The following is a 138,552-nucleotide window of genomic DNA, read 5'->3' on the forward strand; positions in this document are numbered from 1 at the left end:
GCTGAGAGATCCTTAGTCCAACTCTGGGGCTCCCGGAATTGCCTCCTTGGCTTAGCATGAGTTGTCTGTCTCCTGTGGGTGCAAAGCCATGATGTCAGTCCAAGGTGAGGCGGGAAATACATGGCAGAGCAGGAGTTAAACCAACCCCTCACCCCCCTGGGCTGCTGCTGAACACTTTTTCTTGTCCTCTGCCTGGGTAGCACCCACAATGCTGCCATTGTGCTGTGCTGGTGTGCAGGTAACAGGATAGAGCTGGCCCGATGATGTTACAGCCTGGGCAGAGGGTGTGGATGCCCTGCAGCCGTTCAGCCATGACTGATGCAGCTCTCCTCGAACTCCCCTACCTCTGGCAGGGAGGAGAGGCCCTGCTTCAGGCAGTGTCTCATTCCCACTGTGTAATCCTGGTGAGGATGGAGGTGGGGAACCAGGCATGGTTCCTTAATCCCTGCATGATTTGTCATCCAGGCCAGGTTGGACGGGGCTTGGAGCAACCTGGTCTGGTAGAAGGTGTCCCTGCCCATGGCAGGGGGTGGAACTGGATCTTTAAGGTCCCTTCCAACCCAAGCCAGTCTGGGATTCAATGATTCTATCCTTCCTTCTGAGGTCATGACCAGCCACTGCAGAAAAGACAGTGAGTGAACAGGAGAGAAATGGGTGAACTGGCTGAGAATGGCACTGCCAGCAAAGGAGTGTAGCTGCTGGACAAGCTGCCAACATTGTACACCAGCCTTTCCTGGTCAGAAGGATGCTCCAGCTCCTCAACTATTTTTTAAAATTTTATTATTCTATTTTTAATTATTTTATTTACTTATATTTATTTTATTTTTATTTATTTTTATTTCATTTATTTATTTTGAAAGAATTTTATATAATTTTAAATAATTTTCCTTGTTTCCCTCTGCTGGACCTGCCTAAAATGAGAGAAAAATTCTCTGGAGAGTTTGTTAAGAGCAGGTCTTTAATTAAAGCCCTAAGGTGCATAAAACATATTTAAGCACAAGCACACAGAATACCTGTTATAATTTTATAATACTGGCTAATTATCACACCTAACATCACGGCCCCAAAACTGTCCATCCTCCAGACCACCCTCAGGCCTTTCCCTGGGCACACCTCCCTAAACTGAGCTGGTGGTCCCATTTGACATTTGGGGTACGAATCTGTCTCTCTTTTCTTCTCTGATAGTTTAGTCTAAAGTTGTATCTAACAGTGTGTGTTATGTTCTCTGTACAAATTAGATGTTTTTGCTGAAATCTTTCCTCGGAAAGGACACTAAGTAGAACCTCTAGACTTTGGCACAAGGAGCGGTGAGTTGTGAAGCGTTAAAAGCTGCGTTAAAATTCTGTATAATAGGATTTAAGGATCTTAAGGACCTTAAGGCATCCCCGGGAGCTTTTTGTTGTCCTGAGGAGCCCAGAAACGGGCGCAGCAGCCCGGCTGTGCCTCACACGGGATCACCCCCTTTGACCCGCCCGGCCGCGTTTATCCCAGGGAAAACCCCACTTTGGGGACGCCGGTGACGTCACGAGCGTCGCCGTTTCCGTGGCAACCGGGGAGGGTGGCGCGGTCACGTGACCGCCGCGGCGTCACGTGATGTTTTGGAGCTGCTTCCGGGTCGATGCGGGACGAGGCGGCCGGGCCTGGGTGAGGGGGACGGGGGGACAGGGGGGGACAAGGAGGGGACAGGGGGGCGACAGGGACACCGTGGCACACCCTGGCACACCCCGGCAGCGCGGCGGGGCCGGCGGGGCGCGGGGGCGGCGGGGCCGCGGCCGCCCGGGGCGGCGAGGGGCCTGTGTGAGGGGAGCGGGGGCGGGCGGGGGGCTCCGGGGGAGGCCCACGGGCTGTCCGGGGGCACTGGGCGCTCATCCCGCCCAGCAGCACGGGCAGGGGCCGCCCCGGCTCGCCCCGGGTGGGATTTACGGCAGCCCGGCCATGGGAATTGCTGGGTCGGTGGCACGGTGTCACCTCGGGGCAGGAGCGTGGCACGGGGTCAGCCGGGTGTCCCTGCGGCGGTTTCAGTCGTGCTGCCGGTGCCGGCTGCTCCCAGCAGCGTGAGCACACAGCCGTGCTGGGATTCATGGAGTGGCTTGCCCTCGTGGTCACTTTGCCTGCCCTAATATTGTCCCTGCTAAATCCTGATAGGCTTTCCCTGCCCACGGCAGGGGGGTTGGAATTAGACCATCTCCAAGGTCCCCTTGCAACCCAACCCCTCCTGGGACTCTGTGGTTCTGTGATTCGCTTTTCTGTCTCTTGAGATCACATCAAAAATAATTCTCCTGAATCATGTCTCGGGAGAAGGACCTTCCAGCTCCTTCCAGGCTGATGTTTATGCTGTTCTTCCATCCCTTATTGCTTTGTTTTTCCTGTGTACAAACACGTCAGGATGTGTTTGGTGTGTGACTACTCAGGATCTGGCCTGCAGGCCTTCGAGTGGCTCTGGAATTTCATTAGCATGTCATTAGTGATGCCATTCTCCTCCAGGGTCTCTTGTTCTCCTCACACAGCATGGGGATGGAAGTGTTTTTCGTGTTTTTCTAGTGTTCTCTTTCCACCAGCTGCAGCAGCACCCTGGTTTTCCCTGGAATCTTGAGGCAGGGTCGTGCTCCTGTTTGCAGACAATTCCCAGTGCTGCCTCCAGCTGTGTGGTCCCAGCACAGGAAGGACTTGGAGAGAGTCCAGAGGAGACACCAAGATGATCAGAGGGATGGAGCAGCTCTGCTGGGAGGAAAGACTGGGAGAGTTGGGATTATTCAGCCTGGAAAAGAGAAGGCTTTGGGGTGACCTTTTTGTGGCCTTCCAGGACCTGAAGGAGCTACAAGAAAGATGGAGAGAGACTATTGATAAGGGCAGGACAAGGGGGAATGGCTTCAAACTGACAGAGTGTAGGTTTAGGTGGGATATTAGGAAGCTCTACCCTGTGAGGGTGGGGAGGCCTTGGCACAGGTTACCCAGAGAAGCTGTGGCTGCCCCTGGATCCCTGGAAGTGTCCAAGGCCAGGTTGGACGTGTCTTCCACCTGGTGGAAGGTGTCCCTGCCCATGGCAAGGGATTGGAATGAGATGATCTTTCGGGTCCCTTCCAACCCAAACCATCTCAGCATTCTCTGCTGTTTGCCACTCCAGCAGAGCATTTAAACAGACCAACAGAGGCTGTTTGCTGACATCTTCCAGAGGATCAGTGCATCGTTTGCAGTCTGTGCTGTCCTTTAGAAACCCCAGAGTTATTTTAGGCTGTGGATTGTTCCTCGTGCTGTCAGCAGGGGAACACTCAGGGACGTGCACCTTGCAGGTCACCCCGTGCCCTTGTGTTGACAACATTCCCTTGGATCCTGTCATCCTTGCTTAGCACATTGTGCTGCTCCTTGCTCTGGAATAATTGTAGGGATTCAGGGAAGCCACGTGCATGACATGATTACAGTGACTGTGACACCCCGCGGGAGGGAAGTGGAAGAGGTGACTGACACTCCTTGACATTTCTGTCATCTAACAAAGGCACTGGTGTGCAAAACCAGAGCTTGGGAAGGAAAATGTTGATGATTCAAAGCTGCTGGATGTGAATGTCGTTAGTTTTTTTCCTCAGCTCTGGATTGCTTTCCCACTGTAGCTGAAAACACCAGTTTTTGCCTCTAGTGGGGTGTTAAGGGGAGTTTCTCATGTGGAATTTCCAGCTGATGTTTGCTCAGCAGACAGAGAGGAATGGAGTTGACAGAAAAGCCAGGACAGGAAGCTTTCTGCACAGGGGACTTCCAGCATTTCCAGACCAGGAGGTCTGAATGTGTGTTTGGAAAGCACTGCCTGCCCATGGGATGGGACTGAGCTCCCAAACCACTCTGGAATGAGGCCTTTCAGCCTAAAGCCTTGGCTGTCAATGCATGTTGTTCTTGTACCAAGCAGAATATTTTAGCCTAAAATTAAATGCCTTGTTCCTAACAGGGATTTCTTTTTTCATTCTAGATAGACTAGTGACATGAGTTGAGTTGGAGATATGAATCAACCCAGTTGTTGAGGGCTAAAAATAGTGTGGGTTGTTTTTTTTTTTTTTTAAAGGAAGACCAATCCTTTCAGCTCCTATTTGTGACATATAAACTTTATATATAAATTAAAACTTATAACAGGCTTCAGTTATCTTGCTGCTTGTTCTCCTGAAGTCCTTTGTAATAGGTGTGTTCCTTTGTGTTTTGGATAGTCTGGTCATGGAGAAGTAAAGTAGAGCTTGTTAAACAGGTGATTCTCAGCAAAGGGGACCTGAAATCACTTTTGTTCAGGATTTTATGTCTAGATTTTGTGCTACAAGACCTCTGGAAACCCGGGAACAACGAGGTTCTCTTTCTTGGTGCATGTATCAAACTCTACTCCTCTATTACAAAACCACAAAATGCCAAGTTCAGAGAGGAAAGTAGGACAGAGAATTTTAGTCTCACCTGGGTGTAAAACCAGCCATCGAGGGATCCTTGTGCCAAATACTCTCCCAGCTGCCACTTGGTATCTTTCTAGGCAGGTCAGCAGCCTGTGATGTGCCAAGTCCTTCTTCCTGTGCTGTTCTGTGTCATGCCTAGATAGGGAGGGCACAGTTATCTTCCAGAGGCATTAGGCAGCTGCAGAATGGAATTGGCAAAACTCGCCTTTTGGTCTGGCCAAACGATGTGCTGGGGAGTGTTTGGTGACACAGCAGAAAAGGGGACTTTGTAAACACTTGTTTGAGCAATCTCTTACTCACAAACAGCTGTTTGCTCCTTCCCCTCCTCGCTGCCCTGGCAGTGTGTTTGAGGGGAGCTCTGGATTCCTCACAGTCCTCCCGGGAGATGCAGAACTGGCCTTTGGCAGCCTGGGGCATGTTGGAGCTGTCCTGTAAGAGCATGTGGGGTAAGGAGGGCTTGTGGTGGTGTGTTTGTGCAGCTTAGACCCTCTGGTTTTGATTTCTTTTCAGGTAATGCTTTACTTTAATCTGGAGTTTGAATTTGACTTGTTAGACTAATCTGTGCTTCAGAAATAAACCCCATCACCCATCTGGCTTCTTTCTCTCCTGTGTTTTCAGGCACCACTGCTAGAGGTGATTATTAGTTGCTGACTGTTTATATGCTCTGTTTTTCTCTGCACTAACCAGAAGTCCAAGAAGGGAGCATGGACCAGCCCAGTGGAAGGAGTTTCATGCAAGTTCTCTGTGAGAAATACAGCCCTGAAAACTTCCCGTATCGCCGTGGCCCCGGCATGGGGGTGCACGTCCCAGCAACTCCACAGGGCTCACCCATGAAAGGTAGGCTCCTGGTCCTTCTGAGCATCTGGGGGGAATCCAAGGAAAGGGGAATCACCCTGAATTGCCAAAAGAAGCACCATCACAATGTGTTATAATGTTTATTATAACGTGTTTCTTAGCGATGAGCTGAGAGACTGGGATGGGGCAGACTGAACTGGTTGCTGTGAAAAACAAGTGAGTTTCTCTACAGCATGAAAGAATCAGAATTGTAGAATAGAACAGAATCATGGAGTGATTTGGGTTGGAAGGGACCTTAAAGATCCTCAGGTTCCAACCCTGTCATTGGAAGATGGACCTAAGGCCCTGTGCAGTCTGAGTTTTGAGGGTTCAGCAGTCCCCAGAGCTTATTTTCTTCAAGCTAATGATCCTGGTTTATTACTGGCTGCAGCAACAGGTATTTTGGCAGAGGTGGCTTAACAAATACATAACACATGATCTAAATTCGAGGTTGGTGCACATGGCAGTGGTGCCATGCAGTGCCACCAGCTTAGCTTTCATGCCTGCAGGGGCAGGAGCCCAGTGTACACAGGAGGGGACATATTTCAAGCACAGTGAAGAGTCACTGAATCTCCAGCCAGGCTGCTTTTGTGACAAGTGTACTTGGGCTTCTCAAGGCACCAAATGCTTTGTGACCTAGTGCAGAAATCCCCTCTCCTGTGCTTCTGACCTTGTTGCCTCAAGGGAGTTTAAGCACATGTGTCTGAAGCTCTGTGCTGCTTGTGGATGTCCTTGGGCCTCCCTGACTGCAGAATCTGTGTCACTGTGTCCTTTAAACTAGATCCATTTGACACCCTTTAGTCTTCCCTCATGCTCTGATGTTGGAATTTGATTCTTGGATTATACAGAGGGGTCTGAGATTCACGTTCATCCCACCAGAGCTGCCCTGTCTTTGTGTCACCTCTTGCCCATCGTGACCTGTACGAGTTGACCAAACATCCATCGGGTCAATTTGTGTCACAACCAGCCCCAAAGGGGAAAATAACCACAGAAATCAGCTGGGTGAGGTTTCCAATAACTGAGTTTGACAGAGGAGAGGAAAGAGCCTGAGTTCAGTTGAGGATAAAACACTCTGTGTGTCACTCAAAAAGAACACAAACAGAGAATTGGCCTGATGGAATATTCAGTCAGTGCCCTCTCTCCAGGTAAAGGAGCACCTGCTCACCTGAGCTGTTTGGGTGCTGAAAAGAGGGCACATCTTAAAATGTGACTGAGACATGACTTACAAGTACGTCATGACTAATTCCCAAGGTGCAACACAGTCCTTTAAAAAGCCAAACACTAATGAGCCAGAAAACTTGGAAACTCAGATCACTCCAGATAATTGTCTGCTCCTAGAATCCTTTCTAGTTTTGTAGCTGTCAGGTGTTAAGGAGAGAGATAAAAAGGGCCACCTATTTAGGAAGAAGCTGGCTGTTAAATTTTAATAGCTCTTGATACTCCTGAGAGGTGGGAAAGCCATGTTGTATGTGAAGGAGTGTAAGAACTGATGGCTTGCCTTGCCTTGAGATGGATTCCTTGAGTTGAAATGGTGTCCTGTTACAAATCCACAGCTTTCTGTCATGTCTTGGCCTTAGCACATCGAGCTGTGATTGAGGTCCTTGGTTGTAGAATAGCTTTGAGAACATTTACCTGCCTGAGAAGGCATTAGAGCAAAACTGAAGCAGAAATGTAAAAGCAGAGTAGAGACCTGAGCTTTTCCAGGTTGTAGGAGTGCTGAACCCTCTACACTGAACTTGGAAGGGAAAGCTTACAGAAGAAATGCTTAAATACATCCTTGCTGTTACTAAGGGCAAGAGGATAAGGGATAAGGGAGTCTGGCAGTGCAGCAAATGCTCCACCTAGTCCTGTGTCCTATCTGCTGCAGCAGATGCCTGGGGAAGAGCACAAGTTCTGGCAAGAACTGATATGAGACACCCCATAAATGACAGAGGACTGGCCTGTGGACAGAAATACATGCAGTAACTGCAGGGCACTGATACTGGGTGGTACTGCCTGTGTAGAATCAAAAAGACTTTGTGATGACACCAGTCAGTTGTCACAAAACCCACGTTTACCCCGAGCTCCTTAAATCCGTGTCAATTTGGAACGACCGGTGGGTTTTTTTGCTTTTGGAGGTTCTGTAGCTAAAATTCAGTGCTGACCAGGGGGCAGCTTCTCTTCTCCCCTTGTCCCAGACCGCCTGAACCTGCCGAGTGTGCTGGTGCTGAACAGCTGTGGCATCACCTGTGCTGGGGATGAGAACGAGATCGCCGCCTTCTGCGCCCACGTCTTCGAGCTCGACCTCTCTGACAACAAACTGGAAGACTGGCACGAGGTAAAACGGTGGCATCTGCACCTTCCTGAGGGCTCTTGCTGTGGCTGCAAATGCTTCACATTTATGGAAGCACTTTGTTCGTTTAAAGGGGAGGGAGCTGCATTTTTAGGGGCTGCTTTCTCATCTTCGAAGCTGATTTTTATTTACCTCGACAGCAACCCAGCGATGAATGGGGTGAAATTAATCCAGTTTGGCACTTCACTGCATTTACCCTGAGACTTACAGTCCTGGCTGTGGGTGAAAAATATACATTTTTATGTTATTTTATTGTGCAAAGCACTAGAACTGGTTAATGGGCAGTGCAGTTTTTAACAGAGTAAGAACTGAGGGGGTCCAAGGAATTGCAACAGATTCCTGGCTTTGCCACTGATTTTGTGATGGTGGGCAAGGTATTTATTTATTCTCTCTCCACCTTAATTTCCTTATCTGCGAGACAGATTTAGTAACATTTACCACAGAGGGTATTTCTGAAGCCTCATTAATTAATTCTAAATGCTACTGTAAAATCCTTCAAAGCACTTGGGTGAAATAAACTCGATAAATGCAATGTAATGTGAGTAAAACAATCTCAGTCTGCTCAAGTGTCATTAAGTTCCTCTCTGGATTATGCTCTCCTTTTATGTTAGTGTTTATTGTTGGAAATAGGTGGAAAACAGTGGGGTGGTTTGTAGTTTTTTGTGTCAAATTCCTGTTGGTGTTTGCAGAAATGTCCCAGCTCAGTGGGGCTCACGTCTCCAGCTGGGAGAGCTGCACACACACTGGTCACTCACGAGCTCCATGTCTTGGACCCTGCTCTGTGTTCAGCCTCTTTAGGCTGCCCTAGAACTGAAAGCCTTCTGTGAACACTGACCCTTTCCTCTGAGACAGGTTTATGTTTTCATAGCCCATCCACAACTGGTAAATAGCTCCCTTAAAAACTGCCCGTGGTGGCGATTCCAGATCCCTGGGTGGTCTGTTCCCGTGCTTAGCTAATAACCTCCTGGTTTAAACTGAGTCATTTCAGCCTCTTGTGCTGCAGTTTAAGCCAATTACTCCCTGCCCTGCTCTCAGCAGGCACAGAGGAGCATCCATTGCTGTTCCCTTATACCCTGAAGAAGAGCTTTCATGTCTCCTTTTATTATTTTAGCATAATTCTGAAAAAAACCCAGTTTTTTCTGTCCTTCATCGTAGACCAGTTTTGCTAAATCCTGTGCTTTTGTTGGGCTGATGTCACCCAGTTTGTCTGCTTAATTCCTGAGGTGTAGCACCCAAAACATGACATCACCCAGGATGAGGTGTGAAGTGAGGCAGGGTCATTACCTCATGTTTGCCACACTTGAATTCAGTCTCTACATGAGTCAATCACCCTTTGCCAACAACTGTGCCCAGTTAGTGACCTGTGTGTGTCCTGGTCTGCCCCATCTCCTCCCATCCCAATTGTTTTGTGGAGCAGAGCTCTCCAGGCAGGTGTTCTCTGACTCATAATTATTTTCTGGATTAATGTCTTTTTCCCTGAATGTCAGTTCTTTGACTGTCCCTGAACTGAACTTCCATCTCAGGGGGTTTAGCTGGCTTTTCTTTGGCCTCTGGTCTTGTAGCAGCCTTTCCCACCTGTGGGATCACCCACAGATTAAAAAAGCCCAGCATTCAATTATTGTGGTCATGGAAAACATAAGTTTCATTCTTCTGTCTGCTGGCTTTGCATTGAACTGTTCACTCACAGTGCTGTCCCAGGCACTGCAAATCCCCAGTTTGCCAGAGCAGCTGGTGTGTGGATGGTGTTGGAAGCTGCTTCCCACCGAGGCAAAGAGGGAAATGAGGTTGATGTGAGGTGTTCTTTATGGATTGATTGAGCTCTGGGGAGCAGTGGAAGGCTGAGCAAGTGGCCAGTGTTGGCCACAAACTCAAGAGAGGTGCCAAGATGATGCCTCCCTGCTGAGAGAGGCCTGGCCTGCTGGCTCCTGGAATGTGCTGCTGCTCCAGCTTGGGGTTGAGGTGGATTTTATGACCTCTCCTAAGGGACTGACCATCTCTTATCAAGCTGCTCAGGGAGTGTAATGAAACGAACTGTTGAGGCAAATGAGCAATTAACCAATCCATCTAGATCAGGAATAGCTGGAGTATGAATTACAGGTAGATATCCAGAAGCCCTGTGCTTTCCCCCATATCACTCCTTTGGCTTGTGGTGATCCCCTTTTAGGAGGTGGGATATTATTGCCTGAGCTCTGATTACTGCCTGACACACTTTGCTTTCTTTCTCTCTCTCTCTTTTTTTTTTTTTTTTTTTGTTTTCCCTCCCCATTAGGTCAGTAAAATTGTGTCCAACGTTCCCCACTTGGAGTTTCTAAACTTGAGTTCCAACCCTCTCAGTTTGTCCGTTCTAGAGAGAAGTTGCGCTGGGTCCTTCGCTGGCGTTCGCAAACTTGTGCTCAACAACAGCAAAGCTTCCTGGGAAACAGTGCACACCATCCTGCAGGAATTACCTGAGTAAGCCTGGGAAGCTGGGTGTAGAAAAAGGGCTGCTTGCTGCAAGCAGGTCAAGGCTGGGTTGTTGAACTTCGTGGTAAGGGACGAGAACATCGTTGATTTAAAAAACAAAGAGATGTTTTGTTTTTCTTTGGGAGTTTGGGAGCTGGCCAGGGGAATGCTTTACATTGTGTTAAAAAGCTGAACTTGTGTGGCACTGCAAAGCCTGGAGCTTCTCCTCTGAATCTAAATACCAGAGATGGATGGATAATCACCCCAAAAATGTGGGAGGTGACCCCCTGTCCTGTGAGTCACTGCACAGTGAGTGGTGCAGTGCATACCTGCACCAGGGATTGAGTGGGATATACCCGCTTGTCAAGTAATAGTTCATCCTGCTTTTCTGTGCAAAAGTGTTGATTTCTGTGGTTTGGCCACGGGTCACCTTGGCATTCTGCTCCCATGGATGTCCTCGTTGGCTTCACCTTGATGACAGATTTGTGTGGCTTTGTGAGCAGAGCTGATGACACCAGAATATCCTGCGTGGCCAACCTCCACTTCCCTGGGACTGGGAGTGCCAGTTTAGGTGTCTGAAAACTTCAGTTGTCTGAAAATCTGTTCTTTCTTTAATGGGAATCTTTGGCTGAACCAGTGATGTGGGGGGAAAAAATCATAATCAGTGTTGTATCAAAACACCATTTTAAATTAAGTGGGGTGAGCACTGGGAGCAGGTACCAATCGCTTTTGGAGTTGGGTTGGTGGCTTGTTGGGCACAAATGTGGAAGATAACTCCAGGCAATGTGTTAAAAATTTAATCCTGGGAGGCCAGGGAAACACTTGGAGGGTTTTTTTAATCTCTGGAGAAGGTTTATAGATGGGAACAGAGGTATAGTGGAAACATTCTACATGGAGCTCTCAAAGATTGCAAATCACTTTGGGAAGTTGTGTTAAAATCACATAAAATTGAAATACCATTTCTCAAGGTGTGTTGAGGTGCTGACATGATCCTTCTGCCCCTGTGCAGCTTGGAGGAGCTCTTCCTGTGCCTTAACGACTATGAAACAGTGTCTTGTTCTCCTGTTTGCTGCCAGTCTCTCAAACTGCTCCACATAACTGACAATAATCTTCAAGACTGGACTGAAATTCGAAAATTGGGAATTATGTTTCCATCCCTGGACACACTTATTCTGGCTAACAACAACCTCACCACCATCGAAGAGTCAGAAGATTCCCTGGCAAGGCTGTTCCCCAACCTGAGATCCATCAACTTGCACAAATCAGGTGAGAGCCCAGGAGCAGGATGGGATTTGTTCTCAGGAGGAATGACTGGTTGATCAGAGCTCCCCTCCCATGTGGGTGAACACAAGCCCATCTCTGTGGGCTTTGCCTGCTGCTTTGGGTAGTCATCGTTATCAAAGATGAGGCAGAGTAGTGTGGACCAACAGTTACTCAAAATGAGCTGGCAAAGCTTTTTGATGTGAGTAGTTTCCCCTCTGTTTCACATCCCTGCCTCAGGTGCTCTCCTGGCTGGAGAAGGATAAATAAATGTCTGGCAGTGGAGAGGATGAAAGAATCCCGCTTTTCTTTTATTCCCTGTTTTATCTCGGGTAAAATGAGGGTCTGTGCAGGTGTGCAGCACATATCAAGCTGCCTGTCACCAGAAGCTGTCTGTCACCTGTGCTCAGTCATTAGGAGCTCACCACAAGCTATGCTTGAAGCTGCTTTTACACTTCAGCCCCAGAGAATTTTCAGCTCCAGACAGAGAATGAGCATTTGGAATATTGGGAAGAGCGCCCTGTGCTCGGAGAGAAAGAGCTGCAGGGCTGTGATGTGTTTATGAGATGACACATGCAGCACAAGTCCATCTGCAGGAGTACCTGATGCATCATCAGCTTTTGTTCTTTACAGCTTTATATGCTGTGCAAGTGCTGGTTGAGTGTCAGGCAGGTAGAAGGTGCTTTATTAACATGCTTTACAATGTAAGCATCAAGGATTCCCTGTAATAAAGGCTTAAAGCTAACTAGAGGAGGAAAAGCCTGTTAGGCTGGATTTGAAAGCACTGTCTCACTGAGGAACAAGTGCCTCTGTGGTAAGGAGTTTTGCAGTTTTGATGCCAGGTATTTAAGAACTCTGGGTTCTGTAATGCATTTTGATGTTTTGGGAGCTGGAAGTCAAGTGGAAATCCCAAGGAGCGTGTTAAACTTCTTGGGGTTTTTAGACAAAGCTGCTGCACTCCAAAATTGTGTCATGTGAAAACTCTGCAACAAGTTGTTTTGATCTCTCAGGGCTTTACTGGTACTCAATCCTCAGGTTTTTTTATTTACTCTCCCTGCTTGCTTTGTTATCCTAAATACCAGGTCTGGAAGGGGCTGAAATCGAGTTAAAGCCTTTTTCATTTAATGCCTGGATGGCTTCTGGGACTGTTTTACTGTTGGGTTGTGAGCAGAAACAGGACTCAAGGTAGTCATGTGTGCAAGGTAAAGCCACTTGATGGCTGTTTAGTGTTGCCTGGAATGACAAACCCTGATGAATTTAATACTGAAAAGACAGCATCCCATTATAGACACAGCCATCATAACTCCTCAGCAGCAAGGCCAAACACTGAGTGATCCATATCCATGAAAAACCAAACCATGGAGATCATCCTTCTAGATTTGGAAAACAGCACAAGAGAATTTCAGTTACTCTGTCTTGTAAGCAAAAAAAAGGAGGGGTTTTTCTTCCAGCACTTCATGAGCGAAAGGAAGAGCAGTGACACTCACCTGTCACATGTGTTCTGATTGTCTTGGATACACAACGTTTTGTCTGTGTTTGTTTACACAAGTCTTTCCTTCTGAGCAGGTCTGCACTGCTGGGAAGACATTGACAAGTTAAATTCTTTTCCCAAGCTCGAGGAAGTGAAGCTGCTGGGAATTCCTTTGCTGCAGTCCTACACCACCGAGGAGCGCAGGAAGCTGCTAATAGCCAGGTCTGTTCCTTCTCTGTTCTGCTCAGCAGGGAGCTTGAGGTGACAATCAACGGGTGGGAGCAGGTAATTGTGGGAAAAGGAGTAGGATATGGGGTTCTGTGTGAATTCAGAAAGATTTGGAGCTTGGTTTTGTTGTGTGGGGAAAGTCGGAGGAGTGGAAATGTCGTCTGAGTTCTCTGCTTCTCAGAGGAGTGTTTGGGTCTCAAACATGCCTGTGCACGTGATGTGATGAAATGAAAATGCTTAATCTTGAATGTGCCTGGAGAAAGAGCATGAAACTTGGTGTCTTGCTTGCAGGTTGCCATCCATCATCAAGCTCAACGGGAGCATCGTCGCCGATGGGGAGCGAGAGGACTCGGAGCGATTCTTCATCCGATATTACATGGAGTTCCCGGAGGAGGAGGTGCCATTCAGGTGTGAATTCTTTGCTGTGCAGTGGAGAGCAGGGGCAGGAGGGTGGGGAGGCTAAAGGAGAGGTCACTGAACAGGTGATGTTACGTGGAAATCCTGCTAACTGTTCCATCCTTCCTCCTGCCTTGGAATCCTGTCTGTTTTAGCTGAAGTCGTTATTTTAGGGTGTTGTCTGAGGACCTGTAGGATCACTCCTGAGTCAAATTCGGTCTTAAATTCTCTGTGTCAAGTGCCATTAAACAACCTGACTGTTCAGTTCATGATCTTCATTGTTTTCTGGCCCCTCTGATGGCTCCCTTCCTAATCCACCTGTGTTTGGGAGCCCTAAAGCCTGGGCAGAGCTCTGGTGCCAGGCCAGGGCATCTAATCCTCTTGACCATCTGGTGTGTGGAATGTGACTGGCAACAGGAAGCTGTCCCTTCATTTTCAGGCCTGCAAATCACAAGCCTGATGGGTTTTCTTTGCCAGAAAAGTATATGCAATGACCCGTTCATCTTGGTTAAACTAATGAACTTGAACTCTGTGCCAGCATCTACTTACTGCTCCTAATGGGCTGAGGAAGGATCAGGGACCATCAGGCCACTGCCTTTCCGTGCCTTTTGCCCTAGAACCCTCATTTGCTTTTTGACAGCAGAGCTTTATAGCCCTTTTTTTACAGGAAAGGGGTAGGACAAGACTCTGTGTGTGACTCTGAGGGGACAGACAGAGGTGGGGACACACTGAAGGTCAAAGGTATGGCCTGGAATGGATGACAAAGGTGCAAATGGAATCTGGTCAGTGTTTACACTGAGTGGTCAGTGTTTCCCCCAGCTTAATTCTTAGGTAAAATACCTCTTGTTTTCCTAAAGCACTGGATCTGTGACCTGGTACAGTAAGGGCATGGGAAGGCTGGGATAGGGCATGAGGGCAGGGTGGTTTTTATGAATCCTGATAGGTTCAGTGATTATAACATTTATTAAAGGCATGCTGGGGTCAGTTCAGAGGCAGAGGACACTCATGTAGTCAGGGAGACAAGACAGCTGGTGATCCCTCTTGTGCCTTTTCCTGAGGACAAGTCCTGGCTTGTAATTTTAGAAGCCCTTGAAGCGTAAAAATTGGAAGAAATATTGGAAGTGATAGAAGCAGAGTCAGAGAATGCAGGGGAGAGGGAGGGGAGGCAGGGGCTGTGAGCTCATGGTGATGCTCCCAAAATGGATTATTTCCCATAGCATTTTATTTCTAAGAAAGCTGTTTCATGTCTCTGGACATGGACTTTGGGAACAGGCTGTGGGCACCCACATGGTTACACATCCCCACACCACCGGGGTCGCTTTCCAGGTGGGATCTCATTTAAGAGATCACTAATATCTCACCCATCCAAGAAAACCAGGCTGATTTTGACCAACCTGCTAGGAAAATTACCTCTCCCTCTGGTTTCTTAACTTTAAACACTCTTACTGCCTTTTTCATGGTCAATGGCCTCTTTGTCTGAATCCCTTCATCTGTGCAGCGTTTCCAAGAGACTCCTGCAGCTACTAAAGAGGGTTGTTCTGTCCTGGAGGGGTTGTGTGCCACTACAGGCTATTTTCTAGTGAGGCTACAGATGGCTGAGAGTGTCCCTAGTGCTGAGGGCTGGGTTTCAGTTCCTGGGCCCTTGGCAGCAGCCCTTGTAGGAAGGGAAACCTGGCATTCTTTGCAGAGGGATTTTGTGTCTGTTTGTTGCTAAAGCTTCCCCTTCTTTGCTCCCAGATCTGGCGTGGTCTCTCCAAAGGTGGTTTGTAATTAGAATCTAATCAGGGCACACATGTTGTTGCTGGGGGTACAGCATCTGCATTGCAGTGCTGCCTGGAGCAGAGGGAGGACACGCTGGAGCACGGAAAACTTCCCAGTGGGAGCAGCCCCCCTGGAGACTGCCAAGGTGCAGCGTGAGATAAGCTCTGCCAGGAGAACCCCCCCTGCTTGCATTCGTGTCTTCCCAGGCTGCAGCTGAAAGGGATCAGGGAGGGAGGGGAATGGAAAGAACAATTTCTGTCTCTGGATGCCGTGGGTTAGAGGGAGCACTGAGTGTACAATCCAATATTGGCTGTCTCCTGGAGTGACGTCGCCGTGTCTCTGGGTTTTTAATGACTCCTCTGCTTGTCTGGGCCACTGTTTATCTGCAGAGTATCAGAGGCACTTTTAGCCAGGCTCAATCCTTCAGCATCCTCTGCTCTGGCAGCCAGTGTCTGCAAGGGTGATTAGAAAAGTCTCCAGGGTGCCTATTATCGGGGTACAAAAGAACCTTATAAGCAGTGTGCCTTCATCCTTATTGATCTGAGGGAAGCCAGTCACTCAGACTCCCGACCTTCTTTGCAGCTCACATACAAGGGGCAGACTGCAAAGCTGCTTCTGCCTTCCCTCAACACAAGAAAATTTAGGACAGTGTTGCCTGACCCTCCATGTGTTAACAGCACATATTTGGGTCATGTTAGCCCACTCATGGTGCTTCTCTCTGTCAGCTTGCTCGAAATTTGCCCCCCTCTTTATCCTCTCCCCACTGTCAGCCCAGTTGCCCTCAGTGCACCAGTCAGGACAGTAATTCCAGCTGGCACATAAGAAATTATTGCTGGTCTGCAGCAACAGAGATGGTGAGAGTTAAAGGGATGTCCCAGAGTGGGCTGAGGGCTTGGAGCAGCAAGGGGTTGGTTCCTCTCTCCCTCTTTCCCTGCTGACAAATCCTTCTAGACCTGGAGGAAACCGTGCTGCAGAGAAACCCTCCCCGTCGATGACACGTTGGCTGGCACTTGTTGTAGCTGCAGGTGGGTCAAATATGGGGAGTGTGTTGTCTCCTCTCAGCACTAATGGCTTTTCCAAACAAATAGTCCTGATCCTATCAGCAGGTGGCTGTGAGAGCAGGGCACCAGGCTGCCTTTGGACGCTGTGCCCTGGGGAAGGCTCCGTTTGTCCGTGAGACTGGGGAAATCCTAGTGCCTTGTGGCCCTTACCTCACTTCCCAGCAGACAGAGGGGCTGCTGTTCTCCAGGAACATTCCTGCCTCCAGCAGGACTCCCTGGGGTCTCCCAGCCTGCCAGGTCCCATCATTGCTCGACAGGGGCCGTGACACGGCACCGATCACATTCAGCTCGGGCTGGGAGCGGGAACAAAAAGCGCTTTCTGTGCTGGGCAGAGCGGAGGGGCTCTGAAATGTTACCTTTCCTCAGCAGCTCTGCCTTTGTCATTTCAGTCCCATTGTGTTTTGTGCTGCCCATTCTGCCTCTTTCCCAGCCAGGCAGGGAGATGCAGCCTTGCCTGATGGGAGCGATACCCGCTGAGGGTGAGACAGACTTTCCATTGCCAGGAATGGCTCCCTGGGATGGACCTTGGGAAGAGACCTTGGCTCCAAGGAGAAAGTGACAGTGGGGTGTGTGGCTCTGCCACAAAATTCCCATCTTACCAGTTGGTAAGAAGTCCCCTGTTTTGTTGTCACCTTCCAAGCTGTTCAGTGGCTCACCTTGATTCGGTGATCTTGATGATTGCAACATTTGGGATGTAGCTGGCTGTTTGGAAACAGGAGGAATGTCTGACAATCAGCTAAACCATGAAACCACAGACACTGGGAATCCTAACTGAGGGCTGTGTCCTCTGTGTGAGCACTGGCTTGGTTCTGGCACTCTTTAGTCAAGTGTTTGCACTGGAGTAGGAGTTGTAGAGTTGTGAGTGTGGCGTCCTCTCTTTCTTCCAAATATCTTTTCAGCGTCTTGCCTGAGAAACAGTGTGTGCTCTGTGAAGTGTCCTGCTGGCAGGGGACAAAACAGGGCTCATACCACCCAAATTTATTCCTGGGGAATGTCTCTCCAGGTCATCAAACTTGAATGAGGGTCAGTGTGATCTCATGTGAGGAACATTCAGACTTGTGAAACGTGCATTGTGGAACTGCACCCTAATTGTGGCACTGCTGAATTTTCCAGGTATCACGAGCTGGTCACCAAGTATGGGAAGCTGGAGCCCTTGGCAGTGGTGGATCTTCGGCCTCAGAGCAGCGTGAAGGTGGAGGTTCACTTCCAGGATAAGGTGGAGGAGATGTCCATCCGCCTCGATCAGACTGTGGCAGAGCTGAAGAAGCACTTAAAAACTGTGGTGCAGCTGTCCACGAGCAACATGCTGCTCTTCTACTTGGACCAGGAGGCTCCCTTTGGTCCCGAGGAGATGAAGTACAGCTCCCGAGCGCTGCACTCCTACGGCATCCGGGATGGGGATAAAATCTACGTGGAGCCCAGAATGAAATAACCTCTCTTGACCACACACATGCCCCCCCACACCCACACACATGCATTAAGGAGTTTTTGCAAGGTTTTTGTTTCGGTTGGTTGGTCGAGGTTTGGTTGTGTTTCTGTAGCAGGTGATTTCTTAGCCCGGAGGAGGTGCCCTGACGTGAGAACCAACGCCCACCATCCACTGCAGGTGACCTTGAGGTGACAGTTGACTTCAGGACGTGTGTTTCAGTGTGGGCAATACCTTGATGTTTCCTTTGATGCTCCGGTATACTCGTGATTTGGCGTGAATGGTCAGTTGTTCAAGCTAAGGAATGCCAGGGTCCATAAGGGAGACAACAGCTCGGTGCAGAATTTGACCTGTTGTTTTCTTTTCCTAAGTTTTTGGTGTTTTGCTCCACCAGAGCTCCCTTTGGCCTCGCTACCCGACTGTGGCTCGAGCTTGCTGAAGTATTTCCTTGCAGCTTGGTGCTGTCCCAACCTTTTGTTGTGCTCGAGTTCACAGACAAGATCTCCAACAGTATTTATTCCGCTTGATTCAGAGCTCAGGTACTTAGTGCATCCACTTCACTCCGCTGGTTTGGTTTCTAGGAGTGCACAAAATGGGGGAAAGAAAGAGAATTTAGCAGAAAGAAACTTCCTTTTCAGAACACACGCCCTGTATCCACATTGATTTGGGGGAAAAACAGAAAGTTTTGGTGGCTGTTCCCGTCTCACACTGTGTCTGCAGCCTGTAGCATTGGCAGGCTGGGGGCAATGGGACCCTTGGGTGTGTTGCAAAGTGAATTTTGGAGTGTGGTGGGATGGGTGTTGCGTTGGAAGGGCTTTTAGAGTAACAGGTCAGCGAGGGGTTGAAGAGCTTCCCCCACTGACCATCGTCCATCCTGATGCTGAAGAGATCCTCCATGCACTTAACCTTGGCCAGCTGGTACTGAACGTGGAATGGCTAAAACTCCTCTCCAGAGAGGAGAGGAAGAGTGAAGTTGAAGTTTGTGTTTGTTGCTGTTGCACCAGAATTCAAACCTTAGCACTTTCCCCGGGGCCCCTGGCTGGGGGTCCCTGCTTGGGGTCCGAGCCAGGGCAGTGTGTCGGCTCAGACCAGTTCCTACAAGTTGAGTAACAAAGCAACCAGACTCGTGTTTGTTGTTCAGCAGGTTTTCACTCCCTATTGGCTTCCCTCACCTTGTGCTGCTGCTTGAGTTAGCCCCTGTTTTCTGCTGCTGAGCAGATTCCCTTTCCTGTTCAGTGAAATCCTCCTTCCTTCCTATCTCTTGTTTCCCTTCCCTGTGTCTTCCTTTGTTCCTCTGCTCCCTGACAAGTTGAAGACTTTTCAGATTTCCTGGTTACAAGCAGCTGCATAAAAGTTTTTGAAGCTGTGCAGTGAGGGCTCTAGTTACACATGAACTCCTGACCTTAATTTTGAAATGCTCCCTTGTCCCCAGGTGCACTTTCTTTCCCATGATGCTTCTGTCCACATCACCAAGCTCCTTTGATATTCCTGGAGTTGTGTATTTCTCTTCATATTTCACCTAGAAAGTGGGGTGGGATAGGATGGGGAGGGGGTGAAGTGTTATCTCATAGTCTTCAGGTTCAGAATGTGGGGATAGTTCACAGGGGGGAGTAGTTCCTCATCCAAAGTAAGCGTTAAAAATGGGAGGATTTAAGACAAATGAATAATTTGTGCCTCACCCCCCTGCCAAAAATACCAGTTTCTTGGCCCCGTTGAGATGAGCAATAGGAAAGGGAGCAAGACTTTCCACAGGTAGCATAGAGACCACAGCATGTACCTGCAGAGCTGTGGTACCTGTAAAACTAAACAGCAGGGAGGTAGTGGCAGTGTAACATAAAATGATGCTTTTATAAGCTAGAGCTTTACTGAAGATGTATTTTCCGTTTTGGGCAGTGAAAGTAATTTGCTGCCTTATAGCAGAACTCTTAAGCCAACACTTTCTGTATGATATATATATATATATATACATACGTGGGAATAGGAGAAGTTGTGGTTAATAAGATATTTTGTTATAAAGCAAAGTTTTATGAAGATATGGTTGTTTAATATTAGAAGCCTATTTCAGCCCTTGACCTCCAGTGTAAGTAGGTTTGTCCCTGAGTCGCTGCAGTGTCCGAGGTAAGCGACCAAGAGGGATGCAAAAGTGTCTCTGACCTAATTCTGTAGAGCAGTAATTGCCTCTGTGGGTGTATTTATGGCATTGTACCTGCTATTAATGAGATGCTGTAAGTCTTGACCAACTTCCTGAGCACAGTTAAGTGTCTGGGTTTCAGAGAAGGGAATAAACAAAGACCATTAAAGAGCTGAATGGGATGATAAAGAAGACCCAAGGATGTGCTTTTAAGTTTTGTTTGCCCACTAAAAATTGGCCTGTCCCTGGAGGGATTGGTGCTGTCACTGCACCAGCTCAGAAGTGTCAGTAAATCCTGGTTTTATTTGTGGCAGATCTGATGGGAACTGGGAGATGGGAAAGAACAGCTACTGACATACAAGGTCAGCAAGTGCTGGGGATTTGGTGCTGACACCCAACCCAGCTGCCCTGGTCGGGCAGGTCAGAAGTCACAATATCAACATCACCACTTTGCCACTTCTCCAGGGAAGGGTTTTTAATGGATGATGTTCTCAAGGCATTCACCTTGTGTGCAGCTTGTGGGACACTTGTGGGGTGGAAACCAAAAATCTTGATTGTCTTCCCGAGGAGAAGGAGTCACATCCAAAACCCAGAGACAGTTTATGTGTCCGGATGATCGACTTTGGAAAGTAGGACCAAAAGGCACACAACTGATGGGGGAAAACACCCCAGATCCCTTTCCTTTTGTAATACCTGTTGGGAAAGGGTCTTGTACGTGTGCCATGTCAGTACTTAACAGGGACCATGTCCTGGGGAGAGAGGAGAGGGCTCTGAGTGGGACAGGAGGTTTGGGATGCTGAGAATCCTGTAGGGTCCTGATGTGACAGGAGATTTGATTGAGGAGGTTTGAGTCAGGAGGGGCTGTGCCCAGGTGAAAACATCCCTGGCTCTGCCACATTCCTTGGAGAAAACAAAATAGATTTGCGAGCTTCCCTAGCTTTTGTTCCTTCTATCAGAGGGCTACTTTTGTCAAGAGCTGTTTTGCTGTTCCTGCTAGTTCAGGCATTAAAGTCTGCCCCGGGCAGTCTGCGTGGCAGGCAAGCCCCTGGCTCACCGGGAATTAGGTGACAGCTACATACCAAAGTGTCACACGGCTCCGTGTGCTGAGATTGGATGCTGTGCTCTTGTGTTTTTGGCTAACGTTGCTGTTGACTATCCGTGTTTTGACCAGATGTTTCGGGCGGATCGCTTAAGGGGCGATGTTATGAATATTCATGGCGTGCTGACTGCCCTCTGCTCCCCCGCTGGGCTTTGTAACACCGTTTTTTTGGGAGCTGCACACATCCTAGTGGCAGGTGAGAGTGTGGCCCAGGGTGGCCCGGGAGGAGCTGCCTCTGGGAAGGGCCTCCTTGGGTCTGGAATCTCTGGCACTGGCTCTGCCTCCTCGGTTGCCGGTTTTCGCTTGTAAATGAGATTCTGTAGGTTCTGTTCGTGTGCAGATTTGAAAATGCAAACGAGGGGCTGGAAGCAGCCCAGAGGCTAAAATATGTATTCCTGGCAGCTGTGCCTCCCTCGTTTGGATGTGGCACTTCTGTAGGAGGCAGAGAGACGCCTTTCCCAGAGCAACGTTCGAGGGGCTTCAACCATCTCGGGCCTTTGCCTCTGTGATTGCTTTCCTGCAGTTACTGGAAATTTCAAATATAGTTTAAACATGAAGATCTGTTCTTGCTCCCTGTTAATGTTGCATCCATGTGTAATTTCAAAGAAAAAGAACTGTAAGTCCATCTCGTTTTTTATCCTGGTTTCTCTCACGGGGGATATTCTTCCCGCTCCCACGACTTGCCTTTGGTTTGCTCGCAGACTTAGCGGTGGAATTCAGGCCAAATAGGTAATTGGTTTGGATCAGTTCAATAAACTTATGTAAGTTTTTACACAAAAAAAAAAAAAAAAAAAAAAAAAAAAAAAGTGTCCTGAGCTTTGCCCTTTTGTGTTCCCCTCGAAGCAAAACGTTCCTGTGGGTCTGACCCAGGTGTTTAACTCGCAGCTTTGGCGCAGTGAGAGCTGCCGGGGTGTATTTGTGCTGCTGGTGTGTGTGCTGAGAGCTCAGGCACAGCCACCTCACCTGTGATGGTGCTTTTTGAAAGGAGAAGGAAGATTCTAGTCCTCTCCTGGACTGTATTTCTCCGTGGCTGTGATTCATCTCCACTTCCAGGTGAGGAACGAGGCTTGAGATCACTGTTTTCTGCTCCATGTCCTCACTGGGACTGGCCTTGGGGGTAAAACAAGTTCCATCCTCGTGGCCTGCACCAAATAACCCTGGGGAGAGGCAGGAGGAAGAAGAATGTCCCTCCAGATGGGACAGAGCTCCTGGCAAACCCCTCCCAGGTGTCTCCCAGCTGTGCTGGGTCCCTTGAAATGGGAATGCCTGTGGTTGCTCTGCTGAGATGAAGCAGCCAGAGAACCTTTTGCCTCATCTTTTCATGCTTGTTTTTTCTTGAGGTCAGGCATGGGAGGAAGTTTTCTGCTGGAAGAATTAAAAAAAAAAAAAAAAAAAAGAGAAGTGTTTGGTTGTTCAGCTCTGATGTGTCCAGCACTGCATGATGGGAACATCCCCTGCCAAAAGAAAACAGCCTGGAAGACAAAGTCCTCCCAAAAGAGACAGTGAAACCTAATCAAACTTCATCAGTGTGGTCTTGCCCAGGACAAACAGGACCAGAATATTAAACTGGAAAAGGAGCAGAGGGAAACCTATTTTCACCAATTTTCTCTGTGTTACAAAACAGAAGGAGAGGAGTCAATTGATTTTCCTGTGGCTGGTAATGTTTAAAATGAAGAGCCAGGGTGCATGGAGTGGCAGGCTGGAAGTAATGGGTCCCTGGAATATCAATGCTGATATCCCCCTGCCCTCCTAAAATAGTTGTTGGTTTAGAAAAGGGCACAAATAAATTTAAAAAATGAAAGACTCTTGTTAGCAAGGCCACGTTTGGAGGATGAAGAAAAAGCAAACTCCAGGATTTGCTGTGGGGGTGTTGTGTTGCCTGGTGCCCCTGATGTGCTGAAGGAAACTGCTGATGTAAGATGCAGCACTTTGGGGGTGAACTTGCTAAACACACTTCTAGGAGCCCCCAGGCTCTTGGAAAACAAAAAGTCTGGGCTTCTCTGGTTCTTGTTGGGCTGCTGGCATTCCTGTGCCCTCTCCATTCCTGACAAAGGGCAGGGAGAGGGTGTACAGGGAACACAGGAGGAATAACTAACTCCTAGCAGGGAAAATAAAAGGCACCCACCCAGAAAGTCAGAAAGGAAAAGCCAAGGTCAGTCTGTTTTCCCATGATGGGTTGGAGCTCTGCCTGTCCTACCTGAGTCTTGCTGCAGGCTGGAAAATCAGCTCTAATGTGGCTCTGCTGGTGGCATCCTTCACCCCTCAGCTGCTATTCCACCTCTCCCTCTCTCATCTGACGTGGATCTGAACGCAATGAAAGTGGTTGAATTCTTTTCCCAGGGTACAGAAAATGAGGAACTTTGGTCAGCTCACCCCAGCTACTCCCACAGCCCAGAGCTAGCTGTGTATCATCTATCAGCCCAGATGCCAGGGGCAGGGAAAATCCCTGTGGAAATTGCAGGTTATAGGAGTGAAAACAGTAATAACACTCACACCAGTCCCCCAGTGAGACTCCCCACCAGCAGCAGCCAGCCCTTCCAGAGCAGGTGGAAACAGGAACAGCAAGGAAAGCTTCCCTGGGAGATCTGGAGAGAGAACACTGGACTGGGTGAGTTTTTCCTTTTCCACCTGTAAAAGCAGAAGTCAGTTACAGAAAGTAAAGCAAGACCTGGATGGCAAAGTAGCTCCATTGAAAGTTCAGGGCACTTTGAGCCTAGCACTGCTTAATGCTAATCCTGTAACATTATATAGATGGGCTTTTTTTTTTTTTCCCTTTTACACAAAGGAGGAAGGGGCTCAGTTCTTCTGAGGGTTGGGTTTTCTTTCCCCTGAGCAGCACAGCAGCGAGCCCAGCTCCGGCTCGCTGGCATTTCCATCTGAATCCACCTGAAGGGGGTGAGCTTTTGGGGAAGAAAGAGGCTCCTCTCCCTCTCCAGGCCAGAATCTGATCTCCAGATTAGCTTGTTGGTTATCAATAGAGGCAACAGTTGTGATTGCAACTCAACACTGCTCCAGCCCTGGAAGAGCATTGACAGAAAGGGAGTTTTCAATTGGGAGAGCAGGGGACTGAGCCATCCTTTCAGTCCCCAGCAAGGATTGGCACGGGAGGACCGGCATGCATTCTCCATTGACATAGGACTTCACCCTGCTCCACCAAGATTGGTCTAAAATTTCAGACCTGATCGCACCTCTAGTCCACGAAACAGGTTGGTAATCTTTTTTTTCGTACCTAAATAATTGTAGTTTTGAATGGGATATGTTAAATAATGTGTTCTTTGTTAGGTCTGTCGTGTTTGCCGAGTGGGGCTGGTCTTGCTCTTGTCCTCAGACTGCCACAGTCTCCACTAGTCACTCTCTACCTGCTCTCTGCTAATGAATCCACAGAATTTACAATCCTGTCATCCTCCTTTCATCTCCCCAAGACAGGGAATGTGGCAAAACTTTTCCTTGGTGGAGTGATTTCTAGTCAATGGAGAATGTGGTAGCTGGGAGCAGGCTGGGACCAGCACTGATGTGACTGCAGCAGTGAGCAGGGAGGAACTTTCTGTCCGCTGTGTTCCATACTTTTCAAGCTCCCAGAAGTGGGAATCAAGTGGAAGTGATGTGGGACAGATGATGGGATGTTCCCCCTGTGTGCTCTGTGTGCTGTGTATGTATATGTGTGTCTTTAGAAGGTGTTGGATCTGCTGATCCACAAACCCCATAAAAACAGATCTGCAGAGGACACAAAGCAACGCTGGCTTTTACAGACAGAGATTTAAAGCTGGGAAGGTGGAGGGGCTGATCTGAAAACTTAGGCTGTGCATAATGGGTATGTGAAGCTGATCATGTACTTTTCCCACTGGCACACACACACTGGGAACACACGAGACCTTCCCAGGAGCTCTGTGTGAGCCCTGCCCGTGTGTAATCACGGACTCGACGGGCGAAGAAATCAAAGCAGGTGTTTTAGCAATATTTTCTATTGGATTAATAATGAGTAACAAATTGCATTAGGCACAGAAGGAATTAAAGCTGGCACAGGGTTTTCTCTTTCATTTTCCCAGCCCTGTGTCTGCTCTCTCTCTCTCTCTCTCCCATTGATTCCTGTGCAGCAAGGAGGTGCCCAGCTGTGTAAATGTTTGGGCTCATCCAAATCAGTAAGTGGTGGTTATGGTAGGAGCCAGCACAGAGGATTAGTCAAAGTGGTGTCTGAAGCCCCTTAACCGTGAGAGCACACCACAGCTCTTGTGTTTGGAGCAGTGCAGAGCTGCTCCCCTTGGAACTGGGCAGGAGTGTCCATCCCTGCACCGAGCGGATCAGGGAGGAATTGCTTTTGAACCCTCAGGAGAATCAAGAGCCCACGGAGAGCTGGGGCTATTTACAGCTTCCAAAATCCATGTGAAACCAGCAGCAGCTCTTCCATGTGGTTCTGGGCTTCCTTTGGCAGTGCCTGCAGGTGATTTGCTGTTATCACCAGGGAATTCTCTCTGCATCACTCCATGGAACAGGCATTTCGGGTCTGCCTGGCAGGTGAGGGGCCTCCACCTCTGAAACATCCACCTGGCTTCAGGAAGCAGCAGGGCTTGGGCTATCCTTAAGGATGTGTTTTCCTACTGATGTGATGCATGTCTGGGTTTCTTCCCTTCCTGTAGGATGAACAAACGATCGTTTCTGGGAACCTGGGTGGCCCTTTTGGTGATAACAGCCCGGCAGCGAGGTGAGTGTCTCCTGCTGGAGTGCTGGGAGCCCAAAATTCCCCAGCTCTGCTGTGCCCAGAGACCCCAGAGGGCTGGGAAAACACCCCCAGGGTGAACTGAGCGTTTCCCATGGGGAGGGAGAGGCTGGGAATTTTAAGGGATGCTTGTGTATGTCATTTATATGGCTGTGTGTGCACGTGGGAGCTTTCCAGAGGTTGAGTTGGTCTGACCAGTCACTATAAAATGAGTCTGAAAAAATTTCAGTGTTAGGACTGCTGAGTAGGAACAGCAGTGTGGCCCCAGCAGTGCTAAAGGAGCTGGAATTAAGGAGTGTCTGCTGAGTTCCCTGTTTTAAAAATCAGTAAAATCTGTGTCTCATAGCTATACCTTGGCTGTAACAACTTTTCAGGGGTGTAACAGCTGTGAAATGACTTATTTTACTACCTGTCAGCCCGAAGTTTTGCCGTGGCCCTTTGGATATATCTGTGAAACCAAACCTTGTGGCTTGGAAACCATCACATGCCACCTCCCTTTATGTCCAGTGGGGCACTCAGGCCACTCAGAGGTCTCAGGAAATCAGGATTCCAGTGGGTTAGGCCAGGCTTGCCCTTGTCTCCTTTTCTCCTGGGAAAATTGGACCAATTGAGCCTGTGAAGGACTCAACTTATTCTCCTTATTCCAAGGCAATTTCCAGCATGAAGCATCCTCAGGATGGCAGGGAAGGAGCAAACCCTGGACTGGGCATCAGGAGAGCCCCCCCTGTGTCTGTAAGAGTGGGGAACAGAGCAAACTGGCCCCATCTGAGGCCCCTGAAAGCACAAGGTCGTGCCCAGGAAGTAAAAGCACATCCTGAATCCAGAACTGGGATTGTTCAGATCCTGTGGCCTCGTGTCAGCCAAGATTAAGTGTTGCGAGGACAGGGCATGGCTTTTCTACACTAAAGAGGGGAGAGGGGAGGGGAAAACCCAGAAAAATCCCCATTTGCTCTGTGAGGAGCACACTGGAAACAGGACATGAGATGACAGCAGAGGTCTGGCAGGGGTTGGGATGGGAGGGGACGTGTCCCCAGAGGCCAGAAGTGCCTGACTGTGCCTCAAACCAATGGATTTTAGGCTGGTAGAAAGCAACAGGCTTGTAATGAGATGTGTCAAACCCATCTTCTGAAGTATTTTTAGGAGAGACAGTTATGTCCACTGGCAGTGCCTTTTAGCAGGACAGCTGACTTAGCTGGGAAATGTCAGAGCAGCCGTGACACCTCAGGCTGTGACCCAGCCCCAGGAGCCCTGGGGTCCACCAGGGAGGGCTGTGCAGGCAGGAGGGAGGTGGACACTGCCAGGAATGTGTCCCTGGGGGTTGGGGTTGGTGCTGTTTGCTCCCCTGAACACCCCACCACCTAAAAAACAGCAAGTCCTGCCCATCCTGGAGCGGGGAGGATGGACCTGTTGTCCTTGTTGTCCCAATGAGAAGCAGAGAGATGAGGGGTATGACTTGATGGCACTCACATGGAAGGCAAAAAGCAAAGCTACAACTGTCCTGCATCTTGGGGTCACTTTGCTGTTGCCCCAACCAACCTTTGAATGATACTTTTTCTCCTGACCCTGTCCCAGGGCCAGTCCCAGAGCTGGAACCTCTGCTGTGGCTTTGCTGTGGCCTCTCTGAAGTCAGAACAGGTCCTGACATTGCCTGAAGGACTCTCTTCTCTCTCTCCTTCCAGCTCACACCATGGGGAGTCTGTATCCATTCTGGCAGAACGACACAAGAACACCCAAAGTTGATGATGGAAGCTCTCCCGAGATCAGGATCTCCGTCCCTTTCATCTATTTTGGAGTCCCCTACAGAAGCATTTATGTAAGTGGACAAACAGACCTTCCCTTGGCTCTTTTCCTTGTCATTAGGTTGTATTTTAAATGCTCTCTCCCTGTCATCAGGAAGGGGAAGATTTATTAGCAACTACCTGACAAGTTCTTAGATTTCGTGAACTGATAGGCTTTATGATTAAGAAAGTCAAAGGTATATTTAATGGGATAATGTTCATGGGAAAGGAATAAAAAAGGCAGTAAATTTTCTTTGTAGGTGATTAAATGGTACAGCAAAGCTAAGGGCTTGACACGAGGGACATTTTTTCTGTTGCATGACAAGAAACAAGAAAATGGGGAGGAAAATGGGCAACAGTTTTGTGGGTGCCCAAGACAAGGACAAATTGCTGTTCTCCTTTTTTGTCCTGTAGAACCCTGTTTTGTAGACCTTTCAGGGATTTTTGGGGCTTTTTCAGGGATGCTTTTGGGGCTTCCTACATCAGCCTTTGGCCACCCCTGGTGGGATGAAGCAGAATCTCTGCCAGGGTGGTCAGGCTGCCTCACCCACTGTCACCATCTCAGTCGCCTCCGGGCAAAACCCTCTCACCCCACGTTTTCCGAGAAACCAGCGGGTTTCTGCTGCCTGCAAAGGCTTGCTCAGGCAGGGTGGCTCTCTTGGTGCAGGTGAACAACAACGGGGTGATCTCCTTCAACACGCTGGTCAGCCAGTTCACCCCCGAGACCTTCCCGCTGGCCGACGGCCGCGCCTTCGTGGCGCCGTTCTGGGCCGACGTGCACAACGGCATCCGGGGGGACGTCTACTACAGGGAGAGCACGGACCCCAGGCTGCTCAGGAGAGCCTCCAAGGACGTCCACAAGCACTTCAAGGACATGGCCTCCTTCTCTGCCACCTGGGTCTTCATTGTCACCTGGGAGGAGGTCACGTTCTACGGGGGCAGCAGCACGACCCCGGTAAGAGCGTGGTTCTGGATGTATGTCTGTATTTGTATATCTGTATATCTGTGTATCAATCACATAATTGTCTTTTGTGTGTAAAATTGACTGTGTTTCATTGTGCTCCTCAGTTCCCCTTGGGCAGAGAAGCACCATGGTCCTTTCACCTTTCTGTCTCGTGGGAGCCCATACGAGCCTCGCTCCCTGCTCTCAGATCTCCAGGGAGAGCATCCCCTCTTTGGTATTTGCAGGCAGTGTATCTAAACAGGGCCCTGACACCACTTAGGAGTGTTTGGCTTGATCATAGTGTGCTTATTTTTTGTTAGATACAAATGCAGATATTTGTGATGACAACTGAAGGGAGACCGATCAGACTGACCAGAGTCACACTCATGACTCAACCATATTATGTTTCCAAAAATGTGAGTTGTATCTCAGAGGATGGAGATGACAGTGTGGTGGTTTTTTAGGGCATGAACAGCTTCTAAATATCTGGTTAATATGTGAGCTGTGGCTGCAGCTGATGTTGGGAGGTCCGTGCTGGACTCCTGGTAGCTGAAGGCTTAGGGTGCAGATACAATCCTAGGATGGTTTGAGTGGGAAAGGACCTCAAAGCTCACCCTGTCCCACCCCCTGCCATGGGCAGGGACACCTTCCACTAGACCAGGTTGCTCCAAACCCTGTCCAACCTGGCCTTGAACACCTGGGGAGTGAGGGATCCCAGCTATTGTTTGGGGCAAGGCTTGTTTAGGATAAGCAAGTGCCAAAAGCTGGTTTCTTCTGTCTCGAGGAGTTGGCTCTGATAAAGAGTCCAACTCTTTCCCATTTGTTAGAGAAGCTTGAGATTTAATGCATATTTTTTGCCAGTCCTGGCAGCATTTGCAGAAAAAAACCCCCACATATATATTTATTTGCAGACAGCAAGCAATATAGAGATTCGTGTATTGCCTGAAGAATTACATTTGCAACACAATGCAATTTATTTCGTTATGGAGCAGCCTTCCTGCTCAGCAGCAGCCAGGGCTCGGGGTTGGCACGTGGAACAGCACGATGCAACTTAAGCAGGAGATTCATCGCAATGCAGAAAAGCTGCAGAAAACAATTTGGGGAATGTGGCCTCTGGGACGCTGCAGTTGCTGTCTCGTGATGTCACCCGAAATCAGCTCGGTTTCTGAGAGCCTGGTGAGGCAGCAAGGGTGCTCAGGGGCCATCAGAACCAAAGAGGGAGATTTTGGGGTTTGTTGGAAGTTCCAGCCATCTTACACCTGGCACCAGGTCACCTCCTGTCGCTCTCTGAGAGGCCCCTGAGCAGAGCACGGTTTGCTGCCCCACCAGAAAGCTGCTGTTGCACTCTCAGAGTGATCCTGACTTTATGTGTGACGTGTTAGTGATCTCACAGCTCGGCAAAAGACTTGGCCAAGGTGAGCAAAGTGTGCAGGGGACACCAGAAGTAGGAGGCAGAATCCCAGGGAAAGGATGCAGGAGTGGAAACAGTGGCTCTCCCGCCCGCCCCGGTGTGAACTGTGCCATTTGCAGCTGCTCTGCCCACACCTCTCACTCTCCTGACAGCTCCCAAAGCCTGCTTTGCCTCTGTGTTCGAGATTCCTCATGGCAGGAGCCCTTATGTGCCTTGGAAGTGACCTCCCTTGTGGTGTGCAAGCAGTGAGTGCAGCCCTGGGCTCCCCTCTGCAGTCCTGAGGCATCCTCAGAGCCCAGAATCAAACCAGTGGGTTTAGCACCAGGCTCCTTGTATTGCTCTTGATTAATTAAAAGAGAGGCATCCCACACTTAGTGCCCTGCTAAAATCCTGCTTGCTCAGAGGCAGGAGCAGCAGTTGTCATGGCATGGTCCCAGAGCAGAGGAAGGGCAGGGATGGGAAGGACAGGAAAATGCAAAAGGCTGAGAGAAGAGATCGACTTCATTCCCAGCGATGAGCTCTGCTGCTGGATCTGCATGGATAGAGGGAATATCTCAAGGAAAGAGGCTTCTTCTGCCTTTCCACACAGCTATAAATGGAAAATGGGGATTATGCTGCCCTCACCACCTGGCAAAGCGGGCTCTTCCCACCTGGAGCCCTGCTGGAATGTGTCTGGAGCTGGGGGGGCTGGAAATGCAGAGTCATTTCAAGGGAAAGGAAGAACACGAGCAGCAGATTTAGCAGGGACTGAGGGGATTTGGCAACCAGCAAAGTGCATGATATACATGGCTGGCTTGGATGTAATCCACCTTTAGCAGTATTGTAGGATATGGATGTGGAAGGGAACTTGGAAAGATAATGCAGCGAGGGATAAAGCTGAGATAGGGTAAGGGGAGATAACAGATCTTAGCAACCCGAATCCTGCCCATTGCCTCTTCCCCGTGAGCTCATTCTCATGCTGCCATCTATTGGTGTTCACTTGGATCAGAGATGGACTTGTCATCCTCCCAGGTGGAGGAAGGGGCAGGGATAGGAGCTGGTGGAGTTGTGGCAGCAAGCACAGGCGTATTTTGGGTCTAGTTCAGCTTCTGCAGCTCTTCACTGCGAGGCTCCTGTGTCTTGCCCAGGCCGGAGATGAACGTGGTGAAAGGACAGGCAAACAGCATGAGAAAAGCAGGATCACCTCGTGAAATGTGCTCCTGGTTTTCCACAGGTGAACACTTTCCAAGCTGTCCTGATCTCAGATGGAGTGTCTTCCTTTGCCATATTTAACTACCACGAAATCAGCTGGACCACGGGGACAGCCAGTGGAGGGGACCCCCTGACTGGTCTCGGTGGGGTGATGGCCCAGGTGAGGCTCTTGCTGCCATATCCCTGTCTCTGTTGAACTCTTGGATGATTGCCTGTGGCTTTCTCAACATGTCCATGCTTCCTCATGCCACTCAGTCCCCCACTGTCCCCAGCACTCCTTGCATCCCACTGCTGGGCACCCAAAATCTGGTGATGGCAGCAGTTCCATCTGCCTGGGGGGGGGAGGTTCCTGCATAAGGAGAGTTTCCCTCTATTGCTTCCTCACTTCATCTTGGCCACTCAATACATACCCCCTTAGATCTATATTTACAAACATATGTATATACACATACCTAAATCTGTAAATGTACATCCATTCTGCTTGTAGTACCCGTTTAGCTTTTCAAAGCTAACTGAAAACTGCAATCCCTGAGAGAAGCTGTTGAAACTAAAGAGGAGGGGGCAGAGAAGTGAGGAAATGCAGCATCGCTTTCCCGTGGCCAAGTTGGGTGATGGAATTTGCTCTCTCTCTGCTTTAGGCTGGTTTCAATGGAGGAAACCTCACCAACTTCTTCAGCCTCCCGGGCTCCAGAACTCCAGACATTGTGAATATCGAAGAGACAACCAACGTGAACGTCCCTGGGCGCTGGGCTTTCAAAGTAGATGGCAGAGAAATAGACCCTGCCAATGGCTGCAGCCTGAGAGGTGAGGGAGGAATGGCACTGCTTGTTTGCAGATTTTGGGGTGCAGTGTAGCAAAAGGTGATGCTGTTGGAGTGCTGGTGGAGAAGTGCTGACTGCTCTGGGCTGCTGTGTTTTTGCCAAGGCATCCCCACAAACGGTGAGGACAGAAACATGAGAGTAGGTGCCAGTTGCTGGTTGCTGCACCCAAATTCCAGGTGCCAACAGGAAAGACCTGGGGACAGCAATTTCCTCTGGCCCCCACATTAGGGAAGCTGGCCTTGTGGTCCAATTTCCCTTGTTTCTGCAGGAGGAAGAGCAAGTTTTCCCTGTGCAGAGCCTGTGCCTGTATCACACAGAGCACGGGGCTATAAATGCATTAATCAACACACACAGTGACTGCACAGGGACTTTGCTGCACAGAGATTACTGTGTTGCCATTTGACAAATAAAACTGTCAGGAACCTCCACAGTGCTCCAGGAGTCTTTCCAGCAAGAGAGGATTGTCATTTGTGAGTGGACACTGGAGACATGAGGCTTCTTTATGTCCCAGTTTAGGATTGTACCAAGAAGGCTCTGAGGCTCTTGCAGCCACAGCAGAGTTTTAGATCCAACTGCTCCAGCCCCTTCCAGCTGCTGACCCCAGGAAGAAAAGGCTGGACTTTGCAAAGGGGCTGGAAGGCATCTTGGGTTTGCAGGTGATGAGGGAGTGTGAGTAAATCCCAGCACTGGATTTAAATTTCACACTGAATGTCTGATTGCCCTTTATGAGAGGAGATGCAGCACGAGGTGTCAGAGCCTTATGACACCCCTTTCCCAAATCCCCCACAGCAAGATGGCTGGCATGTGGGACTTACTGAGAGGAGACATTTGTTGCAGGGAAGTGGAAAATAGCTTTATTTTTTTTTTTTTTTTTGCTAGGAGGCAGGGAAGAGCACAAAAGTTTAGGAGAGGTAAATTCAGGCAACGCACGGCGGGAGCCACGCGGCTGAGAAGTGTGAAAGATGGCCAGATGGAGGAGAGAGAAACTCTCCCGGGTACTTGCCACCCTTGTTCTCCTGTCTTCTCTCAGCCTCTCACGTCTCTCACCAGACAAACCTGCCTCCCTTTATAGTGCCACGTCTGCTCAGTCTGCAGGATCACTCAGCGCTCCCGTTGTGGCTGGGCTGTGGTGTGGAAGTTACTTATCAACAGCTCTTTTGGTTTCCTAACTGCTACGAGCTCTTTCTGAATGGGAGTGAATTGCTCCAGGGCTGCTGGTGGCAGAGTCACACTTTGACCAGCAAAGCAATGATGGGGGTGGCAAAATGCTGAAGGACAGCACAAGTGCAGCGACAGTGCTGGGAACAGCCTCCAAAAGGCATCAGCTTTACCAGTGGACTTTCCTTTTGGGAAAAGAGCACAAGTGGCTCTTGTGCCCTGCAGTACTGAGGCAGAGTGAGAGTTGTGGGTGTCCAAAATGTAGGGAATAGCCTTCAAGTTTTCCAGCCTGTGTGTTGCAGCACTCGCCCTGGATTTGTGACAGCGCCCTCAGCTTTCCATGGACTTGAAGAGGACGGACCACGCACTGAAAACAGAGCTTGGGATTGCAGCACTGTGCTGAATGGCACTTGCTGGGAGTTTGCACAAAGAAAGCAGCCGAGAAGCCCAGTGGCAAGACAGTTTGGTGGTGGTCTTGACCACGGGGCCAGCAGACCCCTCTGAGGTGACGTGGTGCGCTTGGCTCCTCTGTCTGGAGAAGTGATGTAGCGTGGGTTTTTCCCCTTTCTGTCTTTCTAGGGCAGTTTCTCCGCCAAGGGGAGATCTTTTGGGACAACGCCAACTGCAGCACCAAGTGCCGCTGCCTGGACTTCAGCAATGAGATCCTCTGCCAGGAGGTGGCTTGCGGCCCCTTTGAGGCGTGTGAGAGCAAGGCCAGGTTCTTCCAGTGCGTGCCGGTGGAGAGCAGCACCTGCGTGGTGTTCGGAGATCCTCATTACCACACCTTCGACGGCTTCCTCTTTCACTTCCAGGGTTCCTGCTCCTACCTCCTCGCCAGGCAGTGCTGGCCAGGCTCCCACCTGCCCTACTTCAACGTGGAGGCCAAGAATGAGAACCGAGGCGGCTCCTCCGTCTCCTGGCTCAGGGATATTTTTGTGGAGGTCTACTCGCACAAGATTGTTCTCCCCAAGGGTGGCTTTGGGAAGGCAAAGGTGAGAGCCCTGCTGGTGGATGGGGAGAACTTGCCAGGCTGGCTTCTCTGAGGTGGCAGTGAGGCTGTGACAACAGCTTGGAGAGCGTGGGATGGCACTTCTGGGCCTCGTGTGTCCTTGGGGAGTGGGCACGGGTGACAGGCGTGGTGGAAAAGCCCTGTGGCTTACAAATGGCTGTCCTTCTGTGCGTGTCCCTAAACCTAAGACACCATAATGTGGTGTCACCATACTGTGTCCCAGTACGAGGGCTCTGCTATTTCCTGCGCTGGCTCAGCCTCCTGGTGTTGTCCCTGCAGGTGGATGACCTGGTGGTGTCCCTGCCCATCTCTCTGGAACTGGGTGCTGTCAAAGTCTACCAAAGTGGCCTGTCCACCGCCCTGGAGACTGACTTTGGCCTGCTGGTGACCTTTGATGGAGAACACTACGCCTCTGTCTCCGTGCCGGGCTCGTACATCAATGCCACGTGCGGTCTGTGTGGGAATTACAACAAAGACCCCGAGGACGATATCCTCCGCTCAGATGGGAGGTTGGCCACGTCCGTGCCAGAGCTGGGAGAGAGCTGGCAAGTGCCACATCCCGAGAGGAGATGCTCCACGGGCTGCTTGGAAAACTGCAGCCTCTGCGACGCCGCCACCGAGTCCCTGTATTTCACCCCCGAGTACTGCGGCTTCATCAACAAGACTGGGGGCCCTCTCTGGGAGTGCAGCTCGGTCGTGGACCCCACTGCCTTCATCCACAGCTGTGTCTATGACCTCTGCAGTGCCCCTGTGCCAAGGGATAACGGCACTGGGCTGTGCCAGGCCATCCAGGCGTACGCCACGGTGTGCCAGTCCCTGGGCATCTCGGTGGGAGAGTGGCGGACACAGACGGGGTGTGGTGAGTGTTTATGTGCTTGTGCTGGGAGCCTTCCCCTCTGGAGGAGAGGAGTGATTTCGGGGGTTTGCCTCTGTGCCCAGATGAGGGGAAAGAATTCCAAGGGAGGGAGTCAGTGGAGGGAGTCAGGGGAAAACGGATCAGTCCCTCTCCACAGCATCAAACTCTTGCTCCAGCAAAAGGGTAGTAGAAGTCAGGTGTGAGGTGGGAGCTCCATGTTGCTCTGCAGACAGTCAGCTGGTGAGAGATGGAGGTTGGACTGGGACAGGCTCAGGGCACACTTCTCAGCCCATCCTCCTCAAATAGCTGCAGGCAGTTTGGTGGCTCTGGAATGGTTTTGGAGAAGCCCCTCTTATGTGACAGGAATGGCCAGGGAAGCACAGAAAGGGAATGGAGGGGCCAATCCTACCATCAAAATGGAGCTCACGGGTCTCTGTGTGTTGTCTCTGCTGTGGGTCAACAGGAACAGGGTAATTGGCCCTGAGCTGTGCCATAATTATGGTCCCCCTGTTTGTGTCCCCTCTGCCCCACAGCAACAGCCGTGCAGTGCCCAGAGCTCAGCCACTACTCGGTGTGTGCCAGCAGCTGCCCTGCCACGTGCTCAGACCTCACAGCCCCGCTGGCCTGTGCCTCCCCCTGCACCGAGGGCTGTGAGTGCGACGAGGGCCACGTGCTGAGCCGGGACCGCTGCGTGCCCGTCCCGCAGTGCGGCTGCGACGTGGACGGGCGGTACTACCCCGTCGGGGAGTCCTTCTGGGCATCCACGGACTGCACCGTGCGGTGCCAGTGCGAGGATGGAGGGGAGGCCAAGTGCTTCAACACCACCTGCCCCGAGGGAGAGATCTGCACCATCGAGGGCGGCCACCGCGGGTGCTTCCCCCGGCGGGAGACCGTGTGCTTGGTGGGGCAGAGCCAGGTGCTGCAGACGTTCGATGGCATCACCTTCCCCTACCCGCTGGAACAGTCCTACACGCTGCTCAAAACCTGCCCGGAGAGGCCAGACTTCATCGAGGTGGACATCAGCCAGAAGAAGGTGGGATCTGCTCCCAACGGGCCACGCGTGCTGCGGGTCCAGGCAGCCGGCCAGGAGGTGAAGATTGGAGGCACCCGCCTGTCAGACATTAAGGTAAAGGTGCTGCCCAGGGCCAGGGTGAGACGTGGTGGTTTGTGATGTGATCCCTGTCCCCTTGGAGAAGGGCTCGTGGGTCTGTGGCTGTGGACCAGACACTGTGGTAGCGCTTGGAGGAAGCCCAAGTGAACCATCACCATGTGAGGGCTCAGAGGTTGTTGCCACAGCACCACTATTCCTGTTTGCTGAGTCAGTTGTCTCCTGCAGCTTGTTTTTTTTCCCTGGAAAAACACACTCTGTCTGGGGGCAAAAAGCAAGGAAACAGCCGTTTGCCCTTACTCAGAGGAGGCTCTGGGTCTTGGAGGGTGGGTCAGGGTCAGGAGGTGTTTAGTGTGCTCAGCATGGCAGCAAAAATCACATCACCCTCTCTGAAGCGTCTCAATCTGCTTGTTCCTTGTAGGTGAACGGTTATGATGTTGAGCTGCCCTATTTCCACCCCTCTGGACGCCTGGAAATCTACCGTGGAGACAATGGCACCATGCTGGAGTCAGAGGGGCTCTTGGCCATCAGCTACTACGGCTCAGGGCTCCTGGAGATCCGCCTCTCCACCTCCTACTTCAACTGCACCGGGGGCCTCTGCGGCCTCTTCAACGGCAACGCCAGCGATGAGTTCAACCTGCCCACGGGCAAATTCACGGACAACCTGGAGCTCTTCCTGGAGAGCTGGACCACCTTCGACGAGATCTGCAACGGGGAGTGCGGGGACCTCCTCATGGCCTGCAACAACGACTCGGAGCTGCTCAAGTCCTACCGGAGCCGCTCCAACTGCGGCATCATCAACGACCCCACCAACAGCTCCTTCCTGGAGTGCCACAGCGTGGTCAACGTCTCAGCCTACTACAGGACGTGCCTCTTCCGCCTCTGCCAGAGCGGGGGCAACGTGTCAGAGCTGTGTGACTCGGTGGCACGCTACGCCAGCGCCTGCAAGAACGCCGACGTGGACATCGGCCAGTGGAGGAGCCACAGCTTCTGCCGTGAGTCCACCAAAGCCTTTAAGCACCCAGCGTGGGGAGAAAGGGATTTTTGAACCCACCATACTCAGGGCAGAGTCTTTTTGTTGGGAATTTGTGGGTGGGCAGAGGTGGAGTGGGTTTCTTAAGGGATGCTGAAATCACAGCAGTAGTTTCTGAGCGTGCTGGAGCCAGAAGAGACACATTTCACAGCGAAGAGATTTCAGGGTGGCATTTCAGGAGGCAACAGAAGTTTTATGATGTGGTGCAGGAGCGTTCTGGAGCTGCAGATGGTGTCTGGAGGTGCTGTGTGCCACCACCAGAGGATAATTTGCATAACACTGGTTTTTAGCTGGCTCTATAAACTTGCTGTTGGTGGGAGAACATTCATAATTCAGAAGAAGCAAATGTGAAAAATCCTTGGTGTGGAAGTACGTGGTGGGAAGGCAGTGCCTGTCTCTGCCTCAGAGGTTTCAGGCCTGTTTGGGAGCTCTGTCCTTTTAGGTGGGGTATTAGAAAAAGGTTCTTCTCCCAGAGGGTGGTTGGGCACTGACCAGGCTCCCCAGGGCAGTGGGCACAGCACCAAGGCTGACAGAGCTCAAAGAGTTTGGATGATCCTCTCAGGCAGAGGGTGTGTGACTCTTAGGGATGGTCCTGTGCAGGGTCAGGAGTTGGACTCGATGATTCCAACTGATATCCCTTCCAGCTCAGGATATTCTGTGAAAACAGCAGGATGAGGTGTCTTTTGGCACGTGGCAGGACAGGGCTCTGATGTGAGGGCAGTGATGGCTGAGAGGAGAAGGGGTTGCAAAAGAAATTGGCAGAGACAGTGGCCAGCAAGGTGCTGGGATTGTTTCCCCTCTGGCTTCTTTCCCCCCAAATCAGTCACCGCTCACCCCATTCCCACTTTTTGCCCATCCCTCACCCCGTGGGACTCACGCTCTCTGTTTGCCGGCCCTACAGCTCTGGCCTGCCCGGAGAACAGCCACTTTGAGGAGTGCATGAGCTGCGTGGAGACCTGTGAGAGCCTGGCCTCGGGCCCCGTGTGCACGGACACCTGCACCGAGGGCTGCCAGTGCGACGAGGGCTTCGCCCTGCGCGGCGCCCGCTGCATCCCGCGCGGGGAGTGCGGCTGCAGCTTCGAGGGGCGGCAGCTGGCCACCAACCAGACCTTCTGGATGGACATCTCCTGCCACTTCCTCTGCTACTGCAACGGCTCCGACAACAGCGTGTACTGCGAGAATGTCTCCTGCAAGGACGACGAGTACTGCCTGGAGGAGAACGGCCTCTACTACTGCCACGCCCGCACCGACGCCTCCTGCATCATCTCCGGCTATGGCCACTACCTGACTTTTGACGGCTACTCCTTCGACTTCCAGAGCAGCTGTGAGTTGATCCTGTGCACCACGATCTCCAGGCCCAGGGTGGAGCGCTCGGACACGTTCCCAGCGTTCACTGTCACGGCCAAGAATGAGGACCGGGACACCTCTCTGGCCCTGTGGGTGAAGCAAGTGGAAGTGGAGGTCTTTAACTACAACATCGTCATCCACCGTGCCTACAAATACACCGTGCTGGTGAGTGCAGGGACAGGAGGGGTGTAGTTGTGTCTGCCTGTGTGACTCCCAAACCACAGAGTGAGTTCTCAGGCACTGGGCCTTATGGTCTGCAGGGTTTTCCAGGGATGGGGAAATGTGGATGCTTGGGTGCTACCAGGCAGCTTTTGGAGGGAGTTTGTGTTTTGGCTGCCTTGTTTTGGGTGCAGAGGTGAGGCCAACAGGGACCTTACTCTGGGACTGCCAAGCCACCCCCATTTGTATCCTTCTGTGGTAGCTGTGATTGTCATTCCCACTCAGTGCATCTTGTTTCCTTCCCTGCAGATCAATGATGAGCGTCTCTACCTACCCCTGAAGCTGGGCCAGGGCAAAGTGAACATCTTTGCCTTCGGCTTCCACATCGTGGTTGAGACCGACTTCGGGCTGAAGGTGGTGTACGACTGGAAGACCTTCCTCTCCGTCACCATCCCACGGGGCTTCCAGAACCTCACCTACGGCCTCTGTGGCCGCTACAACGGCAACCCCGAGGACGACCTGGTGGCCTCTGGTGGCACAATGGCCACCAGCATCGCTGACTTTGTCCAGAGCTGGGCCAAGAGGGACACGTTCTGCCGCGTGGGCTGCGGCGACCGCTGCCCGGCCTGCGGGAAGGTGGAAGGCTTCTGGAAGCCCCAGCAGCTCTGCAGCCTCATCCCGAGCCAGAGCGGGGTCTTTGCCAAGTGCCACAGCAAGATCAACCCCGGCTTCTTCTACAAGAACTGCCTGTTTGACACCTGTGTGGATGGGGGAGCCATGCAGACAGCCTGCAGCTGGCTGCAGAACTACGCCAGCACGTGCCAGACGCAGGGGATTGCCATTACTGGCTGGAGGAACTTCACCTCGTGCTGTAAGTGCCACCCTGCCTCCAGGTCCTTCTTTTTCTGGGGTGCCAGGGATGGGGGAGGCCAACAGCCAGGCGGCCAGTCCCTCCCCTGCTGGGTGTGAGGTCAAGCCTGGGCCACTCTATTCTTTACAGACTGCACGTGGTACAGCAGAAGCAGGGATGGAAAAGGGGAAGCCTCAAGCTCAGGATGTATCAGCCATCCCCCTGTTAAGCAGGAATTATATTAGTTGGCTTTGAAGGCAGGAGTACATGTTTGCTCTAGTGAAGCTGCAGCCCCTTGTCAATAAGGTTGTGATGCTCTGTTCAATTAGGCTCCTGAGGATGGGGACTGCACGCCTCCCTGGCAGCCAATCTATCTGGCAAATCAGATGGGAAGTAATTGTCTTTGCTAACAAGACTGAAAATTAAATTTGTGTCGTTTTCCCTTCTGACAAGCAAGCTCATGGCCCAGAGGCACCGCTCGCACAGGGTGGTGATGCTGCTGACTGGCACCCTGCGTGGCAGGTCCCAGGTGTTCCCCTTGGGGGAGCCAGGTTGGTTTGGTCCAGGGAGCTAATCTGAGTGTGTTTTGTCCTCTCTCAGCTGTCAGCTGCCCCCCCAACAGCCACTACGAGAGCTGCGTGTCCCTGTGCCAGCCCCGCTGTGCCGCCATCCGGCTCAAGAGCGACTGCAGCCACTACTGTGTGGAGGGGTGTCAGTGTGACCCCGGCTATGTCCTCAATGGCAAGAGCTGCATCCTGCCCCACAACTGTGGCTGCTACTCCGATGGCAAGTACTACGAGGTGAGCAGCTCCAAGCCTTCTCTCAGGGCTTGCTTTCGTCCTCTGGCTGATATTTCTGGGCCTGAGTGGGGATGGCAGTCAAGCTGGGCTGGTACTAGGGATAGAGAGGAGAGGGATGTCCTTCCATGGTGTGCTGCATAGCAACAACCACCATACAGCTGATGATTTCTATCTGCAAAAATCATCTTACAGTTGTTGAGTGAGGGTGACCCAGGTGTCAAGCACAGGAGAGAACTGGTAGAGGAAAGGGTGGTGACTGAGAAGACTCTTTCATGAGTGCCAAAGTCCAGGACTATATAACCATTTGTTCTAGGTATCCCACTTTTTGTTTCACATTAAATTTATTTATTTGTAGCTACTGGATGTCACTCAGGAGTTTGATGCAGCAGAGAGCTGTGCTTGGTAGCACTGCTCATATTACAGCAGGTTGTATTTTGTGTCAGTGAATCTGTTCTGTGTAAGGTGTCTTTGCCAAGCCCCACACCCATAAGGAGCCAGTATTAAATATCAAAACCTTAAATTATTAAATTAAATACTTAAATTAAATATTAAAATCAGACCTTTTGATTGCCTAAGTGAAAAACACATTGCAGAGCTCAGCAGATGGACAATAGGTGACACACTGGGCTGCCATGTCAAGAACTCTGGTTGGGGTACTGGGGTACTAACAAGGTGGGCTGGTGGCCAGCAGAGTGCAAGAAAGAGGTCAGGGAGGTGTTTAGCACTGTGTGTGTACAAGAGGTGAGGAAGGTTGTGATGGCAGTGCAAACGTGCAGCTGCCTCATGTCTGTGGGTAGCAGAGATGTTGCAAGGTAGGTGCAAGCTGTTCTTGACACCTTTTGCTCTGTCCTCATTGCCCACTCTTGCTTGTTGTGCGGCAGAGGGGTGCAAACCTTGTCCCACAGAGGGCAGGGCAGGGATCCCCGGAGTGAGGAGTCCCTGGAGGTATTTAAGAAGAGACTGGATGTAGCATCAGTGCCATGGTCTAGTTGACAAGGTGGTATTGGGTCATCGGTTGGACTCGTTGATCTCAGAGGTCTTTTCCACCCTGGTTGATTCTGTGATTCTGTGATTTTCTTTCAGCCCAAGCAGCTCTTCTGGAACGGGGACTGCACCCGCCGGTGCCGCTGCTTCCGGCGCAACCTGATCCAGTGCGACCCTCGGCACTGCAAGTCGGACGAGGAGTGTGCCCTGCGCAACGGCGTCCGCGGCTGCTTCAGCACCCGCAGCTCCTTCTGCCTGGCGGCGGGAGGGGGCGTGTTCCGCACCTTCGACGGCGCCTTCCTCCGCTTCCCCGCCAACTGCGCCTTCGTCCTCTCCACCATCTGCCAGAAGCTGCCCGACTTCTCCTTCCAACTCATCATCAACTTCGACAAGTGGTCCTCGCCCAACCTCACCATCATCTCCCCCGTGTACTTCTACATCAACGAGGAGCAGATCCTCATCAGTGACAGGAACACTGTCAAGGTAAGGTCTCGTCAAGGGTGTCCACCCCCTCCATGAGCTGGGGAACAGGGTGCTGGGTCCCAAATGGAGTGGTATACCAACTTCCAAATGGAGTGGGATGGCACTCAGGCACTCACAATAGTCTCCACAAGGACCCTAGACAACTGTTGTTGTTCTCACAGCTGGGATGGTGGGAGGCATTAGTGGAACCATTTTTGAGTGGCTCACACTCACCTCCATAAGCAGAGGATACAGGAGGGAGATCTACTCCGTGTCCTCCCTTGCTCCAGGTGAACGGCAGCCAGGTGAGCATCCCCTTCGTCACGGGGCTCTCCACCAAGATCTTCAGCCAGGAGGGCTTCCTGGTCATCGACTCCAGCCCGGACATCCAGATCCGCTACAACGGCTTCAACGTCATCAAGATCACCATCGGGGAGCGGCTGCAGAACAAGGTGTGCGGCCTCTGCGGCAACTTCAACGGCGACCGGACGGACGACTACGCGACGCTGCGGGGGAAGCCGGCGGTCAGCAGCGTGGTGCTGGCCCAGAGCTGGAAAACCAACGGCATGCAGAAGAGGTGAGTGGTCGGACAGCCCTTCCCAGGGAGCGGGAGCAGGAGCAGGGCTGGCTGCACGAGCCCCCTGCCATGTGTCCGGTGCCCACAGCTGCAACGAGCTGCAGTACTCGCAATACGCCGCCTCCTGCGACAACGTCCAGATCCAGGAGCTGCAGAGCGACAGCTACTGCCTCAAACTGACGGACATGAAGGGCTTCTTCCAGCCCTGCTACGGCCTCCTGGACCCGCTGCCCTTTTATGAGTCCTGCTTTCTGGACGGCTGCTACAACCACAAGAAGGTCCAGCTGTGCGGCTCGCTGGCCGCCTACGGGGAGGCCTGTCGCACCTTTGGCATCCTGGGCACCGAGTGGATCGAGAAGGAGAATTGCTGTAAGACAGCCGGGGGCCATCTGGGTTGAGGGGAGGTGGGTTGGAGAGAGGTGCCTGCCCTGTGCTCCGAGGGTGAAGGTCGTGTCTGTGCTCTGCCTTGTGCTGTTTAGCAGGAGTGGTGGAAGATCCCTGCGTGGGCGCCGACTGCCCCAACCGCACGTGCGAGCTGGACAACGGCGGGGAGCTGTGCGGCTGCATCGAGCCCCCGCCCTATGGGAACAGTGAGTGCCCTGGGCCTGGCTGTGGGGTCGGTGCTGAGTGGTGTGCTGGGCTGTTGTACTGCTGGAGCTGTGGGAAGGGAGGTGCTGAGGGCTGGGACTCTGGGGTTTCATGACTTTTCGCAGGTCAGAACAGGAGGAGGAACAGGGAACCCAGGGAAGGGGTTTTTTGGGGTGCTTGTTATGGGCATCTCTGGCTTGGGAGTGCTTTGAGCAGGGATGTAGGACGGGCAGGGCGCACCACGGGAGACAATCCCAGCCCATTTCTGGTGGTGGGGAGGAATGCTGGTGGTGATCTGAACTTGTCTCATCTTCTCCTCCAGCCACCCACGACATCATTGATGCGGAGGTGACCTGCAAAGCCGCCCAAATGGAGGTGTCCATTTCCAAGTGCAAACTGTTCCAGCTGGGCTTTGAGCGTGAGGGGGTGCGGGTCAACGACCGCCACTGCCCCGGCATCGAAGGGGAGGACTTCATCTCCTTCCAGATCAACAACACCAAGGGCAACTGTGGCAACCTGGTGCAGGTGAGCTGGGACATGGGGCATGGAGAACTGGGAGTGGGGGCCAGTCCTCCACAGCAGCCCAGCTTGACACCAGGGTTGGAGCAGGGCTGCACATTGATGCAAGTGATGCTTGGGAGCTGCTTGCATGGGCTGAGGGTCCACCCAGGGATAGAAGGAGAACAGAGATAGGTCTTGTGGAGTAAGGACTCTGCCTTGTGGTTCTTTGCCCCACCATTCCATACCATTTCTGGCCAGAGGCAGTGGAGTGGCAGCAGGATCCTTAGTGTCACACAGCTTGTTTAGAGGCCAAGTGTCTGTAGGAGCAGGGGAGGAGATGGCTGGTCTCAAGCAATGCCCTGTGTTCCCTCTGCAGTCCAACAGCACACACATAGTGTACAAGAACACGGTGTGGATCGAGAGTGCAAACAACACAGGCAACATCATCACCCGGGACCGGACCATCAACGTGGAGTTCTCCTGTGCCTATGAGCTGGACATCAAGATCTCCTTGGATTCAGTTGTGAGGCCGATGCTCAGGTAGGAGCCAAGGCCAATTGCACAGGCGGAGGGGGAGGCAGCAAGGGCTCCAAAGCAAGGCACCACTCTGGGGGCTCCCAGCCTCTCCTCCATCTGAGCCAGTATTTTTTATGTCATTGTTAGTGTGATTAACCTGACGGTGCCGACGCAGGAGGGGAGCTTCACCACCAAGATGGCCCTGTACAAGAACTCGTCCTACAAGCACCCTTACCGGCAGGGCGAGGTGGTGCTCACCACCCGGGACGTGCTCTACGTGGGGGTCTTTGTGGTCGGGGCCGACTCCAACCACTTGATCCTGATGCTGAACAAGTGCTACGCGACCCCCTCCCGGGACAGCAACGACAAACTGCGCTACTTCATCATCGAGGGAGGGTGAGCGACCAGGGGCCAGCACGACCTCTTGGTTTCCATGGTGTCTGCTGGAGAGGGTGCTCGAAGGGGTGGTGGCATCAGTTTTGGATTTTTGGCCGGTGATCAAGGTCTCAAAAGGGTGGGGAACAGGGCAGCCAGTGCTGTTAGGGCAGGATTAATTTGCTTAGAGTGGTGATGACCACAAGTCCTGTGTGTGACAGAGTCCCAGATGTGGAGAGAAGTGACCTTCCTCATGTTGATAATGGGCAATGGGATGTCTGTAGGAGACAGGGGGATATGGATCATGGCACAGGCATTTTGGGAAGTGGGAGTACAATGAAGTTGGAAGTGCCAGAGGGAGGTTACAGAGGCAGGGCATGACATCTCTGTCCAGACAAACACACCACTGTGGGACTCAGAGTGAGGGGGCCTTACAGGGACAGGGGAGAGTGGTGTCCCTTGAGGGAGGGTCCTGGTCACGGGAGGGTCGTGGTGAGCATCAGTGCTTTGCACAGGTGCCAAAACATAAAGGACAACACCATTGGCATCGAGGAGAACGGGGTGTCCTTGACGTGTCGCTTCCACGTCACCGTGTTCAAGTTCATCGGGGACTACGACGAGGTTCACCTGCACTGTGCTGTCTCACTCTGTGACTCGGAGAAATACTCCTGCAAAATAGTAAGTGGGGCAAGAGCAGAGGGGGCCAGGTTGCTTGATTTGAAGGGCTGTGTTGGAGTGCAGCAAGCCCAGTTGATGTGGAGTCAGAGAGGTGACCAGAGATGTAGCCCCGGGGGTGAGACTGGGAGGGTTTTGTGGTGAGAGGCTCTGCCATGGGCAGGTCACCTGGAGACTTGAGTGTGGTTGGAGAGTCCCTTTGGAAGCTGGGCTGGACTGAGGGGCACAGAGAGGGCCCAGGCAGGGGCTGAGGGTGACAGAAGTGGCATTTATCCCCGAATAGAACTGCCCCCAGCACACGAGGATGGCCAGCGCGTTCGCCGAGGAGTCCAAGGAGCAGATCCTCTCAGTGGGGCCTATCAGGAGGAAGCGTAAGTGTGTGACCCCAGGGAAGGCTGGGTGGGGGTTGTCTGCCATCCCAGTCCTAGGCAGCCAAGGACTGGGGTCTGGGAGTGTTGCTCAGGTGTCCCCCTTTGCTGTGTGTGCCCAGGGTCGGACTGGTGCGAGGACAACGGGGGCTGTGAGCAGATCTGCACGAGCCGGGCGGACGGACCCCTGTGCAGCTGCGTGACAGGGACACTGCAAGGGGACGGCAAGAGCTGCAGGGGCAAGTACCAGGCTTGAGGCAGGCAGAGCAGGGGGCTTCCATGCCCGAGCTGAGGGGCTGTAGGGGTGAGCAGCACGGGGAAGGCGGCTGGAAGGTGTGGTGTGTTGCAGACAGGAGGGATGTGGAGGGCAGGGAGCCAGATGTGTGCTCCTCCTGGCACCTGAGGGCTGCAGGGCCAACGCTGGCAGATCCTGAAGAGCTGGTGAGGGTGATGATAGTGTACAGCGTGGTGCAGGGTAGAGTAGATGCCATGGGTAAGTTTGGGGGCTCGTGGGAGGGGGGCCCAGCAATGAGATCAGGCACTGGGAGGGTGCAGGACTGGCATGGTTTGAGGGGCACTTGGCATGTCGGGGAGGGAGGTGCACACTGCACACATGCCAGGACCCCAGCTCACATGGATCTCGTTGTGTTGGCAGCCTCCAGCTCTTCAGGGGAGCACCGTGCCCAAGTGACCCCTCTGGTGGTGGCCCAGCTGTGGCTGTGGCTGCGCGCGGCTCTGCGGGACCTGACCTCGTAGGCGCGGCTCTGCCGCCCCGCCAAAAACTGTTCTCGCGTCAGCCTGAGTCTTTGTAGGGTAGGAGACAGCCCCCCCACAGTGGCCACGCTGCCTCCAACCCTCTGCTGTGAGGAGAGAAGAGGGATGTGACCCGGAGAGAGCTCGGACGTGAAGGTGGCACGTGGCGGGCGCAGCGGCAGCAACGGCGAGACAGAGCTGGATGTCTGCCCGTGGGACTGGGCTTTGGGGTTTTTTTTTACAGGTTTATATCATTGGTGTGGACTCAAGGAGGGGTTTTTGCAGCTTTTCCCCAGGCTTTCCCTTCCAGCTGCACTGTAGGTGGTCCACTCCGCTGTCAGTAGCGTGGGACAGGCCGGAGCGTGTGTCCCTTTGCACGGACAGCTGTGGGTCTCCACAGTCCTTGGGAGCTGCCATCAGGGTTTTGGGAGCTCGTGGACTCAGCCAGAGGTAGGTGTTGGGGCACAGGTTGTGGGCCAGAGCAGTGCATTGTCACCACTGGATGTTGTGACACCTTGGGACCGTGTCACCCTCTGCCTCTCCGGTGCTGAGGTGTGTGCTGGAGAGCCAAACTCACCCCCAGGGCTCTGGAAGTCTTGGTTTTGTGCTGCAGTGCTTGACAAGTCAGTCTCAATATTTGGAAAGAGGTGCTTTCTGGTGGGCAGGAACAAGAGCCAGGGAAATGGGGGGTGGAATTCCCTGCTGTGTTTTTGTGATGGGCCGCGGCAGAGTTGTTTGAGGGTCAGAGCAGGGTTGGGGTCTGCTTGCACAGGGCAGCAGCATTGGGGTGCCTGGTGGAGCAGCCTTGGGGTGCTGGTGGGTGTGGGGGGGCTGTGTTGGTGTCTTGTCTTGTGTTTGTACTCTGTGAAACGGCTGCGTGGGAATAAAAAGTGTTGTAATCCTTGGTAAGCGCCGTGGTCCCGTGTGGTGGTGGCCAGGACCGAGAGAGGCAGCTGGGCCTGGAAGGGCTCTGGGGGTGGAACGAGTCCCTGGGAGGGTGGGCAGGGTTTTGGGGTGCCAGGCAGAGGCTGCAAAGGGGTCACAGCAGAGCGGAGGGTCTGGGTTGGGGCAGGTTTGCCATGAGATGGGCTGGGATGCCGGGCTGAAGGTGCAGAGGAGATGGGTTCTGGGGCAGGAGGAGGGCACTGGTTCCCCTTGCCTCAAGGGGAGAGGTGTTGTGGACTCCTTTTGTCCTCTGCACCTCATGCCCTCTGTGTTTTAGCTCTCAGTTCTCTCCTTCATCCCTCTTTTCTACCTCTCTGCTGCCTCATTCCCCCCTCTCTCTGTGCTCCCTCTTTGTGCCTCTTCACTCTCTGCTTGGTCTCTGCTCCCTGTTTGTGCCTCTCCTCTCTGCCCTGCTCACTGTGTCCTTCTCTCTTGGTGCTCATTCTCTGCTCTCTTATGCCTCTCTGTGCTTCTCTGCCACCCCTCTCTGCTGTCTGCTCCCTCTCAGTGCTCACTCTGCTGCATCTACTGTCTCTCTGCCTCTTTGCCTTTGGTCTCTGCTTGCCCTCTGTGCCACGTTTGCCCTCTGCTCTCTTTGTCCTCTCCCCATCCCTGCTGTATCTCCCTTTTTGCTCTCTAGGTCTCCTGGCTCTCTCTTCAGTTTGTTTGCCTCTCTTCCCCCCTTGCCCTTGTCTCTTGCCATCAATAAATGAACTCTGTGGCCAAAGGATGATGAGGAACGTGGATGTGCCTGTACCTGAGGTAGCTGACTCTGTTGCCCAAGGGCCTGTGTGTTTGCAGAGGTTGCCCACTCTCTGTCTGGGGTGGGACAACCCACGGAGCTGATGATGGAGAGGATCTCCTGGGCACTGGAGGCAGCTGAGTGGTGCTGGCTGGCCCTTGGTGGGGATGGTTGGTAAGCAGGTAGGTAACCAAGTAGTTTATTTTAGTAGCAGAGTGGTGTGGTGAGGGGGTACAAATGGGTTATGATGATAATGATTTTTTTGTTGGTTTTTATAGGTTTTTAACAGGTGTCCAAGCAGTGGTGATGAGCGGAGCACCTGTCTGTGGGGATTGCACTGACCTGGCCAAGGTCTGACTCAACCCTTTGTGTGACTTAATAGAATCACAGAGCAGGTTCCACCTGTCTCATTCCACCCCCTGCCATGGGCAGGGACACCTTCCACTAGCCCAGGTTGCTCCAAGCCCTGTCCAACCTGGCCTTGGACACTTCCAGGGCTGGAGCAGCCACAGCTTCTCTGGGCAACCTGTGCCAGGGCCTCCCCACCCTCCCAGGGAAGGATTTCTCCCTAATATCCCATCTCAGCCTTTCAGACACTGCTCTGTAGCATCTTGCCTTCGCACAGAGGCAAAGCTGGTTTTGTTCCTCGAGCTCCAGACTGTAAAACTGGTCCTTGGATTTCAATCTCTCTTTGATCTTAAGCTCTTCAGGTTGTAATTGAATATTTCAAAATCGATTTAATCATGCACAGCAGCATAATTAGCAGCTGTTAGGTGACCTGGGGTGGATCTAACCATGGTGGCTCAACTGGGATGTTGCAAGCTGGAATTCTGGAATTTCAAATATTGCATCTGCGTTTAAAAAGGAAAAATAAAACAAACACACCCAAACTCTGCTAAATTAAATATTCTAACTATGCCTGTTTTCTTTTGCAGCCTCTTATTGTTCCTTAATCCTTAAGGAGACATAAAAATAAAGTTGAATCAACAGCATTTTGAAGCTGATTTAAATAGTGGAAGGAGCTGAAATTGTCTGGGCCAAGGTCCCATTTCAACCTTTCTCTTGTATGGAACATTAATGGGTAGGAGATTCTTTGTAGGATGCATTGAAACACTTATGTATATATATATATTTATATATATATATAAACTATATTTATATATGTATATTTCAAAGTATATATATCTTTTAAAGTGTATGTTTTAAAGTAGATATATATAAAATAAATATTTTATATATATTATTTATATACATTATATTTATATTTATATATATTTATATATATAATTTAATATGTACTATATATATTATTTATTTATATTTATGTATATTTATATATGTTTTTACATTTATATATAATATATAATATATATTATAATATATAATTATATGTATTATATATATTATATATTTATTTAAATTTATATATTATATATAAATATTTTATATATATTTAATATATATTAATATATAATATATATTATAGATATTAACATACGTTATATATAATATATATAATAATATATAATATATATATTATATATTATATATTATATATTATATATAAACATATTTATATTTATATAATATATTATATATAATTATATATTATTATTATATATATAAAAATTATATATATTACATATATATATTTATTTATGTTTGTATATATTTTTATATATTATATATTATTTATAATATATATAATTATATATGAAATATATATTATATATTTATTTATATATATTATATATTATATATAAACATATTATATATATTTAATATATATTAATATATATAATATATATTTAATATCTATTAATATATTATATATATTTAGTACGTATTTAATATATATTAATATTTATTATATATATAACATATAATAATGTATATAATGTATGTATTATATATTATATATATTTATATTTATATATATTATATATTATCTATTATCTATATTATATATTATATATTATATATATAATCTATATTTATATATATTATATATATTCAATATATATTAATATATAATATATAATATATAATAATATATAATTATATATGTATTATATGTATATTTATATATTATATATATTATATATTATAATATATATTATATATATTTATTTGTATTTATATATTATATATAATATATATAATTCTAGATATTATATATATAATATTTATTATATCTATTTATTTATATTTATATATAGTATATACATTATATATAATATATAATATATCTATATTATATATAATATATATAAATATGAATAATAATATAAATATAAATATATAAATATAAATACATATATATAAATAATATATTCCATTTGTCAGGATAAGCTCTGAGTCCTTGAGATAAATATGTATATAATATATATATATTTTACATATACATATTTATCTGAAGGACTCAGAGCTTATCCTGACAAATTGCTTCTATTGAAACTCTCTTTAATGGGAGTGGACATGAATTCAGGCTGACTCAAACAAGATGAAACATTTAATAATCACTAATTACTGTTTATAATTGTATCAGGGAAGAGTCAGTGAAGGGCAGGACTTTTTTCCCGTTGGAAAAACCCATTTTGATGCCACAACTTTTAACCTGGCAGTTGGAATCTGCTGTGAGCTGGGCTTAGACAAGGAAAATATATCCCAAGAGTTAATGCATATTTATACAGTGACTGACTTTTCAGTCTTGCTTCAAAAAAAGCAGAATTCTGGATGTTCCAGACAGACACTTGGCAGTGGTTCTGAGGAGCAAGGATGATGGAGAGCTGGGTCAGAATGTACACGGAATAAAGGGCTGTGGAAAAACACACATAGAAAATACACAGACTGAGAGGGAGACAATTGCACCTGGGACTAGAGGCAACAATAATAAGTAAATACTTTCCACCTGTGAGTAGGCAGAGAAGATACTTGGTGAGGCCAAAGTAACAACAGGAACATGCTGGGGGGAAAAAAACCCACGAGGCAAGTCCTGGTTGCACAAATGAAGCAACTCAGTGAAGAGGAGAGGAGCTGTGACCTCTCCTTTCTAAGGTAGAAGAAGAAAACACCATTAAATACTGAGGAAAAAAACATGGAAGATATTCTACTTCACCCCTGGCTTCCCTCACCAAGATCTTCTCCCCCCTCTTTTCCAAACCACACAACCACTGCCCCCCGTGTACCAGCACTCCCTGTTTGACCCTGGTGGCTAATCCAGGCCAAGTTAATTAAAGACTAATTATTTGCCTGTGTGATGGTGATGAATAAAGCCTAAGCCTGGCTGTCAATGTGTGCTCTTACCTGATTGTCAGTCTAATAAAGGCAGGTTTAAACTTTCAAACCGTGTGGGTGTGTTTGTTTGAAATACAGCCCCAAAAGGTGCAGCTGCTGTGGGGGAAGGTCTGGAGGGACAGAGGGACGTTGAGGTTCAGCTGGACAGGCCAGAAGAGACAGAGAAGCAGAGATTTGACTGTTCTGCCCCAAATAAACACCAATTTCATCATCTCCAAATAAAACTGAAGCGCAGGGAGCACCTCTAAGCCCAAAATACTAATTAGTTCACCTCAAGTAATCCAAATTACCTATAATAATCCTAAGGTGCTCTGCAGAGAGTTTGACCTGCAGTAACCCAAAAATGACCTAAAGTAACCCCAATGACCCAGAGTCACCCCGAAATGACCTGGAGTAACCTCAAAGTGACCTAGAATAACCCCAAAAAGCTAGATTTTTGACCTAAAGTAACCCCAAAATTCTCGGCAGAGAGTAAGTTTGACCTTTAGTAACCCCAATGACCTAAAGTAATCCCAATGACCCAGAGTAACCCCGAAATGACCTGGAGTAACCTCAAAGTGACCTAGAATAACCCCAAAAAGCTAGATTTTTGACCTAAAGTAACCCCAAAATTTTCTGCAGAGAGTGAGTTTGACCTATAGTAACCCCAATGACCTAAAGTAACCCCAATGACCTACAGTAACCCCAAAATGACCTGGAGTAACCCCAAAAGGCCGGATTTTTGACCTAAAGTAACCCCAAAATTTTCGGTTGAGAGTAAGTTTGACCTTTAGTAACCCCAATGACCTAAAGTAACCCCAATGACCTGGAGTAACCCCAAAATGACCTGGAGTAACCCCAAAATGATGTCAGAAACCCCAAAATGCTCCATAGATGGGAGGTTTAATTGTGGATAAATGCATTTTTTACAGAGGCCTTTGGAGTCACTTCAGGTTAACCAATTAGCCTTTTAGGGTTATTCTAGGGCATTTTGGGGTTATTACAGGTCATTTTGGGGTTACTCTGGGTCATTGGGGTTACTATAGATCATTGGGGTTACTACAGGTCAAACTCACTCTCTGAAGAGAATTTTGGGGTTACTTTAGGTCAAAAATCCGGCCTTTTGGGGTTACTCTAGGTCATTTTGGGGTTATTACAGGTCATTGGGGTTACTTTAGGTCATTGGGGTTACTAAAGGTCAAACTTACTCTCAACAGAAAATTTTGGGGTTACTTTAGGTCAAAAATCCGGCCTTTTGGGGTTACTCTAGGTCATTTTGGGGTTATTACAGGTCATTGGGGTTACTTTAGGTCATTGGGGTTACTAAAGGTCAAACTTACTCTCAACAGAAAATTTTGGGGTTACTTTAGGTCAAAAATCCGGCCTTTTGGGGTTACTCGAGGTCATTTTGGGGTTATTACAGGTCATTTTGGGGTTACTCTGGGTCATTGGGGTTACTATAGGTCATTGGGGTTACTAAAGGTCAAACTTACTCTCAACAGAAAATTTTGGGGTTACTTTAGGTCAAAAATCCGGCCTTTTGGGGTTATTCTAGGTCATTTAGGGGTTACTCCAGGTCATTTTGGGGTTACTCTGGGTCACTGGGGTTACTTTAGGTCATTGGGGTTACTAAAGGTCAAACTTACTCTCTGCAGAGAATTTTGGGGTTACTTTAGGTCAAAAATCTAGCAGTTTGGGGTTACTCGAGGTCATTTGGGGGTTACTGTAGGTCACTGGGGTTACCTGAGGTCACTGTGGGGTCATTGGGATCACCTGGGGCCAAGTTCTCTCTCTGGGGACCACCTTATGTCACCCACCAATTCCAACCACTGTGTGAAGTTGTACAAGATTTCACCGGAATAATCCCATGTTTCCCACTCCTCCCTGGGACTGCTGTTATCATTTGTATGGATTTTTTTTTTTAATGAGTCTCTATTTCCATTATTTTTGGCTCAAGGAGATGAGGTTTCTTCTGTTCTTGGTGCTTCCATCCAGCCATTCCCAACTGTCAGCTTTCCACTCTAAGTTTAGGATTTGTGTCTTACTCCACTTGACTTAGAAGAGCAAACAAGACTGGCTCAAAATAATCTTTATTGATTATTATAATTGATTATATATTGATTATTATTAAATAATAATCTTTATTATTATTATGTGAAACTTTTTTCCCTGCTGAACCTGATTTTTAACTTACACTAATAAAATTTCCCTCACCTGAACCCAAAATTATTTTATTTTAATGGTTAAATAAAGATGATTCCATGAAGAATGAAGGGTCTGACTCTCTGCATGGTTTTCTCTGAGATGGCAACTGGAAAGAGCCAGGAATTCCTCCATGGACAGCTATGGATTTTTCCTCATCAAGATCTTGCATCTATCCCAGATGGCTCCAAAATGTGCATCCAACACATGGAATATCCACCTCTGGAGCCTCTAAGATAAGAAGGACCAGGACCTGTTGGAGAGATAAATATTATTTTAGGACAGAATAACATCCTAAAATACCACACAGTGTCCCTGGACCACCCATCCCATCCTGGTCTTCGGTTTATTTCTTTATTCATGGGGGTTTAAAAGCCCCACAGGGAATTTAAAACAGCCCAAGTTTTAAAGCCAAGTGAAATGGTTGTGCTGCACCTGAAAGAAAGTGGCCACAGGGACTTGGCAGTGATTTTACTGTTACAAATTCCATTTGTAAGCACTGTTGGTACATTCAAAAAGAGATAACTACAGATTTACTGGTGTAAATGAATTGTAGGTCAAGATATAACTTTTCTTCAGCTGCCTTGCTAAAAACCCCACTGGTAGTTGTTTTCTCCCTTGTATTTGCACTACAATTCTCTGTGTATATTTATGACAGCACATCCACACACCAGCAGGTGCAATATTGAAAGAGTTGTTAATAATAAATGGGGCCCAAATTTCCTCATAAATCAGTGTTCCTATTGTAAACCTCTGTTTTTAATGCCTACGACTTCAACAAAATATAATCTTCTGGGCTGACTTTTTTCGTGCTGAAGGTTCCCTTACATTTAATCTGTGAGGGAAACAGTCAAAGGGATTGGCTGTATCGCAACAAAACTGAGAATGGGAGAATATTTTTTGCTCATGTTTGAAAAAAAAGATGAAGCCAAAGATCTAATTCCCCTGATTTTAGTGACTGAGGTGATGTCAGAAATATGTCTTGGTGGATCACTCCATCCCTCTCTCCCAGGTTTGTTGAGAATAAAGTAAAAAATCCACATACCTTAGAGCTCTCCAGGTAAAAGTGTTCCCAGTGCTGTGCTGCCCACTTGGAGCAGGAGGTTGTTCATGGATGCAGGAATCTGGGTAGAGAGATGAGCAGGAATGACTTGAGCCAAGCCCTTGCTGTGCTTCTCTGTTGGAGTCTCTGTCCCAGGCCCTGGAGGTGGAAAAACGTGACCTGAGGGGTTGGAGCAGATGTCAGAGAGGAAAAATTCATGTTTTTTGGATGCAGAGGAAACTAAAATAGAATCCCAGAATGGTTTGGGTTGAAAGGGACATTAAAGATCACCTCATTCCACCCACTGCCATGGGATATCTCCCCTCTAAGGTCCATCCAACCTGGCCTTGGACACTTCCAGGGATGGGGCAGCCACAGCTTCTCTGGGCAACCTGTGCCAGGGCCTCCCCACCCTCCCAGGGAAGGATTCCTTCCGTAAAATAACAAACCAAAAGAAGAACAACAAGCAGCAGACAACTGAGAGGTCAAGCTGACACATCATCCTCCCGTAACTGAAAAAAACCCAGGAACACCCGTGGATCCTCTCTCTTTGAAAATTTTTAAGGGAAGGAGAAATTTCTGCCACTGGCAGGAGGACACAAAGAATAATGGAAAGGGAAAGTGTTACAAATGGAAAGGGAAAGTGTTACAAAAGGAAAGGGAAAGTGTTACAAAAGGAAAGGGAAAGTGTTACAAACCCCCTGCACAGGCACAGGTCGCCCAGAGAAGCTGTGGCTGCCCCTGGATCCCTGGAAGTGTCCAAGGGCAGGTTGGACGGGGCTTGGAGCAACCTGGGCTGGTGGAAGGTGTCCCTGCCCGTGGCAGGGGGTGGCACTGGACGGGTTTTAAGGTCCCTTCCAGCCCAAAGCGCCCCCAGGGATGTCCTGGCGGAGGGGACACCGCGGCCGCCAGAACCTCCCTCCGACACCCCCCCGGAGCCCCGCACGCCCCTAAACCCCGCCCCTAAACCCCGCCCCTAAACCCCGCCTAGCAAAGCCCCGGGTCGCGCCCAATTTTTAGACCCCGCCTAACCCCGCCCCTTTCTCGCTGACGTCACCGCCCCGCGGTGGCGCGAGCGGCCCCGCCCCGGTGACGTCACGTGGCGCTACCGCGCGCGGCCCCGCCCTCCCCGGCCCCGCCCCGCCCCTCCCAGCGCCGCTCCGGGACCCTCGGGCAGGTAACGGGGTACGGGACGCGGGGAGGGGGTACCGGGGGACCGGGGACAGGGCAGGGGGCACCGGCCCCGCGCCCCGGCAGCGACACCCGCGGGACGCCCCGTTCCCACCGCTCCCCGCCCCCCCCGGCTCCCAAAACTGACCCCCTCCTTCCCCTTTCGCCACCCACCCTGCCCGGCTGTCCTCGCCTTCCCCGGGGAATCGCCCCTTTGGGACACGGGACGGACCCCTGTGCCCCATGCGCCGCTCGAGGTCCGGTTCCCCAAGTCCCACATCCTGCTGCCACCCGCGTCCCGCTGGCCCCGGAATGGGATGCTGTCGTGCACGCCCCCTCCCACGGCAACAGAGGGCCAACTCTGGGGAGCCCCCCACTTTCTGTGCTTTATACCCCACAACCTGGACTCGCCTGCCGGTGATCTGGACAGGCGGCTGACCTACCCTCCCAAAACCCCAGCACCCCACCCCAGCACCCCACCCGTGCCCTTCGGAGCAGACCCCAGTGGCCCGGAGCTGGGCAGAGGCTGGGCAGACAGGGCTGACACCACCTCCTGTCACACCAGCCCTTGCTGTTTCCCGCAGGAGCCACCATGGATCTGGTCCTGGAAGCCGCCGACCAGCACCTGCTGACGCCCTACGTGTACCCCGCGGGGTGGCCCGAGGGCGAGCCCTGCCGACAGCTCCTCAGCCTCTTTGTCATCACCAACCTGGGCGCCCTGGCCCTCTACCTGCTCTTCGGCACCCTCAGCTACTACTTCATCTTCGACCACGAGCTCAAGAAGCACCCCCAGTTCCTAGAGGTGGGTGCACGCCCCCGTGTCACCCCCTGCCACCCTGCTCACCCGGGCCCTGTGGCACTGCTGAGCTGTCAGTGCCCCCCTCGCCATCCCCTGGGATGTCCCTCTTGCCATCCTCTTCCAAATGCCACGTGCCAGTGTCGTGGTGTGGGTGGTCCCCACTGTGTGTCACAGCCACCCCTCTCATCCCTCTGCTGCCCGTCCATGCAGGGTCCTTGATCATCCCTGACCAAAAACAAGTGCCACGACACACTAGACCCAGCACCCAGTGTGAGCCCTGTCCTGCCCCAACCTGACCCCACATGGAGCAACCTGGGATAAAGGAAGGTGTCCCTGCCCATGGCGGAGGGTGGAACCGGATGAGCTTTAAGGTCCCTTCCAACCCAAACCACCACCAGGGACGTCCACCCACCATCCCGACCGAGGGGCAGCACGCTGCGGTGGCACAGATGCCAAAGTGCCCGTGGCAAAGGGGTGGCCAAAACGCCGTCCCTCATGAGGGGCACTGGGGCTCTCGGGTGTTTGCCTGACTCCCAGTACGGCCTCTCCCCCTGATCCCTCTCACCCCCCAGAACCAGGTGCGCCGGGAGATCTGCTACGCGCTGCGCTCCCTGCCCTGGATCAGCGTGCCCACGGTCGCCCTGTTCTTCGCCGAGGTGCGGGGCTACAGCAAGCTCTACGACAACATCGAGGACTCCCCGTATGGTGAGACACCTCCCCCAGCCCCCTGCCAGGGCAGGACCCTCTGCCCACTGCCTGGCTGGGCAGCGTGCCCAAGAAATCCTCCTGGGCACCTCCTGCCCCATCTATTAGTCAAAAACCCAAGTCCTCTCCAGGTTGACATGAGGAGGAACTCAAACACCCTTGCTCAGGGTCGTGGCCCCCTGCTTGGCACGCTCCCCCCTCCACAGAAGAAATCCTTCCCTTCCCTGAAAAACCAGTGCCTGACTCACTTTCCCTGAGTCACGTGAGACTGTCTGACCCTCTCACCACATCTCCTCTGTGGGGCAAACCCTGACACAACTGGGGTGTGTCTCCCACCACGAGGGCCACTGCACCTCCCTGACCCCCACTCCTGGCCCCTGTTGATGCCCACACGTGCCCCCTCTAACATCCCTGTTCCCCCAGGCTGGTCTGGTGTCTTCCTCAGCATGCTGTCCTTCCTCTTCTTCACCGACATGGGCATCTACTGGATACACCGGGGACTCCACCACAAGCTGTTCTATAAGGTATGAGATGGGATGGCAGTGGGATGGGATGGCAGTGGGATGGGATGGCAGGCTCTGGACAAGGGTCCTTGCCCTGCTCTGGGGCCGTTTCCAAGCTGCTCCTGCCAGGGGTGGGAATGGTGGGTTTGACCCTGTCCCCTCACCTCGGTCCACAGTGTGATGGGAGCTGAGATGGGCATGTGTCCCTCACTCCCCGTTTGGGTGGTGATGGCCTGAAGAGCGGTCCACTGGGCTGTGAATCTGGGATTTTAGGGGATCACCCCCCCTGAAAGGGGCCACCCTGACAGCCCACCCTCTCCCCGCAGCGCTTCCACAAGCCCCACCACCTCTGGAAGATCGCGACGCCCTTCGCCAGCCACGCCTTCCACCCCGTCGATGGCTTCATGCAGAGCCTGCCCTACCACGTGTACCCCTTCCTCTTCCCCCTGCACAAAGTCACCTACCTGGGCCTCTACATCTTCGTCAACGTCTGGACCATCTCCATCCACGACGGCGACTACCGCGTGCCCCGGTTCCTGCGGCACGTCATCAACGGCTCCGCCCACCACACCGACCACCACCTGTACTTCGACTACAACTACGGGCAGTATTTCACCCTCTGGGACAAGATTGGCGGCTCCTACAAGAGCCCCACGTCCTTTGAGGGCAAAGGCCCCCACGACTACTTGCGCAAGCTCCGAGAGAAAGACCCCGGGGCGCCCAACGGCCTCCCGGCCTCCAAGAGCGAGTAGGCTCCCCCTGGCCTGCCCCTTCTCCAGGATGACATTCCCTGGCTGGATCTTGTCCTGTTCCTCCCTGGCCACTTGAGGCTGTTTTCCCACGGACAAAGAGCCCCTGTCCTTGATGGTGTGACCAGCGTGGGGTGATTCTTGCTGAGCCCGACCCTGACCCCAGAACGGCGGCGTCCGGCCTCGCTCTACACCACAGATCTGCCCTGTTTTCCCTGTTGCTTCCCTTCCCAGCTGCCTTTGGATCTCTGCTAAGGTCCCCTGCGCTGCTTTAGTGCTGTGCTGCTGCTTTACAACGAGAATAACATGGCACAAATAGAACAATAACGTGGCACAAATAGAACAATAACACGGCTCGTGGTCGGGTCCCCGTTCGTCTGCTGTTGCCATCGTGGAGTCCATCGGGACAGGCTGTATTTTGCAAAAAAAAAAAAGCTACTAATGCCTACCTTTTGTGGGTGTTGTGGGTCCTCCTGATGGCTCCTCGATGAGCCAGGGCTCAGTGGGACTCCTTGGTGGGACTCGACACTCTCTCCTCCTTCCTCTCACCTGGGGATGCCCCGTGGGGTGTGGATGGGACACATCCCAGAAACAGTCCACCTGTAGGACAGAGATGTACTTTGAGTCCTGCAGGTCCCTCGAGCTCCCTGAGAACGCTGAGGGAGGGGGGAGGAGGAGCAGATGCCTGGATGTGAGGGGCAGGGGTTTCTCCTCACTCGGGGGTTCATGGCTTCCCCTCCTGAAGGCCCTGTGTGTTTCCTGCTGGAATCTGGTCCCCCTGCCTTTGGGTTCGACCCATGTTCAATAAATCTCACTTGCCAACGAGGCTGCTGTTTGGTCCCTTCCTGTGGAAGCCTGTTTCTCCCCTACAACACCCGTGCCAGGCTTACCCTGGGCAGTGCTGGCAGCAGGTATGTGCAGCACCCCCTCCCCTCTTTATCTCAGCAGGGCTGGGGACAATATCCCTGAGCAGCGTCCCCATCTCCTTCTCCTACAGAGGGACTGAACCCTTCTACTCTCAGGGTATGGATGAGAGCCACAGAGGCCCTGCTGACACCCCTGTATGGCTCAGAGGGGGTGAGGTCCTGGCACTGGCTGGACCAGTGTCTGCCAGTGGGAACTGCGGCACAGTCGGAGTGACCAGAGCCACCTCCACTCCCCCAAACGTGTAACCACATCCCTGCACAGTGACTCCTGTGCTTTCCCACCCAGTTTCACCAGCTGTACCAGCTGCTGGACCTGCTCCTCACCCTGTCTCAGCCACCCCCGGAGCAGGGTGCGGCTCCAGCTCACACCACTGCACCTCTGGACACCCATCCCATGTCCTGCCAGCACAGTCCCACACCTGGCCCGTGCTCTGCTCTCCCCTCCCCGTCACAACTCACTCTCCCCACGTGCACAGGACACCTGACCTCTGTTTGCTGATTAACCTGGAGCCCAGAGCACTGTTCAGGGGTCAAGGCCAGGCCCAGATCGAACACAGTGACAACAGGGCTGACCTTGGCCAACTGCCAGGGCCTGATTGCCAAACACTAGACCCTTGGGAAGAGTCCTGGACTTCTCATCAACCCATCTTCCCACCTCTGCTAAGCCTAATGCCTGGGTACCCCATCCTGCAGCCCCGGGGTGAGTGATGACCCTTGGCAGATGGATCCTTGCAGAAAAGTAAATTCCTATGAATGAAATGGCATCAAACTCGTGGTGCCCAACACCCTGGGCCCCTGCACCCTCTCACAGACCTTCTCCTAGCCGAGCACAGCCTGGACCCCTCGCATTCCCACCGGGCAGAGGGATGGGGCTGCAGCACCACGATGCCTGAGAACAGGGAGATCGTGTCCTCCCGTGCCAAGGCCCCTGGGACAGAACACCCCCTCCGCGGTGGCCTCGGGGCGCTGTGCCACGGGGAGATGCAGCTCGGCGTGCGGGACCCTGGTGCTGCTGTTGCCACAAGGTGGAGGTGTTGCTCTCGACACGCCGTGGCAGAGCTGCACCTGCGTGGATGGCCTTCCTCCTCCTCCTCCTCCTCCTCCTTCTCACCGCCCAACGTGGGGCAGGAGCAGCTTTGCCAGGGCACACTCGTGGGGTGTCCCTGCTCCTGTTCCACGTGCCACGTGCTTCACCTGGCTAAGTGGATTTCCTCTGAGCCCCAGCCTGCTCTCCTTGTCTGCAACAGCCACTATCCCATCCCACAAGGAGTGTTTGCTTCCCTCCTTTCGTCTCCTACACGGTGCTGTCCCGCACACCAGGCAGTGCACACTCGTGGTGCCTCACGCTGCACACTGAACATCATTTCCAGTGAGACCCCGGGCACAAAAAGTGACACGTGGTGTGTGAGCACAACAATCAGGTGCCTCTGGTGACAGCCCTGAACCCTGCAGGAAACACCTACAAACCATCATTCACTCCTGATGAAGGCTCTGAGGCCAATGCCATGAGTGGATACAGTCTTCAGCATCCCTGTTTTACTCCCTGACTCCAGCAACACACAACAGGTCCTTTAAACAACTCAATCCTCTCCGTGAGGCTCTGTGAGGGATGGTAGTTCCAGCCCCTCAGTCCCCTAAACCCTCCAGGATCTCTAAAGCTGAGACAGGGAAAGGTCTCAGGGAAGAGGTGAAGGAAAGCCAGGGGGCCAGGGGCTCCTTGCCTTGCTCTTGGAGTTCACAGCTTTTACTGCTGATGAAATCCAGATGGACTTTAAAATAAACTCTGCTCTGTTCCCTCTCCCCTCTATGGCAGGAGACGGGTTCTCTCTTCAAGAAACAAAAAATACCTTTGGCAAAGGAAACCTGTGTTTCCCTCCACGAAGAAAGAGCCATTCATCTGCAAGCATTTGCCAGGTTCACCAGAGAGCTCTTTGCTACAGCTCCCTCCTCGTGCCCACCACAGTGACCTGGCTGGAGGGAGCCCATGGGGGAAAATGGGGATGTTTCTTGCTCAGAGCATCAAACAGAGTCTGGGAGGAGGACAGCAACCCCTCCCCACCATGCACCCATTTCATCCATTTAGAAACTGCTGCAAAGCCAGGTCCTCATTTCCTACTATTTCTTGTTCTATTCTTCCTCTATTCCTTATTTTTGTGTTCTCTTTGGGTCGTTCTCACCATATCTGCTCTGTAGAGAAAGTGGCTACAGGGATTCCCACACAATAAAACTCCCTCATTGACTCTGCCCTTACCCACAGTGACCTCCAGTCCTCCAGAGGGGCATTACACCGAGTCAAGACCTCTAAAAGCTTTATTAGGAGAGCTTATAATTGTATTGACTCGATAATTGAAATATACTAACTGGGTTTCTAGGTGAAAGCACCTCGGGGAAAGCTCTGGACAACATTTCTGCTATTAAAGCAAGTGAAATAAGGGGGAGCAAAACTGCCTTGGGGCTGTCCATGGGATTTACAAGCTCCCATTCCTTCACTGCTGGGCCACATCCTTTTTCTCTGATGATTCTCTGATAGCAATAGAATTTCTGAAATGGTGCACAGCACATGAGGCAGAGGAACCCATCAGTCTGTTCTCAGCACCTCTGAGACACAAGAGGCCATGGGTAAGGCCCTTTCTTAGCAAGACTATGCCCAAATAACCACTTCTGGTTTAGAGAGACAAGCTGAGGCTGAGCAACAGGCAGAGCCCTGCTCTCCTGTCATCTTCCACAGTCATTTGAGCCTCAAATCCTTGTTCCCCCCTCCCAACACACACATCAGCCCCAGGGAGGGACAGGGCATGTCACTCTCTGGAAGGGATGCACAAGAGGTGCCTCTCCCAGCCTGCAGCAGCACCAGGGGAATCCCCACATCTGTGAGTCCAGCATTTTGGGTTGCCCCAATAAATCAAAGCTGTGGCCACTGGCATTGGTCCTGCACAACCAACCATGCATTATGTGCACCGTGCCAGGGAGTTATGAGGGTGCAGGGGAAAGTTACCTCTGCCAAATGTTTTGTGGGAAGCACACAGCCCTGAGCAGAAAGAGCCTCTCCACTGGCACAGCTCAAACACACCTGACCAGGTGCCAGAGGTGGGAGAGGTGACAGGAGGACCTGGAGGGACCCTGGGGGTCTCTGGCTTCCCACTCCCACCAGCAGCCTGGGTGAGACAACACTCACCTTCCCAGCTCTGCCCAGGTGAGAAGATGGCAGAAACTGAGATAAAGATGCCTAAGGGCTACCAGAAACACACCATGTGAAATCATCAGTGCCTTTTCCTCTCTCCTCTTGACATCCATCCACACCTTCCCCAGAAGCAGACACAGCTCTTTATCCACCCAGCCCACCCTCTCAGCAGCAAGGACCTGAGCCCACATTACCATGGTTCTATGTTTCACACCACTGTGATTCTATCAAACCCCAGCCTGGACACTTGCACAGGCAACTGTGCTGCTTCCCACTGATCCTGGGGTGCGTTAGGCCCCCGTCCTGGGCTGGGTGACACAGGAAAAGTACAGCAAGGCTTTTTTTTTTTGGAACACCTCTCTCATCCCCCAAAGAGAAGCAGCTGTAATGGTTTTATTTGGATTGGAAGGGACCTTAAAGCCTGTCTTGTTTCACCCCCTGCCATGGGCAGGGGAAGATCCCTAGACCAGATTGCTCCAAGCCCTTCCCAACCTGGCCTTGGAGACTTCCAGGGATGGGGCAGTCACAGCTTCTCTGGGCAACCTGTGCCAGGGCCTCCCCACCCTCCCAGCCAAGGATTTCTTCCTGATATCCAATCTAAACCCACTCTTCATCACTCTGAAGCCATTCCTCTTTGTCCTGCCACTCACAAACACTTTCATTGACTCCAGCACGATCTCATTTACTCCGTCACAGCTTCAATTTCATTCGCTTGACTCTTGCGGCCGCTCCATTCCGCTGTTTTACTCCGTTTGACATAAATCAACTTGAACTTATTTCGCTCCTTCGGGGGGGGCGGGGGGGAAGGGAGGGGGAACCCGAGCATCCTCCGGAGAGGAGCCGGGGGAGGAAGAGGGAAAGGGAGAAGCAGAGGAAGAGGGAAAGGGAGAGGAGGAGAGGGGAGGGGGCCCGAGCATCCCCGCGGGGGGGTCTCGGCGGCAGCGCTGCCCATGCACATTCTCTCCGGGCGGCGGCGCGGCTCCCGCTCGGCTCCGGCTCCGCTCCGCCCGGCCCCGGCGGCACGAACATGGCGACACGGAGCAGAGCCGGGGCTGGCCGGGCCGCCCCGCTCCCCCTGCGCCTCCTGCCTCTCCTGCCGCTCCTGCTGCTGCTGCCGGCGGCGCCGGCCGCCCGCTCGCCGCTGCTGCTGCTCCGCTCCCCGCATCCCCCCGCCGCATCCCCCCCGGAGCCCCCGCGGGGCCGCCGCGCCGCGCCGCGCCCGCCCGAGCCCATCCAGGTGTACGGACAGGTGAGCACGGGGCACACGCGAGAGCCGCCCCCCGCAGCGAACACCGCGTCCCAGCACCCCCCCCCTTCGCCCCATCCTCCCCTCGGGTGAGCGCTCGGGGGGATGCAGGGAGCGGGGGGCGGAGTGGGTCCCGCGTGGGGAAGGGTCGGCGCGTCGCTCGCCGGCGGCTCGTTCGCTGCTCCGTTGGCATTTTTAGGGTCTGCCGGTCCCCGCAGCCCGGCTCTCCCCCAGAGCCATCCCGCACCGGGGGCACCGTCACATTCGCGTCTCTGCTCGGCGCTCCCCAGCAGGATGCTCTCCCGGCGGGAGCAGCCAAGGGCACGCGCGCAGGGATGCGGGGCCGCTCGTCCCCGCCGGGAGCGGGTCCCTGCGGCTGGGAGCGGGCGGGAGGTGGGCAGCGGCAGCTCTCTGCTGGGGATGCTCGCGAGGAATGAACATCCCTGCGCTCGGAAGGCCGGGCAGAGGGAGCGTGACTCCGGGAGAGGACATGGCTATTTGTGAGGCACCGCGTCCTTCTCCCTCCGCTGCGTGTCTGAACCATCCTCCACTGATCCTTGGAAAAGAGGGGGAGAGGAGTTGCTCATCGCAGGGAAACCTAAAAACTGCTATTTCTGAAAGTATTCAAGCTCGGTTCCCTGGCAAGTTTTGCTACCAGGACCATAAAGGCTCCCCCTCACCCCTTCTTTTCCAGGCAACCATCACTTTAGGGGTGATGAGGACTTACACTTGGACTTTTGGGCGCCTGCTATGGAAGGCTTCAGCCTTGAAGAGTCTACTTTGTTTCTTGAGTATCCACACGCTAGACTAAATTACACTGCCCTAGCTGACCCTTCTTGCTGACACTGTGTCCCCTCACGTGCCTAAAATGCTGCTGGAGGAGGAACCAGCCCATGGAGGGACAAGGCACACTCACAGAGAGGCTTTGAGCCTTCAGTGACATCTGCATTTGGCTCCTTGGGTAGTGCTTTCCCTCTGGGTGCCCTATAATTCCCCCTTTTTGCTACTTGTAGGATAAGAGGGAGCCAGTCACGAGGCAGGGCTGGCCCTGGAGCTGCTGGAGGGGCACACACAGGGCTGGTGCTGCTCCTAAAGCCCTTCTGTTCCCTTGTTTAGGGAAAAGCTGTTCCTCCTCCCCTTGAAAATCTGCTTCGCCTCCTCTACCTCCTCAACGTTTGGCTGTTTTTAGCACAACACAGCTACCCCATTTTAGAAGAAGAAACCATGACACTTGTCTCTCATCTACAGAAAGACATTTGTAGCACTTTCCCTTCTGTCTCCCCGTGGCTTTCATCCAACCCACCTGCCAGGTAGGGCTGCTTTGGCAGGAGCAGCCTCTGTCACCTGGACACGGAGCTGCAGATCCAGGAGGGTGCAGCAACCCTGTTGCTATCCAGGACAGGACTAATAGGAAGCAGTGGGAGTTCAACAGTTTGCCACTGTTTGGGCTTTTCTCATTGCCTTAAGCTTTCAGAGGGGATTTGCCTGGAATGGAGCTGCTTTTGCTGGCAGCATAGCAAACAGAACCTGCTCCTTCTGCTGCTTCGGGGCAGGACACATAAAAAAAAACAACCCAGGTATGTCAGCAGGAAGAGTTGTTTGTCACTACACAACAGTTCTCCCAAGTGCTACAGGGCTTTAAATCAGGGTCTGCTTTAATAAAAGGGACAAGAAGGAGTTCATGTGTCCCAGCCTGTGTTACAGATCTGACCACACAAATTACTAATGCCCAGTAAGCCGGAATGCTGTGCAGCTCAGTGCTCGGGGGTCTCGTGCCTTGTCACAAGCATCTAACAATCCCCTCCTCCCCCAGGTCTCTGGCACTCTAATCCCAGCAGAAAATCATGCAGCCAAAGCAGTCCTCTCGCAGGGACATCATCCTAAGGGGCAGTGCTTGGACTGAGCATCCTTGTGCAGTCCCTTATCTGGGACACATCCTGCTCCTGTGGGTTTGGCAGGTCACTTGGCCATATGCTGGGCACTGGCTCATGCCTGAGACTCCCTGCCCTTCTCTGGCTTTTGGTTGCAGTGCTGTAACAGGCTCATGGGACAGCTTAGAGCCCAGGCTGAGCTCAGAGGTGAAGGAAAGCACCTTCACCTTGTTGCTGCTGTGGGTGATGTCCCCAGGGCACCAGAGGGCACCTGCTGGAACCAAGGAGAGGAAGGAAGTCCAAACCCTTTGTGACTCCTTGGGAGCCAAACACAGCTTACTCAGCATCATCAGGAACAGGCTCAGAGCCCTCTTGCCCTAAACTCCAAAGACACAAGCACAGGATGTTACTTGGATTCCTTACTTGGATCCTCACTCACTGCCAACTGCATCCTTGCCTGGCTGGCAAAGCAAAACTTTTGGGATCCTCAGCAAGTAACAAGAGCAGCAGCCTAAACCCCTGTGCCTTTGTGGCTTTTCCTTGTTTTTTCTGACTCTGAAGCTGCAGCCACCAAGAGACCAAACACACGACTCCGGAGACCGTCAGCTCGGAGACAGAGCGGGTTTTGTTCGCTCGCTCGGCCCTCACCTCCACGGGACTCTTGGGGAGGGTTACAATGGACAGACTGTTACAAAGCAGGCACTGACATGAGGCAGGACTTTTCTGGGAGGCCACTGACAGCAGAGAAGCATCCCCAGGGCAAGACAAGTGCTGCCTGCAGCCCCTTGGGTGCTCTCTAAACCCCTTCCAGCAACCACAGCACCGCACCCTGCCCTCCTCTTCCTAGCACAAGCCGCTCATCTGGAGCCCACCCTCCTGTCCCCTAACAGCCTCTGTTCTCTTGCCTACACATCCCTACTCAGACCTGGAGACAGGGCTTGGCTCCAGGATTTCACATTTCCATGGAACATCCCCACCATCCCACACAAATCCCGTCTCCCGGGTGAAAACCAGCCACAAACGGCGTCGCCTGCCAGGACTTTGCTCAGTGCAGCAAACAAGGAAAAGGAAAGCAGCCACTTTGGCTGCTTAGGTGTGTGCAGGGTCCAAGGGTGTTCTGGGACTGTGGGGAAGGCTCTGTAGGGAGTGTCATGTCTCAGCCACAGCAGACAGTGAGGAGAAGTGTTGGGGCAGGAGGCCAGCCTGAGCCTGCTGGTCCCGAGGGGTGAGAGAGGGGAGCACAGTGACCAAGAGCATTTCCACTGCTGAGCTGCTAATACAGCTCTAACCTTTACCTGCAGACATCCCTTTCCCTTCTCTGGAAAGGGTTTATCCAAAGCCACCCCCAAAAGCATGCAACTCACAAGAAATCTTTGCCTTAAACCATGCTGGGATAAAAGATATCTTATCCAACTGCTGGTGGCTCCCGTGGCAGCCAGTTCACCCTCTGTGCTGCCACTGCAAGGCCTTGGGTCTCTCCCCCCAGTCATAGCCTGTGCAGGGCCATCACCTCTGTGCCTGCCCTAACATCAGCTCATCTCTTCCCCTTCTGGGGGGAATCTACTTCATTGCTCTCAAGCTTCCCATTTCCTGTGGATAACCCCTCCTGCCTTTGAGGAAAAACACCAAGTCTTCATCATTTCCAGGCTATTTACCGTGACACGACCTTTTACCAGCCCACTTGACCTTGACCCTGCCCACCCCTCTGTGCTGATGAAGACCTCAGATAACCTCCTGACAACATGCAAGCTGGCAAAGAGCCTTTCTCCTTCCAGAGAAGGCAGAAAGTGCTTGGCAGGGTAAATGCCATCCAGCCCTGGGAACGCTGGATCAGTCATGCTGCATCGGAATTGAACCGTACTTAATTTTGACCTAGTTTGCCAGAGCCCTTCCCACATTAGACTTTAACCTTCTGGAGGTGCCCTGGGTGCTGATGGCACGGCCCAGCCACATCCTTCCTTCTTCATTTATCACATACCCCTCCCTATCTCCGTGTCTTTCCCAGTCATCCTGGGAGGGCTCCCTGCTCCCAGCACTTGCTCTTTCCCCGAGCTTGCCAGGAGACACGGATCTCTGGAGGCCACACAGTTCCTGCTCCTGGCACCGTGGGGGCTGGGAGAGGTATTTGTGTTTTTAATCCATTGTTTCCCCTTCAGCAGGTTCTTCTCTGATCGTGGTGTCCCAGGAGACATCACTTAAGCTTTCCAGAGCTGCAATCACCAGCTCATGGCACACTTTAGACCTCTCCTGCAGCCTTGGTTATGGGGGAATGGATTTCATCAGCACTTACCCAAATCTGCTGGGGCAGCCTCCATTCCCATCACATCCCTCCTCTCTGCCAATTTAGGAGAGCCCATCTCCAGGACCTCCTTACTAAGTGGCCAGGTTATTTCTGGTTGTTTCTGGGTTCCTCCTCCCTTACCTTTCCCTTTCTCCTGGAAACAACAGCTAAGGGAGAGCTCTGTTGGTGCAGCAGAGAGAAAACAGCCCCGCGAGCAGACGATTCCAGTATTAACAAAATTAACACAGGCCTGGCGCTCTCCGAAATGAGTCACCCGTGTTTCATATCAATGATTTCAGACCCTGGCATTTTCAGTCCAAGCCACAAGCAGCGCCACGGCAGGCACAGGCTGTATTTTAAAATATCATGGCAGGGCTAGAAACAGATGCTCGGGAGCAGAGCAGAAGGTACAGTAATGAAGCTTTAGTGGGAGCGCACGGGGAACGCGGCGTGCCGGGAATGCAGGAGCCACCCATGACACTCATCCCCGAGCCTGGGCTATTGCATAAGCCTTGCCAGGGGGGAGGCAGAGGAAACAGGGACAAAAAGGCCTGGTGCTTGTCCTCTGAGGCTTCCAGTGGGCTGGAGTGATGAGGAGCGTGGTGAGAGCACCTTTCCTTTTAAAGCCCTGTGCTTTGCTTCTCACCCCTTCCAGCAGTGGCTTTCTTTAGCCCCATCCTCATTCCCCCAGCCACTGGGGACAAAATGTTTAGCCCATCCTTCTTCTGCAAGCAGCCCCGAAGCCAAGATCTGACCTGATGGCAAAACTTGGTTTCAGCAGCCGCTCACAGCCACAGAGGCCCCTTGCTCTCTGAGACCCTCACTCACCAAACCACAGTAAAAACCTACTATCTATTCAGAAATTTCCTAGGAACAACACGTTTTTTTTTACAGGCATCCCATTTTCAGTTGTGTAACCAGGATGGGAAAACACATAAGTGATGCCTAGGGATCTTTATTCTGCACACCCCCAATTTTACAGCATCCAGCCTCAAGCCCTGAGCAGTCACAGTACGTCTCCTCCTGATTTACCACACCAGGCCTATGGCTGGAGCATTAATCCCCAGCAAAGCAAACCCAGAGACACACACAGTGAGCTGCCAAGCCCACTCCACACCAAGAATAGCCCCTAATGCTGTCCTGTCACTTGTCACCACTGTTAGCAGGCACACAGTATTTCTGCTCGTGGTTCGTCACAGCCAATGGCGCGATTTCTGCACGGGGAAGTCACACTTCCCACGCAGAGCAGCTCTCTGGGGGCTCCAAGGCTGGCATTTAGAGTCCTCTGGTGATGGAGTAGCTCCAGCAAGGTGCCCCTGCCAGAGTCACTCATCTCCTGGGCAGCCTGCACCGTGCTGGAGCCCGGGGCTTTCGCTAACGCTGCAGTTTGTCACGAGCCAGGGTTTGAGCCACCTCCGCAGCTGAAATCCTGCCCCAGTCTCTCCATCTGGGCACGAGCAACAGAGAGGGATGTGACAGGAAGGGAAGCTGGCATTTGGGCATTTCAGGTGCCAAAGAGTGTGGATCAGGGCACTCCCCCCAGCCCCAGATGCTTGAGGAGCTCAGCACTGCACCCTACACACCTACCAACAGTCAGCCCCTCTCTGGGCTCAGCAAGGCAACACTCCCATCTCAGCATCCAGACAACATTCCATCTGCCAGCACTCCAGCTCCAGCTGCATCCCTGAAGCTCATACCTGCTCTGGGGCAGCAGCTCCAGGGGCTGTCTTCTTCTCATCTCGTTTCTGCAGGGCATTCATTTGTAGGAAGATACTGTTAACAAAAAATAAATACATAAGCGTGAGCAAAGCTAGCAGCATTAACGACTTTAACTAGAGCTACAAGCAGCCTCTGCTATGTTTTGGCTCCAGTTTTCCCCTCCTGGACTTCATTTGGCACCCTACGTATTAGGAGGACAAATTAGAATTTCATGCATATTTCATATACACTTAATCACTTGGCAAAGACCAAAACACTTCCCCATTAAGTGGAATTTATGCTAAACGTTGTTTCCATTAGGCACCAGTCACTGCCTGTTCGTAGGTTAAACCAGTTCCCAAGGAAGGTTGGGACACTGTCAGGGGAGGCTGTGACAGTGGGCTCCTGCCAAAGGAGCAGGCAGGGCAGGGTTCCTCCTGTCAGGGCTAACAGAGCCTCATTGCAAAGCTGTTTCACAAAAAACACCCTCATCAGCAGGACATGAGGTGCTTTTCACCCAGGGCACACAGGGCAGTGCTGCTGCCTCAACAGCAAAGGTTAGGGGTCCCATTTGTTGCTCCCCTGAGCCATTTGGGTCCCCAGAAAGCTCTGAAGGGCCAGAGCGGGGCTGCCAAGCAGCAAACACAAACTTGTGACACTTCTAGACCTGAGAACCTGCTGCACCAGCCCTTCCAGGGGGACTTAGAGCATCCTTGTGCTGGCTTCTCCATCCTTACACCCTTTAGTAAGCCATGCTCCAGCAATCCTCAGCTCCTCCAAACCTTCCTGCTGAGCTCTCAGTGCTGCTCTTCGTCCCTCCTACCAGGAACCAAACCCTGCATGTGTCCACTTTGCCTTTTTATAGGGACTCTGCCCTACTCAGGCTGCCTGAGTTCACATGGCTTCCAAGGAGTAACAAAACTCCCCTGAATCCAAACACATTGCCCCTGTTTTTTGGGTTTCACTGCACTTTCCAGGTCTCCCTACTCCAAGAAGGGGTCTCACTGTCTCCTTCAACTACACTTTCCAGGTCTCCCTACTCTCTGTCTCCTTTAGCTCACGGGATAAATAGCTGTAGAGGTTTACTGCTGAGGTTAAAGCAAGGTGCAAATAGGAGTCTCCTTTGGTTTTCTTGCTTTTGAAACTCCTGGGGTCAGATTTCTTGCAGTAAAAAAAATAGAAAAGCGCTATTAAAATTGACACGGAGGTTGTAATAAGCCCCTCTTGGCTGAGGGGATCTACAGGGCTAAGTTTTGGGGTTCCCAGCTGTGTCTGGGCTGAGGTCGTGCACAGCCGGGAACCCAAAAGCCGCCGCACCCGAAATAACTAATCGAGATGTAGGAGATTCAAACGGGGCTATCCTGCTTTCAAAGGAGGGGAGAGGGGTTGGGAGCACAGAACTGCCGTGGATTCCAGACCCGAGGCAGTCTGCCGGCTGTCTCAGTGGGCAGCAGCAGTTCCCCCTTCTCCGCCCTGTTTCCCTGCATCCTCAAACAGCGTCGCTGCTTTTTTTCTTTTTTTTTTTTTTCTTTCCCTTTTTTTTTTTTCTTTTTTTTTCCGGCGGGCACGCGGGGCTGCTGCTGCTGCCTCGCTTTGTAGCTGGTGCTGCTGCCTGACCTAAATCTCTGCCGTGTTTGCCCGGTGGGGGGGTCTCTGCCCGGGCAGGCGGGGTTGCAGCCGGGGCACCCACCCCGGGAGCACCAACCCCGGGGGCTGCTGGCTGGTGGTTTTTGATTTGATTCCCCCCCCCCCCCCCCCCTTACGTGAGCCTATTGCATAAGAGGGATTTGGGGGCTCCTGCTTTGCCTTGTCCCCCTTTTTTCTAGAATAAAGACCTTGTTTTTCCCAAGTGTTTCACTCGGGCGCTGGCGGAGGTTGAAGCAGCCCCTTACTACGCTCCTTGCTGATCGCGGGGTCAGCGGGAGCTGCAGGGCATCGAGCCTAAGAAGGGCTTATCCCTGTATTTTTACAGCTTCCCAGGGCCCTGAGCTCAGGGGTTACCAGCCATCAGCTGAGCCGTGGTGTGTGCGAGGGCTCAGGCACGCACGTCCTCTGCTCCAAGGGCCGGGGCACCGAGCTACGGCCGCTGCTGAGCTGCTTTTCCAGCAAGGCTTGGCTGTCCCTGCCTGCTGGTGACAGTCCCTGAGGGTTTGCCCTGCACCTCCAGCTCCCACTGTGGTGATGCTGTGACAGCTTCCCCATAGAAACCAGCCCTTTGGGGCCAGAGCTGTCACAGCCCTGCCAGAAACAACACACACGGGAATAATGGGGTCATGCAGAGCTGTGTGTGTGCTGGAAACACAGGGTGGAATCACAGAGTATCCTGAGTTGGGAGGGACACACAAAGATCAAGTCCACCTCCTGACCCTGCACAGGCACCCCAACAGTGTCCCCCTGTCCTTGAGAGCATTGTCCAAACCCTCCTGGAGCTCTGGCAGCCTTGGGGTTGCGCCCACTGCCCTGGGGAGCCCTGGCAGTGCCCAACCACCCTCTGGGGGAAGAAGCTTTTCCTGATATCCAGCCTAAACCTGCCCTGACACAGCTCCAGTCATTCCCTGGGGTCCTATCCCTGGTCACAGTCATTCCCTGGGGTCCTGTCCCTGGTCACCAGAGAGAAGAGACTTTGTTTCCCTGTGGTACTTTTGCCTCATCAGCCTGGATTTGAAAACACTTCTCTGCCCTTGGTTTCAGTTTTCGTTCTCATCATCCCCCAAATCCTGTTTCTCTGAGGAAGAATAAAGGGGAAACAAACCTTATTAGGCACATCCTGCCAACATGTCCAGGAGAGATGCTGCTTTGAATGAGTTTCCCCAAAGTCTGTGTGTTTTCCAAGCTCTCTGATGGTCCCTGTGAATGAGGCTGTGGCTCAGGGTGCCCTTTTCCTTGGCATTGCAGGTCAGCCTCAACGATTCCCACAATCAGATGGTCGTCCACTGGGCAGGAGAGAAGAGCAACGTGATCGTGGCCTTGGCCAGAGACAGCCTGTCTTTGCTGGGTCCCAAAAACAGTGATGTGAGTAACACAGCCTGGGGCACCTTCTGGGCCAGGCAGGGTGGTGGGGGCTGCTGAGCTTCAGCCTGACCTGCTGAAACAAAAGGAAGGCCCATTGAGTTTGAGTTCAGAGACACAAAATAAATAATTCCACGTCTTCTGTGTTGCCCTGTGGGTTCAAAGCAGGCTCAGGCAATCTCTAAAGCTCCCCTGCCTTGTAGTTTGATGATTTTTTTACCAAATCTGCCAGAAGGGAAACCAGAACTTTGCACTCCTCGCTCTGGGGCTTCTCCACTGCAGGTTTACGTGTCTTACGACTACGGGAAGAGCTTTAAGAAGATTTCGGAGAGGTTCAGCTTCGAGGGGGGGAACAGCAGCGAGGTGGCCATCGCCCAGTTCTACCACAGCCCGGCCGACAACAAGAGGGTGAGGGGGATGTGGCACCTGGGACAGCCAAATCCTTCTTCTCCACACTTTGCCCTCCCAAGGGCTCCCCTGGGGTGTGTGCCTTTGTGGCTGCTGGTGTGACCCCTGCTCTGACCTCCTGCTTTCCCTTTTCCTTGTCTGCTCCTCCACTCCCAGTATATCTTCGTGGACGCCTTCGCCCCGTACCTCTGGATCACCACCGACTTCTGCAACACAGTTCAGGGCTTCTCCATTCCCTTCAGAGCAGCTGATCTCCTCCTGCACAGCAGGAACCCCAACCTCCTCCTGGGCTTCGACAGGTCTCATCCTAAAAAACAGGTGAGCACTTCTGCTGAGGTGGGAAACCAGCATCCTGCCTCCGCCCTGCTGCGACATTCCCCTGGCCTGTCACTTCCCCCACAGCTGAGAGTCACCCTGCCTTGTGCCAGGGCCATGTGGGTTCATGCTTTGGCTGTTCAGGGACTCTGATCTCAGATTGCTGCATGCAGAGCTGTCCCAGGTTGGCCAGGACACCCCCTTCCCTGCAGTCTCTCTGCTTCCTGAGCTCTGGAGCAGCGAGGATAAAGTACCTGCAGGGTGGTTGCCTTATTTCCCATCCCTTCCCTTCCTTTTCCTCATGCTGCTCCTTCATCCACATTGCTCCTGACTGTGTTATCACCCCACTTCTTGTGGTCATAAGTCTCCCCAGAGCTCTGGCAGCAGAGGCAGGATGACCTCTGCAGTGTTTCATGTGGGCATGTGGTTTGGCTTTGGACCTGGCACAACAAACTGCTTCCTGAATACAAACACGTCTGTTTTCCCTGGAGCTATTGGCTAAAGACTGTAAATAGTTACAGCACTTTCAGGTAGACACAGGCAGCATAAGAAAAACCTGGAGGTGAAAGAACCAGGGTAAAACACACACAGTCTGTGCTGTTTCCAGTCTGGTCGTAGCAGGGTGCTGCTGGGATGCCTTCCAGGCATCCGGGGATGTCAGAGCTGGGCAGAAGGAAAAGAAAAAGATCCTATCACTCCTCTTGACCTTGGCATTCCTGATGCCTGCAGATTTGCAGCAGCAGCATGTCACTCAGCTTGGGGTTTTCTCACCTCTGAGGGGGGTGTGAGCTCTGCCCAGATATTTCCCCTTGCCATCGCACTCCACAAGGACATTATAGCAAGTTCATTTTATTTCTGAGTTACTGTAAAACCAGGTGGGGTCAAGAGACAGTGGGAAATCCTTCTGGACAGGCTAAAGGACAGTTTTTTCCTGTTTGGGTTATTCTGCTGCTGCTAGAAAGGTTGCTGCTGCTCCAGGAGCTGCCACAGAAAGAGAAGTCGTGAGAGTAGTGATGGATGGATGCAGGTCTGCCCTGCCTGAGATTGGGCCTCTTGAAAGGTTGGGTCTGTTTGTGTCCCAATCCCACTGGCATCTTTGTCACTGCAGATGACATTTCAAATCCCACCTTTGTCATTGCAGCTCTGGAAATCAGACGATTTCGGCCAGACGTGGATAATGATTCAGGAACACGTGAAGTCCTTTTCATGGTATGTATCCCACCCGTGTACACCCAGCTCCTGTCTCCTCTCGTTCCTCACCTCTTGCCTCATTTGCTGCCCCGTGCAAACCAAGGAACCAGGCACCAAGGCGTGCTCCAGCCCTACCCCCTGCTTCCCTCACCCAGCAGGGACCCTGCGCTGTGGGGATGTGGCACTGCGGGGTGACAAGGGACAGCCACCCACGCAGACACCCAGGGGTGCTGCACATTCCCCTCTGGAAAGGGGACACCCACTGCCTTCTGCATCACTCTGTGAGCACAGAGGTGTCACCACCACCTCGTTTGTCCTCCCCAGGGGGGTTGAGCCCTACGACAAGCCCAACACGGTGTACATCGAGCGGCACGAGCCCTCGGGGGCTTCCACCGTCATCCGCAGCACCGACTTCTTCCAGAGCCGGGAAAACAAGGAGATAATCCTGGAAGACGTGGAAGACTTCCAGCTCAGGGACAAATACATGTTTGCAACCAAGTCTGTGGTGAGTGTGACATGAGGAATTCACTGCTGAGGGGGAGGGCTGGTGGTTTGGTACAGAACTACTGCGGCCACAGCGGGGCAAGAGCCAGGGGGTGATGCTGCTCATGCTGCACCTCACAGCTTTCAGACCTCACGTTTGGCTTGTCACAGAGGTGTCACCAGGCTGCCTGCAGCTGCCATCCCCCCCCCCCAGGCTCACACTGCCATGGACAAAGCAGTGCCTGCCCCTGGCACTCGAAGCAATGGGGTTTCCATGCTCCTGCCTCCTGGCAGGCTGGGCAGAAGTAGGTCAGCCTGCAAAGTGCTGGGACCCGGGGAAAAAACCACAGGATGCCTGGGAAGGATGTTCGGGGTGGGGGTGGCAGGGGAAGGGGGGATGTGGCTCAGCAGCTCCGTGGTTGGGAGGCCGCTTGTCAGGGAAGATTACCGTCAAACGTGGACTGGGTCCAAGTAGCCTAATGTGCTGCAGCCTGGAAAGAAAGCTGGATTTCCAGTTTGCTTTCCTAAGGAAAGAGGATGTGGGTGAGTTTTTGCAGTTCTTGACCAGTTTCAGGCAAACCTGAAAGAAAAGCAAGAAGGTGTTTGTGCTCTCTCTGAGGGCAGCTTCTTTCTAGATGATCGGAAACACAACGACGGAGGGATAAAGTCCTGATCCTTCTAGAATTCAAGGAGCAGTTTTCTAGCGTTGCTTTCCACCCCTGAGTGTTTAAAGAAGGAACCTTTTCCGTTTAGGGGTGACTGCTTGCAGAACCACACCGAGTTTCCTAGGCAGTGTCACCTCCAGCCACCTGAGCAGGCACAGTGGTGCCCAGCACTGGCAGGGGGACGTGTTTGCAGAGCAATTTCAGTTTCTCAGGAGTCTCTCTTGCAGGTAGTACAGCCTGTAACTCCCAGGGCCTGGCCCCCTGGCTCTGTGCCCGGTCTGTGGTTTGCAGGAGATTTTATCTGGGCTTGTTGGTGGTGTTGGGTGAAACACTGGAGATGGTTTGTGTCTCTGCAGAGAAGCCTCTGGGCTCGCAGGCAGCAGAGTTTGAACTCAGTTTGGGGGTTCTTTAGAGCTTTTTTCTGCTTCTGGAGCACTCAGGGGTCGCAGGGGGAAGCACGTCCTGCTTTCCCCTGCAGCTCTGATGACTGGTGTTACACTAAACATCAGTAAAATCACCCAAGGCAAGAGTGGTTGGGAACACTGAGACAGAGGGAGGCTGGCTGCAACCCCCTGAGTTGGAAATTACAGTCTCAGGTCTGAAATCAGGCACTTGCCTCAAGCACTTGCTGCAGCAGGAGCAGCCCTGGGGAAAGGACAGGCTGGGTGGCAGAGGCTCCCAGGGCTCTGACTTCTGCTCCTTTCCGTGGGAGGCACGGTTGCTTAGTGATACAGAGCCTGGGAGAAACCAGGCCGCTTATTTTTGGAGCCTAAATCTGGGTTTAGGTTCTTACCACTGCCATCCTGTACGAAATAGGTTGCCCCCCAGCTTTTTGCTCTTTTGGCTTCGCGCTGGCGCCTTTCATTTTGTGCAAATCTTTTTTTAAAAAAAAAGGAAGGAAAGAACAGGCTGCTCTGCAGAAAAAGGAGGAATTAAAACCAGCCTCCTCACCCCCACCTGACTGAGCAGAAAGGGCAGTTTGCCTCCTTGCTGAGCACTGGCTGTGGCAGTTTAAACCCCGAGCGGGGAGCGCTGCTCCCATCGTCGGTCCCAGCAGCTGCCACGCTTCGCCCTCGTGCAGGGAGAGGGAAGCCCTGGGCACTGGGTTATTGCAGTCTCTGGAAATAAGGGGGATTTGGGGGATGAGAGGCACTCCTAACACATCCCTGTGCTCTGCACAGCATTTGCTTGGCAGCTCAGAGCCGCCCTCAGTCCAGCTCTGGGTTTCCTTCAACCGCAAGCCGATGCGCGTGGCACAGTTCGTTACCAAGCATCCAATTAAGGTAAGTGGTGCTTTCTGAGCAGCCTCCTCCCTCCCTCCCGTGCCAAGGACACCCTCCAATATCAGCAGCAGTTTGCTGCCTTTTGCCAGACACTGCAGGAGTGGGAAGGGACCTCATATAACCCTGCTGGGGGGTTTGGCTGAGGAAAAGCCCACTTAGGGTGATTGTGGGGTTTACACAGAGAACTTGGATAGTCAACCAGCTTCCTCCAGCACTGGGGGTGGAGGCTGGCATAGCAAAGCCCAGATACCCAGAGAGGGGCTGATCCCACTGCTCTGACTCTGCTTTTGGGGACCTTACCTCTTCCCATGGTGTGGGGTGCAAGCTCACTGAGCATGCTCTGGCTCCACTGGCACGGCCTGTGGCATCCAATTCTCTTCAGGGGGAGGATGCCCAAGGGACAGACAGGCTTTGAAAAGGGTCTGTGATCCATGATCCAGATATGCTGAGGTGTCCCCAGGCTGGTGAGGATGAAGAAGGGCACGAGAAGCAAGTTCTTGGTGTCAGACAGAGCAGTTTGGCACCCCAGCCTCAATGGGTCCAGGCAGACAGATCCATCACTGGTGGGGCTTTGCTCCCAGTGCTGTTTCTGGTGGGCTTTGCCAGTGGGTTGTGCAGGGCAGAGGACAGGAATCACTGTGGGAGAAACACAAAAGAGGAAAGCAAAGTGAAGATTTTCTACTTGTTGAGTGGAAAGAATACCAAAGGGTGGGGGCAGAGTGCTTTCAGCTAGGTAAGAGGAAACTAAACCCTGCCTGTCTGCACACACATACAAAGCCCGCTCGCCTGTTATTTATGTCCCAAAGGAATATTATGTTGCTGATGCCTCGGAGGACCAGGTGTTTGTGTGTGTCAGCCACGACAACAACCGGACCAACCTCTACATCTCGGAGGCAGAAGGCCTGAAGTTCTCCCTGTCTCTAGAAAACGTGCTCTACTACAGCCCGGGGGGAGCCGGGAGTGACACCTTGGTCAGGTAATGTGGGACACACGAGACGTTGGCCAAGGGCTGTGTCATTTTTGGTCCCAGACACACAGAGGCTGGTTCATGGTTTCCCCCCAGGTACTTTGCCAACGAGCCCTTCGCAGACTTCCACCGCGTGGAGGGCGTGCGGGGCGTGTACATCGCCACGCTGCTCAACGGCTCCTTCAGCGAGGAGAACATGCGCTCCGTCATCACCTTCGACAAGGGCGGCACCTGGGAGCTGCTGCAGCCCCCGGCACAGACACACTACGGGGAGCACATCGACTGCCAGGTAGCACAGGGGTAGCAAATCCACCCCCCACCCCCCAAAAAAGCGGGCAGAAGCGCCCTCGGGGGGGTGGTTTGGTGGAGGTCGTGGTGGCGGCGCGGGGTTGGTGGTCGGGTGTGGTGATCTCAGAGGTGCTTTGCGACCTTCGAAAGAGGCTGAAAGATCAATCCCACCACGAAGTCCTTTCCAAGAGGAGGTTGCACCTGGGATGGATGGACAGAGTGGGGAATGAGAGGCTGGAAAGCAGTGCCGGGAAAGGGCCCTGGGGGTGCTGGTGGGTGGCCAGTTGGCCATGAGTCAGCAGTGCCCTGGCAGCCAGGAGGGCCAAGCCTGTGCTGGGGGCCAGACCAGGGAGGGGATTGTCCCTCTCTGCTCTGCCCTGGGGTGGCCTCACCTGCAACACTGGGGCAGTTTGGGGGGACACAATGGAAGGAAGGGATTGAGCCATTAGAGAGTGTCCAAAGGAGGCAACGAGGATGGGGAAAGGCTTTGATTTGAAGCCGAGTGAGGACACTGAGGGCACTTGGTGTGTTCAGCTGGAGGAGAGGAGACTGAGGGGAGACCTCACTGCAGTTCCACCTTCCTGGGCAGGGGAAGAGAAGGGACAGGCCCTGAGCTCTGCTCTGGGTGGACCAGGGACAGGACCCCAGGGAATGGCTGGAGCTGTGTCAGGGCAGAGTCAGGTTGGATCTCAGCAAAAGCTTCTTCCCCCAGAGGGTGGTTGGGCACTGACCAGGCTCCCCAGGGCACTGGGCACAGCCCCAAGGCTGCCAGAGCTCCAGGAGGGTTTGGATGATCCTCTGGGGCACAGGGTGTGACTGCTGGGGATGGTTCTGTGCAGGACCAGGAATTGGATTTAGTGATCCTCGTGGGTCCCTTCCAACTCAGCACATCCTGTGATTCTGTGACTGCTCACACAGTGATTTTGTGACTGCATGGAACGAGGGCACGGGCAAGTGTGGGAAGGAGGTTAATGCCACTGTGGTTTGCTTTCCCAGCTTTCCCAAGGCTGCTCTCTCCACCTGGCCCAGCGCCTGAGCCAGCTGCTGAATTTCCAGCTCCGTAGGATGCCCATTCTCTCCAAGGAGTCAGCACCAGGACTGATCATCGCCACCGGTACCTCTCCCCTTCCCTTGGCTTGGGGTTGGTTGTTGTCAGGACACGAGGAACTTGGCAGCATCTAGTTTGTACAAGCAGGTTATAAAATGCAATTAAATTGTGCATTTTGCTGTCCCTTCTCTGCTGCAGTCCCCATCCAGTAATTACAGTGTGAACATTTTACTGCAGCACAGTGACGTGAGAAACCTGCTCTGTTCTGATCCTCTTCCCTGATCCACGTGAAGGGTTCCTTGAAGATTCAGAAATTCCTGTTTGTCTCGCTCTTTTACTGAAGAACACACACATTTTTGTTTAATCATGTTTACAGCCATGGGTTTTTTCCCCATCTGCTTTTAAAACGTGTAATAGTCTTTAAAATAATTTGCTTTGGAAGGGATTAATTTACAGTGTGAAAAATCAGCTCCTTAATCAGAGATAAAAATAGTTTTGGAGGTGTCTGGCTTCATTTTTAGCAATCGCTTTGCATTCCTCAAGAAGAATGATTTCTCCCATTTTCCTAGGCTCCATTGGCAAGAACATGGCAAGAAAAACCAATGTCTATGTCTCAAGCAGTGCTGGAGCAAGGTGGAGAGAGGTAAGGCTGCTCTTAGGCTCACCAGATCAGCCAAGGTGGTGGTGGAGCAAGTAGAATGTTGGCAGCAATAAACTTAAATGACATTAAGTGACCTCTATGTGAATCCAAGAGCTGGAAGGTGCTGAATATTCCTTAAAACCAGACAAAATGGTGTTTAGATGAAGTACCAGGCGTGGGTTGGTTGAAGGTGAACCTCTTGGTGTAGGTGGTGGATTTAAAAGCAGGAAAACTCTCTCTATTTCTCCCTTTCAGCTGGCAGGATTTGCCCTCAGTGTGGGTCATCTGGCCTCTTTTAGATGGGGCTGTCAGCCAGGACTTTGGATGTGAGAGTGTCTGGAGAGGCTCCGGCGCCTTCCAGAAAAACAGGATGTTGCCCTCAGTTTATGGGGAGTTTGATTCTGTTTACTGAGTGGATATTCTGGTTTGTGGCAGTATTTGTGGTCTGCCTGTGCACTCTGCAGCCAGTGTAATGTGGTATTTCAACATCTGCAAGCTATTTAATCCTGGGAATTAAGCAGCCTCCTTCTCCTCCTGCAAGTGCCGTGTGGTCTGGGTGAGGTCTGGGGCACACCACGGGTCTGGCTGCTGCCAAAGTGACCGTGGTTCTCCCGAATCCTGTGGGGAGCAGCCGTGGGGGCCCTTGCAGCTGGGTATCCAAACCCCAAGACTTTCAGGTGCCAGCCTCCCCTGGCTCCAAAGGATTGCCTTGAAGAACAATTCAAACGTGTCGAGGAAGCGCTGACCCACAGGGAGCAGCACCAAGCCCCTCATTGATCTGGGCCCTTTGTATCCTGAGCAAAGGTGCAGAATGACCCAGCACTGGAGTTCCTCAGCTGAGAAGCAGCAACACAGCTCCTTCCCCCCAGCTTTGGCAAGCAGCAGCTCATTGCTCTCCACATCACTGGTGTGGTCCCACAGCACAGAGAAGAAAGAAACAATACATCCAGTGCCCTGTGTAAGAATGTCCCCAAGCATGACAGCACGTCCTGTGAGCAGAGTCAGGCATGGACATGCTGCCTGTTTTCACCCAGAGCTGCACTGGATAGGAAACCAAAGGTGGTTTTGTGGTGGAGGTGAGCATGAAATACGAGTTCCTTTCCACGGGAGGGATGTATGAATTGTCTCCAGGGCTTGTTTCTGCTTGCCATGGCCCTGCTTCTGTCTGAACATTCAGAAGACCTTCCACAGCCCGAGAACCAACACTTCTCTGCAGTTTGAGAAGGTACTGAGCCGCTGCCAAGTGCTGGGAAAGCCTCTCAGACATGACAAATGAGGGGGAGCGATGGACTCTGGTTTCATGTCATGGCACTTCTTCCATTGATTCTTTCCCTGCACCCAGTGCTGGAGGAGCGGAGTCCAGGGCTCAGTGCAGCTCTCACACTCAGCTCTTAGGGAAACTGGGCTGTCTGCTCTCATCTGCAGATGTTGTCCCATAAACACTTCAGTCTCTGGTGCCTCCAGACACTTGGTTTGGCCCAGGCTGAAACATCAGCTCAGGTCAGGAGGTGTTTTTCTGACAAAGCACGCTTTTCAGCCATTTTCCCTTAGCTCAGCACGGCTGTGATCACCCCTCAGCACTGTTTCTCTTCCAGGCACTGTCTGGACCCCACTACTACACCTGGGGTGACCACGGGGGCATTCTCGTGGCCATCGCGCAGGGCACCGAGACCGACCAGCTCAAGTGAGTGTCAGGGCACAGGGATTGCTCCTGGTGCTCAGCCTGGGGATGGGAGAGAGTGCCCTGCAGCAGGCAGGAAATGCCCCTGGCACCTCTCCCAACCTTCTTTCCGCAGGTACAGCACAAACGAAGGGGAGACCTGGAAGGTGTTCACGTTCTCGGAGAAGCCGGTGTTTGTGTACGGGCTGCTCACCGAGCCGGGGGAGAAAAGCACCATATTCACCATCTTTGGCTCCTACAAAGAGAATGGCCACAGCTGGCTGATCCTGCAGATCAACACCACGGACGTGCTGGGTAAGGGGACAGGTGGCAGAGCCACTGCTGAGGATGGCTGTGTCCGGAGGGGCTGTGGCACCACCATCCACGCTCGGGTGCTCTCTGTCCCTCGTGTCACTGCTGCTGAAGGCATCACTCATATTCCCTGTGCTCTCCCCATTTCCCTTCCCTCCTCACCGAGGAGTTTGTTGAACAGGAAAAAGGGAAAAAAAAAAAAAGAAAAATTCCTTCTGAAGGCTTGTGCCTATGAATGTTTTATAACCCATTTCAGCTTTGATTGCGAGGCAGCATTTTAATCAAAGCGCAGTTAAACCCAGCAGAGGAATTTACTTGACTAAAATTTATAACTGATTCCCCTGACGTTTTGTTGGGAACGGATCTGTTTGGTAACCAGAATGACTCCATTTAAATGAGGCATCACAGATTCAGTCACTGCCACAGAGCTGCTTGTTGCCTCCTGTCACCGCGTGCCGCTGCACGCTCCGAGCTGGAATGCTCTTGGCTTTGCCTTTTCCTTTGGGACTGGGCTAGAGCCTTGCAGATTGGGGGAATTCTATCATTTTGTGACAGGGGAGGGTAGAGAGGGAAGGGAAGGGCATTACTGTGGTGTGGGGCTGGATGCCTGCCCTCCTGGGGGAGCTAAAATTCGGAGTGTTTTTCCAAGAGACTGCTTTAAAACAAGGTGTGGGGTTGAAGATGTGGCAGCTCCAGGAATCCCACACTTTTGGCTTATTTGGCTGAGGGGCTGCAGGGACTGCACCTTTCCATACCCCAACCTTGTTTCTTCTCTTAGGGGTCCCTTGCACAGAGAATGACTACAAGCTGTGGTCACCCTCCGACGAGCGAGGCAATGAATGTTTACTGGGGCATAAAACCGTGTTCAAGAGGAGGACTCCTCATGCCACCTGTTTCAATGGAGAGGATTTTGACAGGCCTGTCATGGTCTCCAACTGCTCCTGCACGAGGGAAGACTTTGAATGGTAAATACCAATTAATTTCATTTAGTCTGGGTTGTAAGTCTGAGATAAGTTATCTGTGACCAATCACTCAGAGTGAACAAACATCCAATTTACGTGGCTCTGAGTGTCACTGCTTCATTTTATAGCAAGGAGGAAACTGCAAGGACTGAAAACATCCTTTCATTAATGGTACGGTGTGAGACTTAATTAATGTCTTTACAACCTATTGGGAGCCTCTGAAAGGTTCCCTGGAACAGGAAAGTATCGTTACTCCCTCACCTTTCAAATGGTGGTGGATAATTTCCCATCACATCCAGAGATCCTCCACCAAAAACCTTTGTGACCCTTCAGCCCCAGGGATGCAGCTGGTCCTGCTGTATCACTTTGTCTACAATTTGCACATTACTGGCACTGGGTTAGGATTAGGAAACACGCTCTGGCAATGTGGTGCAAAGGTTTGGGGTTAGAAAGTGAACTGCTTTTCAGGGACTGGGCTTTCAGTGGGGCTCACACCGGACTGCTTGAGCCCAGATCTGCCTGTCTGATGCCCAGACAGAGCCTAAGTCTGGCTCACCATGAGCAGGCTGAGAATAAGGCCTGGTGGGATCCAATCCCTGCCTTGGAATCGCAGCTCCCTGAAAAATCAGATTGACACAACCCCTTCCACAGCGTTTTCCAAGGAACAGCCGCACTGTAACTCCCTTTTTACCAACAGCACAAGCCAAGAGACAGAGCAGTGACCTAAGCCAGCCAGGAGAACTGGGGCTTGCAGCCAGGTTTTCAGAGCACTCTGGCTCAGCCCTGCCTTGCTGCCTCACCTTCCCCAGCCTGCCCAGCCACTGGCAAGCTTATTTGCAAAATGTTCTTGAAACGTCCTGTCTGGCTCTGAGAAATCATATGCAGCTAAATGCTGATCATAAGTGAACGGCCTTCTGAGACACTTTGGGTGCTTAAAAATTCTGTGCAAAAATAGAGCAGAGTAATAGTATAGCATGGCTGCAGTTTTTCCTTCTCCCTGTCCCCTCCTTACACCTTTCTTCTCCTTGCAGTGATTTTGGCTTTAAACTGAGCGATGACTTATCATTAGAAGTTTGTGTTCCTGACCCTGAATTTGCTGGGAAACCCTACGACCCACCAGTCCCTTGCCCTGTTGGCTCAACCTACAGGAAGACTCGAGGGTATGTGCTGCACTTGGGAGGGCAACCTGATCTCCCACAAGCTGGTATTTATCCTATTGGTGATTAAAAAACCCCAAACAGCCACAAACCCCACAATGGAAACGCCCCACGAGTGGCAGTAAACAACTGGCATGTTTGGACATACATTGCAATTAAACACTGCTGCCTATTCAGGCTGCACAGGATGGTTTGTTAGGAGTTTCCATGAAATAAACTGTGTGTGTTTGCAGCTACAGAAAGATCTCTGGGGACACTTGTGCGGGTGGAGACATCGAGTCGCGGCTCGAGGGGGAGCTGGTGCCGTGCCCGCTGGCTGGTGAGTACAGGGCAGGACTGCTCTGGGCACAAGGGCTTCATTCATAAAACCCCTGGGACCATGCACGAGCTCCTAGAGGGCTCTCAGACAAAACCTGTGTGACACAGGAGCCTTGGTGGGTTACAGATCATCACCTCCTGCCCGGCGGCCAGAGAGCAGCGTCAGCCCAGGGTGCAGAGCCCTCTCTGCTCCTGAGCCCCTCAGGGCAGGCTGCAGGCAGGAACCCTCGTATCCTGGTCATGTCCTTGCTGTAGCTGGTGTGAACCCAACCAGAGAGACAAGAATTAGATCAAAGATATCCCCATCCTGGAGAAACCCTTGGGAAGGTACCACCCTGAGACAGCTGCTGTATGTGGCTGAACGATGGTTATTTGGGGCCAGACCAGGGCAGAGGCTGCCCTTCAGCCCTCATGCCTGCCAGACTTCACCCCCATCCTTATTTTCTCCTCTCAAACATACAAGGCACTGAAGCAGTCTCATGCCCCTGTGCTGCCAAAGCTATTTGCATTCTGCTCATTACAGCTTTAATTTAATCTGCCGTCACGAGCTGCGTGATCAGCATGCTGCTGTGCTGCAGCTCCAGAGCCTGAGGCAGGGCAGGGGCTCATGTGAGGGCTGGGGCAGCTGAGACCACCAGCACGAGGTTTCCCTGCACTGCCCTAAGATTTTTCAGGGTGCAAAGAGCCCAGGGAAGCGTTCCCCCTGCTGGATTCTTGCCAACGCCGTGCTCAGTTTTACTCCTCGTTCAGAGCCCGACACGTTTTTCACCCCTCTGAGCCCTCCTGAGCTATTTGGAGAGCTGTGCTGGTCATGCTGAGAAGGGCCCTGCTGATTGCAAAATAAACCTGCTGTCCCCACCGGGCTGCCCTTTGAAGTGCAGTGTTCCCAGAGTATTTGCTGATCGTCTTCAGATACGTGTTGGCTCGCACCATGGTAACACTTTCATGTACAGTATCTGTTTCATATCTCCGTATAATCTCATTAGGGATGCACAGCCAGAGTTACTTACTGACATTAGCTTTACTCATTAATAGCATTATTGGACTTGACCGGTAGTGTTGCTAATGCCCAGGAGACTTTGTCCCGGCCCAGGATCCCATTACGCTGGATTTGACACAATTTAGAAACAAAACCCACCCTGGGATATTTTCCTGCGGTGCCAGTGTCCCTTAGGACTTGCAGATTTACATCACTCCCAGCTTTCTTATGGGGTTTTTGAGGGAGAGGAGATCTGTATTTTGTTTCTCATTGTGGGAGGGAAGGGGTCACACTTTTGCTGGCCTTACCTCCTCCTCCTGGGTCAGACAATGGCCACTGTGTGTTCCTGGACCCACGTTCTCATCTACCTAATCCCAGCTGAGACAAAGGGTCTTTGCCTCCCTGAGGTGCTAAAACCAGGGGTCAGAAAACACCTGCTATTTTCTTTTTGCCCCTTGAGTAGCCTAAAAGGGCCACTGAATAAGGTTGTTCTCCTGTCTGTTGTTGCAGAGGAGAACGAGTTCATTCTCTACGCCACCCGCTACTCCATCCACCGCTACGACCTGGCCTCGGGCGTCAGCGAGGAGCTGCCCCTGGCAGGGCTCAGAGGGGCAGTTGCCCTCGACTTTGACTACGACCACAACTGCTTGTACTGGGCTGATGTCACTCTGGACATTATCCAGGTGAGCCGGGGGGTGAGGTCAGGCTGCCCCTGGCATCACCTCCTCGCACCAGCGTGTTTCATCCACGCCCCGAAATACAAATGTTTGCCTTGGTGCTGCTCCCCTCCCAGCTGTCTGTCTCTGCTTGCCTTGCACACCTGACCACGCTCACCTTCAGCCTGAGGAAGTTACTCATCTTTTATTCTGATTATTATTATTTTTTTTTTCTCCAGCGTCTTTGCCTCAACGGCAGCTCTGGGCAAGAAATAATCATAAGCACCGGGCTGGAGACAGTGGAAGCTTTGGCCTTTGAACCCCTCAGTCAGCTGCTGTACTGGGTCAACGCTGGGATTCCCAAAATTGAGGTACAGCTCAGCCCATTTGTGCTACAGAGACGTGACTGTGGCAGTGCATATTTTATTAGGGAGCAATAATTGCCTGCTACAGATTTCATGCCACTTTAAGCGAGTGCAGTAAACACAGCCCTCCTGGTTTTGGTTTCTGGCCCAGGTTGCCAATCCAGACGGAGACCTGCGACTCACTGTCCTCAACTCCTCCATCCTTGAGCGACCCCGAGCCCTCGCTCTGGTTCCCCGAGACGGGTAAGAAAGAGCATCACGAGTAGGAGCCCTGGTGCTCCCCAGGGGAACCATGCTGATCCTTCAGCACTAACAGCACAGGGGAGAGGGCTGATGGACAGCTTGGATAGCAAAATGTGGGCACAGACACAGCACAGCGGGTCCAGCTCACAGTCCTTCCCTCCAGAGCCCACTCTTGCCGTCACATGCCCAGCTAAGCCACCTCAGAGCAGAGATCACAAACTGTTTATTCTTTCCTGCCCATACCTATCTACTAGTAAATAACTTTTCCTGCCAGTAGAACTGGTCTGGTCAGTGGGCAAAGCTGCAGTGACGCGTGAGAAACTAAGCTGAGCTCAAATTCAAGAGCTAAATCTAAGCTGTATCTTCCTGAGCGGGGTTTTTGCTGCGGCTGCAAACGCAGCTCTGACAAACCCGAGCTGTCTTCAGGCATCTGTGCTAAAGTGAAGCAGTTCACAGCAAGGTGAACCTGCAGCTGCACTCACACCACGGAGCTCGCAGCTGAATAAGCCTCTGTGCTGCTCGTAGATCTGCTGCTGGCGTTCATTAGAATTGCAGAGCTCCCCTTTCAAAGGCACATCGTGCAGGGGACACGGAATGTAAAGCATTCAAACCTCTGCTGCTGCAGCCTGCTTCCCTTTGATGAGCTGTTCTGTGATGAGTCGGAGTAACCTCTCTGCCTGTTGTCAGGTTGATGTTCTGGACGGACTGGGGGGACTCCAGAGCTGGGATTTACAGGAGTGACATGGACGGGTCCCTGGCCGGGTGCATCGTTTCGGAGGGGGTGCGGTGGCCAAACGGCATTTCCGTGGATGACCACTGGATCTACTGGACCGAAGCCTACATGGACAGGATCGAGAGGGTGGATTTCAATGGGATGCAGAGATCTGTCATCCTGGACAGCCTCCCTCACCCTTATGCTATTGCTGTGTTTAAGGTTTGTTTTCCCGTTTCCATAGCAGGCAGGCTCTGAGCTCGGTGGTGGAGGAGCACTGAGCACACTGAATTTGGAGGGTGGGGATGTCATTTGGAGAAGAAACGATGCTTGCTCTCTTTCTGCTCCTGGCACATTCCCCCAAATCCCTGAAACGAGCAGGCAGGTGCAGTTAAACCCAAGACCAACATCCGAGAGTGTGCAGCATTCCCAAGTTGGTGCACTGCACTGTCTTCCCCATGTTATTTGCCACTCCACTCCTGCTCAAATCCCACTTCAGTTCTTTCTCTTCTTGTCCCCCTTTGGCTGGGGACATTTGCACTCTCAGTGTCCCCCCACATCCAGGATTTAGGGTGGCTTAGAGCAGGTCCTGCTGACAAGCACGGCCCCAGTGCTGCTGCCCCTTAAACTAAGAGCCAAGCCTGTGTTTCAGAATGAGATCTACTGGAATGACTGGTCACAGCTGAGCATCTTCAGAGCCTCCAAAACCAGCGGCTCGAGGATGGAGATCCTGGTCGGCCGATTAAATGGGATCATGGACATGAAAATCTTTTACAGAGGAAAGACAACAGGTGAGTGTGCAGATGAACTTCCCTGCGATTTGGAAATGTGTTCATCCCCAACTTCCAAGGGTTCCCAAGGCCACCAGGCCCTCCTGGCTTGCATTTCATGACTATAACCCCATTCCTGCAGGGTTTGAAGCTCTCAGGCACGGCTGTGAGGAATGAGTCTCAGGAGTGTTCTGTGCTGCTTTTTGGCTGCCAGGAGAGATAATCCAAATCAGAGAGAGAGCTCAGAGGGCAGGCACCTGTGGTGGCACCTCATAGTTTAGGTCACAGACCACAGCCTTTCCAAGCAAAGTGCTGTATGGGCCAAAAAATAATAGTGTCTTAGGGCTGCATCAACTTTGTCCTCCAGTTAGTCATCCATCTGATAAGGCAGCAGCAGCCCCTGTGTGATGAATGTGCTGGTTTATACCCATTTTCAGAGGGGTACAAGGCCATCAAAGGGCTCTGTAGGAGACTGGGAAGATGTTTAAGGCCCTTGAACTCCCTGGAGCAGATGGCTCAGTGCATTCCTAAGGCCCCTTAGCACCCAGCACTGCAGAGCGAGCTCCAAAGCCTGGGCTGGCAGGTGAAATTGGGTGTTCCCAGCCCTCTGTCCTGACAGTGCCCCCTTTCCTCTCTTCCCTGGCTCCAGGGGAGAATGGCTGCATCTCCAAGCCCTGCAGCCTGCTCTGCCTGCCCAAGTCCAACCACGGCAGGAGCTGCAAGTGCCCCGAGGGGGTGTCCAGCACCGTGCTGCCCACGGGGGAGGTGAGGTGTGACTGTCCTCGTGGCTACATCATGAAGAACAACACTTGCCTGAAGGAAGGTAAAAACACTTGGCTCTTGCTTCTGCTTTATGCTGAGGGGCATCTTCTGCCACTGGGAGAGGTCAGTGTGACCTTTTCTCTGTCGGGGAGGAGCGGGGCCTGTTTCTAAAGCCTGGCTTGTTTTGGTTTTCCCTCCTGCACCAGAAAACACGTGCCTGCCCAACCAGTACAGATGCTCCAACGGGAACTGCATAAACAGCATCTGGCAGTGTGACAACGACAACGACTGCGGGGACATGAGCGACGAGAGGAACTGCCGTGAGTGTCCTGCGGGGGCCTTGGCCGGCCCAAATTTGGATGTCTGGTGTGTTGGCATCTACACTGCCTTCAGGGACAGCAAGAGGTGCTTTGGGGGTGTAACTCACCTCCTCTGACAGACACCCAAAGCCAGCTGGATGAGTTGTGTCCCACGAGGGCCAATATTTCCCCCTCGACCGGCTCAGGTGTCGGTGTCTAAAATTCGGTGAGGCTGATGCCAGCTGTGTCCACCTCTTGCAGAAATTGTCTTCTGAAGCTAATTGAGGGCACAGCCAATGCTGAGGAAAAGAGTGCACACAGAAAGTGACTTCTATCTGCAAGGGTCTCTTGTTGAGCTGGTCAATCAAGTTCACACATTAAAGATGGGAGGTTGTGTTTTTGAGCAAAATTAGGGACTGCCAATGTGTGCAGGAGAGGCAGATGTTCTACAGCTTGGAAGAGCTGAAGGGTTTGGATTAGGGCACTGTGGAGAAAATACCAGAGTTTAAAGTTAGGAATCACTGGGGGACCAGGTGTTCCTGGAGAGATGCTGTTTATGCCCATTTTGTACCAATAAGGAACTTACTTTCCTGCCAATATTGACACACCAGTCAGCAGAGTCCACATGTGAGCTCATTGCCTGGTTCCTGGCAAGGGAAAGCCTCTGTGGGTACCCATTCCTTGTCAAGGGGTGACCAGTGTGGCACAGGGGTGCTGTCTGGGATAGCAACACTCATGCCCAGCTGTTCCCCTCCTTTGGCTGCCCTCTCTCTGCCAACCACCCTTGGTTTCAATCTCTTTCCTGGAGAGCAGGCAGCTCTACAGCCTCAGCTTCTTGCTCCCTAGCTGGGAGTGGGCATCAGGAGCTTCAGTCCTGATCCCCAGACAGAAAACTAACCCCTTTCTTCTCTGCTTTACTCCGAGTACCTAAAAATGGCATTAAAATACAAGAGGAGTAACCCAGGCTGCACTGGGCAAAGCTCACAGGATGCTGTCTTTCTCCCTTCACCTCTCTGCACTGAGTACACACACTTAGGCAGCAGAAACCATTGTCTAACCACCACCTTAACCTCCTTCTCCTCCTCCTTCCCCTCCCCTCTCCATCAGCCACCACCGTGTGCGACACCGAGACCCAATTCCGCTGCCAGGGCTCGGGGACCTGCATCCCACTGTCCTACAAGTGTGACCTGGAGGACGACTGTGGGGACAACAGTGATGAAAGTCACTGTGGTGAGTGCCCTCACTCCAACCTCCTTCCCTGTGCAAGGGTGGAAAGCTGCTCTCCAGCATCTCTGCTGCTCATAGCTGCTGGATCTGGATGCCTATGGAATGCTGGTTGTGGATGTTTAAGGGCAAGGCAGTGCTTTGCCTGATCCCCCTGTTTATCCAGGCTAACAGCTGCCTCTTCATCATTTACTGGGTGCTGGGAAATGGGGGACAGGACCATCATTTACTGAGAAATGAGGGACAGGACCATCACATACTGGGAAATGAGGGACAGGAGAAGAGAGTGAGGCCGTGTGCTGGTTCTTCTCCTCTCTGGGACATTTCTGTGTCATTGTCACCCAGCTGTCCCACTCTGCTCCTTGGGCACTCACGGTGACCTGAAGCCAAATATTTTGTTTGCAGAGGCCCACCAGTGCAGGAATGATGAGTTCAGCTGCAGCTCAGGGATGTGCATCCGTCTCTCCTGGATGTGTGACGGTGACAACGACTGCAGGGACTGGTCTGATGAAGCCAACTGCACTGGTGAGTGCTTTGATGGGCCCAATAACCCTCTGCTGCAAACACTCTTTGCTCACAGCCTGTGAGACATTGGCCAGCACCTCGTGCCTCAGTTTCCCTGCTTGTTGGAGCACCCAGCAGAGCTCACCTCGGGCTGATGTGATGCTCCAAAATCCCAGGGTTCCTCTCCTCCAGTGCCTCAGGGCTCGCTGGGAATTTGCTGACAGCTTTGAGATACTCACACAGTGATCCAGCTTTGCTTTCTGCTTGCAAGGTTGCACCAACAGGCAGTGGAATGGGAAGCAGCTCTGTGGCTGCCAAGCAGCCAGAGGATTCTTCTGGCAGAAAGGGCTCCCCTGTTGCAGGAAGGCAGCAATCAGGCCAGTGTGCACTGGCAGCTTTTCACAGCTTCAATCTGTTTTCCTGCCATTAAATATTGTTGCAGAAAACAGGCACGTTCTTTGCAGCTTCTCCACAATTAATTGATCTGAAGAAAAGGCAGATTTAGTTCAGGAATTGTCTCCTAGCAGCCTCACTGCTTCGTAGGCTTGAAAACCTCAAGAGAGTGTCCTAAGAGGGAGTCACACATGGAAGACCTGCTCTTGTTTTACTTTCAACTCATATTGATGCAACCTGGCTGCCAGAAATAATATTATTCCTACTTTGTGTCTCCTGTGCAGCAAGTCCTGTGAGCCTCGCTCTGTCTTTGCAGTTTAAAGTCACAACGCTCAACTCCCCTCATCACTGCAGTGTAACACTGATGTTCCTCAGCAGCCTCCTGAGCTTAACACCCACACAGAGCCCTTTTCTCATTAGAAAAGCCAACAGATTACATTGTTTCTTAGTGGAAAAGACCAATACAAACAAGCAAAAAAAAAACCAAACACCCAACCAAGCCAAAACCCCCAAATATTTACATGAGAAGAGACTTCTGAGAGTAAGCATCAGTCCATCAGTGAAAGACCCAAGATTGTATTTATAAAACAATACGTGGGGTATTTCAAGATAACAAACAGTGGTTTCCATGACGTGGGGAGAGATCTGACGGGCTGATGGGGCTGGGGGAACCCTTTGGGGTGCACAAGAGCCCTTGGGAATGCTGGCAGCAGCTTTGCTCTGGCTGCAGCCTGGAGCCATTGGGGCAGACAGCGGCAACAGCTGCTGTTTGGGGCTCTGGCAGGAGGATTTAGGAGATCCCTTTCAGGCCTCCAAGCTCTGTGTGTTCACCCCTGAGGCATTTGCTGTGCCTGCAGCACACGGGGTTGTAGCACTGGGGATCCTGGTCATTGGTATTCCGGGAGCGCGGCTTCGTGAGAAGGTTTAATTTATATTGGTATCACTTATCTCTCCTATGAGTTCCTACAGAGAGAATTACTACAGGAAAGGAACCTACTTCAAAAAGCACATTGGGTTTGTAAAGCCCTGAAGTTGAAATTATCTAAGAGGATCACAATTATTTGAGGAACATTCCGTCTGACTCCACCGGCTGCAATTATTGCGCTTATCTAAAATAATTACATTTCACGCTGAATACCTAATAGAATATTACTGCCACAAGATTGTACTATTTTGAAATATCTGCAAGTGCATGTCACTCTCTAACCTGGAACTCGGTATCATGCAATTTAATTAAGTTGAACATTGCTTTTCTCAGTAACTCCGAGCGCTCTCCTGGTTGAAGAGCAGCATTTGTCTCTAAAGTGACAACACAGGCTCGGCTTCCACCCAGATGCCCCACAGGCAGAGATTTCCCTGACAGGAGCCTGAGGAAAACCCCCAAGGAGAATTGTGTTTCTAGTTTGCTTTGGCAACATGGAAAAACCTTGTTTGCCTTAATTAAAGGCTCTCACTGAGTTTGTCCTGCCCGGCATGGGGGACCCTGATGCTCTGCCAGGATTTGCTTGACCTCTGTGACATTTCTTGCCATCTCTGGCAAGGTGCCACCACTGTCACCTTTGCCTGCACACACCAAGGGCTGAGATTAAAGGGAAAGAGGCTCCTGAGTGTGGGAGAGCTTTGGGAGGGCTCCAGCCTCCAAAAGCCATCCCTGAGGCAGGAATGAGCCATTCCTCTCAGCAGGCTTGTGAGCAAGCATGGCAAGGAGAGGAAAAGACCTGGGAGAACCTGAACTCATGGAATTCTCCTGCCTGGGGTCCATGGGGTGGCTGCTTGTGCTCAGTGCTGGGACCTGCCATGGCACGAGGTCCTGGTGCAGGTGGAGGGAGTTGGGTGTGTGGTGGTGTGGCCTGACTCATCACGTGCCACAGCTCAGCAGGGACGTGGTGACAGCCCACAGGTGACACCCCACACTCAGGTGTCCCCCTGGCTCTGGTTTCAGCAGTTTATCACACCTGTGAGACCTCCAGCTTCCAGTGCCAGAACGGCCACTGCATCCCACAGCGCTGGGCTTGTGACGGCGACGCCGACTGCCAGGATGGCTCTGATGAGGACCCTTCCAACTGTGGTAAAGTGTGCTCTGTGTGTGCTAAAGTGTGCTCTGTGTGTGCTAAAGTGTGCTCTGTGTGTGGTAACATGGCTCTGCCATGGGGTGGGAGGGATTTCTACACACCCACTGAGATAAACCAGCAGCAAACTCAGGCGGATGATCCCCATCCCTCCAAAAGCAGGCACAGGGCGAAGGCAACTGGGGCTGTGCCGTGGCTTTTTGTGGCTAACTAAACCAGCTTAAAAAAGACCAAAACAAACCACACAACATCCACCCGATTCTGAATTTCAGAGAAGAAGTGCAATGGCTTCCAGTGCCCCAATGGCACCTGCATCCCAACCAGCAAACACTGCGACGGCATCAACGACTGCTCTGATGCATCGGATGAGCAGCACTGTGGTGAGTACCAAGGCCATGGGGCCCCAGCAGCCAGGGCTGGCAGGCTTTATGGTCTGCCAAAGCCTGTCTGGCTGGGAATAAAGCCCTGCTGAGAGAATGGGAAAGCCTTAGTTAGCATTCAGCAGCCCCCTGGGAAATGGGCGGGTCAGCGAACGGCGCAGTTGTCAGGCTGGGACACACAGGGAGGGCACTGCCAGGGGCTGTGTTCAGGGAGGTGACCAACCCCTCCTTTTGGGTTTGCACCCTGATGCATTACTGGGTGAAAGCAGCCTGTGCAGGGACAAAGCTCATGTGCAACTCAAGCCAGTTCCCCTTTGCCTTGAGAACATTCTGTAAGTTCCTGAAATCCACCCGGGTCTGTGCAGATCCCAGTGGGTGGAATTCCTGCTGCCAAGGACAGCAGAGGTGCCACCCAACCCTCTCCTCCTGACCTGCTGTTTCTCCAGAGCCCCTGTGCACCCGCTACATGGATTTTGTGTGCAAGAACCGGCAGCAGTGCCTGTTCCACTCCATGGTGTGTGACGGCATCATCCAGTGCCGGGACGGGTCAGACGAAGATGCCAGCTATGCTGGCTGCTGTAAGTGATACTGGGCATCCCTGCTAGAGGGGGGTTGGATAGAGAATGAAACCAGAGGCGTGGAGAGAACCAGGGTACCAGAAAGCTGCCAGATCTAAGAGGTGGCTCTGGAGGGTAATGCTCTGCTTATAAATCCACGATTGCCTCTGAGTGTGCTCCTGCTCAACAGTGAGCTTCCCTCAAGCCCTCTGTCTGTACACCAAACCTGTCCATGCTGCCCTGCAGCCCAGGACCCCGAGTTCCACCGGACCTGCGACCAGTTCAGCTTCCAGTGCCAGAATGGGGTGTGCATCAGCCTGGTGTGGAAGTGCGACGGGATGGACGACTGTGGGGATTACTCTGACGAAGCAAACTGTGGTGAGCAGCACCTCAGGGCCTCCTGTCACTGCAACTCCAGCCTCCTCTGAATTCCAGGAGCATGGAGTACAACCTTCTTCATGTTTTACACGGGCACTCACGTGTGTACATATGTATTCCATGTGCACATCCCAGTGAGTCCTATGTGGAGATCAGTGTCACTGCCCTCGTCCTGCCAGTGAAGCACACTGAAAATCCAGTACAGCTGGCACATCTTGTGCTTCACTAAGTCATATGTGACGGTATTTGCTGCACAGACTCCCAGCCCAAAGCAGACAGGCAGTTTCCAGCCAAACTCAATATTTACCACTGTTCCCTGGGTGGCTGGGGGAGCTGTACCCAGCCAGGCGAGGCAGCTGCCTCTTCATTTCAGAGTTGCTGGGTTTGCTTCTCCCTTTCTGCCATGCTCTGGTGGATTTTGCTGCCAGCTCTGGTTCTGAGATCATGGGTGGTGTCTGGCCACAGACATGACAGTGGTGACAACAGGATAGTGAGGGCTGGGGAATGCTGGAGATGAAGAAATAGGATCATGCCCATGTTGGGCCAGCCTGAGGTGCTTCCCACAGCTCAGCTGTGCTGAAAACTGGTGAGGTAACTCTGGGGCTCACAGGACTCTCCTCTCCTTGTCAGAAAACCCAACAGAGGCCCCGAACTGCTCCCGGTACTACCAGTTCCAGTGTGGGAACGGGCACTGCATCCCCAACCGGTGGAAGTGTGACAAGGAGAATGACTGTGGGGACTGGTCTGATGAGAAGGACTGTGAGGGTAAGGACACGCAGTGCTCTGCTCTTCCCTGGGCTGTGACATGCTGAAGGACCGCTCTCAGCATCAGCTGCCATGAGACAGCCTATGCCAGCCCCTGTGGCCCCAAAATCCCCCATGAACGGGCTGAGTGTGCACTCCCATGCACCCTTTCACTCTGTGTTTTTGGAAATCCCAATTTCCAAAATCTGGAAACCTTGATTTCCAAAACGAGGAGGTGTTTTCACCAGCTGTGCAGATGAAGGCACTGGCCATGTGCTGCCTTGCCTGCTCCTCTGTTGGCCGTGGCTCTGGGTCTGCCGGGAGCGGGCACAGCTCTCAGCCCGTGCACAGGGGCAGGGAGCTCAGGGCAGCTCTCCCCGGGGTGTTTTTAGGTTCTCCAGTTCATCCCATGACCACGCTGATCCCCCCGACGTGTTTGCCCAACCACTTCCGCTGCAACAGCGGCTCCTGCATCACCAACAGCTGGGTGTGTGACGGGTACAGGGACTGCACCGACGGCTCTGACGAGGAGGCCTGTCCCACCCCACGTGAGCTTTCCTCTCCCTCACCCTTCCCCTCCTTACTTCTGCAAGGAATGATGGCCTTAAGGTCCACGTGGCGGGGTTAAATTACACCGTGGTGTAAAAGTTCTGAGGCTGAGGGGAGACCTCGTGGAAGTTCCAACTTCCTCGGGAGGGGAAGAGGAGGGCAGGCACTGAGCTCTGCTCTGGGGGGACCAGGGACAGGACCCCAGGGAATGGCCTGGAGTTGTGTCAGGGCAGGGTTTTAGGTTGGATATTAGAAAAAGGTTCTTCCCCCAGAGGGTGGTTGGGCACTGACCAGGCTCCCCAGGGCAGTGGGCACAGCCCCAAGGCTGCCAGAGCTCCAGGAGGGTTTGGATGATCCTCTGGGGCACAGGTTGTGACCGTTGGGGATGGTTCTGTGCAGAACCAGGAGTTGGATTTAGTGATCCTCGTGGGTCCCTCCCAACTCAGCACATCCTGTGACTCTGTGCTCCCTCTCTCCCCGGGGTCAGCCCTGCTGCCGCCAGCTGGGACACTGCTCCAGCTCCACGTGCGCCGCGAGCAGGACATTCCCTGCAAAGCAGTGGCTTTTCCAGCCCTCTGCAGTCAGGAGAGAGGATGGCTGAGGCGCCATCCCAGCAGACACCATCCACCTGCAGGATGGGAAGAGATTGCCATCTAGTGGAGTCGGGACCTGGGCACGGGTTTTGGTCCCTGCTGGTGACAGCAGCCGTGGTTTCCATGGTTCGGGTGGTTTCCTCCCTTGCTCTGTGTGCAGGACCCAACGTGACAGCCACCTCCCCGGCGCTCCCGGGGCGCTGCAGCAGGTTTGAGTTCGAGTGCCAGCAGCTGCACAAGTGCATTCCCAACTGGAAGCGGTGTGACGGCGTGAGGGACTGCCAGGACAGCACCGACGAGAGGAACTGCCGTGAGTGAGGGGGGGGGAGAGGCTCTCACCTGGCTCCTTCCCTTGGGAAGCTCCTTCTGAGGACAGGGAAGCCACCCAGGGGTTTTGTTGCTGGGGAAATCCTTGCAGTAAATGCAGTTTTACAGAAAAAAAAAAGGAATTAAAAGCCTCAGCCTCAGTGCCATTGCCATTAGAAGTCGAGTTGTTGTTTAACATGGGATAAGCTCCAGGTTCTTCTGATGCCACCATGCCAGGACAAGACACCCCTGTGACTGACACATCAGCCTGAGCTCCATCCCTGACATGCAGCCAGTGCCTGCTTGGGAAGCAGCACTGGCACTGCAAACAGCCCAGGGAGGGAACTTCCCTACCTTGAGTCCTGAACTGTTCTGCCTTTTGCAGCTACCCAGAGCACCCTGTCGTGCCCTAATGGTTACAAATGTGAGGATGGAGAGGCCTGCATCATGTTGACAGAGCGCTGTGATGGATATCTGGACTGCTCAGACAGCAGTGATGAGAGGAACTGCACTGGTGAGCAGCAGCCCCCTCCCATTTCTCCTGCCCTGCTCTGTCAGCATACAGGGCAGCTCTCCTGGACACCTGACCTTTCACTCACAGCATCCGTGACTTATCTGCCTCTGTTCAGTTGTCCTAGCTACCTCCTCGTCCATTTATCACTGGGACAAACTCCACATCCAGTTTCTACACCGACAATTTGTCTTCCAGCAGCCTCAGACACCGAAAAAATCATTGTAGGATGGTTAGGAGCAAAGCTGTCTATTTTACGTGGCCCACATTTGAAGCAATAATCTCCTGCTCTGTCCCCCTTTGCAAGGTGACCCTGGGAGATGTGGCACGTGCCCTGCTGCCATCGCTGGCCCTGCCAGGGTGGCCCTTGGTGGCCCTGTGGAGGCAGGGGGGGCACAGCCCGCCCTGGGCAGATAACGGCGCTCGATCGCTGCCGCTGGCCATGAGCTCCAGCTGCCTTCCCACTGAACTGCTTGGGGGGCTGAGCATCAATCAGGTTTAGTTCTTTAATTAAATATCGATTGGGAGAGGCTGGCAGGTTCAGGGGAGGGGGAAGGAGCTGCTGAGATGCACGGCTTGGCTGCTGTGCCGAGGGGAAACCATCTCTTTTCCCTCGGGTAGCTTGTCCTGCTGTGCCTGTCCATGGACCCACTGGGTTTCATTTCCAGCTGTTTAGGGAAAGCAAAGCAGCAGCAGTTTGCCTCTGCTCTGCCTGGCTTCTGCCCAGCACTGGGAATGAAGCTGAGCACCCACATGGGGCCAGGCCAGGGCCCTTGGGCTGTGACACATCCCTGGGGGGAGAGAGCAGGGAATGGCCCCACTGGATTTGGGCTGTTTCAGATCAGCACTTCCAGCCCCACCACTGCCAGTGCTGGTTTCACAGTGCTTTTATCCCCTAAATGCCTCTCCCAAGGTCAGGCAGCGATTCAGCCACCGAGCTCATGCCAAGGCAATCCCCAAACTTTAATTACCAGCCTTTTCTCTGGTCCTTCTGCTGAACACAAGGTGTGATAAGGAAAAACACACAATGAAATGCCCTGGGTGGCTGACAGGGACAGTACAGACTCATTGCATCAGTAGAAGAGTGACTTAGCTTGCACTGATCAGTGTGCACTCACACTTCCAAAATACTCAGTATTTCATCAACAGCCACACTTTATCATCCCTCAGGGGAAAGGGGATGCTTGCACGGTGCAGAATAAAGACAACCAAGACATTTTAGGTAGAACTAAGAGCACCAGGGGTAAATTCCTGCTCTGAACTGCCTTCTGTGAGCCTGCTCTTCTCCACTGATAACCCCCTTCTAAATCACACACCTCATTTGAGTGGTGCACACACTCCCTTCAGTCAGTGCTGTTTCTACCTCCACGTGTTGTTTGTGGAGAGAACACAACTCCTGTTTCTCTCCTGGGCAAAAGGCCTGTTTCCCTCTGACAGACTCACTTCTCCCTTTGCCTGCTCAGATGACACAATCGTGTACAAAGTCCAGAACCTCCAGTGGACGGCGGATTTCTCCGGGGATGTCACTCTGACGTGGGCCCGGCCAAAAAGGATGTCCTCCACCTCCTGTGTCTACAACATCTACTACAGGTACATCACCCCCCACACTGCATGACCTGTTGTTGTGCTGAGTAAAAGCCAGGAGAAGCATGAGCACAGGTATCAGGGTGCTGCAGAGAACTGTGCAGAATCAGGCCTGAAAGATGCAGAGCTGCTTAATCAAGTTCTGCTTGGAAAATCTTCTGAGATTTGGTAGCAAAGGACACCCAAAAGAGGTGTAACTAGAGGGCATTTGTGACAAACTGTATTTGTTTCCCCGATGACTGTTTACTCAGACAGTATAGAAGCTATATTCATATTTTTTTCCACTTGGGTCTTGTCTTTGTATGACCACTAACAGCAAGAACAGAGACAATAAATTAGAGCAGAGCAGTTGTAGAAAACCTCAGAGGCTCTTAAATCACCAAGCCATGGTTAGTTTAGGCCTTCCAACAGCATCTTTTCAAGTTGGTGGCATGGCTTTACCAGAAAGAAAGCTTTTAAAATGCAGATAAATGGTTCCACCCTCTGGGACAAACTGAGCACCATCCTGACCCGAGGTGTGCGACTCTCTCGTGCAGGACGGTGGGAGAAAGCGTTTGGAAGGTTTTGGAAACCCACAGCAACAAAACCAACAGCGTTTTGAAGGTCCTCAAGCCTGACTGTACCTATCAGGTGAAGGTCCAAGTGCAGTGTCTGAGCCGGGTCTACAACACCAACGACTTCATCACGCTGCGGGCACCCGAAGGATGTAAGCAGAGCTGCCCAGCTCCTGGCAGTGCCCTCATTTGTGCTGCCTTGGCTTAGAAAGTAGATACCACACAGGTATCCCTGTTAAAGAAAAAAGGGCATTTCCATAAGCCTGGGATTTGTGCTGGGCTGGGAAAAAGGACCATCCACCCCTTTGTCCCAACCTTTCAGGGCAAACCTGCTTCTCCCCGTGCGATCTGGACACACTGCTGTGACTGTCACTGACTCCTCTGTTTCTCTCCCTAGTGCCAGATGCTCCCTTCAACCTCCAGCTGTCCCTGAAGAAAGAAGCTGAGGGTGTGGTGGTGGGCTGCTGGAGTCCCCCCGTGAACGCCCACGGCCTCATTCGGGAATTCATCGTGAGTCCCGCTGCCCGGTGGGATGGGGACAGCTCAGTGGGATGGGGACAGCAGCACAAGCTGGCCTGTCTGAACACAGCTACCTCTGCAGGGGGGTGGGCCTGAAATAGGACATTTTGGGTAGGAAATATTCTGAGAGCACTGGGCAAAGTGGGAGAAGAAATGCTGCAGGGCCGGAGGCAGCGGCACAGCCCTCGGGTTCATAATTTCACTCCTGGCTCCCTCTCTGAGCTGTCCTACTCCTTTCTGCTGACATTTGACACAGAGAAACCCTGTGGTGTTGCTGGCTGTGGAGCCCTCATGCCTTGTTTTGGTGCTCCCAGGTGGAATACAGCAGCAGTGGATCCAAGGAGTGGTCATCCCTGAGAACCACCACCAACTACACGGAGATCAAGAACTTAGAGGTCAACACGCTCTACACAGTCAGAGTGAGTGCTTTCCAAGCTCTGTCTATGAATGTTCTCACCACTTTTCACTAAATATTCTAAGTCCTGCACAGTTAAGTACTTGCTAAAAAGATATCTTGTTAAAATCCTGCCCTTTAATGCCAACCCACACCAGGGGCTTGGCATTTGCACTGCTAATGTATATAGTTTCAAGGCCTGAATTAAGGCCCTTGATTTGCTCCTTCTCCCAGAAGGCCAGGCTGTATTATAAAATCCTCACTCCTAATTGCCCATTCCAATGTCACTGCAATTGCACTGGATCTGGGCCAGAGATAAATTTGGTCCTCAGTGTATCACTGGGAAAAGAAGCAGAGATCTGCCTGTGGGGAATGTCTGCACAGGGGAGAGGTTGGGTAATTATAGACAGAAGCAATAAGGATAGGAAATGAAAGTCTGCACAGTTAGCCCTGGGAAATGTGTGCTTTGCCATTGTCCATCCTTCCTGTGCTGAATGAGTTCTTGGGAAGTTCACTGGGAGGTGGGATAAACGTGCCCCCAAAATTATTCCCACAGTTGGTTGGAGCCAGTCTTTCCTCTCGTAGTGTTCCTTCCCAATATAATCTATTCCCAAATAAATCTTTGGAACTGGATTTAGTGCCTGCATGGACTTCACTGGCACAGTTCTTACCTATACTATGGCCCATGGAGTCCAAAGCTCCTTATCTTGATGGGCTCCTCAAAGATCTCATGAGAGACCAGTTATCTGCAAAGAGGCTGCACCTCCCTCCTCTTAGATTCCTTTAACTGACTTTAAGCAGTCTGCTTTATCTCTTTAAGCATTTTATTGCCAAGTAATTAAGCTATTGTTTGCTTCAAAGCCCTTTTCCCATGAGCTCTACCAGGTCTGTAACCTTGCTCTAACCTCATCCTCCTTTTGCATTGTACAGCGTTGCTCATATTAACTCACCCTCTTCTTTGAAAAGGTTGCTGCAGTAACTAGTCGAGGAGTGGGAAACTGGAGTGATTCCAAATCCATAACCACCATAAAAGGCAAAGGTAAATGTTGTTGTTTCAGCCAACTCAGACAACACAACAAAAAGGCAAAATATCAGCCTGAAGTGTCAGCTTCAGCAGGCACAGTCACCTCCTCAGCCTTTGCTCTCCCTGTTGAGTCTATTACACTATTTTGACAACTTTGCTGCACCATTTCACTCAACTTGAGCTGCCTCAAAGCTCAGTGGCACATCTGGCAGGGTCACTGACTCCTCCTCTGAACTCCGTGGCACAGAGGATGGATGTACTGCCCTGGAATTGGGCAAGGAGCCTGTCCAGAAGGTGCCCTTCTCTCCTAGACTGCAGATGGGTTCCCTCTGACTTATGCAGGCTAGATCCTGCCTTCAGACAGGCAAGACATCACCACCAACTCCTTTGCTCCACTGACTCATCCTTCTCCCTCTTAGGTTATGATTATGATGGTTTCTGCATCTCCACTAAAAGACCATTACACACTCCCAAAACTATCACAGCATTCTTACAGCCTGACAGTAGATAAATTCAAAAATCACAGTAAATCATTTCCTTCCCAACTTTTTTTTTTTTTTATAAAATACCTCTTGAAATCATTTGTATTCATGCCAAACTTTTCATCCAAACTTACATTCCCACATCAAAACTTTCTGCTAATTTGTTACATAAAAGTGCATCCTCCCCGTGCTGACATAAATAAGGGAAAGAAAACACCAGGCTACTAAAAATGCAGGATTCAGATAATGTGAATTGCCTGGTGGTTAGAAAAACAGGGGCAAAAAGAACAGAAATAACTTCCACTTCAGCTTTTTCATGAGTGTTTGGCAGCTGCCCCTGCTGATAGCTCCTGACCTCTCTCACCAGCTCCCCAAAGGCCAGGAGCTGTTAGTTGGGATAGGAGCTCATCCTGCTGGGTTCAGAAGGGAAATCCTTTTGCCCAGACCTCTCTAGTTCCAGCCTGCTCTGGGCAAGGCACAGATAAGGCAGCTTTGAGGTGGTTGATTTAAAAAATGACTGAGGTACAGCATGTCCTTGTCTTCCCTGGGTACATGGGAGGAGACAGGCAAGGGTGGGGCTGGGAGGATGGGGGTTTCTGCTCTGAGACCTGGGTTAAATTAACTCCTAAACTAAAGCCTGTATTTTATCTGTCCCCTCTCAGTGAGTATTTTTACTTCTTTATGCTGTAGTAACAGCTCTTCCTCCCTTTCCTTCCAGTCATCCCTCCCCCTGTCATACACATTGAGAGCTACAGCGAGGACTCCATAAGTTTCAGCCTAAAAATGACCACTAATATCAAGGTAACATTTTTTCACCTCTCCTTCTGGGTCTAAAATAAAAGGCCTGCCTTGGTTAAACGGTGAATAGTGGGTGGGATAAGCTGTCACCTATCAAAGCATTGCAGTTACTGGATATTTCATGCCAAATCATTTCTTACTACTCATAAACTGCCCCGGGGCACCTAATTAGGATGGAAAATACAATGTCAGGGGTGGCTCTTTCACTGTGTGAATCACAGTGAGCTCATGTTGTGTGTCCTTGTGCTTGACAGGTCAGTGGTTATGTTGTGAACATCTACTGGACATTCGATACCCACAGGCAGGAAAAAAGGACCCTGATCATAGAAGGAGAAAAGTCCATCCAAAAAGGTAAATTCTGCACAAAGTGTTAAATTCTGCTTTAGTCAACACCAAACAGGAAGGTTTATGGAAGGCTGTAGGCTTATCTTTTTCTTTTTTGGCAACTAGTTTCTGTTTAGGAAGGAGTAAATCTGGAGAGGACCAAACAGCAAACCCTTGGCCCCTGTTTTTAGGACTTGGAGATTTCAAGCAGATTTGGGATTTACCCCATACTGGATTTTGCAGGTGGTTCTGTTTCTGACCTGCAAAAGGGAGGAGAAGCAGAACAAGGATTTCTTGGGCTTGTGTACACTACATGTCCCTGTTAAACAGATTTCTGGTTTGGAAAAATCCCTGGTGTGCACAGTGTGGATATGGGAAGGCATCCAGACAGAGAAAAGCACGGGCTGGGTTAGATCCCAGAGCCCCAGGTATAAAGAAAATTACTCCAAAGCAATGAAAGCATAACCTAGGAAAGGCAGGCTCCTGTCTAAGACTGATGCTGCTGACCCTCCCCTCGTGCTCTCACCCTGCCCTTGCAGTGCTTTGCCTCACCTAATAGTGCACGTTTCTCTTCTTGCTCAGTGGCAAATTTGACAGCACACACCCCCTATGAACTTTCTGCTTGGGCTAAGACGGAGCTGGGTGACAGCCCTCTGTCTTTTGTGCATGTGGTGACCAGTGGGACAAGACCTGCATCCCCAAGCCTCAAAGCCAAGGCCATCAACCAGACAGCAGTGGAGTGCAGCTGGACTGGACCCAGGAATGTTGTAAGGCACCAACTCTTTTCTCGCCAGCCACGGTGGTGTTTAGCTCAGAGCCTCAAAACACTCTCCAAATCCTAACTCAGGATTGTTCTGTTGGCACTGAATTCCAAGGCCTTGAAAATTTTATTGCTCAAAAATGAGGGAAAGCTCCTGCTGCCCTTTAAACAGGAGCAAAGAAGGGCTTCTTGTCTGTTTGTTCAGTGCAGTGGAGAAGTGGCTTAAATAGAGAGAGCACGATGCTCCAGCAGTCTTTGGGTTGACTGCTGTGTTATCTGAGCTGAGCTCAGGATTTTCAAGTGGGGAGCACAGAGACAAGCGGGCAGATTGAACCTGAACTTGGGCAAGAGGGAGGAAAAAGCAGGAAAAAGGGTCTTTGCTTTGTGTCCCTAAAAAGCGAGCAGCAATGCTCTGGGCTGTGCATCCGGACAGAGAAAAGCACAGGCTGGGTTAGATCCCAGAGCCCCAGGTACAAAGAAAATTGTTGTGGTTTTCCTCCACAGGTCTATGGGGTCTTCTATGCCACATCCTTCCTGGAGCTGTACAGGAGCCCTCACAACACCACCACGACCTCCCACAACATCACGGTGCTGGTGCAGCGGGACGAGCAGTACCTGTTCCTGGTAGGCTCCCTTCCTGCTTCCCCCCTGGAGCTGCACTGGGGGCTGTGGCTACGTGAAGGCACAGTTCTAATCCCCTTCCAGGTCCGGGTGATGTCTCCCTACCAAGGGCCACCCTCTGACTACGTGGTGGTGAAGATGATCCCTGACAACCGGCTGCCCCCGCGGCACCTCCACTCCGTGCACACCGGCAAGACCTTTGCTGTTATCAAGTGGGAGTCACCCTATGATTCACCTGACCAGGACATGGTAATGCCTCACAGAGCCCTCTCCTGCCCCTTTGCATGCAACCCCCTGGCTCAAAGGCTGATCCCTGCCCTGCTGCTGATGGAGAAATCTGAGTTCAGGCCTGCCCTCCCTATAAACAGTCATCATCAAAGTGCTGACACCTCCAGGACCCTCATTCCCATCAGCCCAGGACTGTGATATTCACTTAAAAAGAGTCAGGTCTGGGATATCTGTTGCTGACAGAGACTGAAAACACCCGTGGGCGTGTGCTAAAACACCTTTCTGGGCTTTGGCTTTGGCCAGGAGGGTAAAGCTGGGCTGGGCACTGCCTCCAGCTCCAGCCCCAACAAAGCCCACTTATGTTTTCTGGCACGCTGGTTTATGGCCAGGTCTCGCTCCACCGAGGCCGAGTCATTTTCCCAGCAAGCTTCCCCCTCCCATTCTGGTCCAGAGGCTTCAACAGCAAAGGTTTGAAGGCATAAATCTTCCCAGCAGAACTGGAAACCTTGGCAGAGCAGGAGTTCTCATTGAATGCTTGTGATTCACTGAGAAATACAACCTGAGGTTTTCCTCCTGCCCTCATCTTGTTCCAGTAACTGCATTTTCTGTATCAGTAAACACTGATCTCGGGCAGGGATCCAGCAAGAGGCTTGGAATCTCACTTCCCAGGCTTTCTGTAAAGGACAGGAATGGCTTAAATCAAATTTTGCCCCCCTGTCTAATGTCCTACCACTGTATGAGGTTGCTGGCAAGTCTGCAGGAAAGTGAGATGTTGCCCTGTGTGTGCCTTTCCTCCCCCTCCAGTTATATGCTGTGGCAGTTAAAGATTTAGTCAGAAAAACAGATAAAATCTACAAAGTGAAAACCAGGAACAGCACAGTGGAATACACCATCAAGAAGCTGGAACCAGGAGGGAAATACCACGTGATTGTTCAGCTGGGAAACATGAGCAAAGAGTCCAGCATGAAGATCAACACAGGTAAGGGACCCATCCCACCCCTGTGCTGCCTGGATGTGTCTGCATCACTCAGTCCTCTCCCACAGCCAAAGCCCAGCTCTGAGAGGCTTCCCTGGAGCTCCCAGGGAAGGTGATTAAACCCCCAAACAGCAGTGGAGAGGAAGCCTCTCAAATGGTGTCCAGGGAGTTTTCCTCCTGCCTTATGGGGATGGGAAAGGCACCAGTTTGGCTGGCTGTGTGCACACCATCAAGCACCATTGTGGTCCTGCCATAAAAACTCACTGACAAACTCCTGCCAGTTTACACACCACAAAATCCCTTTTGCAAGCAGGGTGTTGTGCTGACCCCTAAAAACCACTGAGTTTCAGCAGTGACCACACTGCTGTAAAAGGAAAGTGTCAGCAGTGTTACAACCTCACCTGCTGCCACTCTCTCCTCATTTGCAGTTCCACTGTCTGCACCGGACGCCTTAAAAATCATAACAGAAAACGACCATATTCTGCTTTTTTGGAAGAGTTTGGCGTTAAAGGAAAGTAATTTCAATGAAAGCCGGGTAAGTTGTGCTGTCTCTCCTGTCCTACAGAGAGTGTTCCAGAAAAACCTAGAGCAGAGTCACTGCAAGGTTCCTTTCACAGGCTGTTTAAAATCCACCTCAGTGTCCTTCAGGAGCCCTCTGTGCAGAGCTCACTTATATTCCTGTCACGACTCAGGCACCAAAGCTGATAGATCCAGTCAGTCACCTTTTGGGAACATGATTATCCTCTTAGAAAAGGACAATTGTGTGGAAGGACTGGGAATAGGACACTGCCCTGCTGGCTGGGAGTGTGTTGGTGGTGTCTGAGAAATGTCATTATTTAGACTTTGATAGAAAATCTGTGAATGTTGTCTGTGAGGACGTGGGGAGGAGGCAAACTGTGCCAACAAAGCCATCACCCTTCTGGGCTCTGTTTTGGGTGGTCTGGGGTGGGTGCTAAGAATGGAGTGAACCTGACAGACCAAAACAGAATCACAGAATCGTTAAGGTTGGAAAAGACCTCCAGGGTCACCCAGTCCAAGCTGTGCCCCATCCCCACCTTGTCCCCCAGCCCAGAGCACTGAGGGCCATGTCCAGCCATTCTCTGAACACCTCCAGGGATGGGGACTCCACCACCTCCCTGGGCAGTGCCTTCCAATGCTTAACAACCCTTTCCAAGAAGAAATTCTTCCTAATGTCCAACCTGAACCTCCCTGGGCACAGCTTGAGGCTGTTTCCTCTCATCCTGTCACTAGTTACCTGGGAGAAGGGAGACCTCTCCTCCCTGAATTGGCCAAGGTCAAGGCACAATTCCTGGAGGAGGCTCCACATTGCTCCCTCCCAGCTGGCAGCCCAACAGATTAAATCCAACCCAGATCCAGGAGGAAAAACAGCTTTCAAAGCCCTTTTGGAAGGCGCAGACCTGCCCTCTGCAGCTGAGTGATTTGGGGTTTGCGTCTCCCTCAGGGCTACGAGATCCACATGTTTGACAGCCTGATGAACATCACAGCTTATCTGGGCAACACCACAGAGAACTTCTTCAAGGTGTCCAACCTGAAGATAGGCCACAACTATTCGTTCAGTGTCCAGGCCAGGTGCCTCTACAGCGGGCAGATGTGTGGGGAGCCGGCCACGCTCCTCTACGACGAGCTGGGAACGGGTGAGTCCCTGGCTTTTCACACACCCTCCTCAACAAAGACTCACAAAAGCCTCACAGACTCAGGGATGTGAGCCCCCCACACCAGAGATGGGCCGTGGGTACAAGAGGTACAAGACAGCACTTCCTTCCCTCCCTCCCCGCAGGTGAAGACTCCTCTGCGGCGAAATCCGGCGGATCCACGGACGTCGCTGCCATCGTGGTGCCGGTGCTGTTCCTGCTGCTGGTGACCCTGGGCATTGGCTTCGTGGTGCTGTACATGAGGCACAGGAGGCTGCAGAACAGCTTCACTGCCTTTGCCAACAGCCACTACAGCTCCCGCCTCGGCTCGGCCATATTCTCCTCGGGAGATGATTTAGGTACGTGGCCCTTGGTGTCCCGGGATGGATTTGGGGACAGCCCTGAGGGACATGACATCCTTGGTGTCCTGGGATGTATCTGGGGACAGCCTTAGGGACATGACATCCCTTGGTGTCCTGGGATGGATCTGGGGACAGCCCTGAGGAACATGACATCCTTGGTGTCATGGAATGGATTTGGGGACAGCCTTAGGGACATGAATCCCTTGGTGTCCTGGGATGGATTTGGGGACAGCCCTGAGGGACATGACATCCTTGGTGTCCTGGGATGCATTTGGGGACAGCCCTGAGGGATATGACATCCCTTGGTGTCATGGAATGGATTTGGGGACAGCCTTAGGGACACGACATCCCTTGGTGTCCTGGGATGGATTTGGGGACAGCCCTGAGGGACACGACATCCCTTGGTGTCCTGGGATGGATTTGGGGACAGCCTTAGGGACATGACATCCTTGGTGTCATGGAATGGATTTGGGGACAGCCCTGAGGGATATGAATCCCTTGGTGTCCTGGGATGGATCTGGGGACAGCCCTGAGGGACATGACATCCTTGGTGTCATGGAATGGATCTGGAGACAGCCTTAGGGACATGACATCCCTTGGTGTCCTGGGATGGATTTGGGGACAGCCCTGAGGGATATGACATCCCTTGGTGTCATGGAATGGATTTGGGGACAGCCTTAGGGACATGACATCCCTTGGTGTCCTGGGATGGATTTGAGGACAGCCTTAGGAACATGACATCCTTTGGTGTCCTGGGATGGATTTGAGGACAGCCCTGAGGAACATGACATCCTTGGTGTCATGGAATGGATTTGGGAACAGCCCTGAGGGATATGAATCCCTTGGTGTCATGGAATGGATTTGGGGACAGCCCTGAGGGACATGAATCCCTTGGTGTCATGGAAAGGAATTTGGGGACATGAAATCCCTTGTTGTCACAGAAAGGACTTTGGGGACATCTTTCATGAAATCAGTGCAAGAATTACTTTATCATGCTTTGGGCCACCTTAGGCATTAAAATCTCTATGGTTTGATTTTGTCCTAAGAGTACAAAGCTGGCCTAGAATAAATCATAGAACCATTTAGGTTGCAAAACACCCTTAAGATCATCAAGTCCAACCCTCAAATTTTTTCCCAGCCCTAAAATGCTTTCACTTAAACCGCTCCCTCCAGCGCAAATCAGTTAAAACCTGAATACAACACAGGAAAAACAGGCAAGAGCACCAGGAAAAACACAATATATGGCTTTTAAGAACATCCTAACAGCTCTCTGGGTTTGTTTTTCAGGGGATGAGGACGATGAAGCCCCAATGATAACTGGATTTTCAGATGACGTCCCCATGGTCATCGCGTGAGGGCGCAACTCTGACTGTAAAAAAAAACCAAATGGTGTAAATATTTTATTTGATAAAAATAGTTGATTGTTTATTTTAAAAATGCACTTTGAGTTGCAATACGTTATTTTTATATGGGCCAAAAAATAATAATAATAATAATAATAATAATTTTAAGAATACACTTTGTAGTAATCAACTGTGAATTGCAGACTAGGTTGGTTGAGTAACAAATTGCTTTGATTTAACATTAATTTAGTCTTACAAGGCTATGCTTGCTGGGCATGCTTTTAAGTCTGTGAGATATTTTCCGTTGACTAAATTGGCTACTCGTTTTATTTTTCTAAGACAAGAATAAATTTATTTAAAAAAAAAAAAATTCAGGAGATTATATATGTAGAGAGAGATAAGTAATATAGTCCCTGAAGGTTTTGCTTTTACTTTAGGAAAAAAAAAAAAAAATCCTTTGGACTTTGTTTTATATGGAAGTATTTTTGTTGTGTTAATTTATTGGGAAATCTGCTCGTGAACAGATTTCCAAAGTCGTCAGACATTGTACACATTATTGTGTAGAACATGTGCCACTTTATCTTGCAAGGCAGTAGTATCTTGGCATCCCCATCATTGTTCTTGCCACGATAATACAAATCCTTATTTTCACATATTTTTGTCTCCCTTATCAAAAGGCCCAATTTTTGAGCAAACTCAGAGCTCAAGTCCAGACACGGCAGCACAAACTTTCTGGAGGAGTTTATCTCCCTGCTGCCCTACCTGGAAGCCAAAAGGGTCGTGCAGACCCTTGTGTGTGGGTGTGACAGGCCATGAGCCCATTAGCAGGAGGAGTTTTGGGGTCTGATTATCCCTGGGCAGCAGCACAGAAAGGTTTGGGTTGGAAGGGACCTTAAAGATCATCTCATTCCACCCCCTGCCACGGACAGGGACACCTTCCACTGGCCCAGGTTGCTCCAACCTGGCCTTGGACACTTGCAGGGATGGGGCAGCTTTTGCAGTGCTGCTCCAGCACCCAGATTTTGCAGTTCTGCCCCTCACTCCCAGGTTTGCAGTAACGACACCTCACACCCTCCCCTGCTGCCCAAACCCCCTCGGGGGGCACCTGCAGCCACCGAGCTGCTGCTCCTCACACGGGGCTTAATTAACCTGCAGTTTGTATCCATAACAACACCAACAAAATTTGCCACTAGCACCTTAAAACACCCTCCCCCAGGTAATGAGGACACCTCTCCTCCTGGAGCTTTCCCTCAGATGCTGACACTGTGGTGGGACGGAAGGGGGAGCCTCCGGTGTGCACGACTGGGAAAGGCTTTGCTCCAGGTTTTCCACAGCCACACGGAGCAGTGATTACTGAACGTTTAAATTCGTTTGGCTTACAGCAGGGATTCAATCCTCCCTCCTTAGCATTTCCTAAAAGCAGCTGTAGTTGCACCCTCAGCTCTAAGGAAAAAAAAAACAACGCATATATATCTACAAATATATTATTTTCCCATCGCTAGTCATCTCACGTTTCCAGTAGACATAATCCTGGCTACGAGAGCCAAGCAATGTCAACATACCACTGTTGAGCTTTTTTTTGTCGTGGTTTATTTTTTTTTGATAGCAAAATGTGAATCTCACCACTACTTGCCAACCCAAGGGCCACGACAGGGGCGGATGCTCAGGGCTCTCACCTGTCCGTGCCCTGTATATGCAAAACCCCTCACCAGTAAATACAGCACACACTGTCTTCTCACACTGTTTCCTTCCCTTTAAAACAAGAGTATTTTTTGCTGTGTAAATTAGGTTGTAACTGCAGTCTTCCTACAGGTGAAATGAGAGAGGCCAACTATGTTTTGATACACGACCGATCCGTTTAATTTCACAATAGAAAATGTGTAAAAAAGTTGAAGTCTGGATGGTTTGATACTCTATAGAAATACTGACTCTATTTTCAATTACTGGTGTTAGCATTCCTGGTGACAGATTTTTCCCCCCCCTTCCCCAGAGCTGGGACCAAACTAGAATCAGATTTTTATAAGTAGCAGCAAGCTTGCAGAGTTAAAATATTTTTACCTTGTTAGTGGGTCAGGTGATGTTCAGGAGCTGAAATTTTGAATAAATCAACCCAGCACACATAGCTCTATTTGCCTGGAGTTACAGCTACACAGAGAGACCAGGATCTGACCCAGAGGCTAAACTAGTCTGAAAAAACATAAATCAAAAGTTTGATTCAGGAAAGGAAGCCTAAAAGCAGAGATAAAGAGTATTGAACTCCTTCCTTATAAAAGCAAATCTTTTTGGCACAGGTAACTGGAAATTACAGTACAATATCCCAGGAGCTGGTACCTCTCTGGTGAGAATTAGTAGGGGTTAAATACAGATACTTTACTCCCCCAGGGGTAAATCCTGCTCCAGTAAGGTGAGCAGAATTTAGCCCATCTCTGCCTCGAAGCAAGATTCCAAGGGGGATCCTTGTAACCACTTTAAATCCTGCAGAAATCCCTTGGCTGGAGACTTCCAAGCAGCAGCTGGGGGACAATTCACTCCTGGCCACTCTTAAAGGCTCCTTTGTTCCAGTGGCTGGTACAGAGCGAAGCATTTTGGGGTCCTACTGGACCCAAAACCCAACACTCTTGGTTACCTGTGCCTCCCTAACCCAAGGTGGGCAGAGCAGAGCCCTCTGAGCCTGGTCTGCAGAGTCAAGCCTGGGTTTGGGGGCTCTGCAAAGCCCAGCTTTCCTCGTGTGGACAGTACTGTAACACTCCCCAGCCCTCCCAGACTTTCCCTTCACTGCAAAAAAATCACCACTGTGCTCTCAGCAAAGCAACTTCACAGGGCTAGTGTATTTTATATATATAGATAGATAGATAGATAGAGAAGTCTAAGCTCCAGGTGGGGATTGAGCAGATTAGATGCAGTCCTGGGTAAATTGTATATTTTTATGAACTTTTGAAGCACGGAAATCTTGTTCACGGAGACATATAGGGGGTGGGAGGGTTCTGCTGTAAATAGGGTCCATGGATGTGGATGTATATTTTGTTCTGGTTTCCTTTCAGTAGCCTTATGCAATGTGACATGATTCTAATGCCCTAATTTTTGGGAGGTGATTTGGGTTTGCTTTGTAGGAACCCAGTGAAATGTTTGGATCTGTATGGGAAAAAAATGAAAGGGTATGGAAAGTACCCTGGTCAGGAGGAACTGATTCCAGTTAATTTGTGCTTGCATCCATTTCAGATTTCTCACAGATGCCCATGGGCACTCTCAAGTCCATTTGAACAAAGGTTGAACCCTAAAATCTGGTGGGGTTTTGGACCATGGGTTGCTTTGGGTTTCTGAAGGCTTTTTGTGCGTTTTTTGGGGGAGGTTGTTTTTTTTTTTAACAACAAAGAAAAAGGAGGTGCCATTTTCCAGCCCGGAGATCTGACCACCCTATGGAAGGTCAAAAAAAATGGATCTTTCTCAACCTGAGTAAATCACATCTGTTGGCTGGAACCTCTGTAAAAGCTCCCTGCACCCACCTCCTCGGAGCCCGGCGCCCGCTCCGGGCGCGCACGGGAGCCAGCTGGAACAGGAGCTTCCAGCTCCTCTGGGGTTTGGCTGACAGCCTGGACCCCAGGTAAACACTCAGAGGAATTTTGGAGAGGGGTGAAACGTGTCATGTTGTCCCCAGGGGAAAAGCCTGCCTGCAGATATTTCAGCTGCAGGAGAGCCGGCGTGCTGTGAGTTCACGCCCCGTCTAACCCTGCCATAACTTGTTCCATGTGCTCCCACCTTGACACAGCATTAGCAGGAGGCAGCTGCAGATCCAGGACTGGGAAAAGACTATTTTCTTTGGGCAGAGATCAAGTTACATATGGATATATAGGAGCCCAGACCCAGCCAGAAGGGGAGGAGAGAGCAGAGGGGCAGAGCTGGCTCCCGACACCCACATAATCATCTTTTGGCCTCGTGGCCAAAGGACCTTTGTGTCTGATGGTCACCTTGGTGGTCACCACATTAGTTCACTCATCCTGTTTCCAGAGTCACCAAGAGCAGCCCCAGCCTCACATAAACCACCAGGGAAATGCTACCTAAGCCAGCAACTCTCCCAGGGCAGATCCCAGTCTGGGCAGATCCCAGTCTGGGCAGATCCCAGTCTGGGCATCTCCATGCTTAGAATCTCTTTGCAGGGACAGAGTATACTCTGCATATGAGCCTGTGAGTCTGTGTATGACAAACTTCACTTACTTGCTGGTGGAAATGTAAAATGTGCTCAGGAAAGACCAAAATAACCCTTTCTGAAACAACTTTCAAGTCTCCTTCAAATGGACTTGAGAAGGGAAATGGTGCAATGACTTAGTTACTCTTGGACCCTGAGAGCATCTTCATTCCAGGAACTAGCTGTAACATTATAATTAATCCTTCAAAACGTGCAGCAGTCTACAAGCAGCCAGTCTCTAATGAGATTTTTAGAGGTAGTGTCAACTTTTAATCTGATTCCTTAAGTGAAGTTTAATATTATATCATCAGAATCGCTCCTCTGTGTCTTGTTTGGGGTTTTTTATTTTCCATTCACTGATTTCTGCTATGTATTATTGCACAATTTTGAAGGAATTTTTGTCTGTCAATTTTTTTCCCCCCACTTAATGATAATAATAAAAATGGATTGGGTAAACAAAGCAATTTCTGGTTTCTGAGATTATTACCTAACACCTGTGTGTCTAGTGCAATACAAAAGAGGCTTTTCTCTGGATGTATTTTTGGTTTACAGCAGAAGGATGCATGGTATAACTTAATAGGATCATAAGTCATGGAGTGGAATGGGTTGGAAGGGACATTAAAGATCATCTTGTTCCACCCCCTGCCATGGGCAGGGACACCTTCCACCTCCAAGCCCTGTCCAACCTGGCCCTGGACACTTCCAGGGATGGAGCAGCCACAGCTTCTCAGGGCAACCTGTGCCAGGGCCTCACCTCTCACACAACAAAGAATTTCTTCCTAACATTTAATCTAAACCTGCTCTCTGTCAGTTTGAAGCCATTCCCCCTTGTCCTGTCACTACAGTTGCTGGTGAAACTGCAGAGATAGGACAAGGATGATCAGAATCAGGAAAACTGAGCTGTGGGAAGGTGCCCCTGACATTCATAACACAGTCACGTCTCTGGCTGGTGCTCAGTCCCCTCCTCCAAGGTCAGGAAGCAACACCCTCAGACCCCAGAAAACATTCCCAGTCTCTCCAAGCTTCCCCTCCCACCACCTTCCAGCGTTAAGCCTGGCTTGCTGCTCACATCACACATATTTTCCCTGCTTAAAACCCACTTCCACACCGATGCCATCCCTGCTAACAGTGTCTGCACTGCTGGTGCTTGGAGCAGGTACAGCTGACACCTGAGCAAGCAGGATGGCTCCTGGCAGGGAGAGGTAATGAGCAGGCAGCAGTCTCTTCACACGTCCCTCATTTCTCAGCCCAGATAATTGGAAAGGCAACACGTGATCTTGGTGGACATAATTGAGGCGTGCAGGCATCTTTAAGTGTTGCACTTCATTAACGTTTAGCTCAAGGCAACATTAGCAAACAGCCATTCCTTCCTCCCCGTTGCCCCTCTGTCAGGAATGAAGCTGATTTTTCCCTACTGTTGCTGGAATAGATTGATCCCCCCGGGAGGCACAAGAAGTTACACCTCCTTCCCAGGCACCTACTTTTCTGTTAGAGGAGTCAACGTGACTCTGAAGCTTCGGTGCTGTCACTGAGAAAACTTCTATTCCACCAGGATTTTCTTCCTCTCCTTAAAAACCTGCAGATCTTTACAGGCAGGAAAGATTTTCCCCCCTAATCCTTTATTTACAGCCTTCAACATGGCAAGTTGTAACATTTTTTCCCACTGTGATGCATATGAGAACCCACCAGGGAGGAAGATTCCAGTTGCTGGAGGAGCTCTGGTTGGAGCACATGGCACAAACCCATGCAGGAGGCCTGGATCCAGGCTCCCTCCACTCTGCTGCTCCTGAAAATACACTTTTCTCTCACAAATAAAATCAGGGGCAGCTTCCAGCGGATACAGGGAGGGGAAATGCAGGAGCAAGGAAGCCAGGTGGAAATACAGCAAGGCCAAGACTGGAAAAGCCCTTCCCAGCATGGGTTAAGCATTCCACAAAAGACACAGGCTCTGATCTTGAGGGAGAGCAGCTGAAGTTCTGGCTCGCTGCTCCTCCTTTGAATAAGCAATCCCAGTGTCCTGTGCCAGACTCCTGAACCATTGTGTTTAGCCTTTCTCAGCAGGGAAGACGAAATAACTGAGGATATTTCGCTGCAGAACTCAAGCTGGATTTTGGGATGGAGGAGCCAAGAGCTCCCAGATAGCCCAGCCCCTGCTCTAAGGAAGGGAGAGAGGGTTTTTGGAAGGAAAGGCTCATGCTAACCATCAACATCTTGGCTCCTGCCACAGACCTCTCAACCTGCCAAATGTGGGATGCAGGAAAAATGGCATCTTCCAGGATGTGTGGTTTATTCCTTCCCTGTAAATTATAGGCATCCAGGAGCCCACATCCTCCAACCCTCATAGCTGGGCTGGCAACCTGCCCAGCAGATTTGCTCTGCCCAGGCCCCACAGAGCAAACCAGGGAGCAGCCCTGACCTCTGATTTGTCAGAACACCTGAGTGGGGTTGTGCTGAAAAAAATCCCACAGCTCTGGAGGATGATGGAGGGTCATAAAAAAGGGCCTTTTTTATGATAGTGACTTGGGAAGGAAGGCCAGGAAGACAGTCAGGGAATGGGAATGGGGGTGTGAGCTAAGCAGGAGTTAATTAAATACATCCTGAAGCTGGTTACAATCTGTCACTGGCTGTACTGGAGGGGAACATTTTAGAGATGGAGGATCTGAGGCAGAGGTGGACAGCAAGTGACATTCACATCACCAAGCCTCACATCTCCTGGGTGGCTCAGCCAAAAAAAAGAAGGCTTGTTTTCTCTGGATCTTTCTGTAGCCAGTGGAGGGAAGCAGATACCCTCTAAGGAGGAATTCAGAACCTGAATGGGAATTTAGGACCTGAATGAGCCATTCTTAAAGATTTTTCTACACTTTTTCATTCCCCTTCCACCGCAAGAATGTCTGCCTGTGTATTCTCTATTTCCCCAAGCCTGATATCTCCAAGGGCAATGGCAAGAAGATGGAGAAGAGGTTGGAGGTTCCTCCTGGTCTGGGCTCTATGTAGCATTAGGCAGGATTCATCTCTGCCCAGGCTGAGAGGGTCACTCCAGGCTTTGTCTGCAGCCAAGGATGAGGCACAGCAGTTCAGGGAGTGCTTCCCCTTGTCTTAAAATAGGTCAGACTCTCTTTGCTATAAAGAGAACTCGAGGCAACCACCTCACAGCCAGGCTTGTGACTGTAAGACACCAGAGCCTACGTGAAACGAATCCCAAGGGCCGTGATGTGGGTGAGAACATCCCCCCTGCAGCCAGCCAGCCCCCTCCTGCTCCTGGAGCACACACTCTGCCTTCAGAGCCACACAGCCCGTGCTGCAGGCTGCACAGGAGACCTCGCCAAGCATCTCTGCTTTGTTAGCACCCCTTTCCCAAGCCGCTTTCCAAGGCTCTGCTCATGCTGCCAGCACGGCAGGTCCTCTCCCAGCGCTCTCCAAACTCCCCCTCTGAGGGCTGCTGGTCTGGCACTGGGTTTCTAAAATGACACAGCTTTCCTTTCCCCCCTGCCGGGGCTTCTTGAGATCCCTGAGAAAGCCAGGAACAGAAGCCCAGGGGCCAATTCCCAGTTGTGCACTCAGTCACAAGACCAGCTTCGTTTTCAACCCAGCTCCCCTTTGCAGCAGCTCTGAGTAACTCCCAGCCAGCATGTCTCTGTACCCAGGAAATCACCATGGCAGACTGAGGGATGGGAAAGACAATAGCGTGGTTGGCTCATCCATTTGGATCAACCCCATCCTCAAATGTACTTTTCCTCCTAAACTCATTTAACCTCCCAACCAAGAGCCACACGAGGATGGCGAGCTGTTTGTTCCGAGACCAGATCTCCTGGGAGAGCAGGCACAAAGAATAGAAGGCAGCCTGGAGAGAGAGAGAGAGAGAGGGAGATGGAAGAGGGGGAAAACCGAGAAAGGGATTCGAATGCATCGCCCTTGGAGACCATGCCAGTGACCTGCTAAAGCCCAGCCATCATAAATAAATAGGCTGCGTTTATTGTCTGGCCAAGCGCGGTAATGCTTGAGCCGGGTCCAGCGGGTGGGGCCACGGCCGGCATCGCTCCTCCGCGCTGAGGCAAAACAGATGTCGGGCACCCCAGCGCCGGGTTTGTCGCGTGATTTTGTGCCGCATGCGACTGATGGGGGGCGGAGGGGGGGTTTTGTTAACGGCCAAAACCCCGAAACGGAGCCAAAAAGGCTTCCGCCGCGGTGGCGAATCCCGAGCGAGCGGCGACAACGCCGGGGAGCGCAGCCCCGAAACCTGCGGCGATCAAAGCACCGCGTTCCCCTCCCTCGGTACAGACACACCGGCCAGACCCCCGGATACACTCGTGGGAGGGCTGAGCGGGGACGTGTGGAGCTGGGAACCCGCTCCGTCCTCACCGGAACCCAGAATTCACTCTTTAACCTGTTTTTTCGGCTGATTCGGTCCAAAGCACCAGTTCCCAGCTGACCCCACTGCCACCCATGTGCAGTAGATGGCAGCAGAAGCTTTAGTCACTGGCCACCAAACTCGCCAGGATCCCTCCTCCTCCTCCTCCTTCCCCCGCCTTCTTTTTTTTTCTTTATTTTTTTTTTTTTTTTTTTTTTTTTTTTACTTTTTACTTTTGGTGGCCTCAAAAATTATTAGTTCCAGATGAGCTCCTGCCATTGTAATAGTCCATTTAACCCGATCCACTCTGAGCAGAGTCAGTGCAAGTTCAAATGCAGCGTTTTCGCGTGTAAACTACACATCAGAGACGTGTTTTCTGCACGGGCTCTGGGCACTCCTTGTGCAGAGGAAAAGGGGAAATGCAGAAGGTTAAACCTCACACACACACACACACCGTGGGCAACAATGGCACTTTGTCAAGCCAGTGCTGCCAGAGCAGGGCTGAACTTATGAATTGAACCAGGAACCTCAGGACTGCTTCTCCCTTTGAAGATTAGCACTAATAAGCCAAACCAGTGGGTATTTTGTTTTATAAGGAAGGAGCATTTCAAGTCACGTACGCTGCTATTGTTGGACACAAAACATGCACTGTCTCTGCCTGCGGTGACTCCAGCGACTGCTCCACGCTTGTCTTTTGCTGGGATTACCTTTATTTTTGTACTAGATTAAATTTACCTCCCACCATCTTCCAGGCCTATTAAAACTGACGGCGTTTCCCAGGACTACTTACATAGTTTCAAAACCCCCTATTTGTACCATTTTACCATTCAAATTTTGTGCCTTGCGTGGATTTCGCTTTCAGAAATAATAACCAAAACTACTGGAATAAAAAGCACGTCCTATATGGATGAGTTACATACAAGAGGTGCATTAAATGATTTGTTTCTGGTAAACCAAGACAGCTCTGGCACAACACATGGAATATTTCATGTTGTTTGCTTTTGTAATTCACTGTACACACAGCCTTTAATCTGAGGATCTCCGAGCACTCTGCACAGTTTAATTAAGGCCCACAACTGCCATGTTGGGGAAGTACATTAAGTGTTGTTATGCTGATTCTTTACAGATGGGTGGACTCAGGGACTGAGTTCTGTGTTCCAAACTCCCTTCTCCCCATCCTGGATCGGTCCTTAAAGCTCTTCCATGTGGCCTCCGCAACGACAGCCAGAGAAAATATATGGGCTTAAAACCCCAACCAAACAAGAAAACCTGCCTTCCTCGAGGGCTGAGCCTTCCAATGACATGTTGTACCTGCAAAGCATCTGACCACGTTCCCACTCCATCAATGCTGGTGGAAAACTGTGCTTCTGCCATGTGGATCAACCCAGTGTTCCAAGCTGGGCTATCTTAAATATCACCAGCCTTCGTGCGATGGGTTAAACCTCAACCCGTGTACTGACATGACCTCAACAGCGGGTCAGGAGCCAGACCCCATCCCGAACTTAAACCTGGTGGGCCCCCAGATCTTTTGCTGCAGAGCTCAGAAGAAGAACATCCCAGCTTTTGGCTCCCAAACCCCCATTTTTCCACGGCATTCTCTGCTGCGGGATCTGCATGGAAACCACTCGCAGCGTGGAAGCCACAGGACAAATGAATGGGAATTCACCCTGCCAGTGATATCCATCATGAGGCACAGCTCTGTGCAGGGGAGGGGCAGGCTCAGCCCTAACCAGCTGCACATGTACAGTGTCTGCCTCGTCCAGCCCTTTGCCTCGGGGATTAAACAGTCGCTAAACCTCGGGAGCGGGATCGTGCTCCCAGGGAGCAGCCAAGTCACCCCGTGCTCCTGCCCTCACACCTGACCCACTCGAGGCCACGACTTCCTCCGTGGCCTTGGGAATGGGCAAGCAACCAGCTCTGGCCAGGGCATGAATAGGTACTGAAGTCACTCAGCTTTTCCCAACATTGTTTCTGCTTTGGCTGCGGAGCAGATCTCCATCTCTCCCTTTTCCCTGTTCCTTCCCCCTCTCCTCTGCGAGTTCCTTTGTTCTCATGTTTACAGCAGCATCGATTTGCTGTCAGAGAGCAACATGGCCTTGAAGTTTCTGTACACACAGTGGAAATCCAGGCTGACTGGAACCTGCTCCTCTTGCATCCTGACTCCCTGAGAATGGCTGCACTTGGTGTCTCAGATGCCAGAGCTCCTCTCAAACCCAGTGGAGAAAGGGGGGAGCACAAGCCATGACCCCACACAGAGCCCCAGGGGAACAACACCTGGGCAGGACTTGGTCCTTCTGCTCCTCTTTCCACCAGCTCAGGCTCTTGGGGGTGGTCCTGTGCAGGGCCAGGAGTTGGACTTGATGATCCTTGTGGGTCCTTTCCAACTCAGCATATTCTGTGGTTCTGTAATCTCCAAGGTTTCAGTCATGTTTTCCTATCATGGCTTGATAAAATCACCTCCCTGCTGCCTGGGCAAAGGTGAGTTTTGCAGAGTAAGCAGCCCCAGGACTGCTGTCCTCTGTGCATTTGCAGAATAGACATAAAACATGTAAGGACAGGGTGTGAACCCATCTCCCTCTGGTCTGCCAAGATGTCATCCAGCTTCTGGAGCTGTCCCAAAGCAGTGGGGGATCTCTGCCAGCCCTGCTAATGCTGTGAGCAGGACCGTGGGCTCCATCTCCCCTCGTGAGGGCACCTGGGGCAAAAAATTGCCAGTGGTCCCCATGCTGGATGCTGTGGCAATTCCCATGACCTATCAACAAGTCCCTACCTCGCTCAGCTTCCAGCAAGAGTTGCTCCAAGCCTACAAGGGCCAGGTTTGAGAGCACCAGACCTCTGCTCAGTTCTGTTTATTGCCATTCACACCCCACCCAGCCAAACCTGGGGTATCTCAGGTCCCTTTAGTGGCTTCCCAGAAGGCTGAAGCCTCCACTTTTACTTAGTTTCAGCTTCCAAATCCCCTCTCTTTTCCAAGCTCCGTTGCTTTCACCTGCTTTTGTTCAGCCCTCCTGTGAAAGGAGGGATTTGAAGGGGTGACAGATCTGTAAATATATCATATTGTCTACAGGGGGAAAAAAAAAAGGTAGAGCAGAAAGAGTGATGGATATACTCTTCCCCTCCCTGCACTTGGGACAGATGAAGGAAGATGGCAGATAATTGCTCTTTATTGTGCCCCGGGTTCACCTTAAGATGAAGGAAGTGATAAGATTTCAATTAATGTCATTTAAGATTCCCTGCAAGCTGTCCTGTTCCTTTCTTGGCTTCTTTCCTTCTCTGAAACTGTGGCCCTCAATGGCTGCTTTTGTAACCCCACGGGAGCTCCCTAAATGGGCCACATCCTCACCTGGTGAGCACTGTCAAGGCACCATCAACATCAGTGGAGCAATGCTAATTTAGACCAGATGACAATCCCCCTCCAACCCCGCTCTGGATTTATTATAGGGCAGCACAGATAACATACTTCATTATACAAAGCAGGGATCATTTTCCAGCTTGCCTGAGAATGAACTGAGAAGCTTTTTCTAATCAGCTTAAAGTGATCAAGATATCCAGGCACAGAAAGCACAATATCCAGGTTTCTGTGTAAGACACCTTACGCTGAGCTTTCTTTACTTTCCCGAGTAATTGCATCGAATTCCTCGGGGTTGCTTTCTTGAAAAGAGAGAATGCAGGGAGCTGCAGCCCAGGGAGGCTGGCTCCTTGCTGAATAACACACACTGGGGCAGAGGGAAACCTTCGCTAGGTATTTGTTCTTGAAAAATAAAATCAGGGAAAAAGAGATATATATAAAAATAAATAAATGGCCACACAAAGGCTGCTCGTGAGATTTTGCATGCTAGAAGCGTTTTCATTTCGATCTGGTTTTACCTAAAGCCAGAAGAAAGCACTGAACCATCAAGGTGTTCCACAACAAGCCCCAACATCTTGAAGACGTTCACACTGTTCCCCTTCAGATTTTCAAAATGCCTCCTTACAAATATCTGCTGGCGTGCAGTCACAACATCCCTCTTTCTGGTTTGGAATAAACCAGAATTTCCACGTAAAGAGCGACTCCCGGGCTTCACGGGCTTCTTAACTCGAATAAATTATATGTATGTATTTACTGTTACAAACAGCAGCGAGAAACCACCGACAAACATCCACCAGAGCAGCGCAAATAGCTGAAATTCCTCCCCCCCCCCCCCCCCCCCCGCAGATACACTAATGTTTATTGTGCCCAAGAGCATCCATTTTCGCTCCTCTCCTATATATACACGCATGACGTTTCCATATGTTCTTTAGCTCGGCTCCCTGGTAACATCCCACCCTCCAGGGGAGGGGGGAGAAGCCTGGAAGCAGTGTGGGGGGGGGGGGGTTCAGGGGGTGACCCCGCGTTGTGCGGGAGCAGGGAGGGGAAGGAGGGTGCGAGCCGAGCTTTCCTTCCTCCTCCTCCTCCTCCTCCTCCTCCTCCTCGTGCACCTGAAGCGCGTCCTCCCGGTAATGACAGACTCTGCGGCGAGGACCCGACAGAGATGCCACAGCAAACAGTGATTTTCCTGCCGCATGTGCATCCGCTCCCCCCCCACCCCAAGCCCGTCCCCTGCAGCAAACCTTCCCCTGCTCCTTTTTTTTTTTTTATTATTTTTTTTTTTTTTTTACAATAGCCATTACCAAGGTGTGAAATCTGCGGGAGGAGGGGGGGCAGGTTGGGAAAGGGGGGGGGGGGGTATTGCATCTGTGAATACGATTACAGGCTTAAAAAAACGTGTGAAGTCTTTTCAGATTTAATGAACCAGAACGTGGCTTTCATTTTGGCTGTACATATATTGAACCCTAATATATGTTTATTTAGTCTAATTAATTGCCTTTTTTTTTTCTTTTTCCCCTCGAAAAGATACCTGTTCAGCTCTGCCCAGGATTTTGCAGGATCCACACAGTGTGTCTAACAAAGGCTGTGCAATACAGGGACTGAGACCTCATGGTTCCTGGTACTGCACTGCGTGACGGGAGGAGGAGGAGGGGACAAGGCTGATTTGAGGAGAAAACACTGTTCTTCAACAGATTAGAAAGTCATTTTCCCCTCCTAGGTCGATGCTGAGGCGTTACATACATTTACCTGATCTGGTTTTAACAGATCCTGTCGTTTGAGATGGAAAAGTCAGGTGGGGGGTGAGGAGTTCTGCAGAGACGTGGGATTAAGGAGACACAGGGGTGTGTGAACGCTGCACCTCGAGGCAGAAAGGCAGGGGACTACATGGGATTTACATTTGTCCTCTGTGATTTAAGTCCTCCAGCTCAACACAGGAAAATAACATGGCAAAATAAACCAGGAGGAAGTCCTTGAGCATCAGAACAGATATCCCAGCACATAACAACACACTAGAGCTTCGAGGAGCAGGTAGCACGGAGTGACAACTTGGAGATGGAAAAGCTGGCCCCATTCCTAAGGGAAATCCTGCACTGGTGAGCAAAGACTAAGGGCAATGCCAGCCAGAGCCAGAGCAGGGGACAGGAACGTTCAGCTGAGCCACCTTGTTACGCAGAAGATGATTAAGTGGGTGGTATGGTACACATAGAGCATATATAGAGTAAACATTGAGCATATAGCCCTTCAGCTCGAGACCTGATTGTCCTTTTAACTGCCTTTGTCCCAGTAGGTGATGACCTGCTCAACATCCCTTTTTATTTGTCTTTTCCCCCGTGCTCTGGGCACGATGCAGCAGACAAAACCTCGAGTGCTGAGGATGAATCAATCGCGCTCAAGCCATCACCATTGATCATGGACAGCAGGAGTCCGACTGTGCTGGTGGACAGGAGGATCCACAAGCCCCCCCCCAGCCAGAGAAAAAGCCCTTGAGCAGTGAGGATTTGCAAGGCCACATCCCTTGTGTGCTCCCTGCAGACCGGGGGGCTCGAATCTGAAACTCGCGGTTACCGAGCGCGTTTTCCTGCCCTCGAAACCCTTCATCCCAAACATCAAACAGGATTTTTTTGTTGGTTGGTTTTTGTTTTTTTTTTTTTTCCTACTATGAAAAGTTTTTCAGGACAGGAAAACCATTTCCTGTCCAGACCAGACACCGGCTTCCTGCAAGCTCTCCAGCAGATCGTGTAATCCTACGCCCCTATTTGTAAAATGAAGATGATCGACTGCCTTTGTCTCCTCTACTTAAACCTACAAGCTGTAGTCCTTAATACACACACGTGACCAGGCATAACTCTGCCCTGATCTCATATAGCACTGCAGTAATACTCATAAATAATGCCAGAGTTACGAAAGTAGGATTTACAGTAATGCGTCAGAGCGCAGAATGACAAAATCGCCTGCGTTTACTCTTGATTTACATGAGAATAAACAAGGCCAGACTTTTGCCCTAATTCTGCAACAGGGCCCAGGGTTGTGTGTCTGTGTTCCATCTTCTCACCCCCGCAGCCTTTGACGTGGAAATTCTTTTATTTTAACGTGATGAGCTTAAAAGTTGAAGTTTCCTCCAGCCACGCAGCTCTGTGGGCTCTGCTCGGAGGTGACCGGGCTGGGGGTGATGGACAGGGGTGTGATGAGAGGGAATTGCTCCATGAGCAAGATTTTGGCTGCCCCTCTGCATCCATGTGCACCCCAACAGCAACAGGACACTGAACACACCCTCAGGGGAAGCTCCTATGAACCCATCTGGAATAGCTCTGCTCAGGGAGGACAGAGAATTGGAAGGGTTAACTGGCTGCTTCCAGGATGAGCTCTGGTTACACAGAGAAAAAATTCTTAAAAACATTTTGGGCATGGGCTACAAACACAAATGCTCTGAAAGTGGAATTGGGATTGGTGCTTCCGGGCTGGTAGAAGTCAAATGGTTGGTTTATAGGTGACCCGAGGAGCAGTGGTGTTTCTGCCCAGGGTTGCAGAGAGAGCTGTCCTCAAGCAGTGAGGAGCTGTGCTGGGCAGAGAGCAGCTTGTGGCACTTGCTGCTTCCACCCTACAGCCCAGAGGCCTTCTCAGCAACCTGAGGCTCATAATGTGAGCCAGTGACAGCCTGCATGGTCCCTGCTGTCATTCCTGTGGGCAAGACCAGGGCATGGAGCTCCCCGTAAGAGCTATGCCAAGGTAAGACCAAGGAGCACTGCTCCCCAATTCATGGGATGGGCAGGGCCAGGAGTCCCTTCTCTGACCCTACACCCCAAACAGGGGTTCCTGAAAACAACCATCAACTTCTGGGCCCTGGCAGCATTGCAGCCCCCTCGCCCCACACTTATCATTGTGTTAATTTTGTGACCCTGTGGGTCCCTCACAGCTCTGCAAAAGCATCTCAGCGGTGGCCACAGGCAGGAACCACGTGCCACTGCAGAGCCATGGAGGCAAGAGGTGTGTTCTGGTGATGGGTTTGTGCTCCTGACAGACAAGGGACAGGCTGGAAAGACTTTTCAGGAAAAGCAACGAGCAGGGAGAGACGAAAAGAAGAGGCACCAGCTCCGGAGAGGTTGGAGAGGGAGCTCCATCCCTCTCAGACACGGGCTGTGTGCAGTGGCTGCCGGCAAGCAAGGGACTGGATTCCATGACCCAGAAGGTGCCTCGCTCCCGTGGGAAGGGGGATGGCTGTGGAAAAGCCGGGTGGTTATGTAAGAAAGCCATCTCTGCTGCAGCAGCATCGCCATAGCAAACAGTTAAGGATGACAGGCAAGCAAATCTGCTTACTTGGCTGTTCCTCTGTCAGGCAGGAACTGCCCACAAGTGAAACAGGGATGTGTGTTAGAGCCGGGCTCTGAGGCACCGGGTCCTGCCCTGTCAGACTTTATAAAGTGACATTTTCTGCTCAGAGACCTTTATGGAGAGTGGGATTCTGGTGTATTTTCTCTGAGAACATGTAGGATTGGAAACCGAGGTTTCCCACCAGCCATGCTCTCCTCCCTCCTCCACGGAATGGTTTGGGTTGGAGGGGACCTTAAGCATCATCATAGAATGGTTCATCATGGAGTTGCTGCAGCACAGCAGCACTTTTTTCCCCCCTTTGTGCTGGAAAAACTTAATGGAATTAACACCAACGATTACAGAAATGAGAGGGGATGAATTCTGACTGTTCTGGGAGTAAAGGTGTTGGATGGGGTGATGGACTGTAGGAACTGAAAGCAGCCTGTGTTTGAGCTGGCGGGGGGGCTGGGGAAGGGGCAGGACCACGAATCCTCCCCGCAGGGGCAGTTGCGGGACCGCCTCCCGCCCCATCCTGCCCTGCCCCGCCCCGGAGCGCATCCCGCAGAGTCCCGCACATCCCTCCTCCGAGCTGGCAGCGCAGGCAGGGGGGCTGCGGCTGCCCTGGGGAAGGGGCAGGACCACGAATCGGCTCCGCGGGGGCCGGTTTGCGGGAGCGCCTCCCGCATCATCACACCCATCCCATCCCATCCCATCCCATCCCATCCCGATCCCGCACCATCACCGCCATCCCGCATCCCTCCTCCCGGCGCTCCCATTGGCTGCCGGGGCCCCTCCCCAGCCAATCAGCGCCCGTCTGCCCCGCCACGCCCTAGCAACAAGCGGAGGCCGCCGCAGGGTTCATCTGAGGTGGCCCCGGCCCCAGATGCGGGTTAATCGTCTGCAGAGAGAAGGGGCTCAGCCCCCTCTCCCCCGTTCTCCCCTTCCCGCTGACACGGCGAGCCGAGCTCCAATCCCTCCTTCATCATCGCCCCGCCACCGCTCCCCCTCTCCAGGTACCACAAACCCCCCCGAGCATCACCCACCCGGCACGGAAACCCCTCCACGAGCTCCTCTGTCCCCATCACATCCCTTCTCCACCAGACACATTTAATACACGCGCGCAGCCCGCCGAGGTCGTGGCGTGAGAGAATCGCTCAGCTCTGGTGCTGAAAGGTCTTAGCAGGGGCTACACACTGCTTTTCCCGTGTAAAGATCAAACCCCTCCTCGCTCGCTCCCCTTGCTATCATTTTTAATTAATGAAGGCAGCGATGCCTGCGGATACGGAACCGGAGAGAACGCCCTCCCCATCCCTCTGCTGTATTTCCTTTAAGGAAAAAAAATGGCAGGGAATAATAATAATAATAATCATAATAATAATAAAAATCACAGTCAGCAAAGATTGTAATCGTCCAGCAGATCCAGGTGATTAAGCACAGCGCTTGGTTGTTTTTTTCTGGTTGCTGTGGGCTGTGGGGACGAGGGGGTTACGTCTCGGGGCTGGTCTGTGATTTATGTAAAACATTTTAGTGCACCGGAAAACAGACAGCGGAGAAAATCCAATTCCAGATGATTCAAAAGGCACAAAGACAATGGGAGAAAAGGACCGAGTTCAGCTCATTTAAATGTTGTTAATTGTTCATTCCCATAGTGAGATGGTTCCTTCTGCAAATGAGAGAACAAACCCTTTAACTTTGTTGTGTGTTTTGTGTTTTTTTTTTTTTACTAGCACCGTGCCAGGACTCAAGTGAACCCAAATAATCTTAATCACTGAATAGTACTTGCTGTTTTATGGCTGTTTAAAGAAAGCAGGAGAAGAAAAAAAAAAAAAGAAGAAGAAAAGCTGCAGATAATGCCATACTGGCACAAAGAGCTGGAGCGAGGTTGGAAGTCACTGCAATGTGCACCCAGACCTCTTGGAGGTCTCGAGCACCGCTAGAAACCAGCAAACGGGGGGGGAAAAAAAAAACCTTTCGGGAGGGAACAAAGTTCCATTTATTGCTCACCGGTGAGGGCTGCAAAGGGGGCGGGGGGGCTTTACCTCCAGCTACACACTGGTGGTGTGCTCTAGGTGCCCACTATTTTATTTATTTTCCACGAGCAGCGTCTCGTGATGCAGCAAACAGAGCTTAGAGCCGCCGCTCCCGCTGAATTTCGGGCTCTGGAGAGCGATGTGGGCTGGCAGGGGAGGTCTGGCAGGGGAGGTCGCAGGCTCTGGCAGGCTGCCCTCGCCCCTCCGAGCCGTGCCTGGCATGACTATATAAGGAGAGAGGAGGAAGAAAGAGGGGCACGAGAAGGAGAAACGCTGCACATGTAAATATGGGCGTTTAGTGGAGGCAGGAGCCCGTCTGTCCCCAGTTTGTCACCGGTGAGGGTGGCTGGCTGGGGTCACAGACCCCATCAGAGCATCCCTTCCCAGCCCCTTTTCCCACTGTGGATCCCTCCCTTCCTCTTCCACTGCCTCCCCTGGGCTTGGGCTGTGGGTCCTAAAGCAAAATGAGATGGTTGCAGGGGTGCAGGTAACTATTATCTTCCTATTTAGCAACAGTGCCCTGTGTCTGCCCCACCTGTGGGCTTGAAATCCTCACAAAACACGACTAATTCCCATTTCTTCCCCTCTGCCTGTGCCTTTCCTGCCTTGGTTTAGGCTCTGCAGAGCAGGAGTGGCAGCACACAGGCTGGTTCAGCCAGCACTGCTTCTCCCCATCACTGGCAACACACAATACAAGAGCAAGGTAAAGCAGTTTTTCTGAGGAAAACAGCAAACCCCTCACATGTAGTTGGAAAAAACGGAGAAAAATAAACCCAGCTTCGCAATTCCTTGCCTTCACATCTCCTGTCTCTGCTCCCTGAGGAATTCCTAAGGCCCAGCTCTGCTCTCAGGCCAGATGAGGATACAGCATTCTGGGACAGGAGCAGGGGATGAGATGCCCTTCTGCTGGGGCACACTGGCTGTTGAAAAGACCCCCAAAGTGCCAACAGTTAATTTTTGCTGCTCTTTTCCTAGAGCTTGGTGCCCTTGGGTGTGGGCTGAGGTCTTCCCTACCTGGACTAAGAGCAGCCTGGCTGGAGTCACACACTGGATGTGTAAGAAAAGAGCATCCATTTCCCTACCAGGAATGATGCTGGAAACAAGGAACACAATCCCAGCCATATTCCCCCTGTAATGCTCCAGGACAGGTATCCCTGAGTATTTAGGCTACAGCAGAGGTCAAGGCTCCAGCTCTTCTCCAAGGACCTGGCCACCTCGTTTAATTTTCCACACTTCAGCTCCTACCACTCCCCTGCAAAATGGAAATACATTCAATATTTGCAAATCCCCGGGCTCTCCGAGGAATTGCTGTCGTTAAGAGCTCCATACATCACGGGCAAAACATTTGTTTTTGTCATTAGAAGAGACAGGTCCCCTCAAACCCAAACGCAACATCTCTGTTGTCTCTGCCTGACAGTGTTTTCCTCCCTCACCCAGAGCACACCCAGGGAAACCAGGAGCCTTTCACTTCATTTCAATGGGCTCTGGAACAGGCCCCTCATGCAATATGCATTTAGTCATATAGTGCTGGCAGAAAAGGATCCTGAATGAGACAAAATATCTAATCAAGTGCATTTACCCCAGGCTTCAGTCACCCACCTGCACCAGGATTATGTTTGATAGCGTGCAAACTGTACCAGGGTTTGCTCTATAGCATCAATCACCACATTATGCTGGGATGTTTTGCATTGGGTAGGAGAAGCAATTTATAATTTGAGATGACTTTCAAGTTAGGAAGCAACTGATTACGGAACAAGAACTTTGTAACTCCACGGAATTAAAAAAAAAAACAAAACCCCACGGCTCGGAGTGAATCATGTGCAATTTTAAATTGTGCCTCATTAAAATGGCTGCCCTGCCCCACTCTGGAGGTAGGAAAATAGGCCAAGTGAGAGTTGTGGTGGATCCTGAGATCTTTATGAATGAAAATGTCATCTTGAGTACATGTGTCCCATTACTTGGGAGTGGAAAGGTGCTATTTAAAAAAAAAAAAAAAATCTCAAAATACTTCAGTCATACGGAGGAGTCTGTCTTTTTTTTTTTTTTTTTTTTCAATTTTGAGGTGAAACACAGATCTGACAACAAAGCAGAGCTGGAAGTATCTGGGAGAGCTGCAAGCTTGTGATTTTCCAGGCAGGAGCTGCATTCCCTCGATGCTAAAACCAGCACGATTTGGGGGAATTTTGGCATGGTGGGTGTCAAACTGAAGCGTTTTTTTCGTGCTTCTGTTTCTGTTCAACGTTTTTTCCATAATGACCTTGACAGAGAGAATGTTTATTAAATTTGTGGGCAACACGGAGCTGGGAGAGCCCGCCAGTATGTTAAGGTCAGAATTAGCCTTCAAAATGATTTGGATAAATTGAGAAATCGTCTGAAATAACTGGCTGGAATCCAATGGGGATAGAAGTACAATATATTGGACATAGGCTGGAATATTCCAAAGCATAAATAAACCCCAGGCTGACCAGGAGCCCTGCAGAAAAGGACCCAGCAGTGGGTAACAGGCTGAACACGAGTCAGTAAAACCCTGCTGGGGTGTGGGGCAGAGCCTGATGGGTACATGAAGGAATTATTTCTGCCCTCTTCCTAGTTGGAGAGGACTGAGATTGCAGAAAGGTGGAGACGCCCTGGAGGAGCTGGGAAAGGGTGCTCACATCCTGGGAAAATCATGTCCAAGGAAAACTAGGTGTAACTGGAGTTGTTTAGCCTGCCAAAGACAAGGTGTGCACGTGAGGGGATCCACAACCACCCTTTTCAGGCAAACACAAGATTTCTAGGAAACCAACGCAAAGTAATTGTTTCAAATTGAAGCAAAGACTTGATGCCACCCTGCAGATTGAGGAAATTCATTCTTCCCTGAGCCAAAGGTTGGCTGCCTCTGCTTGTTGGGTGTTTTTTTTTTTTTTCCCTAGAAATGATCTATTGAAAAGCCAAGACTGTGACAAAACAAAGAGTAACAACCCCTTCCATGTCAAGACAGAGGTGTCAAGTAGCTGTGGCCTCATTGGGGCTTAAATACCCTGAGTTTAGATCCTTGTGTCCCTCCTGCAATTCCCATTGCCTTGGACAAGCCACCCTAATTCTTGTGTGTGAGTGTTGGAGCCTCTCTGGACATTTCTGGAGGTGGAAAAAACCCACCAGGGTCTTGGCTGGGGTAACTGTTCTCCCTCAAGGCTCTGTCTCCTGAACTCAGTCCAGACTATTGCCAACCTCCACCTTCCCTCTGGAAAGCTGAGGAAAGGTGTGGTCATCCCCTCCCTGTGTGAGTCATTTTCCCTCAGGGAAATTGGGATAATTACTGTTCTACAAGTGCTGCATTGCTGCTGGAGGAGATGGAGAGCCCTATTCCACCAAAAAGCTCCGTTTCCTGGGGGTTAAAGCACTTTCTGGCATTCAGGGAGTGATGATTATCTTTCCTATGTGCCACTGACTCTGCAGATGATCTTGGGCATCTCCCATGCCCATTTCCCTCAGCCACAGAGGAGACAGGGCACCCCCAGCCCAGTACCAGCAGTGTTATCATCCTCCATCAGTAATTATCCTCATTTGCTGCCAGACCACCTCAGCACTTCTGCTTCCTCCTCTGGAGGGTAAAAACCCCACTTGCAAACACATCCAAAGCAATGGAGGCTTTATTTTCCCTGGCATGTTCAGACAGTATCCTAGATTTTCAGGTAATGGACAAATCCTTCAGGGATGCTACTTCCAGGAGGGTGGGGAGTGCTTCACTCTCCATTTATTTCTGTAGAAAAGTTGTGCTACCCCACTCTAAGCCCTCTGTGTATTTTGGTACTGCAGACACAGAGCACAAAATGGCAAATTCCTGGTCAGTGCAGCCAAGTGTCCAAGAACTGTACTCCCTTTTCCTTGTTCCACAGGCACTTTAGTGGCTTTGGGGGCCAAATTAATGTGAGATCTGTTTTTTCTCAAGGCATCACCATCACCTCAGAATCAAAACATCACGAGGAGATCATAAATGTGTCCTTGAGGTGTAAAAGAAAGGCAATGAAAAATATGAGCACAAATAAAAACACTGACTTGGGCTGCACACCCTGAATATCAATCTGTTTTCCAAAATAGTGTCTTTCCTTTAAGGCTGAAGGATATATTGCTTTATACATAATGTTGACCTGACACTGACTGATAAAACAATCATAACTCGGGGATTATTCTCTTCCACAGGACGTTTAAATAAAAAATAATAATAATGAAGAGAAATCATTGGGAGTTTTCCCAGGGGAAATCCCACCACTTTGGCAGGTGGGATTCACACTCAGGTTGTGCACCTGAATTTTCTGGGTCTGCTGAGACCCAGCAGTTCAGGCACTGGGAGCCAGTGGCCACATCCACCCCTCCTGGAGTAGCCAAAGGTGAGTTGGAGCTCAGGTTCTCCAAGCCAAAACTGACTCCAAGTCAATTTTGTTGGCACACTCTGGTGTTTCCCAGCTTGGAGAATCCTTGTTCCCTCCCAGACCAAATCCCAAACCAGAGGCTTCTTATCAGTGATGTGAGACATCAACTGTTGGGGCTCAAACCCTGAGAAAACACAGTGTGTGACTGCTGGGTGTCTCATCCCTGCACTGTCCTGAGAGTCAAGAGGGCTTAAACCACTTGATCCAAAGACTCTGGGTGAGAAAAACAAAACAAACTGGACTGACTTCCCCTCTTTTGCTGGGCTGTTGTGTTGGACCAGCTAAAAGAATCACCAAGATTTCCCCCTTTTACAACATACTTTGCTTGAGGTTGGCTTTGTTATGATTTTTCACACAGAATTTTGTTAGGAGCACGTTCTTTGGCTGCAATCAAGCATCTGAAGGCCCAGCATGCCAAAATCCAAACTGCCCCTGCAACCCAATCCCCCCTCCCTTTGTGCCTATGCATCACCCCACAGGCTTTTATGGTCCTCATAGGGTTGGAGAAGGGGAAGTATCAGACAGGCTTAATGGCAAATTAATCATCATTATCATAATAGGCCCCGTCCATAACACACACATTCCAAATCATACCGAGGGCTGTCCTGCAGCCACTGCTCCTGACTTATTTCATTCCTGAGCCCTGGCACGGGGAGAGCCGGGGAGCACAAAGCAGAGAATTCCTCGGCCAAATCCTAAAAACCCGGGCTCCTGCAAACTCCACGTGGATGGGAGCATTGCCCTCTCTCCAGTAGCTCTGGATTTCTCCCTCAGGGAGGTGAAAGAAACCTCAAAATGCTGAATTCCCTGCCTGAATTTCCATCTGTGTGAGGCAGAGGCTGGGAGAGCTCTCTGCAGGCGAGGGCGAGGAGTGGAGAGGGGAAAGCACTGGAGTTTGGTTTTTTTTTTATTATTATTTTATTCCTGCTTTTCTCACAGGATGAAAACTGCCTGGCCTAGCAAACTGTGCCAGAGCCTGCCTCGAGTTTCTGTGTCCCCAGCATTCATTAGTGATTACATGCCCCCCGAACACCTGCGAGAGCAGCTCATAAAGCCTGCATTCATGGGCCCTGGCAGCACCAGCATGGGAACTGCAGGCTACAGGGCGGCAGTCATTGTATCTCCAGATAAAAAACATTCTCTTACCCAGCCCTCTGAAAATAGAAGCTGGCTGCGACTTCGCTTCGGCACCACGGGGTATTTAAAAAGGGAAAAAAAAAAAATAAATAAAATAAAATAAAGAGGGGTTACTTCACCTCGGGCCCTTTTAAAGTCAGTTAAGTGCGTGGCTGTGGTGCTGTTGGGAGCCCTCTGTTATGCAGCAGGAGGAAATCACAGGGTCCCAAACTGTTTGCTTGCTGGAGCATCTGGTGCCATTTCTTCCCTTGCACTTCCCATTTCTTTCCCCTCCTAAAGCTGCTCCTGCCCATGGCAGCTCTGACAGGGTGGTCAGCAGTGCAAGGTGCAGAAAGAAAGGCACTGGCCCCAGTGGTCCCACTGGAAATATCAAAAGACTTAAAGAAAATAAAAAGGTTGTTAAAAAGGAGAAAAAAAAAAAAAAGGCACCTGCGACGCTTAAATAAATGCACACCTGAAATGTTAGATCACAATGGTGCCTCACATCCATCCGTGTGCTGGGATGGGCTGCAGGGGCTGTGAGTTGGTGCTGTCAAAATGTGCCCCCCTCGGGGTGGGCTGTGGGCCAAAGGTGCTGCTAAAACTTACAGGTGCTCCCTGGAGGAGAACAGGTCCGTGTCCCACCTAACCCTGCACAGACACGTCATGCTGGCCATGTAGGGAGTGTTATTGCCACGGGGAGAGGGAGCCTGTGTGTCAACAGTTAGATGAGATGCCAGAGAGAACCCTAATTGTGAGGAGCTGAAGAGTCTGCTCCTCAAAAGGCAGGTCTCAGTTGTGTTTGGGAGTCCAGAAAGCAGGACAGCAAAAGGGACCTGAAGTCGTTTCAGGAGTGACAGAGCACAAGGTCAGAGAGGATGGCTGCTGGCACAGAGACCTGGGATGAACACAGGGACCACTGGGACGTGCTGCTGTTCCACACTGTCACCTTCCAGGAGGGGTTTGGGGTGGTGGCTGTGGTGCTGTAAAGGCAGGAGAAGGTGCTTTTATCCCCCTCGAAGGGATCTGAGCAGACTGTGTGGTGTACACACGATCCAGCCCCAGGGTGCAGACTCTGTATGAAAAGTCCCTTCTTAGTCTCCTATGCTGGCCCCCCCGAAGAGAAATGAGGGTGGAGAATGCTTCAGTGCAGCCTTTGCCACGAGCCATCCCAACCTGCTCACTGCTCCAGTCCTCACAGGGCAAAGCACTCCAGGAGCTGGGAGAGGAACTCTGCAGGAATAACTTCATTTGCTGCTGGCACACAGCAAACTCGGGGGAGAAGGGGAAGTTGCCCAAAAGGGTTCATGGCACTGCCCAAAGCTGCAAAAAGAGCAGCAGAAGTGACTGCAAGGGACACCTGGAGCCTTGCTGGGTCAGGAGGGTGGAGCTGGGGTCTTGTATCACTGCTTACACCAGAACACTGCAGTGTAATGGGAAGATGACTCAGTAGAGATAACAAACCTGATGGCAACATCTTTTGGGTGTGAACACACCTCTGCTGGGTTATCCAGCTCAGAGCCTCTGTGATGGCAGAGCTTTCCAGACCAGCCCCTGCCCAGGGTAAACCCTAAAGCTGCCACAGTTCTCAGCCCCATTCCCACAGACTCAGAGCCTCTTATTAACACAAAGATGCCACCTGAACAAAATGCAGTGCCAAAAGCCAGGGGGATCCAATCAAGAAGCCCTTCTGTGCCGAGTCCCAGGCTGACAGGAGGTATTTTAACATTCATGATTCTCGAGGATACACTGAAAACAACTGCATTTTTAAAAACCTGTTCAAAGATTCGCTTGACACTGATTTCCAGAGCAGCCAGCCCAGGGTTCACCTCATCTAAATTTTATTACCTTAAAAAATTAAATGTCTAGTCTGAAGTAGCTATTTAAAACTCCCTCTCTAGTCAGTGGAGAGGCATCACTACCTCCAGAGGGTTGTTTCTCCCATCCTAAATCCTCCTAACACAGGATTATAGCAGGAGGCAGAAACAGTTACGCAGTGAGAACGTGTCAGGACCACTGCAGTTAAATGATTATTGAAGAGGAGCACCAGAGGGTGGTAGAGAGGGCAGAAAAGCTGATTTTGCACCTCAAAAGGGAGAGGAAAAGCAGAAAGCAAGCCATGCAGATGAAGTCCCCCATACCTTTCCAGAAGGTGAGCTCGGCACAGCCACGGAGGAGCTGCTGTCGGAGTCAGGGTGACTCTGTCATGCACCTCCCTCTGCCCACACTGGCACTTTGTGGGCCACCCACAGACCATCCCAGCCCTGAAAGTCTGCTCTGCACATTCCTAAGAGCCTACAGGTTGTGGTGAGCGTGTTCCTGCCCAGAGCAACCCTCCCTGCACAGCAGGAAACATCAGCCTTTGGTGTCACCTTTGCTTCAACGCTGTCCTTGGGTCACCAAGGTTTGTCCATTGGGTTGTCCCTGCCAGCACAGTGCTTTGAGGACCTCAGGAAGAGGCACTGCATGGCTGGGAAGCTGTGGGAGGATGCCAGGCACACTGACCCGGGGTCCTTTTGCAGAGAGGGAGGAAGAATCCAAGAGCTCCAGCCACAGAGGTGGAGACTGATACCTCTGAGATCAGTGGATTGTATCCTACATCCCCAGCTGCCTCAAAATTCTACCATTTCCATCCTCTTGCCATTCGAGGAAGTGAAGAAAATAACATCTTCTTTTAAAGAAGGAAAAAAAAGGAAAGGAAAATATGCAGCAAACTCTCCTGTGTGTGTTTTTGACTTAGTAATATCTGTAGCCAATTTTCCCAAGAGACACAAACAAACACATGCCGAACCAGAATATCAATGAGGTCTTTTTTAGAGCAGGCACATTAAAATGCAAAACAGGAGATAATGAGATAAAGCAGCAAGTTACAGGTTTCTTAATTCCAGATTTTTAAAGCCTGTGAAGGAGCTTGAGGAAGAGGGAGCTGAGTTAAATCTAGTGGAGGGCTTGGCTGGAGGGCAGCTCGTGAGGCTGAAAGACTAAGGGTGGAAAAGAGGAGCACAGAGAGGGGGAGAGATCAGGGGCCCCGAGGGATGTAGGTAAGAGCATTTCTTAGCTGTGAGGTTGAATCCTCCTCTGAGGGCTGCCACTCTGCACCTGCATGCCCCGGATTTGGAGGGGCAGATGCAGCACAGGGGCTTGGGAAGGGAGAGGAGAGGCCAGGGGTCAGTTTGGTTGTGGCTCAAGGCAAAGCAAGCAGCTGAACCTTCGCATCCCACATCTCCCTGTGATGATCCAGCCTCTGATTGTTGGTCCTGGCTTTAACACAAGCCATAGCAGGTAAAAAGCTGGCAGAGGAGAGGACACAAGCTCTGCCTCCCCCGGAAGGGGTCAGAGCATCCTCCTGCACGTACAGCCCGGGGTGGTGGGTGAATTCAGGCTCTGGGACCAGCCTGTGCTCAGCTGACAGCCTTGCTGCAGCCTCCGAGGCTTTTCTGGGCTCAATACAGCCATGCTGAGAGGCAGAAAGGTGGTTTTGTTCCTCCTTTCAGGGCTCCAGCCCCGCTGAATAACAGCTCCATGTTTTTCCCACCCGTCTGCCTGCCCCTGCACTCCCGCAGCCCCCGTGGGTGACACTGGAAAATTCGGGGTCACTTTGAGGAGGTGACATTTCGGATACCGGTGCCAAAAAGATCATGAAAGGAAAATTAAAAGAAGAATGAATGAGAGGAAATGGAGAGAGGGGGAAAGTATAAGAAAAGAGCCATTATTTCACCAGACCTGGCCAAGGGTAAAGGTTTTAATTCTTTCCAAGTGCCATATGTGGTTGCCTGTGGGGGAAAGGCAAAGCCATATTTATCTGACTGAACCAATAATTCATATCTCTTTCAGAAGCCGACTTTGGTGGACTGTAGATCTACAGCTGTTCCTAGTCTAGGTCCAGACTTTCCCGGTGGGAATCACTGTAGCAACACGTCTGACTTATAGGATTCATATGGAGGGGGATAGGAGACCCAGAACTGTAAATTCAAACCGTGTGTACGTTACTTCTATGTATTCAATTCAAAAGCATTTAGGGCTTCTCAAAACAGCCCTTTCACTACAGGAAAACTCCCCCACACTCACAATTTAAAGGAAACAGATCTTTCATGTTTACCCTTCCTGTTTCTTGTAGGAGGTCTCGAAATAAAGGTAAGAATGCAAAGCCGTTTTATATTTTTCCAATAAAATTCAGAGCAGTTGCCCTGGTGCTGTGTGTGGAGGGGGATGGTGGATGTGTTACATGCTGCTGGGGAATAAATCATGGTGTCGTGATTAAACAAAGAAGGCTCAAGAAATACTTTGACTTCCCCTCATTTTGCTAAAGATTAGTCAGGATTGTGTTCAGTCTGAGGTTTGCTTTGCAACATGCACATCCCTCAAAGCTCATGGGCAATGCAAGGGTGACAAGAGTATTTGCTGGGGGCTCAGCTCATTAAAGTTAGTGGAGATCTAATGTCTTTTAACAGCAGAAACTTTGGCATGTTCTTTTACCTCCTCAGGGAACACACACCTTTCTCTCTGGGGATGCTCAGAGCTTGTCACATGGAGCTGAGTAGGACTCTGTCACTCCCCACTTCTTCATAAACTGACCCAGGACCAGAGGAGGCACCAACCCAAACACAGAGACAGCAAAAGAGATCCTCATCCAAACCCCACTGAGCTGACAGTCCACAGGCCAGCTCAGAAAATGGTAGAGAGGAGTATGAACCAAGAGGCTTTTCCCCTCCCACATCTGCAGCTGAACCCCTGACAGAGCCTTACAGTCCCTGACTATGGATTCCACCCTCCCCAGGGAGAAAACAGTTCTGCCAAAGGGCCAAAGCACAAGTCTGGAGTAAAACTGACTTTTGTAACAGCTTTTATCCCTTCATTGGTCACAGGAGCAAATCAGGTGCCTCACAGCTACTGCAGGAGTCTGAATTAGGCACAGAAACACAGGATGGTTTGGGTTGGAAGAGAACTGAAAGCTCTTCTCATTCCACCCCTGCTGTAGGCAGAGACACTTTCCACTGGACATAGTTCCATCCAACCTGCCCTTGGACATTTCCAGGGATGGGGCAGCCACAGTTCCTCTGGGAAACTTGTTCTAGTGCCTCACCACCCTTATAGTAAAGAATTTCTTCCTAATATCTAGTCTAACCTGCACTCTTCTAGCCTAAAGCCATTCCCCCTTGTCCTGTCCCTCCAGGCCATTGTCCAAAATCCCTCTCCAGCTCTCTTGGAGCCCCTTTAGGCACCAGAAGGGACTCTAAGGTCTCCCTGGAGCTTTCTCTTCTCCAGGCTGGGCACCTTTAGCTCTCTCAGCCTGTCTCCACAGGAGAGGTATTCCAGCCCTGGCAGCATCATTGACAAGTCTTCCTAAGCCTGGCTTAAGCACCCACTTCCCTCTCTCCATCCTTCAGGTGGGTGCTGGGAGGGTAAGTGGTTCAGTTCTGTTTCCTGCACCATCCTTGGGGATCCTGCACTGGAAGGTGCAGGAGGGGAGCTGCTGTCACTGCTGTGAGCCCTGTGCTGCTGTGCATCCTGTGCATTTGATCCCATTTTTGTTTGCTTTCTGTCTCTTTGCCTGTCTCATGTATTATGCATGATTGCCAGGGAAGGTCTCGCTGCTCACTACGCCAAGGAAAATAAAGAGTTTTGAACTCTGAGTTCAGATGTGCTCTGTGTGTGTCAGAAAAAAATCACTGCTGGGCTGTTCACCAGCCCAGAGCCTCAACATGACAGAAACCCCCCCAAACCAGGGGTTCCACCTTCCTTTTACACCACTGAAGGCTTCAACCTGTCTTCTCATTCCCTCCTGCCCTTCCCCTTTGCTGAATGCTCGTGCCTGGGGGCTCTCCCCCTCTTCACTACAAACCAAATAAACATAAGATCAATAAGGATGGAGACAACTCCACAAAATCCACAATGCAAACCTGGAGTCAGACACCTTGCAGAACAACAGAGAGAAGTTGGTTTTCCTTTTCTCCTCACACATGAGCTGGTAGGATTTTTTTTCTCCACTGCACTCTGGAGCACAAAAGACTGGCCAGAGTCAGGACAATTCAGTATCTAGGAGCACCCAGGTGGCTGTCAAAGGTGAGGTTCATGTTAGGGGAGTTTTTAAACCTGAAGGAACCTGCACTGCAGTTCTGATCCAGATGTCAAATCTCTGCTTCCTGTAACATCAGTTGCCTGCAGTTTTTGGCCTGGAGAAACATGGGGTTTACTCAAAACCATATGATAGTGGCTGCTGTACTGCTGGAACCGAATGTTTAAAAATGTAACATGTTGGGGATGATATAAATGCATTTTAACAGGGGCATGGAACTCATAACTGCAACACACT

The 138,552-nt window shown here is 51.3% G+C and overlaps 4 protein-coding genes and 2 long non-coding RNA genes across 16 annotated transcripts; 5 read left to right on the forward strand and 1 right to left on the reverse strand.

Annotated features, from left to right (window-relative positions):
• Positions 1 to 1,549: 1,549 nt before the first annotated feature.
• Positions 1,550 to 21,484, forward strand: TBCEL (tubulin folding cofactor E like). Of its 2 annotated transcripts, XM_032709494.1 has the most exons (9): positions 1,624 to 1,644; positions 4,725 to 4,864; positions 5,106 to 5,255; positions 7,430 to 7,569; positions 9,854 to 10,035; positions 11,036 to 11,292; positions 12,853 to 12,979; positions 13,277 to 13,393; positions 17,317 to 20,287. In XM_032709494.1, exons 2-9 carry the CDS (start codon positions 4,804 to 4,806, stop codon positions 17,633 to 17,635), a joined length of 1,353 nt encoding a protein of 450 aa, XP_032565385.1. In that variant the 5' UTR covers positions 1,624 to 1,644; positions 4,725 to 4,803; the 3' UTR covers positions 17,636 to 20,287. The 2 variants fall into 2 exon arrangements, with proteins under 2 accessions (XP_032565386.1, XP_032565385.1); XM_032709495.1 differs by lacking the exon at positions 4,725 to 4,864 and having other exon boundaries at positions 1,550 to 1,644; positions 17,317 to 21,484.
• A 159-nt stretch (positions 21,485 to 21,643) lies between these two features.
• TECTA (tectorin alpha) lies at positions 21,644 to 47,194 on the forward strand. 5 transcript variants are annotated; one of them, XM_032709488.1, is made up of 25 exons: positions 21,644 to 23,467; positions 23,645 to 24,065; positions 25,494 to 25,558; positions 27,253 to 27,386; positions 28,019 to 28,306; positions 30,919 to 31,056; positions 31,535 to 31,700; positions 33,455 to 33,867; positions 34,164 to 34,743; positions 35,274 to 35,866; positions 36,270 to 36,843; positions 37,783 to 38,393; positions 38,697 to 39,258; positions 39,838 to 40,037; positions 41,121 to 41,504; positions 41,774 to 42,060; positions 42,149 to 42,429; positions 42,540 to 42,650; positions 42,971 to 43,173; positions 43,526 to 43,689; positions 43,813 to 44,061; positions 44,556 to 44,718; positions 44,999 to 45,086; positions 45,206 to 45,322; positions 45,739 to 47,194. In XM_032709488.1, the coding sequence occupies exons 3-25, from the start codon at positions 25,495 to 25,497 to the stop codon at positions 45,837 to 45,839; spliced, it is 6,471 nt and encodes a 2,156-aa protein (XP_032565379.1). In that variant the 5' UTR covers positions 21,644 to 23,467; positions 23,645 to 24,065; position 25,494; the 3' UTR covers positions 45,840 to 47,194. The 5 variants fall into 5 exon arrangements, with proteins under 5 accessions (XP_032565379.1, XP_032565380.1, XP_032565382.1 ...); XM_032709489.1 differs by having other exon boundaries at positions 21,644 to 21,912; positions 22,205 to 24,065; XM_032709491.1 differs by having other exon boundaries at positions 21,644 to 24,065; positions 45,206 to 45,387; positions 45,739 to 45,826.
• Positions 47,195 to 47,314: 120 nt separating this feature from the next.
• LOC116797696 lies at positions 47,315 to 48,649 on the forward strand. The gene is made up of 3 exons (XR_004360712.1): positions 47,315 to 47,705; positions 47,802 to 47,874; positions 48,459 to 48,649. It is a non-coding gene; the product is annotated as an uncharacterized LOC116797696 (long non-coding RNA).
• A 4,302-nt stretch (positions 48,650 to 52,951) lies between these two features.
• On the reverse strand, positions 52,952 to 56,325 carry LOC116797693. 3 transcript variants are annotated; one of them, XR_004360709.1, is made up of 3 exons: positions 56,058 to 56,325; positions 54,047 to 54,223; positions 52,952 to 53,254 (listed from the first exon to the last, which is right to left on the reverse strand). It is a non-coding gene; the product is annotated as an uncharacterized LOC116797693 (long non-coding RNA). The 3 variants fall into 3 exon arrangements; XR_004360711.1 differs by lacking the exon at positions 56,058 to 56,325 and adding an exon at positions 55,714 to 56,023; XR_004360710.1 differs by lacking the exon at positions 56,058 to 56,325 and adding an exon at positions 54,742 to 54,957.
• Positions 55,129 to 58,795, forward strand: SC5D (sterol-C5-desaturase). Of its 3 annotated transcripts, none has more exons than XM_032709485.1 (5): positions 55,129 to 55,220; positions 55,798 to 56,015; positions 56,585 to 56,717; positions 57,141 to 57,241; positions 57,547 to 58,795. In XM_032709485.1, the coding sequence occupies exons 2-5, from the start codon at positions 55,806 to 55,808 to the stop codon at positions 57,970 to 57,972; spliced, it is 870 nt and encodes a 289-aa protein (XP_032565376.1). In that variant the 5' UTR covers positions 55,129 to 55,220; positions 55,798 to 55,805; the 3' UTR covers positions 57,973 to 58,795. The 3 variants fall into 3 exon arrangements, with proteins under 3 accessions (XP_032565376.1, XP_032565377.1, XP_032565378.1); XM_032709486.1 differs by having other exon boundaries at positions 55,177 to 55,220; positions 55,779 to 56,015; XM_032709487.1 differs by having other exon boundaries at positions 55,187 to 55,228.
• A 4,436-nt stretch (positions 58,796 to 63,231) lies between these two features.
• SORL1 (sortilin related receptor 1) lies at positions 63,232 to 109,952 on the forward strand. Of its 2 annotated transcripts, none has more exons than XM_032709481.1 (48): positions 63,232 to 63,325; positions 72,068 to 72,184; positions 72,464 to 72,589; positions 72,746 to 72,907; positions 74,046 to 74,113; positions 74,420 to 74,600; positions 76,425 to 76,526; positions 77,333 to 77,502; positions 77,590 to 77,782; positions 78,778 to 78,895; positions 79,399 to 79,472; positions 81,065 to 81,153; positions 81,266 to 81,444; positions 82,220 to 82,406; positions 83,435 to 83,563; positions 83,794 to 83,879; positions 85,368 to 85,540; positions 85,753 to 85,884; positions 86,030 to 86,121; positions 86,809 to 87,055; positions 87,486 to 87,624; positions 88,253 to 88,426; positions 88,572 to 88,685; positions 89,772 to 89,894; positions 90,294 to 90,413; positions 92,728 to 92,853; positions 93,127 to 93,234; positions 93,681 to 93,812; positions 94,038 to 94,169; positions 94,800 to 94,934; positions 95,306 to 95,461; positions 96,216 to 96,365; positions 96,747 to 96,875; positions 98,336 to 98,462; positions 98,993 to 99,162; positions 99,408 to 99,520; positions 99,844 to 99,948; positions 100,890 to 100,962; positions 102,148 to 102,230; positions 102,482 to 102,578; positions 103,134 to 103,318; positions 103,816 to 103,935; positions 104,017 to 104,181; positions 104,965 to 105,139; positions 105,565 to 105,671; positions 106,599 to 106,791; positions 106,935 to 107,147; positions 108,438 to 109,952. In XM_032709481.1, exons 2-48 carry the CDS (start codon positions 72,095 to 72,097, stop codon positions 108,503 to 108,505), a joined length of 6,330 nt encoding a protein of 2,109 aa, XP_032565372.1. In that variant the 5' UTR covers positions 63,232 to 63,325; positions 72,068 to 72,094; the 3' UTR covers positions 108,506 to 109,952. The 2 variants fall into 2 exon arrangements, with proteins under 2 accessions (XP_032565372.1, XP_032565373.1); XM_032709482.1 differs by having other exon boundaries at positions 92,731 to 92,853.
• Positions 109,953 to 138,552: the final 28,600 nt, after the last annotated feature.

Source organism: Chiroxiphia lanceolata, chromosome 23 (assembly GCF_009829145.1).
Source record: "Chiroxiphia lanceolata isolate bChiLan1 chromosome 23, bChiLan1.pri, whole genome shotgun sequence".
Classification (NCBI taxonomy): Eukaryota; Metazoa; Chordata; class Aves; order Passeriformes; family Pipridae; genus Chiroxiphia; species Chiroxiphia lanceolata.

Bases quoted from the DNA above. Each gene is read 5' to 3' on its own strand.
- TBCEL (XM_032709494.1), top strand. From the start codon at position 4,804: ATGCAGAACTGGCCTTTGGCAGCCTGGGGCATGTTGGAGCTGTCCTGT. The intron at 12,980-13,276 runs GTCTGTTCCTTC...TCTTGCTTGCAG, and splicing joins AGGAAGCTGCTAATAGCCAG to GTTGCCATCCATCATCAAGC. The intron at 13,394-17,316 runs GTGTGAATTCTT...TGAATTTTCCAG, and splicing joins GAGGAGGAGGTGCCATTCAG to GTATCACGAGCTGGTCACCA.
- TECTA (XM_032709488.1), top strand. From the start codon at position 25,495: ATGAACAAACGATCGTTTCTGGGAACCTGGGTGGCCCTTTTGGTGATA. The intron at 31,057-31,534 runs GTGAGGCTCTTG...TCTCTGCTTTAG, and splicing joins TCGGTGGGGTGATGGCCCAG to GCTGGTTTCAATGGAGGAAA. The intron at 45,323-45,738 runs GCAAGTACCAGG...TTGTGTTGGCAG, and splicing joins GGACGGCAAGAGCTGCAGGG to CCTCCAGCTCTTCAGGGGAG.
- SC5D (XM_032709485.1), top strand. From the start codon at position 55,806: ATGGATCTGGTCCTGGAAGCCGCCGACCAGCACCTGCTGACGCCCTAC. The intron at 56,718-57,140 runs GTGAGACACCTC...CTGTTCCCCCAG, and splicing joins CATCGAGGACTCCCCGTATG to GCTGGTCTGGTGTCTTCCTC. The intron at 57,242-57,546 runs GTATGAGATGGG...CTCTCCCCGCAG, and splicing joins ACCACAAGCTGTTCTATAAG to CGCTTCCACAAGCCCCACCA.
- SORL1 (XM_032709481.1), top strand. From the start codon at position 72,095: ATGGTCGTCCACTGGGCAGGAGAGAAGAGCAACGTGATCGTGGCCTTG. The intron at 92,854-93,126 runs GTAAAGTGTGCT...TCTGAATTTCAG, and splicing joins TGAGGACCCTTCCAACTGTG to AGAAGAAGTGCAATGGCTTC. The intron at 106,792-106,934 runs GTGAGTCCCTGG...CCCTCCCCGCAG, and splicing joins CTACGACGAGCTGGGAACGG to GTGAAGACTCCTCTGCGGCG.